The 144,179-nt window shown below is 42.6% G+C and overlaps 1 protein-coding gene across 1 annotated transcript; it reads right to left on the reverse strand.

Annotated features, from left to right (window-relative positions):
• Positions 1 to 30,375: 30,375 nt before the first annotated feature.
• LOC124711642 (cytochrome P450 6k1-like) lies at positions 30,376 to 102,815 on the reverse strand. Its single transcript, XM_047241831.1, has 8 exons — positions 102,678 to 102,815; positions 83,671 to 83,897; positions 78,973 to 79,211; positions 66,386 to 66,648; positions 61,958 to 62,139; positions 52,275 to 52,496; positions 38,505 to 38,756; positions 30,376 to 30,676 (listed from the first exon to the last, which is right to left on the reverse strand). Exons 2-8 carry the CDS (start codon positions 83,888 to 83,890, stop codon positions 30,510 to 30,512), a joined length of 1,545 nt encoding a protein of 514 aa, XP_047097787.1. The 5' UTR covers positions 83,891 to 83,897; positions 102,678 to 102,815; the 3' UTR covers positions 30,376 to 30,509.
• Positions 102,816 to 144,179: the final 41,364 nt, after the last annotated feature.

Here is a 144,179-nt window from a genome sequence, read left to right on the forward strand (position 1 = left end):
TATTTTCTCACCAAGTAGCTATTGTGCTTACAGTCATTCGTTGACCAATCTGGAGTGGCACTTGAAGACAGCAAAACGAAAGCGGAGGTTTAACGTACCGCGTTTAAGAGATCGTACGCACAGGAGAATCGTACAAACATACATGTCGTCGTTTGACCATCGCAAAGACTCCCGTCTAGACGACATAGTAGTAAGCATCCCTGGCGCAGAGAAACAACTGATAACTGAAAGAGATGAAAACAAATGAGTCGCCATGTCAGGACGGAATCCCAGTTCGGTTTTACGACGACTAATCTGCTGCCCTGGCCGCTTACTTAGTTTGCACTTATCGCAAGTCTCTCGCCGAGAACGATGTCCCAAGCGAATGGAAAAAAAACCGCAGGTGACTCCGCTGTGTATACGAAGCGTAAAAGAACAGACCAGGAAAAATATTCTGATTTAGAATATAATAAATTTCCTAGAGACGGAAAAGTTCATGTTCACGAATCACCAAGACTTTAGAAAGCATCGCTTGCGTGAGCATCAACTTGTCCTTTTCTCACATGATATGCTGCGATCTATGGATGAAGGGGCCGGCCGCGGTGGCCAAGCGGTTCTAGCCGCTTCAGTCCGGAACCGCGCGACTGCTACAGTCGCAGGTTCGAATCCCGCCACGGTAATGGATGTGTGTGATGTCCTTAGGTTAGTTAGGTATAAGTAGTTCTAAGTTCTAGGGGACTGATGACCTCAGACGTTAAGTCCCATAGTGGTCAGAGCCATTTGAATAATTTTTTTTTTTTTTTTTTTTATTTTTTTTTTTTTTTTTTTTTTTTTTTTTTTTTTTTTGAGCGATGGATGAAGGGAAATAAGCAGATTCCACATTTCTAGATTTCCCAAAAGCATTTGGTACGGTACTCCACTACAGGCTGTTAACGTAGGTACGAGGATACAGAATAGGTACCCAGACAGGTGAGTGTCTGGAAGACTTCTTAAGCAACAGAATGCAGTATGCTGTCATCGATGGCCAGTGCTTACAGAGGCAAGGGTTTCGTCAGGGAAGTCCAAGTGTCCAAAGAAAGTGCGATAGGACTGCTGTTCATTTTCTACACACATAAATGATATGGCGGAGAGGGTAGGCAGCGATCTGCGGTTCGCCGGCCGCGGTAGTCGTGCAGTTCTAGGCGCTGCAGTCCGGAACCGCGGGACTGCTACGGTCGCAGGTTCGAATCCTGCCTCGGGCATGGATGCGTGTGATGTCCTTAGGTTAGTTAGGTTTAAGTAGTTCTAAGTTCTAGGGGACTGAAGACCTAAGATGTTAAGTCCCATAGTGGTCAGAGCCATTTGAACCATTTTTGATCTGCGGTTCCAGAATGAGATTTTGGCTCTGCAGCGGAGTGTGCGCTGATATGAAACTTCCTGCCAGATTAAAACTGCGTGCCGGACCGAGACTCTAACTCGGGACCTTTGCCTTTGGCGGGCTAGTGCTCTACCATCTGAGCTACCGATCCCGAGTTCGAGTCTCGGTCGGGCACACAGTTTTAATCTGCCAGGAAGTTTCATACCAGCGCACACTCCGCTACAGAGTGAAAATCTCATTCTGGAAACATCCCCCAGGCTGTGGCTAAGCCATGTCTCCGCTATATCCTTTCTTTCAGGAGTGCTAGTTCTTCATGGTTCGCAGGAGAGCTTCTGTAAAGTTTGGAAGGTAGGAGACGAGATACTGGCAGAAGTAAAGCTGTGAGGACCAGCCGTGAGTCGTGCTTCGGTAGCTCAGATGGTAGAGCTCTTGCCCGCGAAAGGCAAAGGTCCCGAGTTCGAGTCTCGGTCGGGCACACAGTTTTAATCTGCCAGGAAGTTTCATACCAGCGCACACTCCGCTGCAGAGTGAAAATCTCATTCTGGAACACTCAGGTGTTATGAAGATGCTTCGGGAACTCAAGAACCGGCTTTTGGTGCTGACTGCGCTGCGATCCTACTGCTGCTATCATACATTTCGCGTAGAGAACACGAAGATGAGATACCAGAAATTAGGCTTCATACAGAGGATACAGACAGCCGTTCTTTCCTCGCTGCCTCTCCGAGTGGGAAAACAGGAAAGGAGTAGTAGTGGTATAGGGTACCCTCTGCCACATTCCGTACGCTGACTTGTGGCGTGTGTAGATGTAAATGTCAGCAGTCAGTTACTTTGGTATTCAGGTATGTGCTGAACTCTCTCAAAAGAATCTGATGGAAATTAACTACTGACATGAGATCATAATACATAAAGTTCATGACCTCCCCATAAACCATGGACCTTGCCATTGGTGGGGAGGCTTGCGTGGCTCAGCGATACAGATAGCCGTACCGTAGGTGCAACCACAACGTAGAGGTATCTCTTGAGAGGCCAGACATACGTGTGGTTCCTGAAGAGAGGCAGCAGCCTTTTCAGTACTTGCAGCGGCAACAGTCTGGATGATTGACTGATCTGGCCTTGTAACACTAACCAAAACGGCCTTGCTGCGCTGGTACTGTGAACGGCTGAAAGCAAGGGGAAACTACAGCCGTAATTTTTCCCGAGGGCATGCAGCTTTACTGTAGGGTTAGATATAATAATTCCAGTCCCAAAGAATTAGGTGTTGACAGGTGTAAAAATTACAGAACTATTACTTTAACAAGTCTGGTTGCAAAATACTAAGACGAATTTCTTACAAACGTCGGGGAAGTTTAGAATCCATAGAAATGTTGGAACACGCGATGCAATACTGACCCTGTGAGCTATCTTAGAAGATACATCAAGGAATGGCGAAACTACGTTTCTAGCATTTGTAGGCTGAGAGAAAACTTTTGACAATGTTGATTCGAATACTCTCTTTGGAATTCTGAAGGGGATCAGTGGTTGAGAAGGGAGTGAGACAGGGCTGTAGCCTATCCCCGATGTTATTCAATCTGTACATTGAGCAAGCAGTGAAGGAAACAAAAGAAAAATTTGGAGTAGGAATTAAAATCCAGGGAGAAGAAATAAAAACTTTGAGGTTTGCTGATGACATTGTAATACTGTCAGAGACAGCAAAGGACTTGGAAGAGCAGATGAACGGAATAGACACTGTCTTGAAAGGAGGATATAAGAGCGTAATGGAATGTAGTCGAATTAATTCGGGTGATGCTGAGGGAATTAGGAAATGAGACACATAAGGTAGTAGATGAGTTTTGCTATTGGTGCAGCAAAATAACTGATGATGGTCGAAGTAGAGAGGAGATAAAATGTAGAGTGTCTATGGCAAGGAAAGCATTTTTGAAGAAGAAAATTTTGTTAACATCAAGTACAGATGGAGGTGTCACTCCCTTCTCAACCACTGCTCCCCTTCAGAATTTGAAAGAGAGTATTCCAGTCAACATTGTCGAAAGCTTTCTCTAAGCCTTTCCTGAAAGTATTTGTATCGAGTGTGGTCATGTATGGAAGTGAAACATGGACAATAAACAGTCTAGACAAGAACAGAGTAGAAGATTTCGAAATGTGATGCTACAGAAGAATGCTGAGGATTAGATGGGTAGATCACGTAACTGATGAGGAAGTAGTGAACAGAATTGGGGAGAAGAGAAATTTGTAGCAGAACTTGACTAGAAGAAGGGATCGGTTGGTAGCACATCAACAAAGTTAAAGAGCATATTTTTAAGTTCGGATGTAACAACTTTTCTTCACACAGAAATTCTCTTCATCCGGAAATAAGCATGGATTTAGAAAGCCTCTATCGTGCGAAACTCAGCTTGCCCTTTTCTCACAGGGCATACTGCGAACTATAGATGAAGGGCAACTGACAGGTGCCAGACTGCAAATTGTTAACGAAGGTCCGAGCATAAGGAAGAGGCTTCCATATATGTGAGTGGCTGAAGATCTTGTATTAACAGAATCCAGTATGTAGTTGTGAATGGCGAACTGTGACAGGCCGAGTGAATGGCAGTCTGCGGCTGTCTGCTGGTGACTCTGTGCTGCACGGAAAGGTATCGTTCAAGCAGATCACATGACACTTGGATTTTTGTAATCATATTTATGGTATGTGAAATTCAGACCTCAGACATCAATACCCCAAACCATATCGATGCATCACTCAAATATTCTCGGGAAAATCTCCTTTGAAGTTTTGCGAACGACGTAGACAACCTAAATAAAGCTCAACTTATGGAAGGGTGGCTTTGCGGTAGAATGCATTCCTGCCCCGTGGGCGGGCTTGGTCTGTTTCCCGGTCGATGCTTATCTTCAAACAATGGTACATGTTGAAACTTCCTGGGAGATTAAAACTGTGTACCGGACCGAGACTCGAACGCGGGACCTTTGCCCTTCGCGGGCAAGTGCTCTACCGTTTGAGCTACCCAAGCACGACTAGCGCCCCGTCCTCACAGCTTTACTTCCGCCAGTACCTCGCCTCCTACCTTCCAAGCTTCACAGAAGGAGCACTCGTCCGCGAAAGGCAAAGGTCTCGAGTTCGAATCTCGGTCCGGCACACAGTTTTAATCTGCAGAGAGTTTCATATCAGCGCACACTCCGCTGCAGAGTGATAATCTCATTCTGGAAATGGTACATGTTCTACGGTAACTTCCGTAAAGCGTAACATACACAAATATCAAAGAATGTAATTTGTAATGATTTTAATCTAAATAAACCTACATTAACAATATTTTATAACTGATTGGTAATTAAGAATTTATATTTCCAATGACAACGGTATTTCTGTGTGTGATAAGTAATTGTAAATAAAACGACGTGGAGTTTTCAATAAAATTACAATTACATATGACTTCATTAGCATACAATAGATGAATTTTGTATTTAAATGATGTAGGTATACGAATTCAAACTGAAAAGGAAAAAGATGAGAAAAACAATGAACAAAACGAGGCTCGAACCAGCGACGAAGTGCTTACCAGTCTCGAGCGCTACCGATTCTTTTTCGACCTTTATGTATTTTACGCTTCACCGAGGGTGGTCGTAGAACATACACCTTTGTTTAAAAATATTCACTGGGCAGATATCGAACCCTGACCGCTGATAAGACGGCCGAGCATTCTTAGGCAGAGCCACGGAACCCACCGAAAATGTGTGCTTGATTCGTGGTATTAAACACGCTTGCAAAAATAATTTTTGAGAGATGTATCAAACTGCTTAGGGAAATTGAAATTTGAGGCCTGAACTTGACGTACCATAAACATGAAAAATTACAAAAACCCGACCACAGTGTGATCTGATTGTCAGACACAATTTATGTTTGTTGAGATTAGTGACATCTTGCTCTAACTGTAGAAAACTGTAACTTAAAGCAGTTAAGTTCTTTCTTTCACTTGTGCCTTTATCCCGCAGTTTTTGCAGGTTCGGATTTGGCATGGTTAATTTAAACAGGTGGCCGAATACCCTTTCTGCCGTCACCCCATACCACCCCAGGACGGAATCAGTGTACCCCAGCTGTCTGCATCTACTGTAAACCATGAAATAGAGCGAACGCATTGCAGGTATCTGCGAGTCGTGTAACTGAGGCGGGATGTGGGGACCAGCCCGGTATTCACCTAGTGGGTTGTGGAAAACCGCCTAAAAACCAGATCTAGACTGGCCGGCACACCGGTCCACGTCGTTAATGCACCGGGCGGATTCAATCTGGGGCCGGCGCGCCTACCCGAGGCGCTCTCGGCTAACCTGGCGGGTCTTAATGCAGTTGAGTAGAAGAAAATAATCCATTAGCGTTCGAATACAATATTAGTGTTGTGCTGAAATGTCATGTGTAACATTGCAAAGAGATATGAAGTGGGAGATGCACGTAATATCGGCAGTAGGGAAAGGGAGTGTTTGACTTTGGTTTATTGGGAGACTTTCAGGAAAGTGTAGCTCGTCTAAAAAGCCACCACTGGTGCGACCCCACCAGCTCAGATTTAAGGAAGACACTGAATCAGTTCAGAGGTGTGCCGCTAGATTTATTACCGGTAGGTTCGACTTTGCTTCGTGAAATCAAATAGCAATACCTGGAGGAATGATGCCGTCTTTCTCGCGAAACGCTATTGAGAAAGTTTTGGAAACTGGGGGTTGATTGCTGGACGATTGTACTACTGCCAGCGTATATTTCAGGTAAGGTCCGTGAGGACAAGATAAGATAAAAAAGGACTAGTACGGAGACATGTAGACAGTCGGTATTCCGTCGTTCCATTTGCGACGGGAACAGTAAGAAACGGTTCAAGGTACCTCCCGCCATGCACCAACCATAAGCTGGCTTGCGGAGTATGAACATACATGTTAATGTAGATGTAGGCAAAAATGTCAAAATTTAACTTGCTTTTTTAATTTTCTATCACTAACGACTTATGACACCATATTCGGAGGAAAGTCTTCAGTTACGAAGAAACTATTTGTTGCAGAGAAGGGTGTAAGTAGGATAATGTGCGGTGTCCACTAAATATTTGGGTGTGGTCACAGCAGCCTCACAGTACGCTTTTGCTGCCGTATTAATTTTGGTATCAACAATCAGTGTCACTTAGAAAACAAAGGCAATGTTCATAAATAAGCGCGCCACTCACAATATTAGTCACGCATTTAAGAGAGCGCACTAGGAGCTTAGGAACACTATAGACGGCGTAGAACTACCACTGGGCGTCACTCCCGTAATTAAAGGTTCCCCTCTTTTCACCTAATGAGTAACAGCGTCAAGCACGCGTAGTTAAAATAATATTTAACTTTCTGAAAATCTGTCATCTATGAAAGAGAGCGATATGTGAAACTTGTTGTTATTATCTGTTGTAAAAGCAAAGACGTTAATGGCTATGAAATGTAGTGGACCGGTGTAAAAAAAGCTGTCTTGCTACTAAGTCCCGTAGGCGATTAGATCGTGTTTGGAATAAGATGTTTCTTGATCATGTAGCTGAGCTGAATTATTAAATGTGAGTCTGATTTGTGTGTGTACACTGAACGTCATTAAAAGCATTAAAGGTATTTTGTTGTGTTAAGATCACGTCTTATGAAGGACCTGTTCCCTTAAAGCGTTTATTAACGATTCTATCAAGAGTTGCAGTCTTTACATTAGGCGAATAGTTTCATTCATTTTCAAGCCTGGCCTACTGAGGCTCTCCAGACAGTGCCTGATCCTAATAATAAACATCAAAGTGGCAACACATGATTCATAAATATCTGCAGAATGAACGCCAAAATCCACAAGTGCCTCTTACCAAGTCAAAAACAATCAAGTAAATCAGCTTGATTTTGAGGTGTTAAGAGGCATGTGTGGTTTGTAGTACTCATTCTCCAAACATTTATAATGCATGACTTGCCACTTTGACGTTTATTATTAAGATAAGGCACTGCCACTAGGCACTGTCAGTAGATTAGATTGAAAATGAACCTGTAAGGTTCGAAACTAGTCACGTAACATACCTGCTGCAATTGACAGAATCTTTAGTAAATGCTTTAAGAATTTAATAAAGTTGCTAGTTCCCTATCAACAAAATGCTGAAACTGAAGAGCCTCTTTCATTTTAGATAAAAAGAAAAGATAAATTTTATTCAATTCAAGTGCGATAATTAAATAATGAAATTTTCCGTTTGGTTTACGATTATGCCAAAAGCCAGTTTCTGCGTAGTTACTATTTGCACATCACATTCATTAGAAGCTGCAATCACTTATTTTTCTCCAAGTCCGATAACTTTTCTGAGTGCGATATTCCGAAAGGAAACTTCGCTTAATTTGGCGGCCAGTAAATTAGCAAACGAATTGTTTCAGATAACTGTGACCATACATATTTTGCAGTTTTAAAGTAAATGAAAGTTAATAGCATTATTATCATCCTTTACTTTTACGAAAGTAAATGAGACTAAAGCAAATATATAATTTGGTCCCAATTTCCTTAAGCGTTACAGGGTAAGAACAGAGTTCGATTAAATAATTTTACGTAACTTTTAACGCTCTCGGTTATGAGATTCAGCATACAAAGTCAATTTGTTGTAGTCACAGGTGGTAATATGATAACATGATTCTCCATCGTAGACGTAGGTCACGGCAGTGTAATACTGAGTGTCTGCCAGTCGGTTGAATGCAATCAGTTCAGTAAAGGTGGGTCAGTGTGGAGACGTGACGGAATGAAAGAAAAGATGTACTGTATTTGGACGCGTCCAGGATCACGTTGTACCACTCTTTCTTTCCGCGAACAATACGAGACTGGAATAGAAGGGAGAACCGATAGAGGTACTCAAAGTACCCTCTGCCACACACGTCAGGTGGCTTACGGAGTATGGATGTATATGTAGATGTAGATGTAAGAGCAGCGGTCGGAAAAAGACACTCACCAAAGGAGGCGCGCAGCGGCGCTCTCTCCCTGTCTTCGGTAATCGGTTTGAGACCGTACACGAATTGCCGCTATCAGTGAATGCAGGTCTACCTCCCAATTTAAGAGGGAACAATGTGAAGGAAACTGCCTGCTGTGGACATTTGGAGTACGGTACCACGCAAAAGACCATTATTCACAGCGGCACTTCAAACTGCACGTCTTAGTGAGAGCAGAAACCACAAATTGGATGAAACTTTAAACATAGCTGCGTTGTCAGCGACCATTACAAGGTAAAATTGAAACAATTATAGCCCTCGGTCGTGAAAATGAAGTCTTTTTGATATAGGTTTCTCAGAAGTGGCAGAAACCTAGGTCAAAAACACTTCATTTTCGGGACCAAGGGCTGTAATTGTTTCAATTTTAAACTGGATGGAGTTGAATACAGGCGTGTACTGCGGTCCGATCCGACGCTATTTTCCCTCTGTTCAAATGACGTGTCGAGCGCACTGACGGTGCAAAATGCGTTCAACCCACTGTACGTGAATGGTACGAATCTGGCTGGATTCTCTGTTGTTTTGGTAGTGTTTTTTCTGTGGTGACAGACGTATTCGTCGAGGTTGCTATGAACATTGTTAAAAAAAATGGTTCAAATGGCTCTGAGCACTATGAGACTTAACATCTGAGGTCATCAGTCCCCTAGAACTTAGAACTACTTAAACCTAACTAACCTAAGGACATCACACACATCCATGCCCGAGTCAGGATTCGAACCTGCGACCGTAGAAGTCGCGCGGTTCCGGACTGAAGCGCCTAGAACCGCTCGACCACATGAACGAAGTTGTTCATTCCAATATTCTCAATGACCAGCTGTTGCTCTGTCTTCTGCACTTTCCCAGAGAATATGCTGTGGACACTGCCAACTTAACAAGACTAAAACGGAAGTGTTCACAAAGTTGCAAGCATACCTCCCTGTCTAACAAATACTCAGGAAGGCGATCGCATCTGGACTGGTGCACTGAATCTCCCGATCTCATTCTCAAAGAAAATGTTCGAGGATGAATGGAACGACAGGTGAAATGTAGCAATCGGCGTCCCCACAATTTCGTAGCTCTACGGAATCTTACCATCATTGAAAGGATTCAGCTGAGGGTGGTATTCCTGAAGAAACTAGTGGGCTCTCTTCCTCGCCGAGTTCAGGACATTAACTAGCTCTGGGACGGTGTTGCGCGGTATAAGCGTGAAGTCTTCTGGTGATGACTAATTTTTTGTCTGATGCACTAGTAAGCAAAATGACTTAAACTATGCATCATTTAGCTTCAGTGTGACGCACTAAGGACTAAGTTACACTAATGGCCATTAAAATTGCTGCACCACGAAGATGACGTGCTACAGACGCGAAATTTAACTGACAGGAAGAAGATGTTGTGATATCCAGATGATTAGCTTTTCAGAGCATTCATACAAGGTTGGCGCCGGTGGCGACACCTACAAGTGCTGACATGAGGAAAGTTTCCAACCGATTTCTCTTACTCAAACAGCAGTTGACCGGCGTTGCCTGGTGAAGCGTTGTTGTGATGCCTCGTGTAAGGAGGAGAAATGCGGACCATCACGTTTCCGACTTTGATAAAGGTCGGATTCTAGCCTATCGCGATTGCGGTTTATCGTATCGCGACACTGCTGCTTGCGTTGGTAGAGATCCAATGACTCTTAACAGAACATGGAATCGGTGGGTTCAGGAGGATAATACGGAACGCCGTGCTGGATCCCAACGGCCTCGTATCACAAGCATCTTATCCGCATGGCTGTAACGGATCGCGCAGCCACGTCTCGATCGCTGAGTCAACAGGTGGGGACGTTTGCAAGACAACAACCATCTGCACGAATAGTTCGACGACCTTTGCAGCAGCATGGACTATCAGCTCGTAGACTATGCCTGCGGTTACCCTTGATGCTGCATCACAGACAAGAGCGTCTGCGATGGTGTACACAACGACGAACCTGGGTGCACGAATGGCAAAACGTCATTTTTTCGGATGAATCCAGGTTCTGTTTACAGCATCATGATGGTCGCATCCGTGTTTGGTGACATCTCGGTGAACGCACATTGGAAGCGTGTATTCGTCATTGCCGTACTGTCGTATCATCCGGCGTGATGGTATGTGGTGCCATTGGTTACACGTCTCGGTCACCGTCCGTTCTCATTGACGGCACTTTGAACAGTGGACATTCCATTTCAAATGTGTTGCGACCCGTGGCTCTACCCTTCATTCGATCCCTGCGAAAACCTACATTTCAGCAGGATAATGCACGACCGCATGTTGCATGTCCTGTACGGGCCTTTCTGGATTCGTAAAATGTTCGAACTGCTGCCCTGGCCAGCACATTCTCCAGATCTCTCTCCATTTGAAAACGCCTGGTCAATGGTGGTCGAGCAACTGGCTCGTCACAATACGCCAACCACTACTCTTGATGAACTGTGGTATGGTGTTGAAGCTGCGTGGGCAGCTGTATCTGTACACGCCATCCAAGCTCTGTTTGACTCAATGCCCAGGCGTATTAAGGCCGTTATTACGGCCAGAGGTGGTTGTTCTGGGTACTGATTTCTCAGGATGTATGCACCCAAAATTGCGTGAAAATGTAATCACATGTCAGTTCTAGTATAATATATTTGTCCAACCCGTTTATCATCTGCATTTTTTCTTGGTGTAGCAATTTTAATGGCCAGTAGTGTATTTAGCCACAAAAATGTTTGACCACTTAGAGAAGAATGGAATCTAACAGACGATAGAATTTATTCAAAATTCGAGGTTATTCGTAACGACCTTCGGGGCTTGAGGAGACGACTCCGCGAAAACTACCCTGTGCAATTCAACTGAAGTGACACTTTCTGCAACACCGTCAATCCCTGCCATTGCGACGCAGAAGCTTGAAATTTGGCTCAAAGGTGAGTACAATCTCCCTCCGTGGTGGTGCCAAAGCGTGGCTCCCTGCGGCGTCGCCCTCGGTGTGGGTGACGTTTCAAACAGTAAGGTGTCGACACATGTAAAAAAAGGCTAGAGCTCATAAGTTAACGTGACGTGGGATAATGGTGTCACATCGGCACCAAATTTCTCCACAGTGCTGCCCAGCGCCACCGTGGACGTGTCTCACGATGGGGAGGTCGTCACAACCCTCTTACCAGACATTTCACCCCTTCTTCTGACGCTTCTGCGGTGGTGGTCAGAAATGCGACGCCGAGCGCAGAAGTCACGTGGTTTTCCTGTGGGTGGCCGAGGAAAACACTGCAGACACATCACCCTTTAGAATCGACACGAAATGACCTGACTGGAGGGTGGGAGGGACACAAACGGCGTCAATGAAACCACCCCTTCACTTTGGCCATTGACTCCGGCACATTTCGTGGTCGAAAATCACAGTTGCCAGTGCGATCAGCAACAGGACGATGTTATTAACAACGTTCGACTCACCCCTCCCCCCCCCCCCCCCTGGTGGAAACTAAACCGAGAGATACGCACCACGACCCAGTTAATCAGAGTTACAAAACCGTGAAGAACCATGAAGTAAGAAACAAAATAGATTATAATGACCTAGAAGTGAACTTGCGCCTAAGTCGACTGGAAAAGAAAGGAGTTTTTCAAACTGCGCTAAGACTGGCAACAACACTGAATCACACATTGGGTGACACTATATGTTGCCCCACGATTGAGAAAATAGAATAATTCTATGAACTGAAAACCTACCAAAAGAAAAAACTCGAACTCTGTGAACTTTTACGCAAATCATGTGGACAAAGAAATGAAGACCTTGACTTTGACAATATCTAGAATACTGATGCAGAAACAACGAAACAAACATGCCAAATTTAAACAGACGCAAAAACCCCAAGATCCTTTACAGAAGCTCGAAATTTGGCGCGGAGTTCAATGCGAGACGCCTATAACAGTTTCCACAACGAAACTTTGTCTCGAAACCTGGCAGAAAATCCAAAGAGATTCTGGTCGTATGTGAAGTATGTTAGCGGCAACAAACAATCAACCCCTTCTCTGTGTGATAACAATGGAGATACTATAGAAGACAGTGCTGCCAAAGCAGAGTTACTAAACACAGCCTTCCGAAATGCCTTTACAAAAGAAGACAAAGTAAATATTCCAGAATTCGAATTCAGAAGAGCTGCCAACATGAGTAACGTAGAAGTAAATATCCTCGGAGTAGTGAAGCAAGTTAAATCAATTACTAAAAATAAGTCTTCTGGTACAGGCTGTATACCAATTAGGTTCCTTTCGGAGTATGCTGATGCATTAGCTGCATACCTAACAATCATATACAACCGTTCGCTCGAAGAAAGATCCGTACCTAAGGACTGAAAAGTCGCACAGGTGACATCAATACTCAAGAAAGGTGGTAGGAGTAATCCACTAAATTACAGGCCCAAATCATTAACGTCGATATGCAGCAGGATTTCAGAACATATATTATGTTCAAATATTATGAATTACCACGAAGGAAACGATCTATTGACACACGGTCAACATGGGTTTAGAAAACATCGTTCCTGTGAATCACAACTAGTTCTCTATTCACATGAAGTGTTGAGTGCTATTGACAAGGGATCTCAGATCGATTCCGTATCCCTGGATTTCCGGAAGGCTTTTGACACTGTACCACACAATCAGTGCGTGCTTATGGAATATCGTCTCAGTTATGTGACTGTATTTGTGATTTCCTGTCAGAGAGGTCACAGTTCGTAGTAATTGATGGAAAGTCATCGAGTAAAACAGAAGTGATTTCTGGCGTTCACCAAGGTAATATTATCGGCTCTATGCTGTTCCTCATCTATAGAAACAATTTTGGAGACTATCTGAGCAGCTGTCTTCGGTTATTTGCAGATAACGCTGTCGTTTATCGACTAATAAAATCGTCAGAAGATCAAAAGAAACTGCAAAACGATTAGAAAAGATATCTGAATGGTGCGAAAAGTGGCAATTGACCCTAAATAACGAAAAGTGTGAGGTCATCCACAAGAGTGCTAAAAGGAACTCGTTATACTTCGGTTACACGATAAATCAGTCTAATCTAAAAGCCGTAAATTCAACTAAATGCCTAGCTATTACAAATACGAACAACTTAAATTGGAAGGAACACATAGAAAATGTTGTAGGGAAGGCAAACCAAAGACTGCGTTTTATTGGCAGGACACACAAAAAATGTAATATACCTACTAAGGAGACTGCCTACATTACGCTTGTCCGTCCTCTTTTAGAATACTGCTGCGCAGTGTGGGATCATTACCAGATAGGACTGACGGAGTACATCAAAAAAGTTCAAAGAAAGGCAGCACGTTTTGTATTATCACGAAATATGGGAGAGAGAGTCACAGAAATGATACAGGATTTGGGCTGGACATCATTAAAAGAAAGGCGTTTTTTATTACGACAGAATCTTCTCACGAAATTCCAATCACCAACTTTCTCCTCCGAATGCAAAAATATTTTCTTGACACCGACCTACATAGAGAGGAACGATCACCAAGATAAAATAAGGGAAATCAGAGCTCGTACGGAAAGATATAGGTGTTCATTCTTTCCGTGCGCTATACGAGATTGGAATAAAAGAGAATTGTGAAGGTGGTTCTGTGAACCCTCTGGCAGGCACTTAAATGTGATTTGCAGAGTATGTAGATGTAGAAGGACCTGGCAAGAGCTCATAGACGCGCGTACCACGATTACATCCATAGTGAAAGTCTTGCAGCTAAACTGTATTGGTAGCACGACGGTGGCCGCAGAGCTTGGTAGGCTGGTCAACGAGGTATGTGCGGCCATATTGTGTCTGCAAGCACCGCACACACGAGATGGAAGAATTCCAGGCCTTCCGAGGCAGTATATGCAAATCACAGGCACAAAAAAGGTCAAGTCTGCAATCACTGCAGTAAACAATAACATACAGTAACACAAATAACGCAGTTATGCACATAACATACGGTTGCAGTCCAAATAACTTTACGGACGCCAGAGGACTAATAATAGTCGACATTATAAACGAATGTAATCTTTTCGTTTTAACCAGGCCAGTTCCCAACTTGTCACAGAAATAATAGAGTAGGCAGCAACATAAACATATCTCTGGCAAACAGCGCATCATTAATACTGGTAGCGAACTGGTAGGTGCTCGATAAGAGAATACTCAGTGATCACAAAACAATACTTATACACACTAAAACAGACACAGACACATTATAACACACAAGGTTGCTGCTACCCAAAGCAAACAGGCAGAAACTAAGGCAAGTGATTGAAGAGTTTCCTTTGTGTGGCACCCAACGCAGCATAGATTACAGAGCTCACGTTCTTGCAGACGTTTTACAGAGAGCACAAGCTACAGCAATGCCTGCAGCACGCCATGCACCCAAACAAAGGGTACCATGGTCAGCACTATTAACAAGACTAAGAAAAGGCGACATTACCAAATATCAAAGACAGCGCAGGAAAGAGAAATTAGATTTCAGCATTACCGTGACGTTACAATACGATACAACGACGAACTACGTAAGACCAGGAAAGACCACTGCGACACATACGTTAGGACAAACTTAGAGAACAACATCTAGGGGGGAGCCGTTTAAACTGCAGACTGAACGAATAAAGACTCCTGCAGTATTTTTTTTTTTTTTGTCATCAGTATTCTGACTGGTTTGATGCGGCCCGCCGGGAATTCCTCTCCTGTGCTAAACTCTTCGTCTCAGAGTAGCACTTGTAACCTACAGCCTCAATTATTTGCTGGATGTATTCCAATCTCTGTCTTCCTCTACAGTTTTTGCCATCTACAGCTCCCTCTAGTACCATGGAAGTCATTCCCTCATGTTCTATCATCTTGTTCCTTCTCTTTGTCAGTGTTTTCCATCTGTTCCTTTCCCCTCCGATTCTGTGCAGAACCTCCTCATTCCTTAACTTATCAGTCCACCTGATTTTCAACATTCGCCTGTAGCATCACGTCTCGAATGCGTCGATTCTCTTCTGTTCCGGTTTTCCCACAGTCCATGTTTCACTACCATACAATGATGCACTCCAGATGTACATTCTCAGAAATTTCTTCCTCAAATTAAGGCCGATATTTGATATTAGTAGACTTCTCTTGGCCAGAAATGCCTTTTTTGCCATTGCTAGTCTGCTTTTGATGTCCTCCTTGCTCCGTCCGTCATTGGTTATTTTACCGCCTAGGTAGCGAAATTCCTTAACTTCAACTTGACCAGAAGAAGGGATCGGTTGGTAGGACATGTTCTGAGGCATCAAGGGATCACCAATTTAGTATTGGAGGGCAGCGTGGAGGGTAAAAATCGTAGAGGGAGACCAAGAGATGAATACACCAAGCAGATTCAGAAGGATGTAGCTTGCAGTAGGTACTGGGAGATGAAAAAGCTTGCACAGGATAGAGTAGCATGGAGAGCTGCATCAAACCAGTCTCAGGACTGAAGACCACAACAACAACAACATCTAGTTCGTGACCATCAAACCTGATGTTAAGTTTCTCGCTGCTCTCATTTCTGCTACTTCTCATTACCTTCACTTTTCTTCGATTTACTCTCAAACCATACTCTGCACTCATCAGACTGTCCATTCCGTCCAACATATCATGTAATTCACTTTCACTCAAGATATCAATGTCATCAGCTAATCGTATCATTGATATCCTTTCACCTTCAATTTTAATTCCACTCCTGGACCTTTCTTTTATTTCCATCATTGCTTCCTCGATATACAGACTGAACAGTAAGGGTGAAAGGCTACAACCTTGTCTTACTTCTTCGTTCTTAGTCGTCCACTCTTACTATTCCCTCTTCGCTGTTGTAGCTTACCTCTACTTTTTTCAGAATTTCGAACATCTTCCACCATTTTACATTTTCGAACGCTTTTTCCAGGTCGACAAATCCTATGAACGTATCTTGATTTTTCTTTAATCTTGCTTCCATTATTAACCGCAACGTCAGATTTGCCTCTCTCGTACTTTTGCCTTTCCAAAAGCCAATCTGATCGTCATCTAGCGCATCCTCAATTTCCTTTTCCATTCTTCTGTATATTATTCCTGTAAGAAACTTGGATGCATGAGCTGTTAAGCTGATTGTGCGATAATTCCCGTACATGTCAGCTCTTGCCGTCTTCAGAATTGTGTGGATGACGCTTTTCCAACAGTCAGATGATATGTCCCCAGACTCATATATTCTACACAGTAACGTGAATAGCCGTTTTTTTTTTTTTTGCCACTTCCCCCAATGATTTTAGAAATTCTGTTATTTATCCCTTCTGCCTCATTTGTTCTTAAGTCCTCCAAAGCTCTCTTAAATTCTGATTCTAATACTGGATCCCCTGTCTCTTCTAAATCGACTCCTGTTTCTTATTCTATCACATCAGACAAATCTTCCCCGTCATAGAGGCTTTCAATGTATTCTTTCCACCTATCCGCTCTCTCCTCTGCATTTAACAGTGGAATTACCGTTGCACTCGTAATGTTATCACCCTTGCTTTTAGTGTCACCGAAGGTCGTTTTGACTTTCCTGTGAGCTGAATCTGTCCTACCGACAATCATTTCTTTTTGAATGTCTTCACATTTTCCCTGCAGCCATTTAGGTTCCCTTTACTTCCTATTTATTTCATTCCTCAGCGACTTGTATTTATGTATTCCCGTGTTTCCCGGAAAATTTTTATACTTTCTCCTTTCATCGATCAATTGAAGTATTTCTTCTGTTACCTATGGTTTCTTCGCATTTACTTTCTTTGTACCTACATTTTCCTTCCCAACTTCTGTGATGGCCCTTTTTAGAGATGTCCATTCCTCTTCCACTGTACTGCCTACTGAGCTATTCCTTATTGCTGTATCTATAGCCTCAGAGAACTTCAAGCGTATCTCATCATTCCTTAGTACTTCCGTATCCCACTTCTTTGCGTATTGATTCTTCCTGACTAATGTCTTAAACTTCACCCTACTCTTCATCACTACTATACTGAGATCTGATTCTATATCTGCTCCTGGGTATACCTTAGAATCCAGTATCTGAGAATCTCCGTCTGACCATGATGTAATCTAACTGAAATCTTCCCGCATCACTCGGCCTTTCTCAGCTATACCTCTTCCTGTTGTGTTTCTTGAACAGAGTATACGCTGTTACTAGCTAGAACTTGTTACAGAACTCAATTAGTCTTTCTCCTCTCTCATTCCTTGTCCCAAGCCCACATTCTCCTGTAACCTTTTCTTCTACTCCTTTCCCTAAACCTGAATTCCAGGCCCCCATGATTATTAGATTTTCATCTCCCTTTACACACTGCATTACCCCTTCAATATCCCCATACACTTTCTCTATCTCTTCATCTTCAGCTTGCGGCATGTATACCTAAACTATCGTTGTCGGTGTTGGTTTGCTTTCGATTCTGATAAGAACAACCCTATCATTGAACTGTCCACAGTAACACACTCTCTGTCCTACCTTCCCATTCATAACGAATCCTACTCCCGTTACACCATTTTCTGCAGTTGTTGATCTTACCCTACACTCATCTGGCCAGAAATCCTTGTCTTCTTTCCACTTCACTTCAGTGACCCATTGAGCCTTTGCATTTCCCTTTTAAAATTTTCTAGTTTCCCTAACACGTTCAAGCTTACGCCATTCCACGCCCCGCCTCGTAGTACGTTATCCTTGAGTTTATTATTCAATCTTTTCCTCATGGTAACCTCCCCCTTGGCAGTCCCCTCCCGGAGATGCGATTGGGGGACTATTCCGGAATCCGTTGCCAATGGGGAGATCGTCATGACACTTCTTCAGTTACAGGCCACATGTCCTGTGGATACACGTTACGTGCCTTTAATGCAATGGTTTCCATTGCCTTCTGCATCCGCATACCGTTGATCATTGCTGATTCTTCCGCCACCCCTGTCCGCTCCTCCGCCCTCTTTGACAAGACCGTTGGCAGAATGAGACTGACTTCTTATGCCGGCAGTCTTCAGCCGCCAATGCTGATTATTAATCAAACTTTAAGCAGTAGTGGGGTTCGAAACCTGGTCGAAAGACGTTTTTTCAAAAAGAATCAAAGACGCTACCCCTAGAGTACGGGTGCAGACTACTGTCTCAAAAATATAAAAACGAAGGAATCACCATCCCCTTTGCTCGCAAAGAAGTTCCACTGATAGCACCCAAAATAAAAAACAAACTGTCTCCTGGCCCTGATGGCATCCACCCCGTAACCGTCAAACAAGCTACTCCACTTCTCGTACCATACCTGACAGACTTACTGAATGATGCTCTCCTAGAAGGACGAATACCGTACATATAGAAGACGACAAATGCAGTTATAATAAAGAAAACGGAGGACAAAGACCCGACTGACTCTAAGACATACGGACTAATAAGCCTCGTTAACATTCTCGCAAAGGTACAGGAGAGACTGCTGTGCGACAGACTTCAGTCGCACCTGCAGCTCTTCGCCTTTAGCCCACATCAGTTTGGTTTTCGAGCACATAAAATCATCGGCGAGGCAGTAAACAGGGTCATAGAAATGACACAGACAATACAAGACAAATACACTACTGGCCATTAAAATTGCTACACCACGAAGATGACGTGCTACAAACTCGAAATTTAACCGACAAGAAGAAGATGCTGTGATATGCAAATGATCAGCTTTTCAGAGCATTCATACAAGGTTGGCGCCGGTGGTGACACCTACAAAGTTTCCGACTGATTTCTCATACACAAACAGCAGTTGACCGGCGTTGCCTGGTGAAACGTTGTTATGCCTCGTGTAAGGACTGATAAAGGTCGGATTGTAGCCTATCACGATTGCGGTTTACCGTATCGCGACATTGCTGCTCGCGTTGGTCTAGATCCAATGACTGTTAGCAGAATATGGAATCGGTGGGTTCAGGAGGGTAATATGGAAAGCGTGCTGGATACCATCGACCTCGTATAACTAGAAGTCGAGATGACTGGCATCTTATCCGCATGGTTGTAACGGATCGTGTAGCCGCCTCTCGATCCCTGAGTCAACAAATGGGGACGTTTGCAAGACAACAACCATCTGCGCGTACAGTTCGAGGACGTTTGCAGCAGCATGGACTATCAGATCGGAGACAACAGCTGCGGTTACAGTCTCTAATGTCAACCGTGTCAAAAATTTGACTATCGCATTGACATTAGCATCGTCACAAAAGGTGTCCTTATTGAACGCCTGTTGTTGTTGTTGTGTTCTTCAGTCCTAAGACTGGTTTGATGCAGCTCTCCATGCTAATCTATCCTGTGCAAGCTCCTTCATCTCCCAGTACCTACTGCAACCTACATCCTTCTGAATCTGCTTAGTGTATTCATCTCTTGGTCTCCCTCGACGATTTTTACCCTCCATGCTGCCCTCCAATGCTAAATTTGTGATCCCTTGATGCCTCAGGACATGTCCTACCAACCGATCCCTTCTTCTAGTCAAGTTGTGCCACAAACTCCTCTTCTCCCCAATCCTATCCAATACCTCCTCATTCGTTACGTGATCTACCCACCTAATCTTCAACATTTTTCTGTAGCACCACATTTCGAAAGCTTCTATTCTCTTCTTGACCAAACTATTTATTGTCCATGTTTCACTTCCATACATGGCTACACTCCATACAAATACTATCACAAACGACTTAAATCTATACTCAATGTTAACAAATTTCTCTTCTTCAGAAACGCTTTCCTTGCCATTGCCAGTCTACATTTTATATCCTCTCTACTTCGACCATCATCAGTTATTTTGCTCCCCAGATAGTAAAACTCCTTTACTACTTTAAGTGGCTCATTTCCTAATCTAATTCCCTCAGCATCACCCGACTTAATTCGACTAAATTCCATTATCCTCGTTTTACTTTTGATGTTCATCTTATATCCTCAAGACACTGTCAATTCCGTTCAACTGCTCTTCCAAGTCCTTAGCTGTCTCTGACAGAATTACAATGTCATCGGCGAACCTCAAAGTTTTTATTTCTTCTCAATGGATTTTAATACCTACTCCAAATTTGTCTTTTGTTTCCTTTACTACTTGCTCAATATACAGATTGAATAACATCGGGGAGAGGCTACAACCCTGTCTCACTCCCTTCCCAACCACTGCTTCCCTTTCATGCCCGTCTTATAACTGCCATCTGGTTTCTGTACAAATTGTAAATAGCCTTTCGCTCCCTGTATTTTACCCCTGCCACTTTTAGAATTTGAAACAGAGTATTCCAGTCAACATTGTCAAAAGGTTTCTCTAAGTCTAGAAATGCTAGAAACGTAGGTTTGCCTTTCCTTACTCTTTCTTCTAAGATACGTCGTAGGGTCAGTATTGCCTCACATGTTCCAACATTTCTGCGGAATCCAAACTGATCTTCGCCGAGGTCGGCTTCTACCAGTTTTTCCATTCGTTTGTAAATAATTCGCGTTAGTATTTTGCAGCTGTGGCTTATTAAACTGATAGTCCGGTAATTTTCACATCTGTCTACACCTGCTTCCTTTGGGATTGGAATTATATTCTTCTTGAAGTCTGAGGGTATTTCGCCTGTCTCGTACAGCTTGCTCAGCAGATGGTAGAGTTTTGTCAGGACTGGCTCTCCCGAGGTCGTCAGTAGTTCTAATAGAATGTTGTCTACTCCCGGGGCCTTGTTTCGACTCAGGTCTTTCAGTGCTCTGTCAAACTCGTCACTCAGTATCGTATGTCCCATTTCATCTTCATCTACATATACGCCTGTAACTTGAGTTAAAAACTTGGACGGAAACTGTATCCACTGATATGTGTCTATTTTCTGCTTGTCTTGCAGTTTTTGGGCACAGGTCTTGTGAAAAACCGCGGAGCTGCAGCAAAACTGAAATCGTACCTACTTGATACCACCCTCTGAACCATGGACATTGCCGTTGGTGGGGCGGCTTGCGTGTCTCAGCGATACAGATAGCCGTACCGTAGATGGAACCACAACGGAGGTTTATCTGTTGAGAGACCAGACAACCGTGTGGTTCCTGTAGAGGGGCAGCAGCCTTTTCAGTAAGTTGCAGGGGTAATAGTCTGGATGATTGACTGATCTGGCCTTGTAACATCAACTAAGACGGCCTTGCTGAGCTGGTACTGCGAAAGGCTGAACGCAAGGGGAAACTATAGCCGTCACTTTTCCCGAGAGCATGCACTTGAACTTCATGGTTGGATATAATAATTCCAATCCCAAAGAAAGCAGGTGTTGACAGGTGTGAAAATTACCGAACTACCAGTTTAACAAGTCTGGTTGCAAAATACTAACACGAATTCCTTACAAACGAATGGAAAAACTGGTAAAAGCCGACGTCGGGGAATATCAGTTTAGATTGCATAGAAATGTTGGAACACGCGATGCAATACTGTCCCTATGAGTTATCTTAGAAGATAGCAAACAGAACAAGGTTGCTATTAAACCAATTTTAGTATCATTTCATGTCGACACATCCTGTCTCTCTCCCGGGAAACCAGAATCTACAAGCTTCCAAAGAGCTGTAGGTTTCAGCAGGGCACAAGAGAGCTAAACATTGGTGAACTGAGCTGAAATAGTAACAATAAGTTCCCATGCTTACGGGCTCTACTATTAGTCAATAATTATCAGTGCAGTCTCACATTAACAACTGATATTGACACTGCAACAACCTTTCTACAAGCCTAGTAATTTAGCTCTTTTACTTTCAGTTTAGTTAAGTGACATAAATAAAAAATAAAAATCAATACATTGTTTAATTCATTGAACATGTCTTCAGTATTTCGATTAACTACCACAGTAACACAGTAAAATCAAAAAACTTAAGCCGGCTGATATTGCACGATTCTCTCCTAAATCTGATGACTTCCATGGAAGGGGAGTACCCCATAAGATTATGAAAATTTAAGAAAAACAGTATCACGTAGCTGAAACATCTTATTGCAGAAAGACTACTCAGGGTGACCCAGTAAGGACGAAAATATGGGTACTGCATCACACATGGATATATATATATATATATATATATATATATATACTCCTGGAAATGGAAAAAAGAACACATTGACACCGGTGTGTCAGACCCACCATACTTGCACCGGACACTGCGAGACGGCTGTACAAGCAATGATCACACGCACGGCACAGCGGACACACCAGGAACCGCGGTGTTGGCCGTCGAATGGCGCTAGCTGCGCAGCATTTGTGCACCGCCGCCGTCAGTGTCAGCCAGTTTGCCGTGGCATACGGAGCTCCATCGCAGTCTTTAACACTGGTAGCATGCCGCGACAGCGTGGACGTGAACCGTATGTGCAGTTGACGGACTTTGAGCGAGGGCGTATAGTGGGCATGCGGGAGGCCGGGTGGACGTACCGCCGAATTGCTCAACACGTGGGGCGTGAGGTCTCCACAGTACATCGATGTTGTCGCCAGTGGTCGGCGGAAGGTGCTCGTACCCGTCGACCTGGGACCGGACCGCAGCGACGCACGGATGCACGCCAAGACCGTAGGATCCTACGCAGTGCCGTAGGGGACCGCACCGCCACTTCCCAGCAAATTAGCGACACTGTTGCTCCTGGGGTATCGGCGAGGACCATTCGCAACCGTCTCCATGAAGCTGGGCTACGGTCCCGCACACCGTTAGGCCGTCTTCCGCTCACGCCCCAACATCGTGCAGCCCGCCACCAGTGGTGTCGCGACAGGCGTGAATGGAGGGACGAATGGAGACGTGTCGTCTTCAGCGATGAGAGTCGCTTCTGCCTTGGTGCCAATGATGGTCGTATGCGTGTTTGGCGCCTGTGCAGGTGAGCACCACAATCAGGACTGCATACGACCGAGGCACACAGGGCCAACACCCGGCATCATGGTGTGGGGAGCGATCTCCTTCACTGGCCGTACTCCACTGGTGATCGTCGAGGGGACACTGAATAGTGCACGGTACATCCAAACCGTCATCGAACCCATCGTTCTACCATTCCTAGACCGGCAAGGGAACTTGCTGTTCCAACAGGACAATGCACGTCCGCACGTATCCCGTGCCACCCAACGTGCTCTAGAAGGTGTAAGTCAACTACCCTGGCCAGCAAGATCTCCGGATCTGTCCCCCATTGAGCATGTTTGGGACTGGATGAAGCGTCGTCTCACGCGGTCTGCACGTCCAGCACGAACGCTGGTCCAACTGAGGCGCCAGGTGGAAATGGCATGGCAAGCCGTTCCACAGGACTACGTCCAGCATCTCTACGATCGTCTCCATGGGAGAATAGCAGCCTGCATTGCTGCGAAAGGTGGATATACACTGTACTAGTGCCGACATTGTGCATGCTCTGTTGCCTGTGTCTATGTGCCTGTGGTTCTGTCAGTGTGATCATGTGATGTCTCTGACCCCAGGAATGTGTCAATAAAGTTTCCCCTTCCTGGGACAATGAATTCACGGTGTTCTTGTTTCAATTTCCAGGAGTGTGTGTGTATATATATATATATATATATATATATATATATATATATATATATATATATATATATATAAGAAAGAAACTATTACCATAAAGCAACGAACAAATGAATCAGCCACTGAGGTAAGTACGTAACCATTTAATAGGTGGACAAAGGATTGCAATTATGGAGTATAGCCTTGACACAGATGGATGGACATGTGAAAGTATAACATGAAACGCTATTGCGGATACGGCCAATGACTGAGGGAATGATTGGAGGTTGAAGAATGAACCCAAAAAATTAAGTACAGACGCCAGAAGAATTATAAAAAAGCGTGATGTAAGTAACTAGTTGCTGTTAATGGTAAAGCTGTGCAACAAAACCTCAGTTGACAAGTCTTGGTTGCCCCTCGGTTCTGTGATCTCATTACCTTCTCTTACCACTCCTATACGGTATTAATGTGAAAGACGGAGGCGGTATTGGCTGGAAATTATGAGTCCAGGTCGACCTCTGTGCTCAGTTCTAATATGGAGACATCCATCTGCGAGATCCCTAAGCAACAAGAGTGTACTCTCTTCGACCATCTGGTAGCAAGGATTTACCCACCAATGGTCTGGCAGCGAGCAGCTTCTGGCAACTCTCTGAAACTGCGCTGCTTCTGCCAGCGTAGGAATCTCACTGGCCAATTGGAACAGACCTTCCGAATTCCGAACTATAATAATTTTCTAAATAAGTTTAGCTCCTACTCTCACAGACCCTTTTTCATGGTTAACCAGTAGTGGTCTGACGTGAGTAGGAAGCTATAAAATCTCTACCACTCCACGATAGCTTTCGAACCATGGCCAGCTGAGGAACTTACATATAGACACGTGCGGGAAAGTGTGCCTTCAACAAAAGTAACTATTGTGAGACAATCAGAGTGCCTTTTACTAAGATTTTAAGCAAACATTCTTTCATGGCACGATCACTGGGTAATAGCCAGTCTTACGTTTCCCCCGTTCTGGTGCCTACACCTAGCTTCATATGTTGTCCTTTCCAAAAGGATTCGTAGTGTCTCACACAATAGAGTTTTGTGACAGATAGGCTGCCCTACATTGCCTGCTGTGCTGAGATGGGTCGTAGTGAATTCTGCATCTCCTCCTACTCAGGAAGACAGCTTTCAGCCATGAACACGTTTATGACACCTCCTAGTCCTTTTAAGTAAAATATCGTGTTGCACGGGCCTGCTAGAAAGAGCTCCAATGCTGCAGAAAATAACAGGTTCCTCTCACTGTAATAAAAGATGAGGGAAGATAAAAGTAATCAGATGTGCAATCACTGGCCATATTGAATATTGGCTGCACTTATGATGCAGTGTTAAAGGACTGACTACACTGATTATTGGAGTGCGCGTGTTACGTTATACAGTTTGTTGTAGATAGTTTGGTGATAAACCGCTATGTAACGTCTGTGCCACGTTTTGCACTGTATATACACTCAATCACCTACAAACATTATCATATACTCTTCCTACTAAAGTGTACACGCATAAAATAAAAATTTTGATATTTCCCGTATTCACTGACTTTACAGTTTCAGTGGCCGGCAGTTTATCATCCAAACGTGGTAAGTTTTTAAGCCGGTCAGCCTGCCACTGCATATACATTTATTTTTACTACACTTTCATCCATTTCCACTTGACTAATATGTTTCTAATTGTTATGTATACTTACCATACTGTCTTACACTGGCATGGCAAACCCCTCAATATTATTATTAGTACTATTATTATTTCTTTCCTTTCTCAGACGTTATGTCTGGTTAAAAATGGAAAGTGTCGCGGACTTTATCAAGCGTGACTTCCTTTTAACTGTACGGTATATGTTACATTGCATTTAGAAACTTTCGGGTAAATGAACATGTATCAATAATTACAGATTTCTGTAGTTGTATATACACATTAGGATGTAGCTGTATTGCGCTGATGTACTGGTGGATATTATGTGGTATGACTCCTGTAGTTGATAGTATAATTGGTATAATGTCAACTTTATCCTGATGCCACATGTTCTTGACTTCCTCAGCCAGTTGGATGTATTTTTCAAGTTTTTCTCCTGTATATTTGTTGTATTGGCTATGGATATTTCGATTAGTTGTGTTAATTTCTTCTTTTTATTGGTGAATATGATGTCAGATTGAAACGTCCCCTTAGTAAAATTTATGAATGACTGTGCTGATAAACCTCTTACATTATTTGATTTTCAAACAGATGAGCAGAACTGAACGTACTCAGACATTTCGCTCTGTACCTGTTCTGATCAACACTAAACTGACACAATATTTTCAGCGCAACGCAATCTGACTTTCAATAATCCCTACAAAAGAATGGCCCTGACTAACATTAACCTATACCTTTCACAAATCACTTACCTCACAAAAATCTTCGTTACTCGAACTACTGCAATACAGCGGGCGCCACTACTGCCAGCTAAATAAAAGATTCAAACTACTGAATACACTAACTACTGATAGGCATGGTTAGCAAATGAAAGATTTTGATAGAGAACAAACAATTCAAAAGCCATAATATCAGTCCATGATACTCAATATTACAAATTTACTGTCTCTCCGCTCTCAAAACTCCGCCATCTCACTCCCCACATCCACAACTGCTGGTGGCTCACCTCCAACTGCACAACGCTACGCGCTGTTAACAGCCAACTGCCCAACACTAGAATAGCAAATTCCAACAACGCCACCCAGCCACAGACTGCACACAGCACAGCCAGTGATTTTCATAAAGACGCTAGGTGACGGTGGCGTTACCAATATAAGAACCTAAACAGCCTACTTACAAGGTTTGCTAAGTGGTGTTGTTTTATCTATTATAATGGTTCTGTTCCAGTATAATTTGTATTCATCATTCTCCAGTACATTTTGTGGTGCATCCTTGTGTGTGGGAACGTGTTGTTTTATTAGTTTATGTTGTATGGCAAGTTGTTGATGTATTATTTTTGCTACATTGTCATGTCTTCTGGTGTATTCGGTATTTGCTAGTATTGTACTTCCGGTTGTGATGTGATCTACTTTTTCTATTTGTTGTTTGCAAAGTCTGCATTTATCTGTTGTGGTATTGGGATCTTTAATAATATGCTTGCTGTAATATCTGGTGTTTATTGTTTGATCCTGTATTGCAATCATGATTCCTTCCGTCTCACTGTATATATTGCCTTTTCTTAGCCATGTGTTGGATGCGTCTTGATCAATGTGTGGCTGTGTTAGATGATATGGGTGCTTGCCATGTAGTGTTTTCTTTTTCCAATTTACTTTCTTCGTATCTGTTGATGTTATGTGATCTAAAGGGTTGTAGAAGTGGTTACGAAATTGCATTGGTGTAGCCGATGTATTTATATGAGTGGTTGCTTTGTGTATTTTGCTAGTTTCTGCTCGTTCTATAAAGAATTTTCTTAAATTGTCTATCTGTCCACATAATGTAGGTTTTTTTATGTCGATAGATCCCCTTCCTCCTTCCTTTCTGCTTAATGTGAATCTTTGTTGCTGAATGTATGTGATGTATTCTATATTTGTGGCATTGTGATCGTGTAAGTGTATTGAGTGCTTCTAGGTCTGTGTTACTCCATTTCATTACTCCAAATGAGTAGGTCAATATTGGTATAGCATAAGTATTTATATTTTGTCTTGTTTCTTGCTGTCAATTCTGTTTTCAGTATTTTTGTTAGTCTTTGCCTATATTTTTCTTTCAGTTTTTCTTTAATATTTGTATTATCTATTCCTATTTTTTGTCTGTATCCTAGATATTTATAGGCATCTGTTTTTTCCATCGCTTCTATGCAGTCGCTGTGGTTATCCAATATGAAATCTTCTTGTTTACTGTGTTTTCCTTTGACTATGCTATTTTTCTTACATTTGGCTGTTCCAAAAGCCACATTTGTATCATTGCTGAATCTTTAGTAATTGGTTGAGTTGTTTATTTGTTGCTGCCAGTAGTTTTAGATCGTCCAAGTGTAGCAAATGTGTGATTTTGTGTTGGTATGTTCCAGTAATACTATATCCATAATTTGTATTATTTAGCATGTTGGATAGTGGGTTCAGAGCAAGTCAGAACCAGAAAGGACTTAATGAGTCTCCTTGGTATATTCCGCACTTAATCTGTATTGGCTGTGATGTGATATTATTTGAATTTGTTTGGATATTAAGTGTGGTTTTCCAATTTTTCATTACTATTTTTAGGAACTGTATCAATTTAGGATCTACTTTGTATATTTCCAATATCTGTAGTAACCATGAGTGGGGTACACTATCAAAAGCGTTTTGGTATTCAATGTATGCGTAGTGTAGCGACCTTTCTTTAGTTTTAGATTGATATGTCACCTCTGCACCTATTATCAGTTGCTCTTTACATCCTCGTGCTCCTTTGCAACAGCCTTTTTGTTCTTCATTTATAATTTTGTTGTGTTGTATGTGTCATTAATTTCTGTGTAATGACTGAAGTTAACATTTTGTATATCGTTGGTAGGCATGTTATGAGGCGATATTTTGCTGGGTTTGATGTGTCTGCTTGATCTTTAGGTTTCAGATAAATTATTCCTTATGTAAGTGTATCAGAGACTGTGCTGGGTCTGCAATGTAACTGTTAAATAATTTAGTTAGATGTGAATGTGTTGAGGTGAACTTCTTTATGCAGAAATTTGCTATTTTATCTTTTCCAGGGGCTTTCCAATTGCGCAGAGAATTAATTGCTCGGGTGACTTCATGTTGCAAAATTATCACTTCAGGCATTTGTGGTATCATCTTGCATGTGTCTGTTTCTGCTTGTGTATCCACTGTCCATGTCTGTTATGTTGTACCGGGTTTAACCATATGTTGCTCCAGAAGTGTTCCATGTCTTTTAAGTATTGGTGGATTGTCTATTTTAATGTGTGTGTTATCTATTGTCTGGTGAAATTTCTTTTGGTTTGTGTTGAATGTTTGGTTTTGTTTCCTTCTATTTTCACTTTTTTTTGTATCTTCTAAGTCGATTGGCCAATGCTTGTAATTTCTGCTTCTTTTCATCTAATTGCTCTATCGCTTCTTGCTGTGAGATTTTACCTAACCTTTTTCATTTTTTGTCTGAAATTTCATTTCTTATAAATTGTGTAAGCTGTCTGATGTCTTTTCTCAGTTTTTCTATTCTGATCTGTAGCCTGTGTTGCCATGCTGGTTTTGTGGGTTTCTTCTGTGTGTTGGTTGGTTCTGATCTCTGCTGAGTGTGTATATTTACTGTAGTGAGTGCTCCTATGTAAAACAGTTGTTGTAACTCTTCCATAGTTGTATTTTCATTTATTTTGTTGTGTATGATTGTGTTGATAGTTGTTATTGTTGTTTCGACTTGTGGGTTATTTGGTGGTCTATGCAAGAATGGTCTAATGTCTGAATTTGTGTCTTTGTATTCTATATATGTCAGCTGAAAGTTTTCTTCTACATCTAACATGTGTGTCACTTCGTGTTCTATTTATGCTTGTTCTGGTGGCTGTCTTAAGATTTCGTTTTCCTCTGATTGTTTAATTGATGCGTGTTGTTCTTTGTTTGTTTGCTCTGGGATGTTTGAGCCCATTACTGTATTTTCTTCTTCTTCTTCTTCTGATTGCACATTATTTTGTTCCAGCATTTGTTGTACTTGTTTTCTAATTCTGACTGGAGTATCCTGTTATTTTTGATTATTACATGGATCTAATCAGCTAGTCGTTGTTTTGTAAAAAATTTTAATTCTGAGTATCTGGTAATAAATGTTGTGTATACTTGTGATCTGTATTCAGTTGTGCTGGTTCCTAAGTTTGTTGCTTCGTAATAACAGAACATGAGGTGTCAGTTAACTTCATCTGACCATCTCATCCGCTGTCTTTGTTTTCCTTCTAGAGTGGTTGCAGGAAGCATATCCTGCAAAAGACCTCTATTTGGATTTAAATCATTTTCCGTGTGGCCAGCAGTGTTGTTACCATTGTGGACGGGCATAGGGCTCAAGCGACGTCCCCGACCATGACAGCACTTGTCCGAGGCTTCATTAGTTCTGTCCTGAACCAACTAATCACACTAAAAGGGGGGTTAGCCCTATTAGAGGTTTGTTCTTTTCGTCGCCTTTTACGACTGGCAGAACATACTGGAGCCCTATTCTTTTTGTTATGTATACTACTTACCACACTGTCTTGCACTGGGATGGCAAACCCCTCAACATTATTATTACTATTATTATTATTATTATTATTATTATTATTATTATTATTACTATTATTATTGTTACTATGCCTTTTATGATTATTACTTTAATTATAACCAATATTATTGTAAATGTTACACATATTTTACTGAATAGCAGGTATTTATAAATATCAGGTGGTTTCAGATGCTGTATTAGAAAGTGATATGAATAATTCAAAGACTAAATTGAATAATGGCCACAAAATTGTAATGTGATCTATCTAATTACACCAATAGATAACATACCATAAATAACTGCCAGTAGACGAATAAGTGAGCTGAAAACATGGTATGCAAATTGTAAAAGCGGCAGGTTTTTTGTTTCCAGAGTGACATGATGGAAGCAGCCGGAAAGTTCAGTGATCATAAAACGAGGGGCTTTCCTGTGATGAATGCTGTGTAGTTATCACTGTGAATTTTGGAAATAGTCTGTCCATAGTGCGAGGAAGAAAGTAAATGTATGAAAAATAGCTTCCTAAGTATTATACTTTTATTATTACAAAATGAAACAAACATATGCTACTGCTGCACAATAGACAGACGATTAAGCCATGTACAGTCTTTTAAAGTTCCTCTTTATGTCATGTTGGCGCGCTAGTGAATCTCCTAGCATCGTTCCACAAATTGCAGCTCGATTTCCTTTGTGGGCAGCAGCAGTACATTTCTGGTGTTGTAGGTGACATGCCTGATTGTGTTCTTCGTAGGTCGCACGCAACACTTGGACAGGATGTTCGCAAGACCCACTTTGGTCTGCAGTAAACCGAGTCTCATACCTGCAAATCGAAAAGATGGTGTCAGATCTGATTATTAAAAACTTAATCACAGCAGACCAAGATTCTATGGGGTTTCACAGTGAAGCACTTCAGAATGCATATTTCGCCTTTGCTTAACATTCTGAAAAGTGTAAAATATTTAAGCACATTAATGTTTCTGAAAATTGCAGAAATAAGAAGACTAAATGTGAGTGAAATACACTTGACATCAGAAAGTAGGTACAGGGAAAAACTAGTTATTAGAGTTACAGAACTGTTCATGATCCGTGATTTTGGGAATTCATTACCGTACGAAGAACTCTCGCTGTACAGCACTTCTTAACCACAGTGCACGTCAAGAGGTTCTGATGGCATTCCCGGTGATTTTTTCGCCATCTGGTTTGTGTGCAAGTTCAGGAACTTTCTAGCGCTGTTGCTGGAGAAGCAAACTTTTGAAGGAATACAGTAGCTCAGGGAACATACACTAAAATGAATGTCGACGGAGAGAAGGTTAAAATACAAAATTTAATCTTCAGAAATTGAGTAGTCGATAAAAATTATATTGTTACTGTTTTACAATGTAATCCCACCAGACTAAATGTTTGGCGCCCACACAAAACAGCGCATTGCCCGTTTTGGAGTGTTGTAGGCCGGATACCTGGTAGTCATGTGACCCTCGACCCGCGACATAAGTAATGGTAGTGGTGTGATGTGTACGTTACAGCCGCTTTTCTGGGATTAGAACTCAAACAAGGAACTTCTTGAGTGCAAAGTAGCAAGCTCAGTCTTCATTAAGTGTCTGTTGAAACTGTTGTGTTAACAGTTGTGATAGGAAAAATATTAGCTGACAATGACTCACCATATGCATCACGAGGGCAACAGAAAATGAGTGTCCAGGAGGTGCAGAGATCAACCTTCTACGGGATGTATGTACCACACTTCACAAGATGGGCATAGCTGACACTTAAGAAATCTTCGAAACAAATCATTAGCTTGCACCATGAACACGGAATGCTACAGTGATCACAAAGTTTCGCCCTATCAGATTCGAAGGCGAACTCCTTGGGAGTTACAAACAGGGTACGATTTTCAGCTAGGTGTCCACTCTTAAAGAATGCATATAGAATCATACTGGTGTAACACGGTGACGAGAACTGATGGAATGTGATGACATGCAACGGAATACGAAACGGCCTGTAGTGCAGTTTATCGTTTTATAGGTGCGGAAAAAACAGAGATCCTGAGGCTGAATTAAGGAGTATGATTTTTATATGCAGACCAGAAATCAAGCAGAAGCAAGTTATTTTAACCAGTTACTGGTCAGAGACAGTGGTCATACCATAGTTGTAGTTCTCGTACGTCCATTTTCCCACTCTTGCTTGCTGTGACCTAAATATTCCCTAATGCCCTTGCAAGCTCACGTACACGAGAATGAATCGTAGGGGCAGAGCACCACCAACCTCACTCAACACAAGAAATAACTTTGCCGTCAATTTACCATCCAGATTAACAGTCGAGATAATTGTATGCGAGTGCTTTGAGGCATTGATGTTAGTCGACCTTCATACAACTCTCTTGTACCTCTAATTTCCAGCGTTCCTTTAATATGCATTTGCTCTTCAGATCCCAATTGGTCAGAGTTCAAAACTAATTCCTTGTGATCAATGGGATTATTTTGTTTATCTCTTCAACAAATGTTTGGGGCGATTCCGCAGTTTGTTGTTACGTCTTTCCATTCTGTAGCTATGTTTGAAGGTATGCAACCATTCACTGCTTCCTTTGAAATCATTACACTCAGTGTCGCGGGTACTCTGATGTGCATAAAGTTGTAGGTTACTAACACACACATCTTGTAAGCTGTATCGAGTATCCCGGAAACGCGAAAACACTAGGTTTTGTAGCACGTGCTTCTTGTCCTCGCTTGAATATCGGTATTTTTCTTTCACACTACACGATAATATTGCTGCAGACTTACTCGAAATCTATTCCTAATTGTTCTTTTACTATGCTGCGGACGATTTTCCATGTACGTGATTATATTTAATACTCGCTGCTTGGACACTGATTTCCCTTACCACGTGTCACTGGAGATGGAATCTGTGGCTCTCTGTCCGACAAGGATGATGAACTACTTGGCCGGTCGCTGTGACTGAGCGGTTCTAGGCGCTACAGTCTGGAAGCGCGCGACCGCTACGCTCGCAGGTTCGAATCCTGCCTCAGGCATGGATGTGTGTGATGTCCTTAGGTTAGTTAGGTTTTAGTCGTTCTAAGTTATAGGGGACTGATGACCTGAGAAGTTAAGTCCCATAGTGCTCAGAGCCATTTGAACCAATTGATGAACTACCTGTTTCAACACCACTCTCACTTAAGCACGTACCGTCATCATTGTACTCCTCATGTACATTGTCCCCACAGTCGATTATATACGATACCACACATTTCACTGATTCGTTTTACATATACGCTAATCTTTCATCTGCTACTTCTTTCTCACTCTGCGTTTCCTTGGGTACCTTTGTGATGAAATGTCAATTTCGGCAACTGTTATTACAGATAAAATGCAATGTTTGCTTTGTTTATCGTTTCCATTGCTCTGCTTTGTACGAACAGCACTAGCACTGTGAGGTACTCGCCTCATGCTGCGCTCACCATTGGATTCCTTCAGTACAGCCCCCTTTTGCCATTAGCTGTCAATATTGTGATCGCGTAGTAGACAATGTGTGGGGCGTCGCATGCCGTAAATATTGTTGGCGTTTTACGACCGCACAGTCAAGAAGTTCCTTGTATATCGACACAGAGAGATACACAGTGACAGAGAAGAGCTATCGTGTTTCGAGGTGATCGCGACCACACCGTGTATACGGTTGCCCGATTTGTTGGGAGATCGACGCGGACGGTGGAACCTGTCTACAATGAATGATGTACCAGTCACAGAATATGCAGACGGCGTCAGAATAGTGGTCGTGAGAACATCCTAACAGATAGAGACAGGAGGTGAATGTCACGCCTTGTCAATGACAATCGGTCGCAGAACTGTAACGTTTCCATCTCAAACAGCTTACGAACGGACAACACGTCATCATCAGGCGTAGTCCGGTGTTACACGGTATTACAGCGCGACGTCTCTGAAGGGGTGACTGATCTTTTGCCCAGCGTCCTTGTTGCATAAAATATTTCTAACAAATGATATTATTACTGTGCCAGTTCTCATCGTTGGAGTACACAGTCATGTAAATTTACAGGGTGGCGCACAAAATGTGTTACCAATTGTTTCTTTCACAATTTACGACGCACATCAGATATCCCTCTTGTAGCTCTACAGCAGTACCAGTAGAGCTTGGAAAAACAAATGAGTTAGGAAATGACGTGTAACTCACGATACTGCTGCTAGGAGACTAGTAAGCAGCAATGGCTGACAATGGAAGACTGACGACACAGCAACGATCGGCAATTCTGTTACTTTTTCATGAAACGAAAGGCCTTGTTGTGACTCTTTTCGACAACAGTTTAACACACGATGGGTCCCTTGCAAGAAGACCATCCACAGGTTGTGCGATCAATTTGTACAGGAAGGAACAGTATTGGAAGCGAAGCGACCTCGGCCTAAGCCAGTTTGTTCGCCGCCGAAGAATATTGAAGCGGTATGAGTTGCTGTACAGAGAAGTCCCGGGAAATCGTGAAGAAATGCAGCTAGTGCAACTGGGAATATCCAGAAGCTCCGTTCAACGCATTCTTGAAAGTGATCTCCATGTGTACCCATACAAGATGACCTGTGCACAGAAGCTCACTGAAGAACATAAGCAGCAGATACTACTGTTTGCTCAGAGGGTGGAGTATAGGGACGAAACTCTCAACGTTTGGTTTTCAGACGAGGCGCATTTTCATTTAGACGGTGTGGTTAACAAACAAAATGTACGCTTTTGGGCCACTAAAAACCCACAAGTGCTTCATGAACGACAACATTATGCTCCGAGGATTACAGCGTGGGCAGCACTTTCCAGTCACGGACTTATTGGACCCTTTTTCTTTGAAGAAACTGTGAACAGCGAGCGTTATTTGAGCATGCTTCGCAATAGCTTCATTCCACAGCTTCTTGCTACTGCCTGGCCCTTCAGTACGCAGTGGTTCTTGCAAGATGGAGCAAGGACACATACTGCAAACACTGTGTTGGAGTTTTTACACGAACATTTCGAGATGCGGATCATTTCACTCAGGTGTCCAGGTCGCTTCAATGACAGACAAAATTCGCCCCCCAATAGTCCAGACCTCAATCACTGCGACTTTTTTCTTTGGGGGTACCTAAAGGAAAAATTTTTCCCGAAACGTCCACGTGATTTAATGGAGCTCATAAGACTTATTCTTCAAGCTTGCAGTGAAATTACGGAAGACATGTGCCATAGGGTAATCACTAACTTCCTTGTTCGTTTGAAGGAAGTTAGGAAACGAAATGGTGGACATATTGAGCATGTGCTGAGTTAGAACAAATCTCCATGGACGGCTCTTCATTGCAGTAAATGTTCCTTTCAGATTGTATTGACAATAGAGTTTATATTCAGAAACAAAATGGTAACACATTTGTGCGCCACCCTGTATGATCTCTTTTAAAAATTACGATATTATATCCTCTGTCGTAACGTTGGAAGTGGTTTACTTCTCATCACAAACAATGATAAGTGGACTTGAATACAGCTGTGTAAGTAGCAATCAAGTAGGCTAATGAAAGGAACGCATTGTAAAGTGTATTTTATCCAGGGAGACACCTAAAATTCTGCGTGGTGTCTGTTTGTTCTAAGTCGTGTCTCCCTACCACTGTCGCGCAACGACGCACTGAGCCTGTTTTTAGGGAATTGACTAGTTTGAACCTGGAACCTGTTGCTGGTAAGGAGACGCCAGGCCACACATAATAAGTAGAGTTCAGAAGAGTTCAGTGAGACTAGCGATGATATAACCAAACACTTAATGATTTCAGCGTCAGCTCCACTGCACTCCCTGTAAAAGAATCTTAATACTAACTAAATTTAGTGGAAGGGGTTCAAGGCTTTCCTATTTATAGTTAGCTGGTAAAATAACGTCGAGAAAGTAGTTAAGTTTACCATTGGAATTTTTATTCTACTCACAAAACATTGTTTATAAATTGCACTATTCATAAAAGGAAATATTTTAATACATGATGATAAAAACCAACTGCATTCAACAAAAATGTGAACGAATATTCTCTGAATGGGTTTCCAAGTTCTATAATGGATCGAAGGATGACCTATGCCATATCACATCTATAATCTAGGTTTAAGTTAAGTTTCATAAAAGAGAAAACTATCAAAACGGTCTACAGTGACCCTCAATTATCTTCAATTACTTATTTAACTTGTCGTAAATTACAGTGGCTGATGTGGCTTCTCAATAATTATATAACAGAAAAATCATCGCGTTTCAGATTTTAACTTCTAGTAGCAAATGTGAATAGCTGTAATTGACGATCGACACTAGTATTACTCAAAAAGGTGATGTAACAGATGAGACTTCTGCAGTTCTGAGTGAAGCCTTATGACTCTTATGCGGCATCGCGTGCGTTCATTATCTTGTCGGTGGTTAGTCAGCGTCAGGGGGCGGCGGGCGACGCCGCTCCACACACCTCGCCGTCTCGGAAGCAACTCTTTCTAACTTGTCTTTACTACAATTTACCGAAGCTGGTTTAAGAAAAGCTATCTGACTGTGTTTTCATCTGACCAATCAGGGTCTCAGTGTCAACCTTAAGCTCCGGCTACAAAAATTCTGTCTATCCAATGAGAAACGTTATGCTTTTCGTGGTGGGGCAATGTTTTTAATGTTTGTGTGGTGTGCGTACTGTAAGACCTTCGATACACACACCATGAGATTATTTGACTTGTCGCTCTATGCGAGTGTCAGCAATATGTCTCGTGGTCTTATCGTGGCGTGTTTATCTTCTGCCGTTAGGTCAGACGATAGAAATGTCACTTGCACGCTTAGAGTAGCAGATTGACGGTGACCAACGTTAAACAGAACTTGATTAATTTTCACACACATTTATTAAAATAATAACAAGCCTAAAAACTACTTAACTTTGTTCTGAATGCTATTTTCAATTGACAATCGGAAGTTCCTTTCGTCTTGGTACGTTAATCTTCTTCTCACATATCTCTGATACTTGACAAAGTGTCTATTCATTTATCCTCATGGCTATGTACAGGAATATGATAATCTTATTAGGCACAGACTGAAACTTGACTATAGACTGGTACAGACTAATGCAGACTGGCTAATTGGAGGTCTGTACACTCATTATAATACCTCGCGCGTTCAGGTGGAAACACAAGCGACCAAAGACACTGCTAGCTAGGGCATAGCCACCTATGGTAAACTAACAAACGTCGGCAAGCCCCTGCATATCAGCAACACTGACTGGCAACTACCAGCTGCTATTAGAGCCGACCAACAGGCCACAGCAGGGACACCGACGAGCTCGCCCACAGACGCACGAACAATCTCCCAACACTCCCTCACACTGTGCCTCCAGTATATGACCTATCGGACACAAGACCGATAACAAACATAACTGTTGCAGGTTGCAGGACGCTGAACGAGGACTCTGTACCAGCACCCAGCGCCAGCCGCCGAGCAGCACAAACGCACAACGTCAAGGTATCGACATGCATGATACCCACTACTAACAAAGCCTATCCTTGCACAACCTATCGCAGGCAGCAAGACAACCGCTACTGCTCTTGCCGCCCGACCTAACTTTCGCAGAGGTTTTTTTCCCTTGGCTCTTGCCTTGGCACTTTTTTTCCTCTGCCCTTCAAACCGCTACCCTTCGTCAGATTTCGACCAATCTATCTCCAGATGAGCGCGTATTAATGGTTAATCCTAAGCAGACGTACGCAAACATCGCAGTACCCACATCCTGCGACACCTCACTTTAGTGAATACTAACCCTTATGCAGAGATGGCAGTAGACCTTTTGTGTTGGCCGTCATGCCGGTGTGGGCGTGGAGGGGCTCCACCTCTTGTTAAAAAAAAAAAGTTATCACTGCGCGAGTGTGATCTGCGAGGAGAAAAGGTTCTACGTTAGCAGCAATCTCATTGGCTGCGTTACATATTAATACGCGGATCGGCGGAAGCAGAATTTGGTCCGTCTCTAAGGCAGCGCCATCTCGTAGTGCGGAGACGGACGAGCGCTGTGCCTGCGCTGTTGTGCTTAGCGGGCCGCGCTCTAGTGGGAAAGTTGTGTATGCGCTGACTATGCGGAACTATGTACACAACAGTTTGCTACGTAACAGAGACGCGTATATTCTCACGCTAAAACTTGCAGCTGGTGTAGCCCTTTTAGTGTTATTGTAAGATCTATACTGTTCTTCTGGAAGGCTCTATCATTTAACATGGGCTTGGGGGGTGGTCTTGGCGGTCGGCGGGTGATGTGGGTGTCCCTTCTCGTAAGGCCTTCTAGCTTACACGACTCTGCTCTCGGCTTCTGTTCTCGTTTCTCCCCTCGGAACTGTGTCTGTTTCACGGTGGGAAGGTATGACATGGATTTAAGCGATCTTGTGTTAGTCTGTGGTATTCCATTTGCTCACTCGTTGATCGTATTACTTTGGTTAATTTAATGTCAGGATTTATTCGGAGCTATGTCACATACTGCCGGATTTGCTATCATGTCAGGGTTTTCATGGAAGGTGTTGGAATTGCCTGACACCTTACAACCTAACAAACTACACTTAATTGTAGAGTCTACTTTTTCGTCCACGTTTCGTTGCCTACTCTACTCCGGCTTCTGACTATAGTTGTATACCTGTATTAATGTGTATCACGAACAGCAGTAGCCAATACAGACCTATGCAGATGTGAGGCCCGTCGCCGAACGGCAGGTAAACGTAGGGGTGCCTCTCGGCCTTCTGCTCCTCGGAGAACCTCTCGGGGTCGTAGCGCTCTGGATCAGGGAAGTGCTCCGGGTCGTAGTGAAGGCCGAACAGGCTGATGACGACTGCCGTTCCTTTGTCCACGACGACGTCGCTGTCCGGGATCTTGTAGGGCTCCACGCAGTCGCGGTTCAGGAAAGGCAGAGGAGGGTACTTCCTGAGCGTCTCTGTCGGAAAGTGGGAAGAACGGACTCAGTCTGAAGCTGTAACACACCTCAGCTCACCGCTGGCGTGGAAGCTCATAACTGTTGGAGGACTCAACTGGTTCTGGTACAGTATGAACGACGATCCATAATTATTTATTTATTTACACGTCAAGTCCCATAGGACCAAATTGAGGAGCAAATCTCCAAGATCATAGAACGTGTCAGTACATGAAATTACAACACAAAAGTAATAACAGATAAAAATAAATGTTTATGAACCCGAAAAAATTCAGTCAATAAGATTAAGTAAATGCAGTCAACAATACAATAAGAATGGTTCAAATGGCTCTGAGCACTATGGGACTCAACTGCTGTGGTCATCAGTCCCCTAGAACTTAGAACTACTTAAACCTAACTAACCTAAGGACATCACACACATCCATGCCCGAGGCAGGATTCGAACCTGCGACCGTAGCAGTCGCACGGTTCCGGACTGCGCGCCTAGAACCGCGAGACCACCGCGGCCGGCTACAATAAGAATCACCTTAATATAAATGATTTGCCCTCTAGTATTAAAGGTAACTCTAAAATGTTTTTGTTTCCTGACGACACTAGCTTGGTAGCAAAGGATGTTGTGTGCAACATTGGCTCGGTTTCAAATAGTGCAGAACACGACCTAAGTTCATGGTTTGTAGAAAATAAACTAACGCGAGTGCTCCCTCGGGCATGGGTGTGTGTGTTTGTTCTTAGGATAATTTAGGTTAAATAGTGTGTAAGCTTAGGGACTGATAACGTTAGCAGCAGTTAAGTCCCATAAGATTTCACACACATTTGAACATTTAAGTAAGGGAGAACGGAGTACAGTAAGACTCAGTTTTTACAGTTTCTAACACACAATTCAGCGAAACCTGACGATTTAAATTCACAGAACGGGCATATGATTAGTGAAACTATAAAGTTCAAATTTCTAGGTGTAAGCTGTCGTGGAAAGCCCATGTTCAGGATCTTATTCAAAGACTTAATACTGCTATTTTTACTATTCGAACGGTATCTGAAGTGAGTTATCTTTTTACACGAAAATTACTCTACTTTACTTATCTTCATTCGCTTACGTAGTACGGTATTATATTTTGGGGTAATCTTCCCATTCTAAAATGATGTTTTTGCCTCAGAAACGGACGGTTCGGGCAATAAGTGGAGCAAGTTCACGAACCTCTTGTCGACCCCTGTTCACGAGTCTCGGTATTTTGACATTGGCCTCTCAATATATACGATCCTTACTAACATTTCTTGCTAACAATATTAGCTTATTCCCAAGAATAAGCAGCTTTCACTCGGTTAATACTCGGCAGAAATCAAACCTGCATTTGGATCGGACTTCCTTAACTCTCGTGCAGAAAGGTGTGCAGTATACTGCTGCATCCATTTTCAATAAGCTGCCACTCGAATTCAAAAATCTTAGCAGTAATCCACGCGCTTTCAAATCGAAACTGAAGAGTTTCCTCATGGGTCACTCCTTTTATTCTGTCGAGGAGTTCCTTGAAAAATTAAGCTGATTCTTATTGTATTGTAGATTGCATTTACTTAATCTTATGGACTGACTTTTTTCGGGTTCATAAACGTTTATTTTCATCTGTTATTACTTTTATGATGTAATTTCATATACTGACACGTTCCATGACCTTGGAGATCTGCTCCTCAATTTGGCCCTACGGAACTTGACGAGTAAATAAATAAATCCGTAATTATGATTGTAAACGTTCAGAATGCTATATACATAATAATCTATTCCACAAGATATTAATAGACATTTTCATGAACACGACCACAAAGCTGTTGGAATACCCATTATTCCGCAACTACTTTAATTAAATTTACATCATTATCCGGTAGACTTTCGAGTTTATAATGACATATATCAAACGTACATTTTTTTTAAAAATATGATACATATCTACTTAATGATGAAAAAAAGCTAGTTGCAGCCTATAGCGTGATGATGCGTCAGTCGATCAGAACATGTGGTGGTGGCATACTCTGTTCGTCCTACACGGTGAGAATATTTTTTTAAATGAAACTGAGTTTTGTAATTACTGGAGCAAAAGTTAACATTAATCATTGGAAAAATTTCGTTTCTGAAATGCAGGTCCCGTGTCGCTTACAGGAAATAATCATCAAAGCTCGCAAAAGAACTGTCACGCACCAGACAGAAACTTAAAGCATCACTCGTTATCAGCTTAAATAACTGAAGTTTCTTTTAAGTGACCTTGCTTACATATCTCAGTGATAGCGTGTTAAATCACAAACGCAAACACCAGGAATTACCTTTCGCTCGTATTTTTATTTTCACATACCAATTACCATATTTGAAATGGATAAGTAGTTAAGTCAGAATTTCAATGCATAATGAGCCACGGAATAGGTAATGAGCCAAGTTAATGTGGCAAAGAAGTAATGAGGTTTTTTACCTCCTGCAGATTCTGCAGTCTGTTTTCATCAATTCATGAAAACAGATAGTGGCTAATAATTATCGGCAAAACAGTAAAGGGAGTTGTCATGACGTCACAAACTTGAAGGCTATGTCTGCTACGTCAGTTGCCCCAAACATTAGCTTTTGGTCGTAATATTTTGGTGAAAAGTGTCAGCTTTCGTCATTTGCGAGTGTACCAAAAATTGTGATTATAATATAAAGTGTAAAGCAATCACATATAATTCGTAATTGGACTCATTCAAGCGATATTATTCTTTTATATACATCAATTCTGGTGGCGCTATTTACTTACTGTACTGGTTTCATTCCTGGAATTCGATTTTAATCTTTCTATCAGCCCAAAACTAAAAGCTCTCTGGGTGAACGCTTTGAGAAGAGAAGACTGGGAACTGACAAAACATAGCAAAATATTCTCAGTAGTTTTCGGGAAGAGGACCTAGACCGAATATCAGTTTCGTCGTTTTATATTAAGGAAAATGGTGCGCCGGCCGGGGTGGCCGAGCGGCTCTAGGCGCTACAGTCTGGAACCGCGCGACCGCTACGGTCGCAGGTTTGAATTCTGCCTCGAGCGTGGGTGTGCGTGATGTCCTAAGATTAGTTAGGTTTAAGTAGTTCTAAGTTCTAGGGGACTGATTACCTCAGAAGTTAAGTCCCGTAGTGCTCAGAGCCATTTGAACCGTTTTTTTTTTTTTAAACGGTGCGTTATGAAAATAACCCTGTCACGTTCCACACTCCTCTTCTTGTTTATTCGAAATGTATACCAAAAATAAAGTTACATTAACGAAACTAAATGCGTCTTATTACTGTACGAAAATTGCGTGTGAGGCCAGAAACACGTCTGAAAATGCCATCCTGACACGTATGCCACTTTTCTTCCACGTGACTTCCCCGTAAGGCCGTAGCGCGTTCACGACAAGTGTGGCCAGAACTTGAAACGGCAGTTCGAAGATTCGTGTGTTCCGAACGCCGAGTCCTGCATGGTCGACAGTCACTACACCTACGTTGCCGTCCGAGTGGTGGAAGCGATATCCATCGGTGGAACCTCGAAGAAGTCGTTCGCACGCTGCTTCATCTATAAGTTTCAGGTAAACTGTACTGGAGATGATTAAACGATGTATACCGATAAGTTCCTGTAGATCGATGTGCATGGTTTCACGCAGGAAATGCTCTACTTTGTATGCCTTAGGTCGTCAATACTGGGCATCGAACGTTACTTTAATCGTAGCCTTTCTATAAGAAAGCGCCATCGTCATTCTAGGTGGTCTGTTTACACTTCAATTACCACTGCCCGCGCGAGTAAACAACGGCCCGCTTGCGGAGCGCCGCACAGAGCCTCGCGTGCGTCCGCTTCACAACACGGCTAAGAACCGACTGCGTCCATGTGAGCCACCGAGGACACAGATGTGTGGTGTCACCGCCAGACACCACACTTGCTAGGTGGTAGCCTTTAAATCGGCCGCGGTCCGCTAGTATACGTCGGACCCGCGTGTCGCCACTATCAGTGATTGCAGACCGAGCGCCGCCACACGGCAGGTCTACAGAGACTTCCTAGCACTCGCCCCAGTTGTACAGCCGACTTTGCTAGCGATGGTTCACTGACAAATTACGCTCTCATTAGCCGAGACGATAGTTAGTATAGCCTTCAGCTACGTCATTTGCTACGACCTAGCAAGGCGCCATTATCAATTGCTATTTATCTTGTGATGCATGTACCGTCAGACCGATGTTCACCAATTATGGATTAAAGTTAAGTATTCCAGAAGCTACGTACTATTTTTGCTACTATAACAACCGTGTCCTCTTCCAGACCTCACGCCAGCCTGCGTGAGCTAAACACGTGCCTTTCGGCTTCCTCCAAACCCCGTGGATTGGCTCCTGCCAATCCACAACATATGGCGACGAGAATTTTGCGTTCGTATTGATATTCCTGATTTATTTGTGTCATGGCTTCGCCACAATCTCCAGATGTACTGTCCGAATTTTATCGCTTACAGAACCAGCAGACGCAGGCCTTATTGGATGCCCTTGGACAGCTCGTCCAGGGTCAACGTGCGATGCAAAACGATGTGGCAGCCACCGCTCCACCGCTCACGCAGCCACAACACGCAGTTGCACCACCTTTTCGTCCTTTTGATGCGGCACTGGAAAGCTGGACGGAGTGGTCACGCCAATTTGGATTCCATCTCGCCACCTACAGAATTCAAGGTAATGAGCGGCAGCCTTTTCTCCTTTCCGCCGTAGGCGTCCAGACGTACCGTGTGATAGTGAAATTATTTCCCCGATGCGACGTCGCAACTCTGTCCTACGACGAGATTTTGTCTGCATTAGATGCATATTTCAAAGAATCAGTCAATGTAGTTGCAAAAAGATATACGTTCTTTCGTACAAAACGTACGGCCGGTCAGACTAATAGGGAGTGGGTTGCAACTTTGAAAGGCCTTACTAGGGATTGTGCTTTTGAGTGTCTAAGTGTGACTCGCTTATTCAGATACTATGGTGCGAGATGCAATTGCACAGAACGTTTCTGATGTTCGTATAAGGAAATAGATTTTGAAACTAGTCAGTCCCTCCCTTCAACAAGTGATGGACATATTGGATCGGCAGGACACACTTGACTTTGCTCAGGAATCATTTGAAACTTCGCCACCCGTGTGTCAGGTTACCCGGCCCGCCGGGCGTGCTGCATGGAACAGTAAACAGCCCTCGCACCCGTCCGCGCAGCTGCTGCCAAGCTCTCCGCCACGTGTGCCGCGCAAGCAAGCAAATGCAGTGCTAAAATCATGCCCGCGGTGTGCTACTAGACATTCGCGTGAGAATTGTCCGTCACGCCAGGCTATTTGCTTTCTCTGTAATAAAAAAGGACATGTTCAGAGTGTTTGCCAGAAAAAGCTCAGATCGGACACTCACAACCATTCCAGGCCCTTTGCTTCGCGCCGGAATCGGAATCGAACCAAGAATACTCAGGCTCGTGAACCTTCGCCCATGGAAATTCATGTAGTTCATTCCACTCCGTCCAGTGCCACTCTCTCTAACAGTGACTGTGCTCGTCCCACAAATAGTGTGTGTCGACATCGCCGGAAATCCCGTCAAGTCGCAAGTGATTCTGTACCAGTGTCAGTTCGCGTAGCACGAGACAGTCGCTCTTGTCGTCAGCAGGACAATAAACTTTTTGTGGATTTGGACATTAACGGCAAAGTGATACCGTTCTAGCTAGATACCGGAGCTGCAGTTTCACTGATCAATCAAGACACGTACAAACAGCTGGGCACACCTCCGTTGCGTGCCGCAAATGTTAAGCTCAGTTGTTATTCAGGACAAGCAATCCCTGTGTTAGGACAGTGCAGCCTTCTTGCAACATACAAGGGACAAACAAAACTTGTGTCATTTTACGTTCTTCGTTCTTCTTCTGCTGTGAACTTGTTTGGTTTAGATTTATTTCAGTTGTTTAACTTGTCTATAGTCAATTAGACAAGGGCATCACCCTTAGTAATTTTGCCTATCAGTGAACCAGACTGTGCCTTCAGACAGTGTTTCTCGTCTATGTGAAGAATATGCAGACATTTTTGCACCGGGCCTTGGTTGCGCTAAGAACTATAAAGCACATTTGGAACTGAAAGTAAACGCACAACCGAAATTTTTCAGAGCACACAATGTTCCCCACGCATTGCGTGATGAGGTCGCAAGAACATTAAACGATTTGGAATCACAAGGTGTGATTGAACGTGTGCAGGCTTCTCTCTGGGCATCACCCTTAGTAATTTTGCCAAAACCTTCCGGCAAATTGAGACTTTGTGTGGACTTCAAGGCAACAGTGAATCCACAACTAGTGATTGCAACTTTTCCCTTACCCCGCCCGGAAGATCTTTTTGACAAACTGTGCCCAGGTAAATATTTTTCGAAGTTGGACCTAGCAGATGCGTACTTGCAAATACCGGTGGACGAAGAATCCCAGCGCGTTTTGGTGGTTAACACGCATCTTGGCTTGTATCGATTCAAACGACTGCCATTCGGGTGTGCCTCCGCCCCTGCATTGTTTCAGCAATATCTGCAAACTGTTTGTGCGTCGGTCCCTACTGCAGCAAATCATCTGGACGATATTGTGATCTCCGGAAAGACGGAAGAAGAACATTTAGCCAATCTCAGAACATTATTTCAGGTCTTGCGACAAAATGGTCTTCGCTTGCGGAAGGACAAATGTGTGTTTTTTGCTCGTGACTTATCCTACCTGGGACATGTACTCAATGCCTAAGGCATACATCCGAGTCCCGAGCACCTCCGTGCCATACAAGACTTGCCTTCGCCGCAGAATATGAAGCAGCTACAGAGTGTGCTGGGAAAAATCAATTACTATAAGACCTATGTGCGCCACGCCTCTTCCATTTCAGCTCCGCTTCATCGCTTACGCCGTAAAGGTGTTCCGTTCGTCTGGACGACGGAATGCGAACGCGCCTTTCGCCAGTTGAAATCGGCGTTGCTTTCCAATACTTGCCTTACGCCATTCGATCCCCAGAAACCCCTTTTGTTGATGGTAGATGCATCGAATTTAGGGATCGGTGCTGTGCTTGCGCACAAAGATGGATCACATGATCGCCCTATTGCCTTTGCGTCCAAATTGCTCTCCTCTGCGCAAAGAAATTATTCACAGATCGAGAAAGAAGCATTGGCTCTCGTATTTGGTGTTACTAAGTTTCATGATTTCTTGTATGGTCGTCACTTTACCATCATCACGGACCACAAACCTTTGACATCGCTTTTTCATCCAAACAAGCCTGTACCTCCACGTACAGCGCAGAAATTCATTCGCTGGTCTATTTTCCTCTCACAGTACCGCTACGATATCTTGTATCGGTCCACTGCTAAGCACGGAAACGCCGATGCGTTGTCCCGTTTGCCTGTTGCTGAGGATAGAGCATTCGATTCTTCCGAACTTGCTTGCATGTTCATTGACTCGGAAACCGATGACGTGGTCGAATCGTTTCCGATTGATTTTCTTCGTGTAGCTACGGCCACAGCTGCTGACCCTGTCCTTGCTACCGTTTTGCGTTTTGTTGCTACGCAATGGCCCTTGTCAAAGTCACGGATCGAGGATCCGTTGGTTCGCCGATTTTTTGCTCACAAGGAGAGACTTTTTGTTCGACGTGGTGTTTTGCTGTTGCGTTCTGATAATGATCAGTCCCGGGTCGTGGTCCCACGTTCGTTACAGTCCTCTGTCTTACGGCTTCTCCACCAAGGACATTGGGGTATAGTGCGAACGAAACAACTTGCTCGTCAGCACTGTACTTGGTTCGGAATCGATGCTGCGATTATGAATATGTGCTCTTCTTGCATGGCGTGTGCCGAACAACAATCCGCACCGCCGCGGCAATTCTTTGCATGGCCGAAAGCCACTTCCGCTTGGCAACGGTTGCACATCGATTTTGCTGGTCCATTCTGGAATGCTCGATGGTTGGTTCTGGTCGATTTCTTCAGTAATTTTCCTTTTGTTGTCCGGATGTCTTCCACGACGTCCACTGCCACCATCCAAGCGTTATCCACTATCTTTTGCGTTGAAGGTCTTCCACAGACTATTGTTTCCGACAATGGCCCACAATTCATGTCCGCAGAATTTCAGTTATTCTGCAAGGCCAATGGTATTCAACATCTGACATCCGCGCCGTTTTCGCCTCAGTCAAACAGCCGCATAACGATTGGTCCGGACTTTCAAGTCACAGATGTTGAAGTTAAAAGAGTCGCATTCTCGGGAGGACGCGTTATTGCTCTTTTTGTCCTCGTATCGCTCTCAGCCCCGAGATGGTCGCTCACCGGCTGATTTGCTCCACGGTCGTCCTCATCGAACCTTGATGTCTTTGCTACATCCGCCGCATCAGGTTCCTGTGCAGCGGCAGACACCTGCTTTTGCTCCGGGTGATGTTGTATACTATCGCAACTATCGAGGTTCACGGCGTTGGCTCGCAGGGCGCATTCTTCGCTGCCTCGGCCGCGCTATGTATCTGGTTTTGGGGGCCTCTGGTGAGGTGCGTCGGCATCTCAATCAGCTGCGCCTCTGTCGTCGCACGGGTCCTGCCGCTCCCCGTCTGCTTTCAGCGACGGTGCCGTCCGGTCAGCGCCCTGGGGACCCACCTACTGGCTCCCTCAGCCCCAGGTGTTACCGACGCTGCCTTCCATTTTGCCCCATGGCGACGCGCCGCCGCCTGTTCTGCCGCCGGCGACGCCCGCCGTGGACGCGTCGCTGCAACCGCCGGGCGCCTCCCTGGGTCACGCGCCGCCGATCGCTTCTCATGACCCGTTGTCCTCCGCCATGGACTTCTTGGCCGCTCCGGACCACATGACGTCTTCGCCCGTCGGGTGCCCCGACCCGATGGAGGTCGACCCTTCGGCCCCTCCTGTCTCTCTACGGGCGCATACACCGCATGTTGGCGTGCACCCTGGACTAGGTTTTCAGGCGTTTCCTAGCTCCCCTCGGACCGAATGGCAGGGTGCGGGTGGCACAGCCTCGCCTGTTGTTAGGCTCCCCACCTCGTCGCATACGTCAACATGGGGTCCTCCCCACGGCGGGCAGAAGCCTTATAACACAACCGTACGCCGATTTGCGGGGGAGGAATGTGGTGTCACCGCCAGACACCACACTTGCTAGGTGGTAGCCTTTAAATCGGCCGCGGTCCGCTAGTATACGTCGGACCCGCGTGTCGCCACTATCAGTGATTGCAGACCGAGCGCCGCCACACGGCAGGTCTAGAGAGACTTCCTAGCACTCGCCCCAGTTGTACAGCTGACTTTGCTAGCGATGGTTCACTGACAAATTACGCTCTCATTAGCCGAGACGATAGTTGGCATAGCCTTCAGCTACGTCATTTGCTACGACCTAGCAAGGCGCCATTATCAATTGCTATTTATCTTGCGATGCATGTACCGTCAGACCGATGTTCACCAATTATGGATTAAAGTTAAGTATTCCAGAAGCTACGTACTATTTTTGCTACTATAACAACCGTGTCCTGTTCCAGACCTCACGCCAGCCTGCGTGAGCTAAACGCGTGCCTTTCGGCTTCCTCCAAACCCCGTGGAATTGGCTCCTGCCAATCCACAACAAGATGAATAGCGCGACTGCAGCGACTTATCCCTTGCACGCTTCCCGTGACACCCACATTCCCAACTGTCCACGATCTACATACGTAATGCACCTAATACCCACTGGTTGCCCGATCTCTTACAAGAATCGTCACTTTAGTGTGCGCGAGTAATGAGTGGATGGGCAAATATTCATTAGGTACATTACGTTATGTAGACTGTAGACAGTTGGGAATGTGGGTCTCACGGGAAGCATGCAAGGGATAAGTCCGTGCAGTCGCGGTATTCATCTGTGTCCTCGGTGGCTCAGATGGACGCCGGCTCGGTAGCTCAGCGTGTTCGATCAGATGGTTAAACTACCCTATGTAAAAAAAAACTGAGTTAACAGATCAGCGGTGAACCTGAACGGGTGTCATCGGAGGTCCGCCACGAACAAATTCAGCGGACAATGTAGAACAAAATGAGATAAAAAAAAACACATGGATAGAGAGTGTGCCATGTAAGCAGGAGATCCCGGGTTCGAGTCCCGGTCGGTGTACACATTTTCAGCTGTCCCCATCGAGGTATATCAACAACACCTGTCGGCAGCTGAGGGTTTCAATTAATTATCAAAACAATTTCAGATTAATTTCGATCAATTTATGGCATTTAATCTTTGGTATTACTGGACAGTGTACGATACGCAACTGAAATTTTCCGTTAGTGTGTTGTCTTCAATACTGGAGGAACTACCTATTGAAAGTCACTGCTATTCACCTTAATATAATAATACGATATGACGGAAAGGTGTTTTAAGAGCTATATTGATGTCTACACAAACAGCTGCCGTTTGTGTACTTTCAATTCCCTTGAACCTGAATTTCTGCCTTCCTTCACATTATTGTTGTTGTTGTGGTCTTCAGTCCAAAGAATGGTTTGATGCAGCTCTCCATGCTACTCCATCCTGTGCAAGCTTCTTCCTCCCCGAGTGACTACTGCAACCTATAGCCTTCAGAATCTACGTCGTGTCTTCATCTCTCGGTTTCCCTCTACGATTTTTACCCTCCACGCTTCCCTCCAGTACTAAATCGGTGATCCGTTGACGCCTCAGAATATGTCCTACCAACCGATCCCTTCATCTAGTCAAGTTGTACCACAAACTCACCTTCTCCCCAATTCTATTCAATGCCTCCTCATTAGTTATGTGATTTACCATGTACAGTATTCTTCTGTTGCACCACATTTCAAAAGTTTCTATTCTCTTTTTGCCTAAACTGTTTATCGTCCATGTTTCACATCCATACATGGCTTCACTCCATACAAATACTTTCAGAAAATACTTCCTGACAGATCTATACTCGATGTTAACAATTTTCTCTTCTTCTGAAACGCTTTCCTTGCCATCGCCAGTCTACAATTTATACCCTCTCTACTTCGACCATCCTCATGCTGCCCAAATAGCAAACATCTACAGCTTTAAGTGTCTCACTGCCTAATCCAATTATCTCAGCATCACCGGATTTAATTCGACTACGTTCCATTATCTTCGTTTTGCTTTTGTTGATGTTCATCTTATATCCTCCTTTCAAGACGCTGTCAATTCCATTCAACTAACTGCTCTTTTAAGTTCTTTGCTGTGTCTGACAGAATCACAACGTCATCGGCAAACCTCCAGGTTTTTATTTCTTCTCCCTGGAGTTTGATTCTGACTCCAAACTTTTCTTTGGTTTCCTTTACTATTTGTTCAGTATAGAGGTTGAACAACATCGGTGGTAGGCTACAACCCTCTGTCACTCCCTTCTCAACCAGTGCTCCCCTTTCGTGCCCCACGACTCTTATAACTGCCATCTGGTTTCTGTACAAATTGTAAATAGCCGTTCGTTAGTTTCACATTGTAAGTAGTAATTCTTAAGAGTATTTTAGAAAAATCTTTTTTCTGTATTTCTTCTCTTATTGGGGCTGTGTCGTGTCTGCTAGTAACTGGGGTAGTTACATGAAGTCACAGCCGGCAGTTCCCGCACAGTGCAAGCTGCAGCTCATAGTTCAACACAACGCGACGTCATTCATCATGAATCCATGCTTTATACCCACGGCTCCACTTTTGCTGAGGTGCTGATGGCAGCCTGTGCGTGGGCCGTTCATTTCCATACCCGGCTGCTGCTAGCCTCCACCGAGTAGTGCGGGATGACCCCGAAAGCTGCAGGGAGCTCATCTCTTGTTCTCACACGGCAGGCGCAGAGGCGAGGAGGCCACGACGTTCCTGGCGCACACTACGGAGATCCTCTCCTGTGGTGCTCAGACGTAGTCAGCTGAAACCTTGAAAGCAGGTACGCCTGCCCTGCCCTCATCTGCCCGTGCAGTCCATCTGGATATTGCGCGATTAGACCAGTCGCCCATCGGAGACCCAAGATGAGGCTCCGATCAAGCACTGTCAGGTGCTGATAACGCCGCCTCATACAAGTGCGCGGCATCTCCGATCCTTTCAACATCTGACGCTGTTCACGCCCCTTACATACCCTACAAGACCAGGCAACAACACTAAATACGAACAACGCTAATTCAGTCTGCTGACCGTTCTATCTGCCCCAGAGAATTATTAACTCTATTCATTTACATACTCCTTGTCAATTTGTATGTGTACGAATTTACACTAATATTTGACAAAGTCTTCTGTGTTTTCTTTCTTCTTGGGCAGATAATATACGTTTTGACCCGCCACGTTAACCGAGAGCGCTAATGCGCTGCTTCCTGGACTTGGGTAGGCGCGCCGGCCCCGGATCGGATCCCCCCGGCGGATTACCGACGTCGGCCAGTGTGCCGGCCAGCCTGGATGTGGTTTTTAGGCGGTTTTCAACATCCCACTAGGTGAATACTGGGCTGTTCCCTACGTTCCGCCTCAGTTCCACGACTCGCAGGCATCTGAACACGTTCGCCCTATTCCATGAATTACATTTGATGCAGACAGCTGGGGTACCCTAATTCCATCCTAGGGGGGGGGGGGGGGGGGGGGGTATTTGGTAGCGGCAGAAAGGGCATCCGGTCACCCCTTAAAATTAACCTTTCCAAATCCGTCCTGACCATGCCGACCCTGCGAAACCGCGGGTCAACGCACTAGCGAAAGAAAAGTATACATTATCATTGCAGTATTCCTGAATGAGTACCTAATATGAGATATATGAGATACATTTCCAAATATTCGCAAACTTACAGCATTTCCTTCGTTATCAGTACAAGTGTTTATTCATCTTCAGCTCCAGAAACGCATGTCTCATTCCCCTCATTGACTACATCCTCAGGTTTTAGAATCTGGCAGAAGGGGCTACGTAACTCTTCCTGAGACTCCCTCCCTTGCTGCCCGTGAGCGTTTGTCAGTCTTTTCCTTCGTTCTTCACTTGCAATCTACTGGTCAATTTTAAATTCATCGCACATTTGGCAAGTCTCATTTTTGTGATATGGACAAACTAAAATATTTATTAAAAGTCGCCTGCAGGCCAGTTGCTTAACTGGCTGAATTTCTCTTTCCCAGAAAACACCCTGAATACACATCATTTCAATGTCAAGCAAAACACTGAAATATCTCATCTCACTGAAATATCTCATCTCACACCAGACGTAAATACTAATATAGAACTTGGAAACATCAATACGTAATGCTTGTTGTGTTTTTAATTACTTTTATCGTCCTCACAGTTAGCCCACTATAAACGCGAAACTCAAAGATACAATTCGCCTTATCCAACCAACACTCAGTGGTGATGCCCATGTTACTGAACGCAGAGGTATGATTTCTTGGAACTACACTAATATGTTAACGAAATTTCTTAACTATTTAACGGTGGAGTGATATATTCTCCAGAGCATCGACCATTTATTCCCCTCACGAATATCTGCCTTTGCTACAAAAAGTAATGACAAACTCAAAAATAGCAAAATGGTCGCCCCTTTTGGCTCAAGCTTGCATATGACATAATAAAATAAGCGGAAAAAGCTACGTAACTCACCGGAGACCACGTTGTCCAGGTAGGACATTTCCGCTATAGCGTCGTACGTAATGCAGCCACCATGGCGCTCCAGCACAGTGTCTATCTCCTGCTGCACATTTCTTTGGATGTCCTCGTGCAGCGCCAGCTCGTATAAGCTGGAGCTAATTGTAGTCGTCGAAGTCTCGAAGCCCGCGATGAAGAATCCAAAAGATTCTGCTGCTAGGTCGTCCATTGGAAAATCTGCAGTGACGAAAGATCGTTTTGATGTTAGTGGCAAAGACAAAAAACAACGGCCGTTTACTGAACCTACGAAGTGCACATTTTAGTTGATTGTCATAAACTGATACTGCTGTTGTTGTGCTCTTCATTCCAAAAACTGGTTTTATGCAGCTCTCCGTACTACTCTATAATGCGCGTGCCTCTTCGTCTCCGAATAACTACTGCAACCTACATCCTTCTGAATCTGCTTACTGAATTCATCTGTTAGTCACCCTCTACGATTGTTAACCCCCTCCCCCCCACACTTTCCTCCAATACTAGATTGGCGATCCCTTGATGTCTCAGAATGTGTCCTATGAACCCATCCCTTCTTCTAATCAGGTTGTGCCACAAATTTCTCTTTTCCCGAATTCTGCTTCGAATCCGTTCATTAATTACGTGATCTACCCACCTAATCTACACCACATTTCAGAAGCTTCTACTCCTTTCTTATCTAACCGCTTTATCGTCCATCTTTCACTTTCTTACATAACCACACTCCAGACAAAAACCTTCAAAAAAGGCTTCCTAACACTTAAATCTATATTCGATGTTAACAAATTTCTCTTCTTCTCAAACGCTTTTCTCGCCATTGTCGCTCTGCATTCTATATCCTCTCTACTTCGACCATTTATTTTTTCACCCAAGTAGCAAAACTCACCTACTACTTTAAGAGTCTCGTTTCCTAATCTATTTCCCTCAGCACCATATGATTAATTCGACTACATTCCATTACACTTGTTTTGCTTTTGTTGCTGTTCATCTTATTTCCTCCTTTCAAGACACTGTCCATTCCGTTCAACACCTCTTCCACATCCTTTGCTGTCTCTGCAGAATTACGATGTCATCGGCAAACTTCAAAGTTTTCTTTTTCTTCTCTGGTTATTTTAATTCCTATACCAAATTTTTCTTTGGTTTCATTTACTGTTTGCATAAGGCACTGATTGAATAAAATCGGGGACAGGTTACAATCCTATCTCACGCCCTTCTCAACCACTGCTTCCCTTCCATGCCCACCGGTTCTTATAACCACCGTCTGGTTTCCGTACAAGTTGTAAATAGCCTTTCGTTCCCTGTATTTTACCCCTGCTACCTTCAGAATTTCAAAGAAATTCGCACAACATTGTCAAAAGCTTTCTCTACGTCTAGTAAAGCTATCTTCTGAGAGAAGTTGTAGGCTATTTCGTCTGTCTCATACATCTTGCGCACCAAATGGAATAGTTTATGATAGCTGGCTCTCCCAAGGCTATCAGTAGATCTGACGGAATGTCCTCTAATCCAGCGACCATATTCAGACTTAGATGTTCCAGTGTTCTGACAAGTTCTCCTTGTAGTATCATATCTAGGTCCTCTTCCCTTTCTACAATACCGCCCTCAAAGGTATTGTCTTTTTACCTATTGGATCCTGTGCTGCCTTTATTATTTCATCTCTCAAAGCTACCCGTTCATCTTCTACTGTATACCTTTCCCCTGTTCTAGTCAACTGTTCCCTAATGCTCCCTCTGTAACTCTCCATAACCTCCCGCTGTTTCAACTTATCCAGGCCCTATCTCATTAATTTCCTACCTTTTCGTAATTTATTCAGTTTTAATCTACACTTCGTAACCAATAAATTGCTGTCAGAGTCCACATGTACCCCTGGAATTTTCTCACAATTTAAAATTTGGTCCCATAATCTCTGTCTTACCATTGTACACTCAATCTTTCCTTTGTCTCCATGTCTCTTCCAGATATGCAACCTTCTTTAGTGATTCTTAAACGAGTTGCTAGATTCTACCAGGCGGCTTCCTCTTCCAGTCCATATTATCCTATAATTTTCCATTCTGTGTCTTTTCCTACTGTCGAAGTCCAGTCCACCATCACAATTAAATTTTCGCTGCCTTCACTAGCTGAATAATTTCTTTTAGCTCATCATACATTTCTTCACTCTCTTCATCATCTGCGGAGGTGGTCGGCATACAGACTTCTACTACTGTGGTGGGTGGAAGCTTAGTGATTCTCTGTCCAACGATAATGCGTTCACTATGCTGTTCATAGTAACTTACCCACATGCCTGTTTTCTTATTCATTTAAAATCTACTCCTGCAGTACTTGTATTTGGTTTTGTATCCATGATACTGTACTCGCCTGACCAGAAGCCCTGTCATACTGCCACCGAACTTCACTAATCCCCTCTATTTCTAAATTGAATCTACTCGTTTTTCAATTTAGATTTTCTGACCTGCCTGCACGATTACGGGATGTAACATTCCACACTCTGACCCGTAGAATGCAGTTTTGTTTCTCCTGATGATAACATCCTCATGAGTAGTCCCCACCTGGAGATCCGAATGGGGGACTATTTTATCTCCAGAATATTTTAGGCAGGAGGATTCCATCATTATTTAACCATACAGTAGAGCACCATGTCCTCAGGAAAATTGCGGCTATAGTTTCCCCTTCGTTTCATCTGTTCGCAGTACCAGCACAGTACTGTCATTACGGTTTATGTTACAAGGCCAGATCAGTCAGTCACCCAGATCGTTGCCCCTGCAACCGAAAAGGCTGCCACTCTTCTGCAGGAAACTCATGTTTGTCTGGCTTCTCGGCAGAGGGCCCTCCGTTGTGGCTGCACCTGTGGTACGGCTATCTGTATCGCTGAGGCACGAAAGCCTCCCCACCGACGTCTAGGTCGAGGTTTATAAAGGAATGTAATGTCGTAATATTACGTTGGACCTCTTGTCTGTCTAGATGGGTTAGTTTTCTTCCTACGCTGACACATTGTGATATTATACATTTTTCGAAAATGATGTGGCTATATTTGCAAAGAATATTGTTTTTCTTCAGTTGAAATAAGGAAACCAGTTCTATTCGCTTTTCCTTCCAGAATATTTATTTGAGTAACATACTAAGAATAGAAATCTGATCACATTATAAAATAGCGAGCAAGCAGAAAGAGATAACCTCATGATTTTACCATACTGAGGTCACGTTTCCGACAAAATAAGTCGTGGGTTTCGAAAAACTAGGCTACAAATTAGCTTCAGGACAGTGAGCAATGTAAGATCACGTCATATACACAATATATATATTAATAAAAATATAACATGTCAGGTATATATAAAATAATATGTAGTGAATGTGATACATTTTATATTTGGCAAAGAGAGAGGAACTGCAAAACGATATTTAGAGAACATATTAATCTCAGCATCCACTGTTCATTTAAGGGAATACAAGCATCCAGCTAATGACAGAAATAAAAACATCACCATTCTTCATAAAGCAGAACAAGGCAGATAATTAAATATTATATATATATATATATATATATATATATATATATATATATATATATTATTGGTGTTTTGCTCTTAAAGAGCGCATTTGGACTAAACTACATGGCCAGTTCCTTTTGCTGCCTTCCTTGCTGCCCAAACTTCCCTCATTCGCTCGCTGTGTTTCTGTTTCCGGTCCTCTGTCCATGCTTCTTGTCGGCTTTGTGTCTTCGGCCTCATCTTGATTGCCTTTTTGGTTGCCCATATTTCTTTCATCTTCTGGCTGTGATCTTGCTTGCGTTCCTCGGTCCATTTTATGCCTGTTCGTTTGTCGCATTGTATCTCATGTAGTTTACTTTTCTTAATGATGTTTCTGAACTTTATTCTGTCGTTTATTGTGTCTGCTGTTATGTTGAGCTGGTTCAGGTCTTTTCTACCTCTGCCACCCATTTGTTGTTTCTAGTGGTTACCCAGTCAAAGATCTGTTTGGTCAGCCTGTGTGATGGCATTCTGTATAGGTGTCCATAGAATTGTAGTCTGCGTTTTCTATTCTTTTCTGTGATTGTCTCCGTATGTTCGTACAGTTCCTCTGTAGGTTTCTTGATCCATATTCCATTGTTGTTAGTTGCGCCAAATATTTTCCTAAGTATTTTCCGTTCTACTTTTTCTAATTGTCTGATACGTGTATGCCCTAGGATTAGTGTGGTCTCTGCTGCATATAGTGCCTCGGGGAGCACCACCGTGTCGTAATGGCGTAATTTGGCTTCTTGTGAGATAGACTTCTTGTTGTAATGATTCCACACTACTTTGTATGCCTTGTCCAGTTTAGTCTTTCTTTCTTCGTTTGAGTCTCTGTTATGTCCACTCATTTGTAGTGTTTCACCGAGGTATTTGAAGTTTGCCGTTTTGTAAATCGTGCCATACTTTGTGTTCAGAGATGAGAGTTTCTTTGTGGTCATAAACTGTGTCTTTTCGTAAGAGATCTGTAGTCCAGTTTTGGAAGCGATTTCGTCCAGTTTTTCAATAGCGTCTTTTGTTTCCTTTATACCTTTCGTGACAATCGCCAAATCGTATGCAAAAGCCAGGCATTGAATCTGTAGGTTTCCTAAGGTTATCCCCTGTTGTGATGTTTCCCAATCTTTTATGACCTTATCTAACACCAGATTGAAAGGGAGAGGTGAGAGGCCATCGCCTTGTCGGACACTTGTGCGAATTTCAAAGGGCTCTGATAGTTCCCCACAGAACTTTACTTTGGAGGTCGTGTTGGTTAAAGTTTGCTCTATGATAGCCCGTGTTTTGTTGTCTACTTTGTATTCTGCTAGAATTTTGAAGAGAGTTTTCCGGTCGATAGAGTCGTACGCCTTTTTGAAGTCAACAAAGGTAATGATCAGGTTCTGTTTGTGTTGTAAAATCATTTTCAGGTTCCAAATTTGCTCCGCACAAGACCGCCCTTTACGAAAGCCTGCTTGGTATTCCCCAATCAAGTGGTCGGTTTGGCATTCTAGTCTGTTCAGTAAAGCTTTAGAGAGGATCTTGTATGTGACCGGTAGTAGGGGTATTCCTCTGTAGTTGTTCGGGTCAGTCTTGTCACCTTTTTTGTGTAGTGGGTGTATCAGGGCAGTTTTCCAGTCGTCAGGAATTTTCATGGTCTTCCAGATGTCTTCCAAGATCCTGTGGATGTCTTTGGTGAGTTCTGGGTCTTGTAACTTCCAGATTTCCGCGATGATGCCATCTTCTCCTGGTGCTCTACGATTCTTGAGTGACTTTATCATTTCTTTAACTTCTTCTAGAGTTGGAGGTTCACTATCTGGATTGTATGTGCTCGTTTCTGTCATCATTTCTTCCATGGGGGGGGGGGGGTGTCTGTGTTGAGCAGTTTTTCAAAGTACTTTGCCAGAATGTCACAATTGTTTTTGGTATTGGTTTCTAGGGTTCCATCCGGTCTTCTGAAGCACAAGTTGGGTGGTTGATATCCATATATATATGACGAAACAACCGCACAAAATACTTAATGTGCAAACAGAGTTTCAGAGTAAGAAGTATATACCAAAGTTCAACAGTGTTTTAGCCAAAGAAGCTGGACTTGGAGTCTCTCTCCATATCCTGCAAGCAAAGTTGTCTAATTTGACCTCATATATTGGATTATTTTGCAATTTCATACGGTTTATACATTCCACATTGAGATACCATCTGTTCAAAGCTTGTATTTTACATATATAAACGTATACCACAGATGTGCAAGACTTGTAAACAACAGAAGACAGGTAATGTAAACTCCTCGACTTGTCAGTTCCGTGTTTACACTATATGACAGTTATGTCAGACGTGATCAAGACTCGTCACTATCTAAGGTCCGACAGCAATAACATACCCGACAACCTGTGTTGTATATGATAGGAGTGATTTCATATCCTGTCGCATTAACTGACGCACTCATGTCATTGCTATAGAGATACATAATGTAAACAGACATATTTCTGCTATTATATATACAGTTGCCATGATGTAGAACTCGATGTACGTACAGTTGTCTGCTCCTCTGTATCAGACGCCACTGGTAGTGGGTTAAACACTCGAATAGCACTTTGGCAAATAAACATTTTAAGTGCAGCCCATGATGTTCTGAAAATATCCTTCAATAAATATCTCAAAGCTCCGGGGCACCAAGCATTCAACATTTTTAGGGTGAGCTAATGCTATTTTCCGCTCTTTTATAAACTTAGAAATGTTGTCATAAAACAAGTATAAATCTCTTATAATCTTTGGTTCCGACGGTCTCAATATTCTGCTGTAATAGAGGGTGTGTCGTTTTTGAGTATTTTTATGGATTAATGAATTTCTCGCTCTGTTGGTGGGAAATATTCCTCACTTTTTTCTAGTATTGCTGAAAATTCTGGTTTGACTGTTGTAACTCGATAGTTTTTGATAACACTTCATAATTTTTCTTCTTATTTGATCCTATTTTATCATGTTTACCTTTCAGTCAAATATTTGGTTTTGATATTCTTTAAGTAAGTTTCGTAAAAAGTTCTCGTTTATTTTTTGTGAAATTTCCTTGTATGTGTTAAGATTGAGATGTTTCAAATATTGTTTTGACTTATCGGATTACTATTGATGTTTCTTTTCTTTGTTGTCTGAATTTTTCGAAGCGATCTTTCTTTAACATCTCCATTTTCTCCATTTTTGAGTTCTTTGTTCTAAACGTTCTTTGTAATCCTCATTGTTCAATTTCTTCTTTTTGTTATTTGCGAATGCTAATGTTTTCTCTGCCGCTTTAGTGACCTCTACCTGGAGCTCATGCTAATCACATTTTTAGCTGCCTCACTTATTTCTGTAACTTTTTCTATGTATTGACTTGACAAAAGTCATGGGATAACGACATGCACATGTATATATGGCGGTAGTATCGTGTATACAAGGTATGAAAGGGCAATTCATTGGCGGAGCTGCCATTTGCACTCAGGTGATTCACCTGAATAGGTTTCCTACGTGATTAATGGTTAATGGAGCTATGCGCGTGGGACATTCCATATCGGAAATCGTTAGGGAATTCAACATTTCGAGGTCCACAGTGTCAACAGTGTGCTGATAATACCAAATTTCAGGCATTACCTCTCACTACATACTACGCAGTGGCCGACGGCCTTCACTTAACGGCCAAGAGCAGCGGCATTTGGATAGAGTTGTCAGTGATAACAGACAAGCAACGCTGCGTGAAATAACAGCGGAAACCAATGTGGGAGCAAGACTAGCGTATCCGTTAGGACAATGCGGTGCAATATGGCTTTATTGGGCTATGACAGGAAACGAGTGGCTTTGCTAACAGCACGACACCGACTGTAGCGCCTCCCTTGGGCCCCTGACCGGATCGGTTGAACCCTAGACGACTGGAAAACCGTGCCTTGGGAAGAGCTGATGGTACGATTCGAGTGTGGCACGGACGCCACGAAGCCATGGAGCCAAGCTGTCAATAAGGCTGACATATACAAGCTGATGGTGGCTCCATGATGGTGTGGACTGTGTTTACGTGCAGTGGACTGGGTTCTCTGGTCCAACTGCACCGTTCATTGAATGATAATGGTTATTTTCGGCTACTTGGAGACCATTTGCAGCCAACAGAGATGGAATTTTTACAGGTCACGATGCGCCAGATCACCAGGCCATAATGGTTGGCTGCAGACTCCTAACTAAGGTACAAGCATATGGGATTGGTTCCCAAATATGTGAGTGGCTCGAAGACTTCGTAAGTAATAGAACCCAGTACGTTGTCCTCGATGGTGAGTGTTCATCGGAGGTGAGGGTATCATCTGGAGTGCCCCAGGGAAGAGTGGCAGGTCCGCTGTTGTTTTCTATCTACATAAATGATCTTTTGGATAGGGTGGATAGCAATGTGCGGCTGTTTGCTGATGATGCTGTGGTGTACGGGAAGGTGTCGTCGTTGAGTGACTGTAGGAGGATACAAGATAACTTGGACAGGATTTGTGATTGGTGTAAATAATGGCAGCAAACTCTAAATATAGATAAATGTAAATTAATGTAGATGAATAGGAAAAAGAATCCCGTAATGTTTGAATACTCCATTAGTAGTGTAGTGCTTGACACAGTCACGTCGATTAAATATTTGGGCGTAACATTGCAAAGTGATATGAAGTGGGACAAGCGTGTAATGGCAGTTGTGGGGAAGGCGGATAGTCGTCTTCGGTTCATTGGTAGAATTTTGGGAAGATGTGGTTCATCTGTAAAGGAGACCTCTTATAAAACACTAATACGAACAATTCTTGAGTACTGCTCGAGCGTTTGGGATCCCTATCAGGTAGGATTCAGGGAGGACATAGAAGCAATTCAGAGGCGGGCTGCTAGATTTGTTACTGGTAGGTTTGATCATCACGCGAGTGTTACGGAAATGCTTCAGAAACTCGGGTGGGAGTCTCTGGAGGAAAGGAGGCGTTCTTTTCGTGAATCGCTACTGAGGAAATTTAGAGAACCAGAATTTGAGGCTGACTGCAGTACAATTTTACTGCCGCCAACTTATATTTCGCGGAAAGACCACAAAGATAAGATAAGAGAGATTAGGGCTCGTACAGAGGCATATAGGCAGTCATTTTTCCCTCGTTCTGTTTGGGAGTGGAACAGGGAGAGATGATGCTAGTTGTGGTACGAGGTACCCTCAGCCACGCACCGTATGGTGGACTGCGGAGTATGTATGTAGATGTAGACTGGTTTGAAGAACACTCTGGACAGTTAGAGCGAATCATTTGGCCACCCAGCTTACCCCAGATTAATCCAAGCGAACATTTGTGGGACATAATCGAGAGATCAATCTGTGCACAAAGTCCTGCAGCGTCAACACTCTGGCAGTCATGGACGGCTATAGAGGCAGCATGCCTCAGTATTTCTGCAAGGATCTCCGAAAGAGTTGTTGAGTCCATGCCACGTCGAGTTACTGCACTGCTCTGGGAAAAACGAGGTCAGACACGTTATTAAGTGGTATCCCAGGAGCCTTTGTCACCTCTGTGTATATATGTTTGTAATATTGGTTCTACTAAAGTTGTATGTGACTAGTTTCTGAAGTTTCTCTTTTCGTTTTAGGTGGATGGAATCGTATGTTAACATTTGAGAGATAATGGTCTGACTCAAATTTCTCATTTCTATACTTTGTGTTGGTAAGTTGTACTTTTAAATTGAGCCTAATCCTAATCATACAACACACTACAAAAAAGTAAATTGTATGAGGTATTACATAAAACAGAAACTAATCATAAAATGAGTTATTTAATACCACTTGCTGAATCATTTTCCCAACAGGTTCGCATAACACAGCACAATCAAAATTTGCGATGGACATGCCACCATACAAAAATCAGTCAGCCGAAAGTCATGCTATATTAACAATGAGTTATGGATACATGGATTCAAGTCTGGGAATATGCTTCATGATTTTAAGATTATAATCTTATAAATAATAATAAAATTCCCTTGGGTGTGCCAAATTCCCCCCATCCTCCCCTACACCTATGAAGCATAATTCGTATGAAACTGTTTGTAATGATATGGGACCTATTTTTCTTTATAGAGAGTTAACCGCAAGAATCTCGATGTCATAATTTCGCCATCTTCTCATCACGTCGATATAAATGTGCGAGATATTGTTCACTTACATGCTACATTAAAAGCGAAATAACTCACAAGTTTTCTCTGTATTGTTTCCATTTTGCAATTTGTCTCCGTCGACGAATCCTTTATTTTTAAGTTGCATGAGGAGGTCTATAAAATCATTCCTTGTCACATTCTTCTTCTCCCTGTACTCCACATTGTCTGCTATCATTTTCCGAAAGAAGCTGCTGACTTCTGTGAAGCCACCTTTGATCCTGGAACGCAGAAATGCTTGATATTAATTACTTAAAGCATCCTCTAACACACAAAATGCGGTGAACATCTGATTAATGCAGTTCATTTTACGTGCTACTGTCATTTAGTTGTCAATTCAGTGAGTCGCTCAGTGAATAAAAGGAAACAAAAAATAATCCTGTGCTAGCATAGAATATACTCTAATTGCACAATGCCTAATTTTATCTGTACGAACTGAAATTCAAGAGAAATATTTTAGGAGAAAGTGCAGTGTGTAAATAAACAGAGCCTTAAATCCTGTCATTATATGCAGGAGAAGCATCTGGAGAAATTAATCGATTCACCATCAAGTTTCCTATGAAAATTGTTTCTCTTTGCTTTCTGTGATGTAGAAAAATTTCGAGCTCCTATAGCAAATACAAAAATATGTTCATTCCTCCATACATTCCACTCAGTATTTGCAACAAAATAGTATAAAATAAAATACAAAGTTGCAGGACAACTTAACGTAAATAATGTAATCCACGAAAAATGAAACGGCTCTGAGTGTATCCAAACTCTCTGGGTAGCCATAATGACCTAATATCTAATATCAAACAAAAGTGTCATTGATGGTTTCCATGTGTGTGGATTTCTGCACAATGAAGGATGTGCAGCGCCTGTAACAAATATAAACGCAAAACACTTTGACGCGCCAAAATCACGTTTTTTAAAAATCAAGGGACGAGTTAACTTGCCGATGAAATTCACATTTGGTTTGCAGATGACAAGCTATCAGTGCAGTAAACCAAAAAGTTGGTCCAGCAAAACCATATACTGTAAAATCACGGTAATAAAACAAAACGAATAAAAACTTCCTTTAGGCCTCATTTTGTTAGATCAGTTATAAACTATAATATGTTCACTTTCTACAGTTTTCAATAAACAAAAACCCATTGATGATGGCACAGAAGTGTTGAAACATGTTTGGGTAAAAAGAAAAAACAGTGTTTCCAAAAAGGCGGAACCTATATCCTACAAACGAACGATGCTTATTTACCCAGAAAGATACAAATAAACATTGGCAGTATTGCATTGTGTTTAACGTTAAAAATACTTAGTTATGCAAACCAGTGTGGTCTTAGGCCAGAACAACAGCGTTAAACAAAGAAATAACCAAAAAGCGTGAAAGCAGACGGAGTTTCCAGATGCGAGCGAAAAGGCTGGCATGAAATATCGTAAGTAAAAATCAATATCTATTGTAACGAACTAGTTTCCGTTTTAGAAGGCAACTCAAACTGTAAATAGCATTCATTACAGACCACTGATAAGGTTTTATTTTAGTAAAACCCGACGTGGTTAGTGACAAAAACACGAATTTTCATATAGCTGCAAAGACGTCAAAACACAATAACTGCAAAATAACAATGGACAATATGGCCACACACATGAAAAATACTGCTTTGGGACGTAAAAAATCATAAGCTTTGTATTTTACCATTTTCCGACACGGTTATTAATACAAAGTCAAATAGGATTAATGCAGCAGTGGATTTAATAATGAATATGAAAATAAGATCACGGGTAAGTTACACATTATTGTAGCCAACATAGACACGCAGCTCACACCTCCTACTGTAGTATAAGATTATATGCCAAATAGCTCCACACATGATGAAGAAATGTATGATGAGATAAAAGAAATTATTCAGATCGTTCAGGAATACGAAAATTTCATTGTGATAGGAGACTGGAATTTGATAGTAGGGGAAGGAAGAGAAGAAAAAACAGTAGGTGAATACGGACTCGGAGAAAGAAATGAAGTAGGGAGTCGCCTGGTAGAACTTTGCACAGCGCATAATTTAATCATTGCTAACACTTGGTTTAAGAATTACGAAAGAACGTTGTGTATCTCGAAGAGACATGGAGACACAGGAAATTTTCAGTTTGGGTATATAATGGTGACACAGAAATTTCGGAATCAGATTTTAAACTTCTAGACATTTCCATGGGCACATGTGGACTCTGACAGAAGTTTATTGGTTATGAAGTATAGATTAAAACTGAAGAAATTGCAAAAAGGTAGGAAATTAAGGAGATGGGGCACGGATAGATTGAAACAACGGGAGGCTGTGGAAAGTTTCAGAGGAAGCATTAGGCAACAGGTGACTGGAACAGGGGAAAGGTATACATTAGAAGACGAATGGGTATCAGAAAAAAGACATTTCAGAAGTCCTTCGTTGTCACAGGAGAAGTTAACTGATGAACGGGGAGAATATAACAATGCAGAATATCAAAAAGTCGAAAGGGAATACAAAAATCTAAAATATTAGATTGTCAGGACGTGCAAAATAGCTAAGCAGGAGTTCCTAGAAGACAATTGTAAGGATTCTGTAGCATATTTCGCTAGGGAAAAGATAGATACTGTCTACATGTAAGCTTAAGAGACCTTCGGAGAAAAGAGAAACGCCTGTATGAATATCTAGAGGTCAGATGGAAAACCAGTCCTAAGTAAAGAAGAGAAAGATGAATGGTGGAAGGAATATATAGTGAGGTCTATACAAGGGAAAAGAACATAAGGGCAGTGTTATAGAAAGGGAGGACGACGTAGATGAAGATGAGATGGAAAATATGATACTGCGTGAAGCAGTACTGAAAGAGAACTGCAACACCTAAGTTTGAACAAGGCCCCTAGATAACACGACATTTCGCCTTGGAAGAGCCAGCCATGATAGAACTATTCCATCTGGCGTGCAAGATATGAGAGACAGGTGAAACAGCCTACAACTTCTCTCAGAAGATTTGTCAAGGAAAGGCGAAATTACTTCTGTATCATTAGTAGACATAGAGAAAGCTTTTGACAGCGTTGTGTGGAATACTCTCTTCGAAATTCTGAAGGTAGCAGGGGTAAAATACAGGGAACGAAAGGCTATTTATAACTTGTACAGAAAGCAGACGTCAGTTGCAAGAGTTGATGGGCTTGAAAGGGAAGAAGTTGTTGAGAAGGGAGAGGGGATGTCACCGATTTTATTGTCAGTACATTGAACAAACAGTAAAGGAAACCAAATAAAAATTTGGAGTAAGGATTAAAGTAAGTGAAGAAAAGTTTGAGGTTTGCCAATGACACAGCAATTCTGTCAGACAGCAAAGGACTTGGGAGAGCGGTTGAACGGAATGGACTGTGTCTTGAAGTGAGGGTGTAAGATGAACATCAACAAAAGGAGAACAAGTGTAATGGGATGTAGTCGAACTAAGTCAGGTGTTATTGAGGGAATTGGATTATGAAACGCGACTCTGATAGTACTATGTGAGTTTTATTATTTGGGGAGCAAAATAAATGATGATGGCCAAGGTAGAGAATATAAAATGCAGAGCAACACTAGCAAGAAAAGTGTTTCTGTAGAAGAGAAATTCGTTAACGTCGAATATAGATTTAATTTTAGGAAGAATTTTCTGAAGGTATTTGTCTGGAGTGTAGTCACGTACAGAAGTGAAAGATGGGCAATAAAGGGTTTAGAGCAGAAAGGAACAGAAGCTTTTGAAAAGTGGTGCTACAGAAGAATGATAAAGATTAGATGGGTAGATCACGTAACTAGTGAAGGGATACGAAACAGAACTGGAGAAAAGAGAAATTTGTAGCACAACCAGATTAGAAGAAGGAATCGTTTGGTTGGATATCAAGAACTCACAAATTTAGTCCTGGAGGAATTTGTGGGGGGCAGAAATCGTGAGGGAGACAAAGAGATGAATACACTAAGCAGATTGAGAAGGATGTATGTTGGAGTAGTTATTTGGAGATAAAGAGGCTGGCACAGGATGGAGTAGCATGGAGAGCTGCATCAAACCATTCTTCGGGCTAAAGGCCACAACAATAACAACAACGTAGTTACAAACTAACAATTCGGATTGTTCCCTTTAATTGTACTGCAAAAACTTTCTTCTTGCCAAATTTCATGTTTCTAGACCAACGGAAAGAACCCTATAGGTTTTTATGAGTGAATATGCGAGTATGAAAATATGTTACATAAATGGCCGTATCTTTTGACTGCAGTGACTTAGATTTTCACTTTTTTACGTCACGAATGGTCCGCAGACCCTAGCATGTCGTATGAATTTCAACTCGATTTGTCTACTCGTTCCTGAGAATAACGGCTGTGAACAGTCAGACAGACGGCAAAGTGATCCTAAAAGGTTTCCGTTTTTACGGGCTGATGTACGAAACCCTAAAAACTTAACTGTTGCAGTGTTTACGTGATATTGTGAATTATGGGACGGCGCGCAACTTGCCTCAGTAGGTGCGCGAGTTGGGGGCAGATGAAGTTGAGCCTGGCGCTGAGGCTGGCCTTGAGTCCGGGCGCGAACACCCTGCGGCCCCAGTCGCGGAACACGGCGTGCGGGTTGCGCTGGCAGTCCGAGTCGACGCCGAAGCCCACCGACACGATGACGTCAGTGGTGTAGCGCGCCGCCAGCTCGCGCACCTCGACGGGGCTTCCCCGGCTGGCCGACTCCGCCGCCACGTGGGCCAGCTCTCGGCCGCACTGCTGGATCATCTGCCGGGCAGGCGCCGCTTTTGTGTTTCACAGCACTCAGCAAGAATTCAGTCTCAAACAATGCAGGGAGAATCAAAACGTATGTTTGTACACGCTCTTCTCACAACTCCATCCAGTTGACAGCAGCGATTTCGTGCTAAGGATATGCCAGTTTTACACTACTGGCCATTAAAATTGCTACACCAAGAAGAAATGGAGATGATAAACGGGTATTCATTGGACAAATATATTATACTAGAACTGACATGTGATTACATTTTGACGCAATTTGGGTGCATAGATTCTGAGAAATCAGTACCCAGAACAACCAACTCTGGCCATAATAACGGCCTTGGTACGCCTGGGCATTGAGTCAGAGCTTCGATGGCGTGTACAGGTACAGCTGCGGTCGTGGACTATCCTGCTGAAATGTATGGTTTTGCAGGGATCAAATGAAGGGTAGAGCCACTGGTCGTAACACATCCGAAATGTAACGCCCACTGTTCAGAGTGCCGTCAATGCGAACAAGAGGAGACCGAGACGTGTAACCTATGGCACCCCATACCATCACGCCGGGTGATACGCCAGTATGGCGGTGACGAATACACGCTTCCAATGTGCGTTCACCACGATGTCGCCAAACACGGATGCGACCATCATGATGCTGTAAACAGAACCTGGATTCATCCGAAAAAATGACGTTTTGCCATTCGTGCACCCAGGTTAGTCGTCGAGCACTATCGCAGGCGCTCCTGTCTGTGATGCAGCGTCAAGGGTAACCGCAGCCATGGTCTCCGAGCTGACAGTCTGTGATGCTGCAAACGTCGTCGAACTGTTCGTACGGATGGTTGTTGTCTTGCAAACGTCCCCATCTGTTGACTCAATGATCGATACGTGGCTGCACGATCCGTTGCAGCCATGCAGATAAGATGCCTGTCATCTTGACTGCTAGTGATACAAGGCCGTTTGGATCCAGCACGGCGTTCCGTATTACCCTCCTGAACCCACCGATACCATATTCTGCTAACATTCTTTCGATCTCGACCAACGCGAGCAGTAATTGAAACGTCTCCTTGGAAAAATTATACATGACTGTGTTTAAACTGACACACAATATTTTTTTAGCGCAACACAATCTGACTTTCAAAAATCCCTACAAAAGAATGGCCCTGACTAACATTAACCTATACCTTTCACAAATCACTTACCTCACCAAAAATCTTCGTTACTCGAACTACTGCAAAACAGCGAGCGCCACTACTGCCAGCTAAATAAAAGATTCAAACTACGGAAGGCACTAACTATTGATAGGCATAGTTAGGAAATGAAAGATTTTAGTAGAGAACAAACAATGTATTTACCTTAATAGTGTTGAAAGATCATCATATACATAACAGATCATGACATCCAGTCTTACAAATTTCCAAACTCCGCCATCTCTCTCTCCAATCATTATTGGCCACTGCCCAAAACAATTTGTAAAATTTTTTGTGGGGAGCGTGGGGGCTATGTAAGTAGGCTGTTTATGTTTTCTTATTGGCAACGTTACGTAGCGCTCTGTACGAAAATCACTGGCTGTGCTGTTTTATTTTTTCTTATTGGCAACGTTACGTAGCGCTCTGTATGAAAATCACTGGCTGTGCTGTGTGCAGTCTGTGGCTAGTCTGCATTGTTGTCTGCCATTGTAGTGTTGGGCAGCGGCAGCTGGATGTGAACAGCGCGTAGCGTTGCGCAGTTGGAGGCGAGCCGCCAGCAGTGGTGGATGTGGGGAAGTGAGATGGCCGATTTTTGAGAATGGATAATCTGGAGGTGTGTCAATGAGAAACAGTACATTTGTAAGAATGGATGTCATGAACTGCTATATATATTATGACTATTAAGGTAAATACATTGTTTGTTCTCTATTAAGATCTTTCATTTGCTAACTATGCCTATCAGTAGTTAGTGCCTTCCGTAGTTTGAATCTTTTATTTAGCTGGCAGTAGTAGCGCTCGCTATATTGCAGTAGTTCGAGTAACGAAGATTTTTGTGAGGTTAAGTGATTTGTGAAACGTATAGGTTAATTTAGTCAGGGCCATTCTCTTGTAGGGATAACTGAAAGTCAGATTGCGTTGCGCTAAAAAAATATTGTGTGTACGCATTTCTCCTCCTTACACGAGGCATCACAACAACGTTTCACCAGGCAACGCCGGTCAACTGTTGTTTGTGTATGAGAAATCGGTTGGAAACTTTTCTCATGTCAGCACGTTGTAGGTGTCGCCACGGGCCCAACCTTGTGTGAATGCTCTGAAAAACTAATCATTTGCATATCACAGCATCTTCTTCCTGTCGGTTAAATTTCGCGTCTGTAGCACGTCGTCGTCGTGGTGTAGCAATTATAATGGCCAGAAGTGTATTATCTCCAAAGGCACCACGCAACACTGTTCGCCAGGCGGGCAACCTTTGAGGAGTGAAAAGCTATGTACACGCTCATTCCTACCTTTGTAACACTAACGTATTGTGTCAAAAGTACTCTTTATTCGGAAGAAAATTTTATTTCTATTTTTGTTTACACAAATGAAATTTGTAAACGAGTTGTAAATGAAATTTTTGAATGAATACTGGAGGCTAGGAGAATACAGCAAGCGCAGGAATAATAGCAACCCCAAGGATTAGTGACTTTTTTTTTTTTTTTTTTTTTTTTTTTACGGAGTTTCCTTCGACCTGGGAATTCTGCCATCCGCTTAATTTTTGTCCTCATCGAACAAAAGGAAAGCACTTACATAACCAATAATCCTAAAGATACCCTAAGGATTGGTGAATTTTTTTGGCTAAGTTGCAATCGATCCGGGGATTCCAAATTCACTGGGTTCTACATTTACACTTTCCTCCTACCTGCTTGGTTTTTTTTTTCTTTCTCGTTGAACTGAAGGACAGTAGCTACATAAATAATAATCTTAAAGGTACACCCGAGTGGCCATTGTGCACGACAAAATAAGGCATTACGCACACGTAGTTAAAAGTGGCTGAATAAACTGCGAAAAACAGTTAATCCTTCGAAAAAATGTATAGAGACAAAAAAGAACTTATTTACACTACAAATTATTTTTGTCCTCACCGACAACCGCACACTGTTTTTGGGCCCAGATTGGCATTTTGCCTTAACCTCACTCTTGGAAATGTTTTCCAGAAACCACCAATCCACCATTTCCCTCTCTTTATTAAGATCATGAGTAATGTTATTCCTCTCGCACAATTCAGGTGTTGTGCATTGTGGACCCTTACTTTCACGCCAGAAAAATCTTGCCTCAAATAATAGGAGATGGTCGTAAATTTTCGTTTCTTGTTTTAAGATAAAAATGATTCAAACCCTGAAAATACCTTATATTTATCCGAATGCGATGGAAATCGGTAGATTCAACTCAAATGTATAGACAAACGAATGCTTAACATGTTAGAAAAACCGGTTGGTTTATACAAGAGAAAGAGCTTCACAAACTGAGTAACTCAATAACGCGTTGGTCTCCATTTGGCCCTTGTGCAAGCAGTTATTCGGCTTTGCATTGATTGATAGCGTAGTTGATGTCCTCTCGAGAAATATCCTGCCAAATTCCGCCTCATTTGCGCGTTATACAAGCAGGACAATTGTACTCCAGTCAATGAGATTCCAAGCCCGAGACGTGCCTGGGAACGCGTTGCACAGCGGATGGATGCCAACCCGACTGCTGCCCGCCTCATGGTGATCGTGTGGGGTGCCACTTGATTTTATAGCAGGACACATTTGGTTGTCATCTGCGGCAGCCCTGCAGCACAGCCGTACGTCGACGATATTGTATGCCCCGTTTTGTTGCCCTTCATGACAATCCATCCTGCGCTTACATTTCAGCAAGATAAAGAACATCAACACACGGTGAGAGTTTCTGCTGCTTATCTTCATGCTTGCCAAACTCTTCCTTGGCCTCCAAGGTCGCCCGATCTCTCACCATTTGAGAAGGTTTGGAGCATCCGCGGCAGGGTCTCCCAACCAGCTCGTGATTGTAACTCCAGTTGGACAGAGTTCGGCACGTTATCCCTGAGGAGAACATTCAAGAACTCTGCCAATCAATTCCAAGCCAAATAATTGCTTGCATCAATGCCAGAGGTGCACCAACGCACTACTGACTTACTCAATTTGTGAAGCACTTTCTCTTGGATAAATCATCCAATTTTAGCGAAACTGTAATCATTTGTTTGTCTGTACATTTACATCAGATCTGTCGACTTCCCTCCCATTCAGATAATTCCTTAGTGGTGCCTCGATCTTTTAATTATTTGTCTTAGAGTGCATTTCAATTCAGGTCGGGTATAGTGACCAGCCTTTTGCCACTGCGTCTGCCTAGACGCCATTCAATGACAAGTTGCTTTTAGATGGCGATGTGTACCGATGAAGCAATCCTAGACGTTGGAATTTGTCTCTAAGTAATCACTCTTTCAATACAATTATATTAGAAAATCCTCGATACTTAAATTAGTAATAATTACACTATGCAACAGAATTAAAGGATCGCTTTTTTGAAACCCTTCATTTCCCACTCGTTGCGACGCGTAAGTTTGTACTTTGGCTGAAATGTGGTCACAGTCTTTCTCCGTAACGATTCAAACGTCCTGCCACGTGACCCGCAGACTCGGCGGCACCTCAAACAGCAAGGTGCCGACACACAGGAAAAAAAGGCCACACCTTAGAAATTCATGTGACGTGTAAGGCGGGCTAGTGATGTCACATTGGCACAATTCCGCCCACCATCTCCGTGGACGTGTCACACGACCGGAATATCGTCACATCCCCAACTCGACGTCCAGCGTCGAAGCCAGGCGGTTTTCTTATGAGTGGCCAAGGAAAACATTCCAGACACGCAGTCGGCACGGAAAGGCCCCAGAGGGCGGCTTATAGGACGTCGATGAAACTATATCTTTCCCTGGGGCGTCGAGGGGCACACATTTCGCGGTCGAAAACGATAGTTCGCAGCGGGATGGGCAACAGAAAGACGTTCTTCACAACCTTTGACACTGCTAACACGCTTGGCCGTTTGAACCCCTCTCTGAAGACATTGTGGGTCTACATCCACGTCACACGTGTTCATACCCCTTTAGAGAACAGCGCAACCGCAGTTTTTGCTCTCATATACAGGTTGGAACGACTAGGGGCAGTTCAAAACCCTTCGACGAAATCTGAACGTGCGAAGCAGCTTATGCTTTTTCAGATCTCCTACTTTGTGTCTTCCTATTGCGTAATCATGGGGAGATGCGATATTGACACATGCGTGAATAAAGCGACAAAGGATCATTCTAAGACTCCTAGTTCAGCAAAATCCTCGCTGGCACCCGCACTCCTTTACTCAGAATTTTAAAAATGTATCTGTACAGACTGAACCTGTGACGAAGTCCTAGGCGCTTGCAGTCCTGCAACCCCTTCGACATTCATCCATTCTGGGTGGCCTACTATCAGGCGCAAGAGCAACAGTATAGCTGCGAAAGAGCAGCAGTGTAGCCTGCCTGCAGGCACCAGGAACTCTCGCCACGGCTTCTGTTTGTACAGGTATACTTTAAGGTGCTAAACAGAGGAGGGTAGGAGGTACCAAGGGGTTCTGCCGAACCATGGTGTCTTACAAGGATCCCTTTGCCATTTTATTCGTTCATGTGTGGAGGACGTGACTCTAGGTGGCATTCGTGTACCGGTGTGCGACTCACTCTCCTTTATCTGCTCTGCACACTTCTTCCTTTTATTCCCGACTTGTTTTAAGACCACTCGGTTTCTACTTTGATTGTAACAAGGTTGTCCATTCACACTGTGAACTTTTCCCTGGGAGCTGCTGCCGGCATCGGCCGCCTGATAACCGTGTCTTCGCTGCTCTGGACGAACTCTTGGATCCCCATTGCCACTTCACTACTCGAGACCACACGCAGCTCCGTTGTCATCACGCTGTTCCAAAATTTGTAACTATCGAGTAAGGTGGAAGAGAAAGAGTGATACATCTCTAGACTTGAAATATTCTCACTCAGCTTCCTATGATTACACTCTCCATTGCTTGAAGAATATGACTAAGCTTTATGTCTGCTAATCGCTTTTTACGTCAGTACTCAGTTAATACGATAGGTTTCTGTTTATTTGAGCTTCCTGTCCTGCTTAAATTCAACCGTCCATAAAATCCTGAAGCTGGCCTTGTGGCCGAGCGGTTCTAGACGCTTCAGTCCGGAACCGCGCTGTTGTTGCGGTCGCAGGTTCGAATCCTGCCTCGGACATGGATGTGTGTGATGTCCTTAGGTCAGTTAGGTTTAAGTAATTCTAAATCTAGGGGACTGATGACGTCAGATGTCAAGTCCCGTAGTGCTTACAACTGCCAGCCGCGGTGGCCGTGCGGTTCTAGGCGCTGCAGTCAGCAACCGCGGGACTGCTACGGTCGCAGGTTCGAATCCTGCCTCGGGCATGGATGTGTGTGATGTCCTTAGGTTAGTTAGGTTTAAGTAGTTCTAAGTTCTAGGGGACTGATGACCTAAGATGTTAAGTCCCATAGTGCCCAGAGCCATTTGAACCATTTTTAGTGCTTACAACTATTTGAACCATTTTTTAAAATCACGAAAATTAATACGGCATTTCTGTACTATAGCTTTCTACAAGTGTTGATACAAAAAAACTTCTTGTCCTCCCATGAAACGTCCAGAGTATTTCTATATAGTAATACCCTGGCTTAAATATAGTATTGGTACCTAATATTAAATGTTTCATGAAATAAAAAGGTAAACATTCCCAGATTCATAAAGAATTAAGATGTCTTCAGTGGAATATCTTAAATTTTACATCCTTAAGTAGCACGTTTTGATGTTTAGCACATGTGTTAGATTAGGCACTAGAGAGGCAATTCTGGCATTGCGGTTGATAATGGAAGCAACACTAAAGAACAATCAAGACACGTTCATAAGATCTGTCGGCCTGAAAAAAGCGTTCGACAATGTAAAACGGTGCAAGATGTTCGAAATTCTGAAAAAAATAGTCGTAAGCTACAGGGAGAGACGGGTAATATAAGATATGTACAAGAGCGCAGAAGAAATAATAAGAGTGGACGACCAAGAACGAAAAAGATTAAAAAGGATGCAAGACAGGAATGTAGTCTTTCGCCTCTGCTGTTCAATCTACATGAACAAGAAGCAATGACGGAAATAAAAGAAAGGTTCAACAGTGGAATTAAAATTCAAAGTGAAAGGATATCAATGATAAGATTCGATGATGGCATTGCTATCGTCAGTGGAAGTGAACAAGAATTACCTGAAACTTCCTGGCAAATTAAAACTGTGTGCAGGAGCGAGACTCGAACTCGGGACCCTTGCCTGTCGCGGGCAAATGGTCAACCATCTGAGCTACCAAAGCAAGACTCACAACTCGTCCTCAAAGCTTCAATTCTCTCATTATCTCGTCTCCTACCTTGCAAACTTCACAAGAATTACATGATCTGTTGAATGGAATAAATAGACTAATGAGTACGGAGTATGGATTGACAGTAAATCAAAGAAAGACGAAAGTAGTGAGAAGTAGCAGAAACGAGAATGACGAGAAACGTAACATCAGGAAGTAGATGAAGTTAAGGATTTCTGCTACCTAGGCAGCAAAATAACCATTGACGGACGGAGTAAGGAGGATATCAAAAGTAGACTAGCACTGGCAAAAAGGACATTCCTGGCAAAGAGGAGTCTGCTAGTATCAAACATAGAATTTAATTTGTAGAAGATATTTTTGAGAATCCACGTTTGGAGCACAGCATTGTATGGTAGTGAAACATGGACTGCGGGAAAATCGGAAGAGAATCGGGACAATTAAGATGTGGTGCTACAGACGAATGTTCAAATGGCTCTGAGCACTATAGGACTTAACTTCTGAGCTCATCAGTCCCCTAGAACTTAGAACTACTTAAACCTAACTAACCTAAGGACATCACAGACATCCATGCCCGAGGCAGGATTCGAACCTGCGACCGTAGCGGTCGCGCTGTTCCAGACTGTAGCGCCTAGAACCGCTCAGCCACTCGGGCCGCCACGAATGTTGAAAACTATGTGGTTTGGTATGTAATGGAATGAGGAGGTTGTACGCATAATCGGACAGAAAAGTGGGATACACTGACAAGGAGAAGGGACAGGATGATAGGACATCAGTTAAGACATCAGGGAATGACTTCCACGGTGCTAGAGGGAGCTGTAGAGGGCAAAAGCTGTAGAGGAAGGCAGAGACTGGAACACATCCAGCACATAACTGAGGACGTAGGCTGCAAGTTCTGCTACTCTGAGAAGAAGAGGTTAGCGCAGGAGAGGAATTCGTGGCGGACCGCATCAGATCAGTCAGAAGACTGATGACTCAAAGAAATAGCACATCTCGGTGTTTACAATGAAACATGTAGCAAAAGAGGCAGACGGGTTGCGCTAAATTTGAAGCTCAACGCAAGCAATGCGGTGGAGTTCCAACCCTCCTGGAAATTATTACAAAGAAATCGAACGAAAACAGACTACAAAATATGCTATTGCCGAACAAAGAGAGATGGTTACGTGACGGACTATGATGCAGTATGGAAATACGTGAGGCTAATGTTCCCATGACGTACCGATCTCCTCTTTAATATTTCGTATCAGAAAAGAAAAAAAAGTGTTTATTATATCTAATATATAAAAATAGTATTTGCTTTCTCGTCTTCTATGATTTATCCGATTACGATAAAACTGTGGTTGGTTGCTGTGTGTGCGCTCATGAGGTTTTCTGGATTAGTACAACCATAACCTTACCACCCTTCTACCGGTAGTACTAGCTATGCGGTGTGAGAACCCGCGACGTGTAAAAATATTCGATAATGACCGATATTAGTATCGAATCCATAGATTTCGGGGATGCTCGACTTATTACTAACGGTCCCGCTGACGTTGCACCTCTAGCGGAAGGGGGCGGGGGGGGGGGGGGGGGGGCAGTGACATACAGTACATCTCTGTGACACCTGAAGCAGTTTCTACCAAAGCGGATACACGCATAACTTGTAACTTGCTATTCGCACAAATTTCTGTGACAGTTGGACAATTCAAGTAACACTACGGCTGAGAGCCGGTGTGAGTAGATGTGACCAAAAAGCATAGCTTGGGAACACCTGGAGCAATTCCAACCAGATGTGGCATATTCATGACTCATTACTTGTATAAAGGTAGTGTGAGAGGGAGGTTCCTCTACTACACCTGGGAATGGTGGCGGGAACGAGAAGGAGTAGCATATAAAAACCTTTGACAACAAGCTGTTGGGACTTCTTTCTTGACTCGAAATATTTTAAAAGTGTGAAGCGCATGTTGTGTTGTGCAGTGCGTCAACCAGGTAGCGAAAATGAGCACTGCCACGACCCAACAGTTTTGTCCTTATCTTTTGGTGGCACACTGCTGAAGATCAAAGTGACACATAACGCCCTCTCCAGAATCGCATGGTGTAAAACAGCGCTGGGAACCAGACAGCTCCTTCAGGATTCAGATGATACTACAGCGAAAAATTTGCTACAGTTACCTGTGAAATATGTAAAATATATGCGAAATATAAACGTATGTGACGTATGCACAAACAGGCGAAGCCGCACGCAAAATGATAGTGCGGATGTAAACACCATTCCGTTTTACGATTTCGCTTGACAGCGCCTGGGTCTCCAACGAGGAACCACGTGGACAGCTCTGATGACCAAATGATCCACTGGATTACGACTACTCGATTTTCATTTGTCTAGTTGATACTTTTCTTCTGGCCACCATCTCTTGTGATTTGTACTAAATAAGTCATCTTTCCCATACATACGCCGAAAACGGCTTCCATGTTCTTGCAAAAGCTATGATGACTAAATCGTTACATTGATGCCGTCAGATTTAGTTGATATTTCAGTGGAAATGAAAGGAATGTGTTAGCAGGTTCTTATATGACTCGTATTATTGCAGTACGTCTTTCCAGTGTTGAAGTGCTTGAAAATGTAGTACTAACGCTGTTCTAGCGAATGCGGCAATTCTTCGCAATTGCTAAATACATATAGGAACTACATATACATCCTAACTCCTTCTCCACCACCTTATCCCCTTCTCCCTATCCATCCATACCTCCTCTTCTCCCTTCATTTCCTCTTGTCCCTCTCTCTGTCCATAACCTCCTCCCCTTCTCTCAGTCCACCTGCTCCTCCGATCCTCTCTTCAGCTCCTCTTTTGCCCTCTCTCTGTCCATCACCTCCGCCCCCTTCTGTCTGTACATCCCTACAGCCACCTCTCTCTTCATCTCCTTCCGTCCCTCTGTGCATCACCTTCTATCAGTCTATCACCTCTTCCTCTTCTTCCTTCATCTGCACCTCTGCCCTCTTTCTGTCCATCACCTCTTTTCCGTTCTCTCAGTCCATCACCTCCTCCTATTCTCTCTTTATCTTCTCCTCTCTCTCTGTCAATCGATCCTTCCCCTTCTCTCTGTCCATTCCCTCCTCCTCTCTCCATATTCTTCTGTCACTTCATTCTCTCTCCTTCACTTTCTCCCCTTCTCTCTGTGCGTCCATTATTTCTCTCTTCATTTCCTCTTCTTCCCTCTCTGTGTCAATCCCCTCCTCCTTTTCTCTATTGATCTCCTCTTCTCTCCCCTCTCTGTCCATCACTTCCTGCCCTTCTCTCTGACCATCCCTCCACCTCTTCACTCTTCTCTCTCTGTCTATCACCTCCATCCTCTCTCTATCTATCTCTCCTCCTCTTCTTTCATCTCCTCTGCCCTCTCCATCGCCTTCTCCCCTTCTCTCTGTCCATGCCCTCCTTATATTCTCTTCTCTCTTCTCCTTGTCCACCTCCTCCTCCCCTTCTCTCTGTCCATCCCCTCCTCCTCTTCTCCCCTCACTCTGCTCTCTCGTCCATCACCTCCTCTACTTCTCCCTGTCCAACTTCATTTCTTCTTCTCCTCCCTCTCTGTTCTACTCACCTTCTCTCTGTGCATCCAGTCCTTCTCTTCTCTATTCGTCCCCTCTCCTCTCTGTCCATCACTTCCCCCTTCTCTCTATGCATCTTCTCTTCCCCTTTTTGACCTTGATCCCCATTTATTGTTATTGAAACCCTGACTGAGAATTAAAGTCGCTTAAAATGAATAGGTAAATTAGTTGGGATCATTGGTACATGGGGTATGAGGGAGACCTCTCAAGCTGCTGGAACTGTGAGGATAGTAGCTTCAATGACAGTATTTCGCATAGTTTTAATTTTTTAATGGATAGGACTGCAAAGTTTCAGACGATTCAGACTCTGTTGTGGTATTCTAATCATAAAAACCTCTGCGAGCAAGACAACAAAGCAACACATTATTGTATGCACAATTTTTGTTTATATTATATATAAGGAGAGAGAACACATATGGCAACATCAATCTTTTCTGCTACCTGCTATAGCAGTGAATACTGACTGCGAGAAAAAAAACGAAACTGTGTATTTTCACAGCACAACATTATTTTTTCTTGCAGACAATTTTAACAAAAATATGTAGATTTTGTAATAAGAAATATATATTCTATGTCCTTCTGAAATCTTATTCGAGTATCGCCTGCAAATCTGAAGAAAATCGGTCCATTTATAAATGTGCTCAGATAACACACAGCACAATTATGGAGATCTCAGAGTAACGGTAAATTAAAAAATGACAATTGAAACATTTTTGTTACGTTATAACAGTCAGTTAGAATCTAATACTTATTGCAGGAAAATGATAAACAAAGATCTGTAGTGCAGTAATACTATCGTTGAACCATTTTTATGAGTCCAGCATTTATATCATCATCCGTGGATGCTGACTCAGTTTTCCAGATGGGAATAAGAGACGAATATGTAACACACACGTGGAATTCTTCCGGGTTATATGGCCATGGTCCATGGAATACTTCTATTCCTAACGTTTCGTCCAATACTACGTTAGGAATAGAAGTATTCCATGGACCAAGGCCATATAACCCGGAAGAATTATCAACAACAGTACCATCCGGTCGTGAAAGCCTTCATTGTATGACACACGTGGAAGCTTGATCATGGTCCTAAATTCAACTGCAGTTGTGTGCCCGGTGTGCAATGGTAAGTGATGAGGGCGAAATGAACAGTAACAAGTAAATTGCTGAAACACTTCTCGAGATTTTTGTTAACAACGTTTTACCATTGTATATATACATTAAAAATTTGTAGCCTATGTCCAGCAGAAAGTTTATTAGAGCGTCGTGTAAAAGCTTGAAATAAATCGGTCAAGAACTTCTCAGTATTTTTGGTAACATCATTAAACAACGTCTTGTGTTTACGTAGTAGTGTAGATACACACGTTAGTGTTCAGCGCACCTGGAACATGCCCTTCAATTTGCCTGAGGTGAACGCAGGGCTCAGCTTGACCCTGCGGTGGCGCCACTCGTGAGAAGGCAGGAAGAACAGCTGCCGGTTGAGCGGCTCCTCGTCGTCCAGGTAGACCCCGCGGTCGTGGAACGAAGCAAAATCCTTTATCAGAATTCGTCGAATAAGTTCAGGATCCCTCACGAGGAGCACAGGACGGAGTATCGAGTAGAACCCAATGAATCGTTTGCCTGAAACAATGGAACTGTGTGACTACCCACCAGGTCGGACCACTTTTCTTACTTCTAGTGCTGATATACACGGTGCAGTCACGTTAATGTGGCCAACCGTCAAAAGCCTGTATAACCATCTTTTGCAGTGTCGACCGCTGCGAAATGTGCAGGAAGACAGTCGGCGAGTATATTTGGCAGGTCGCTTGTATATCACATAAAATGAATAGCTCTATTTTGGGTCAACTCCAGCGTCATCCACAGACCTGTATTGATCGACAAGTGCATGGAACCCCACCCCACAACAAAAAGCATGCATGACTGCAAGCATGTATTCAACATTCTGGGGGTTACACCAATTATCAATGTGCCAGCATTTTATATTTGCAATGGCTTACATTAACGCGTGCTCTTGCAATGGTAATCACGTAAATATGGTTCCTAGACAAATGTAATCCCAAAATTTCATTACTCTAATTGCCGGCCGCTGTGGGCGAGCAATTCTAGGCGCTTCAGTTCGGAACCGCGCTGCTGCTACGGTCGCAGGTTCGAATACTGCCTCGGGCATGGATGTGTGTGAAGTCCTTAGGTTACTTGGATTTAAGTAGTTCTGTCTAGGCGACTGATGACCTCAGATGTTAAGTCCCATAGTGCTTAGAGCCATTTGAACCATTTGAACATTAATTATTTTTTGACGTTGGATCAACACCCCTACGATTTTGAGAAAACCTCCCCTCCCAATCCACTTAAGATTTACAGGATCGATTGATAACTGAAAATTGAGCGTTGTTGGTCCACACAAAAAAATGTCTGTGAGCACTATGGGACTTAACTTCTGAGGTCATCAGTCCCCTAGAACTTAGAACTACTTAAACCTAACCAACCTAAGGACATCACACACGACCGCTCGGCCACCCCGGCCGGCTAGTTGACACATAAGGGGTACGCAAATGCACATTTTCCTAGAAATCTAAGAAAGAAACTGTTACGAGTGCCACTCATAAAGCCATACGGATTTTACCGAACGGTGTACAGTGAAATATTCGCTGGCGTAGCGGCCAAGGCATTTGGGAGCGGATAATTGTGTTCCATTCCCATATGCATTCTTCAATTTTTTTTTATTTGTATTTTTTTCCGTATCTAAATTCGTAGGAATAGAAAATCAGTAAAGAATAATAACAAAGTAAACAAATAAATTTCTCAAATGACTTTATTTAGTAAGGAATCAAAATTTCCGGCCTCGTTGTATGGCAACGCTGCGAATTCGGCGCAAGGGAGCACAGACAACCGACCCTGCGGTGTTTGTTTCCTCGGGGCACGCCACAGAACTTAATGTAGAGATCTCAAAATTGCAATATGCTTCTCGAAACCTATCGGGAATTGCAAAAACGCAGCAATGATTCACAGCATAACTCATTACCAACTTTCTGCACCCATTTTACAGGTGATGTTATAGTGTGCGTGGTATGCATTAAGATTAATTCCCAAAAATGAAATATTTTAAAATGTAAACGAAGTCTGTTTTCCGACAGATCTTCGGAAGAAACGATGTAGCTGGACGAAATTACATTTATTAGATGTTCTTGGTGACGTGAAAATATTTGGGCCGAATGTTTGTATGCCAAGTACCATTGTTCGAAGGAAAGTGAGGTCATGTCAAAGACCGAGTGAAATGTCGGTTATAAGACAACCAGCAGTAGTCTTCATTCTTTACTAATCCTAGTCATCTGAAAAAATTATTTGCCTACCTTGTTGTTATTTCTTACTGATTACCTTAGTAACCACCCTATTCCTTCCAATTGCAATATGGAAAAAAATACAAATAAAGAAAACTGGAGAATGCAGATGAGAATCAAACACAGGATTTCTGCTCCCTGGCCAGATGCCTTGGTCACCATGCCAGCTGAAATTTCGTTGCTCAACGTTTCATTATGCGTACGCAAGTGGCTGCCATAAACGATTTCTTTTCTCGATTTCTAGAAAAATACGCGTTTGTAGATCCCATGACGATGAAGAGAAATGCTTATTTTTCAAACATCGATCCGGTCAATTCTGAGTCGACTACACATCGTGAACTTCGGGGGTAGTTTTGCTCAAAAATGAGTGGGTGTTGGACCAAAATATCTTATAATCTTTACATTTGAGCTTGTACACAGTGGGCCTGCCAAGTGTGATCCGAATCGGTTGACCGTGTCTGAGACCTCCGCCTTGTTGGTTTTCTGTCCACATGGATATTCAAAAACGAACTGCTCACTCATCGACAACGTGCCCATGTTAGACGAGCGGTATATGGTCACATCCGAGGACAGCCAGGAGTGGTGCCATTAGTTCATTATTCCTTGGGAGTGACAGCTTATGGATGTGGGAGAACGAGTGATAACCATACCTATAGTGCAGCTGTCACAGGAGTGGATGGCACGTATCTCAACGCAACAAGTACACTACTGGCCATTAAAATTGCTACACCAAGAAGAAATGCGGATGACAAATGGGTATTCGTTGGACAAGTATATTATACTAGAACAGACATGTGATCACATTTTCTCGCAATTTGGGTGCATAGATCCTTAGAAACCAGTACCCACAACAACCACCTCTGGCCGTAATAACGGCCTTGATACGCCTGGGCATTGAGCCAAACAGAGCTTGGATGGCGTGAACAGGTACAGCTGTCCATGCAGCTTCAACACGATACCACAGTTCATCAAGAGTAGTGACTGGCGTATTGTAACGAGCCAGTTGCTCGGCCACCATTGGCCCGACGTTTTCAATTGGTGAGAGATCTGGAGAATGTGCTGGACAGGGCAGCAGTCGAACAGTTCCTGTATCGAGAAAGGCCCGTACAGGACCTGCAACATGCGGTCGTGCATTATCCTGCTGAAATGTAGGGTTTCGGAGGGATCGAATGAAGGGTAGAGCCACAGGTCGTAACACATCTGAAATGTAACGTCCACTGTTCAAAGTGCCGTCAATGCGAACAAGAGGTGACCGAGACGTGTAACCAATTGCAGCCCATATCATCACGCCGGATGATACGCCAGTATGGCGGTGACGAATACACGCTTCAAATGTGCGTTCACCGTGACGTCGCCAAACACGGATGCAACCATCATGATGCTGTAAACAGAACCTGGATTCATCCGAAAAAATGACGTTTTGCCATTCGTGCACCCAGGTTCGTCGTTGAGTACACGATCGCAGGCGCTCCTTTCTGTGATGCAGCGTCAAGGGTAACCGCAGCCATGGTCTCCGAGCTTATAGTCCATGCTGCTGCAAACGTGCCGAACTGTCCCTGCAGATGGTTGTTGTCTTTCAAACGTCCCCATCTGCTGACAGGGATCGAGACGTGGCTGCACGATCCGTTACAGCCGTGCGGACAAGATGCCTGTCATCTCGACTGCTAGTGATACGAGGCCGTTGGGATCCAACACGGCGTTCCGTATTGCCCTCCTGAACCCACCGATTCCATATTCTGCTAACAGTCATTGGATCTCGACCAACGCGAGCAGCAATGTCGTGATACGATAAACCGCAATCGCTATAGGCCACAATCCGACATTTATCAAAGTCGGAAACGTGATGGTACGCTTTTCTCACACGAGGCATCACAACAACGTTTCACCAGGTAACGCCGGACAACTGCTGTTTGTGTATGAGAAATAGGTTGGAAACTTTCCTCATGTCAGCACGTTGTAGGTGTCGCCACCGGCGCCAACCTTGTGTGAATGCTCTGAAAAGCTAATCATTTGCATATCTACATCTACATCTGTGTGAGCTCTAATCTCTCTGATCTTATTCTCATGGTCTCTTCGCGAGATATATGTAGGATGGAGCAATATACTGCTTGACTCCTGGGTGAAGGTATGTTCTCGAAACTTCAGCAAAAGCCCGTACCGTGCTACTGAGCGTCTCTCCTGCAGCTGTCACAGCATCTTCTTCCTGTCGGTTAAATTTCGCGTCTGTAGCACGTCATCTTCGTGGTGTAGCAATTTTAATGGCTAGTAGTGTATTTGTTTCCGGTCATGTGTTTATAGGACGTTTTTTCTAGTTTTGATCAGCAGTATCTCCTAGATACACATTTTTAATGCACTCTCTACGAGTAAGTTTGTAACTCAATGTATTTTCACGAAGGTCAGTGCCATCTCATGAACCTATATTCAGGTGTTGTTAAACCTTTATATAATGGAAGCCGTTGTATATTATGAACATAACGTCCGTAAATCAGTTCATAATAACCTAGTCTACCTGTTCTTTACCTTTTTCTCTCAATACTCTAAAATAAATGAATTTCTTGCTATTTGCCGCATTTTGTAATTACCACCTGTTATCAGCTACTATGTGCTCTGCATACAGATTTAATTGTAGTCATCAGATGTATCACTTGTATTATGATTCTTGCTGTCTACTATGTACACTAAACACTAATAATAATAGTAACAGCAGTGCTCTCAACTAATGCAGCAGTAAGGAAGGCCTTTACCTTTTGCCTTCTCGTACAGGTCACGGAGGACGTCCCCATAGTACTTCTGGCCCAGAAGGCTGCGTCCCAGGTTACCGAACGGGAAAGTCGGCTCCTCATACGGCACGCCCTTCCTCTTCCAGTGCTGGTAGCCACGCTGGAAGCGCAGGTAGAGCGCCAGCACCACAACCGACAGAGCCAAAACCAGCTCCGTCATCCAGCCGTCCAGGAGCACGCCCATCGTAGCTCTGCAAACGAGGAGTCGTGCTCATTACGACCTGCGTCAACGCAGCTCAACGCTTCACCACTAAATGACCATTTAACTAAGCCACCATAGCCAAACTACTAGCTTAGACAACATCTGCACTGAGTTGCTAGCCACATCATGCCGCGGATGCGCTTTGTTGTGCACCACGATTTTCGTTGTTTTTAGTGGGTGTTCATCAGCAAGCAGTACAGGAAATTAAAGAGTTTTTGAAAAGGAATTAAAATTTAGGAGGCAGAAACAAAAACTTTGAAGTTTCTAGATAATAACGTAATTCTTTGAGAGACAGCAAAGGTTGTGGAAGAGCAGTTGAGCGTAACGGACAGCGTCTTGGAAGGAGGATATAAGATGAACATCAACAAAAGCAAAACGAGGATAATGGAATGTAGTCGAATTAAGTCTGGTGATGCTGAGGGAATTAGATTAGGAAATGAGACACTTAAAGTAGTAAAGGAGTTTTGCTATTTGGGGAGAAAAATAAATGATGATGGTCCAAGTAGAGAGGATATAAAACGTAGACTGGTAATGGTAGGGAAAGCGTTTCTGAAGAAGAGAAATTTATTAACATCGAGTATAGATTTAAGTGTCAGGAAGTCGTTTCTGAAAGTATTTGTATGGATTGTAGCCATGTATGGAAGGGAAACATGGACAATAAATAGTTTGGACAAGAAGAGAATAGAAGCTTTCGAAATGTGGTGCTACAGAAGAATGCTGAAGATTAGATGGGTAGATCACATAACTAATGAGGAGGTATTGAACAGAATTGGGGAGAAGTGAAATTTGTGGCGCAACTTGACTAGAAGAAGGGATTGGTTGGTAGGACATGTTCTGAGGCATCAAGGGATCACCTATTTAGTATTGGAAGTCAGCGTGGAGGGTAAAAATCGCAAAGGGAGAAATGGCTCTGAGCACTATGGGATTTAACTTCTGAAGTCATCAGTCCCCTAGAACTACTTAAACCTAACTAACCTAAGGACATCACAAACATCCATGCCCGAGGCAGGATTCGAGCCTGCGACCGTAGCGGTCGCACTGCTCCAGACTGTAGCGCCTAGAACCGCTCGGCCACTTCGGCCGGCGCAGAGGGAGACCGAGAGATGAATACACTAAGCAGATTCATAAGGATGTAGGTTGCAGTAAGTACTGGGAGATGTAGAAGCTTGCACAGGATAGAGTAGCATGGAGAGCTGCATCAAACCAGTCTCTGGACTGAAGACCACAACAACAACAATAACAACAATTCTCTGAGGTGTATCCTCGTACAGAAGTGAAACTTGGTCGATAAACGGTTCAGACAAGAAGAGAATAGAAGTTTTTGAAATGTGGTGCCATAGGAGAATCCTGGATATATAGACAGTGTAACTAATGGACTGGAGAGAAAAGAAATTTATCCCACAGCTTGACTGAAAGATGGGATCGATTGATAAGACGCATTCTGACGTATGAACGGATTGTCAGTGTGAAACCAGAGGGTAGTGTAGAACTTGTAAAATTCGTCCACTGCCCCTTGCAGGCCCGGCGGTACCGACTGATCGCCACGTCATCCTCTGCCGATGGCTTTATTGGATGCAGTACGAAGACGCATGGTGTCTGCACACCATTATCCAGGCCGCTGTCAGTTTGCGGGACTTGGAACCGCCGCTACTCGGTAGTTAGTTCCTCCCTCGGCCTCACGAGCCTCAGAGCACCCCATTCCAGTTGCAGCTCACAAGAAATACAAGCCGTGATGCGTATATAGCACGTCACACTGCAGGTCTTGCGAGTGCCAGCAGCCGTCTCTGGCAGGAAGTGAGTAACTATTTCAGATGAGTTTAATAATTCTTGTCTGCCCCTTTAAGTCCGTGCAAGCTCTTCATAGCACACGACAAAGTGAACTCCTTTAGTATTATATACTTGTGGTGGCCGTACTGTAAGACCTTCGGTACATACACCATCAGATTATTTGACTTGTCGCAATATGTCTCGTGGTCTTATCGTGGCGTGTTTATCTTCTGCCGTTAGGTCAGACGATAGAAATGCCACTTGCACGCTTAGAGTAGCAGATTGACGGTGACCAACTTTAAACAGAACTTGATTAATTTTCACACACATTTATTGAAATAATAATAAGCATAAAATTACTTAACTTGATTCTGGATGCTATTTACAATTGACAATCTGAAGTTCCTTTGGTCTTGGTACGTTAATCTTATTCTCACATATCTCTGATACTTGACAAAGTGTTTATACATTTCTCTTCATGGCTATGTACAGGAATATGATAATCTTATTAGGCACAGACTGAAACTTGACTATGGACTGGTACAGACAAATGCAGACTAATGCAGACTGATGCAGACTGATACAGACTGGTGCAGACAAATGCAGACTAATGCAGACTGACTAATCAGAGGTCTATACACTCGTTCTAATACCTCGCGCGTTCAGGTATCACTGCGAGAGTGTGATCCGCGAGGAGAAAAGGTTCTACGTTACCAGCAATCTCATTGGCTGCGTTACGTATTAATACACGGATCGGCGGAAGCAGAATTTGGTCTGTCTCTTAGGCAGCGCCATCTCGTAGTGCAGAGACGGACGAGTGCTGCGCCTGCGCTGTTGTGCTTAGCGGGGCGCGCTCTAGTGGGAAAGTTGTGAATGTGCTGACTATGCAGAACTATGTACACAACAATACTGATATCCCGTGTGCTCTGCACTGAGCCGAGTGTTCGCAACAGGCCTGCTAGTGTGACATCACAAGTTCGTTGTGGGGCCCGTAGTTCTCGTTGGCCCCGGTTCCAGTCCTCTCCTCCCACCAAGGGAAAATGCCCGGCAGCACCGGGAATCCCAGATGGATCCCCCGCATGTCAGTCAACTGCTGTGACCACTCAGGTGTGGAGACAGATGCAGAGAAGTGCAGGGTTAAAAACTGTAGAAGAACACAGTTAGCAGGTTCAACTGGGTGGAGGTTGCAGAAGTTATTTGCATGTGAAAAGATTTATACAGGATATGCTAGCACGGGGAACTGCATCACACCAGTCTTTGAACTCAAGACCACAATAATACACATGTTGACCTTCTGAAAGATGGAAGGGATAAACACAACGGCTATACAACTGAACTGTAGACAATATTACAGGAAGGGAAAAGGGAGATAATGAATATGTGATGTGAAATATGATGCTACGAGAAGAATTTGGCAGAGCACTGAAATACCTTACTCAAAGAGACCTCTAGGATAGACAACTTTCCCTCACAATATTGAGATCATTGCAAGGGCGTTAACTATTGCTACTGTTGTGTAAGATTCATGAGACAGGCGAAACACACCCAGAGCCCAATAAGAACGTAATAATTTGAGTACCAAAAAGGCAAGTGTTCGCATGTTTGCAAAATACTGCCACGAATTATTTACGGCAGAATGGAAAAACTGGTAGAGGCATTCCATAGGGAAGATGAGTCTGGTTTCAGGAGAAATATAGGAACGCACCAGATAATACTGACCCTTACCTCAGAAAGTAAGTTAAAGAAGGGAAAAATTCCATATTAGTTGTAGGTTTAGAGAGAGCTTTTGACATTGCTGACTAGACTACATCCTTTGAAATTCTGAATGCATCAGGGGTAAAATACAGGGTGCGAGAAGTTATCTACCGCTTGGACAGAAACCAGACTATAGATATAAGAGCCGAAGAGCATGAAAGGGAGCTGTGGCAGTGACACGGGGTGAGACAGTGACGTAACAATTCGCGATGTTATCCATTCCCTACAATGTGCAAGCTGTAAAGGAGCCCATGGAGAAATTTGAAAAGGGTATTAGAGTTCACGGGGAAGAAATAAAAACTTCGCGGTTTGCCGATGACATTGTAATTCCGTCATGGACGCCAAGGCGTTTGCAATAACAGTTGAAATGAATGCATAGTGTCTCGAAAAGGGATCATGAGGTGAACATCACCAAGGTGAAACAACGACCATGAAATATAATCGAATTTAATAACGCGATGCCGAGGTATTTCGGCGAGGAAATGAGACACTAAAAGTCGTTGATCAGTGTTACTACTTGTGCAGCAAAATAACTGATGACGGCAGAGGAGGAGAGGATATTAAACGCAGATTTTTAGACAAGAAGAGAATAGTCAATAATATTCTGTTCAAATTTGACGTCATTTTGAGCAGTGGTTCTCTATCTACAGTGTTTTGAAACTGGAATATTTATTACAGAAACCCAGTATTTACTTTCATGATCCCTTCGCAGATGATTGTGGTCAAATTTTTATCTTTTTCATGTACAAAATATAAATACTTTTGCATTCTAAACTGATGTTGGATGAAATTTTACATCGTCGTTTCTTTCATGGTGGCATAATTATTTAGGTGACTAGCTTGGGTACTCGGCTTCGCTCAGGGAGTTGATATAACACTGTGTGATAGTTGGAATAAAACGATATACTTTAAAGTACAAGAGGTAAAAAAATTCTTGAAAACAATTACAATACTTGTTCAACTTCAAGAGCTAAAACAATTCATTGGAAACGTATTCTAACTATTTACAATACTTACTTATAAACAACATTTTTCATTTAGTTATCAGGGTATAAATGTACAAATCTTTAGAATTTTCTTCTCGAGAGAAAATTACGTATGGTTGACCGTGAGAGAAGCAGGAGTCTTTGAGGATGATGCCACAACATTTTAACGTTTGTCCTTGCCCTCTGTTAATTGTAAAACTATAGTCTAATTTGATTTGATATTGCTGTCTTTTAAACTGGAATAGCAGTTCAGTAGAGATCAGTGGTATTCTGGGGGTAAACAGTGTGTATTCTTCGTACTTTTCAGTCCTAAGTTCGGTTTCGAGGATGTTATTAAATAGTTGTTTGACGATCATCCTTGTTCCATTACGCAGTTTTTGTAAGTTGGAATTTCTGAATAGTATGGTCTGATACTTGCAAATAGTTTAGAAATTCTGTAGGGGAGTTCATACATCGTTCAATGTTTACCACCGTGTCGATCGATTTGTATATTCTCTCTTCACCGGGAATTTTCTTTTGAATATTAAAGTTGATGTCATCGAGAATATTATTTTTAGTTGGAAAAATTGCCCTTTCAAATAGCCAGTCCGGATCTGTATAGTTGTCAACAATGTGTGGAAATCACTGTTGAGTTTAATGTGACCGTTCGTCTGGTCGTAGGGTATGTGCCTTCGTCTGTTTGTAAAAGTTACTGATCTACATGTGCTGTTGTTTCCCCTACTGTTTTAGAAGTTCACCCCGTCCAGATTCTCTTAAAATTTTACATACCGGGAATTGTTCTTCGGCTATATTCAACAGTAGTTGTAGGGCGAAATGGGCAGTTCGTCCTCCTCCTACAAGAGTGGCTGCAATGCCGAATGCTCCTAGTGCAAGTGCGATGTGTTGATTAGCACGTATTTCCGCCACCACTAGATTTATTAGAAACGTTTTCCCTGTGCCGCGAGCCGGCCGCTGTGGCCGAGTGGTTCTAGGCGCTTCAGTCCGGAACTGCGCTGCTACTACGGTCGCAGGTTAGAATCCTGCCTCGGTCGTGGATGTGTGTGATGTCCTTAGGTTGGTTAGGTTTAAGTAGTTCTAAGTCTAGGGGACTGATAACCTCGGATGTTAAGTCCCATAGTGTTTAGAGCCATTTGAACCTGTGCTGACCGGTGCGTCCAGGTAAATAATTCCACCATTGCTGCTGTCGATCTGCTCAATGATAAAGTTCTAAATTTTCTTTTGATTTTCATTGAGGAATCTTTTATTGTAAGCAATGTATTGAAGTATATCGTTGATGTAGCAGCTTTTTTCCTTTGTAGTTTCGAAGTTTGGCACATTGACAGCATCTCTTCGTGTTGTTTGCATCCCTCGTTGTACTAAGGCATGCTTGTTTACTGCTAAACATTTATCTTCTAGGCGAATGAATGTTTCATTGAAGATGACATCGTTGAATTCGATGATCAGCTCAAAATGAGCCTGTCTGATGTGTTACAGTGTGTCATCACTCATACTCTCTTTGAAGGAGTCCAGTAGCTGTTTTGGATTCGGTGGGTTGCATGTTGTTAGAATTATGGCGAGTAAGTCTCTCATTTCTTCAGCAGGGGCTGTGAGTGAGACTTCTTGCAGTGTTAATTCCCAGTGATTGTCGCTTTACATTGGCCCTAAGCATTGACATGCTTCTCTGCTGGTAACCGTCAACATTCTTGAGATCTGTGAAACTTGTGCGTCCCTGTTTTTCTTGTAGCAACATCCGGAGCTAGAAACATCCGGCGTTGTTCGGATGTCCCGTGTATACTCGGACTGGTGCGCCTGTTTTCATGATTCCTGCATGATGTTTTACTGGAATTTCTTTTTTTTCCGTCGTGTACAGATTTTTCTTGTTGGGTTCCACGTATAATAGGTAGGGACGTCAACATATAGTAACGTTCTCGTTAATGGATCCGTTTGACACAGTTGCTAAAAAGCTGTTAATGTTGTGTTCTAAGGTAGCTCGCTTGCAATTTTTCTGCCGGTCTCCTTTGTGATGTGAACTCTCTCTCCATTCTCCAAATGTACTGCTAGGTGTTGCACAGTTGGGTCACGTTCGTGTAAGGGAAATCCGAAAATCCGTCGGGCTGCTTCGTTAGTTGCTGTATCTTCCCATTTGGTACATGATGATCTCCTCGTTTCTGTTTTGTTGTTCGCTGTATTTGGATGTTTGAAATACTGCCATGTCACAGGCTTCGTTCACGTACTTACAGACATACTTCATGGATTTCACTGAATTACAGTATTCTACGTTTATGTGTGCTTGAAAAATTTTGGAAAGTGGTGTGTTATGTGCCACTACCCATTGATTATGTTTCCAGTTTGTCACTGTCTTATATTCGTGCTTTTGCTGTGAAGCCACCGTTTTCGGGTGATCGTCTTCTGCCATCAACTCCGGTGTGTCTGTCGCCCAAGTAAGGTTTCGGTTTTTCACCTTTATTTGTGGTACATTTTCCATCACTCACATGTGGCGAATTGGGGTTCAATGGCCGGCACAGCCCGTGAATCCATCGTACAACATGGATTAGATGAGTATGTGCGAAGCAAGATCGTAAGAGATGGAAAAGAGCCACCTTGGTACAACAACCGAGTTAGAAAACTGCTACGGAAGCAAAGGGAACTTCACAGCAAACATAAACATAGTCAAAGCCTTGCAGACAAACAAAAATTACACGAAGCGAAATGTAGTGTGAGGAGGGCTATGCGAGAGGCGTTCAATGAATTCGAAAGTTAAATTCTATGTACTGACTTGGCAGAAAATCCTAAGAAATTCTGGTCTTATGTCAAAGCGGTAGGTGGATCAAAACAAAATGTCCAGACAGTCTGTGACCAAAATGGTACTGAAACAGAGGATGGCAGACTAAAGGCCGAAATACTAAAATTCTTTTTCCAAAGCTGTTTCACTGAGGAAGGCTGCACTGTAGTTCCTTCTCTAGATCGTCGCACAGATGACAAAATGGTAGATACCGAAATAGATGACAGAGGGATAGGAAAACAATTAAAATCGCTCAAAAGAGGAAAGGCCGCTGGACCAGATATGATACCAGTTCGATTTTACACAGAGTACGCGAAGGAACTTGCCCCCCTTCTTGCAGCGGTGTACCGTAGGTGTCTAGAAGAGCGTAGCGTTCCAAAAGATTGAAAAAGGGGCACAGGTCATCCCCGTTTTCAAGAAGGGACGTCGAACAGATGTGCAGAACTATAGACCTATATCTCTAACGTTGATCAGTTGTAGAATTTTGTAACACGTATTAAGTTCGAGTATAATGACTTTTCCGGAGACTAGAAATCTGTAGGAATCAGCATGGGTAAAACCCAGCTCGCGCTATTCGTCCACGAGACTCAGAGGGCCATAGACACTGGTTCCCAGGTAGATGCCGTGTTTCTTGACTTCCGCAAGGCGTTTGATACAGTTCCCACAGTCGTTTAATGAACAGAGTAAGAGCATATGGACTATTGTGTGATTGGATTGAAGAGTTCCTAGATAACAGAACGCAGCACGCCATTCTCAATGGAAAGAAGTCTTCCGAAGTAAGAGTGATTTCAGGTGTGCCGCAGGGGAGTGTAGTAGGACCGTTGCTATTCAAAAATGGCTCTGAGCACTATGGGACTTAACTTCTGAGGTCATCAATCCCTTAGAACTTAGAACTACTTAAACCTAACTAACCTAAGGACATCACACACATCCATGCCCGAGGCAGGATTCGAACCTGCGACCGTAGCAGTCGCGCGGTTCCGGACTGCGCGCCTAGAACCGCTAGACCACCGCGGCCGGCGTTGCTATTCACAATATATATAAATGACCTTGTGGATAACATCGGAAGTTCACTGAGGCTTTTTACGGATGATGCTGTAGTATATCGAGAGGTTGTAACAATGGAATATGTACAGAAATGCAAGGGCATCTGCAACGAATTGACGCATGGTGCAGGGAATGGCGTTTGAATCTCAATGTACATAAGTGTAATGTGCTGCGAATACATAGAAAGAAAGATCCTTTATCATTTAGCTACAATATAGCAGGTGAGCAACTGGAAGCAGTTAATTCCATAAATCATCTGGGAATAGGCATTAGGAGTGATTTAAAATGGAATGACCATATAAAATTAATCGTCGGTAAAGCAGATGCCAGACTGAGATTCTTTAGAAGAATCCTATGGAAATGCAGTCCGAAAACAACGGAAGTATGTTACAGTACACTTGTTCGCCCACTGCTTGAATACTGCTCAGCAGTGTGGGATTCGTACCAGATAGGGTTGATAGAAGAGATAGAGAAGATCCAACGGAGAGCAGCGCGCTTCGTTACAGGATCATTTAGTAATCGCGAAAGCGTTACAGAGATGATAGATAAACTCGAAGACTCTGCAGGAGAGACGCTCAGTAGCTCGGTACGGGCTTTTGTTGAAGTTTCGAGAACATACCTTCACCGAGGAGTCAAGCTGTATATTGATCCCTCCTACGTATATCTCGCGAAGGGACCATGAGGATAAAATCAGAAAGATTAGAACCCACACAGAGGCATACCGACAATCTTTCTTTCCACGAACAATACGAGACTGGAATAGAAGGGAGAACCGATAGCGGTACTCAAGATACCCTGCGCCACACACCGTCAGGTGGCTTGCGGAGTATGGATGTGGATGTAGATGTAGATGTAGATGCAGAATCATGTTTTTCACTTCTATGTCGTACAGTTCCGGATCTTCTTGTGGATTTCGGAATTAAGTTTGGATGATCTTGTCGCTATCCGTGGTATGAATTCTGTAGTGTAGTAATATGAGATGATGTGAGTGAGGCAGTCCTCGTTTTTGCCATTCGATTGTGTATATCCAGCATCTAACGGTTCCGAAGATGTATTTTGTGATGACTACAATAACGCTCATTTGTTTTTGTCGGAAACTCGGGCTATCATGTCGTGTCGATGGATGAGGGCTTATCTGCATTTTAGTTCTTTGATTTCTGGCCGCGGCGAATTGCATGTGAATGTTGTGAAAAGGACAGGTAGTCCATATTTTCTTCTGTAGGTCAAGCATCTTGAGTGCATTCGTGCATGTGGCTCGGACTTCGTATGTATGATGAGGGTAAGCTTACCATTCTTCAAATGTCGACAATGTTTCCGCCATTTATGATTGCATCTCGAGGGTGGATTATTCTTCCATGCGTAGTTTCTTCTGATTCAGTTTTATGTAAAGCATCCGTTCCGCTTCTGTTTTTGCACCCATATCTACCAGAAATTGTTGGAATAAACGGTGGGTGTTGAGAACGTGATTTTATGTTTCATTGCCTATGATCATTAAGCGGTAAGCATGGAACTCCTCGGAAGTGATGTTTTTGTTATTTTTTACACCTGTTTCAGGTTGAATTTGTTTCACATTAAAACAGTATCCTTCCTCTCAGTGCAGAAATATTAATGGATATTTGAATGAATCGTATGAACGGCGTGTGTCTGCAATAAATTGTAGTCCTTCTCTTCTTCGTTGTACAGTTATATCACGTCTTGTGTTTTCATTGTCCACAGTTACGATGGCGACTTAGTCTATCTGAGGTACATTAAATCGACGGACGTTCGCGTTCTTCAGTTGGTCTTTTGTCGACTTGAATTATAACTTTAGAATCATTAGAAATTATTCGGTCTAGAGCTCTTTTAAATATGTGAATCAGTTGATCGTATTTTTGTAAGATCCTCTGCATACCTTGGAATGCTTGTGTCTCAATTCGCTGATATCTGTGCGTCACTGAACAATATCTGTTTCTTCATTTCCGATGAAACATACTTGCGGAAATTTATGGCCTTCGTTGGGTAATGGTAGTAACATCCCATGTTGTGATAGATTTATTCTTGGATGCAAGAAATATCTCTGTTAGTGTTGATCGAAATGACACTGGAAGAAGTGATTTGGAAGCAGGCGTTGTACGCTTTTATATTTTGAAGAAAGTGTTTTGATTCTGGAGTTTCCCCGGCCATGTAACAAAAATTCTAGTGGTGGTAATCGAGTTTTTCTATTCATGCAACAGAACCCTGATGTTTCTCTAATGAATTTTTTCGTGTTGCAAAATTGGCAGATGTTATCCATTTTTCCGATTACGACGTGTTTGCGTTTGTCGTATTCTCTCGCCGGATCGTTCATTTGTTAGGTTGCACTATTTACTTGTCCTCGACGGCGCTTCTCGTAGGTTGAAATTTTCATGGGTGGCTTGACTTCGCAATCTTTTATAATTAGATTGTGTCGAAATTCTTGATTCTTCAATCCTTTCATTTCGTTGTTCTTCGGTTTCTCTGCTTCTCTATGGCGCTCATTCTCCTTCGTTGGGAACTTAAACGTACTTCGCGCTCTTCGTCTGTTTCGTTTTTTCGCTGTTCTTTTTGTTTTCACTGTTTTGCTTCACAACTGGTAAGATACAATCCTGTTTTACGTTTAGGCATTGTCTAAAATGTAAATCAAAGTAACTTTATACTAACAAATCCACTAAGTACACTTTAAACATGTTTTGAACTTTATTTTCGATTTATATTCAGTCACTGCATCACTTTGACTGCTCACACATCGCTGTTTGCTTTTATTCACTCATTGCACTACTTTTTCGGTTCCTCCATTCGTGACTGATAAGAAACTGACGTTCGAACCTACGACTAGTCATGCTTTATATAACCCCACCAATGGGCAACCCCACCAGTGGAGAATTCCAGAACATACGAAAAAGACTTCGAATGGTCCGCAATGTTTCAGAACGTTCTACAAGACTTGAAAGTGTTCTGAAATGTTTCACAATGATATGGGATGTTCCGGGATGTTCACGAACATTTTGGAATCTTCCCGAATGTTCCAGACTGTGGAATGCTACCACATACTCTGCAATGCTCCGGAATGTTCTCGAATACTCTAGAATGTTCTGGAATGTTGCAGAAATTTCTAGAGGGCGAAACTTCCCGGCCATTATATCTTCAAAAGCACGCACTTCGGGTAAAAATAGGAACCTTCTTCATGGTTGGGGGCTAGAGGGTTACCACACTATATAAATCCCTTGGTCGTACCGGGACTCGTTTCTGAGTTTCAGTGGCACAAGAATTGTGCACTTACTTTTATAATATAGATTGATTTATTTCTGAGAATTGTACATTGTTGTCTGAATATTGCTGTACTTTGTTTACAAGCTCCATTCAAACTTCAAACACCTGTAATCGCTAGCAATTACTCGTTTTATTTCCTATAGTTTATAATTTATTACAATTGGAGACATGAGCGATGAAACAGTGAATGAAAGTTTTTGGGTGTGTCAGTATGACGCAGTATCACATCTGTTTGATAACGCGAACAGTACCCATTGTTTCCTTGAGTTCGCCTAACAAACAGAGGATGCTCGAAGATGACTGTCAAATATTATGTGCACTGAGAGCGAAATATAGGAAGAGATCTGTAAAAGAGTGACAGATCCGCACAATTATGTTTCAGAAACAAAACTAACGTTTTTCCTCAGTCGTGGATAGAAGTTGCATAACGTCGCAGAACTGTAATATTTAACGAATGGCATGCACAAGTCAGGCTGTAGAAATTAGCATTGGTAAATGACTAGAATAACTAGAGTGCTGAGAAGCTGTTGATAAAGGCGTATCAAGTATGACAATTATTAGAAAATTAAGTTTGTAGACTCAAGATCACTGTTGTGCCTTACAGAATATTACCTCATATATTGCAAATGAATTACTAGTTCTTCCTACATCAAATGAAAGAAGTCAGGCCTATATACATTGTGTCAATGTTTGAAACTAACAAAATGAAAAATGTGAAATTCCTTAAGCCGCATTATGAAATTTTTACTCAGTGGGCTGGAAATCGTAGGACACATTTAGTTAGGACATCGAGACATAGCAGCTTTATAGGAAGCATAGGGCGGTAGTCAGAACAGAAGACAGATCAAATTTGCAAATATAATTGAAGGTGTCAGGCATACGTGTAGTCTTTCACCCTTTATGTTCTGTATTTATACAGAAGATACATTTTATTTGTCAAGGTCCGTTTTGATCACACAAATTTTACATTTCACTATCACCGGTTTCGGCTACTGCCATCTTCAGGTCATAAAATTGTCTGATGAAGGTATCATCGTCAAAATCTACACATGTAGGTACATAGTCAGTACCTACATGTATAGATTTTGAAGTTGGTACCTTAATCAGAATATTTTATGGTTTGAAGATGGCAGTAGCCGAAACCGGTGATATTGAAATCAAAATTTATGTGAACAAGGTTGACCTTTACAAATAAAGTGCCACGATATGATCACGGACTCATTTACAGACTTTATGTGTTCAATTGATGAACACAAATATAACCATTGTAAAGATACATCTACTGAGACAATAACTGGGAGAACATAAATGCTTTAAATTGCAGACGATTTATCTGTATTAGTTGATCTAAGCACAGCTCTCAAAAAGCAACAAAAGATATGTAGCAAAACACCAATAGCAGCAAACGCAAATACGAGTGCAGAATATAAGACACAAAAATCCATCGATTTGCCCCCCACACACGAAAGAACCCGGCTTGCTGCCAGGACTGAGAGACTGGATCCGATGTTTGGATCCCGCACGTTACAACAGTGGGGAACGACGGACCGCATCCCATGGTTCTGGTCCGGCGCAGAAATCTGTTACTATGTGGCCGGACTACCGAGTGTGAACCTTTGACACCGCCAGCCGCGCGTGATGGCGAAACATCTGGAAAATCATTAACGAGACGAAGGGCAAAGTTCACGAGACATGACCCAAAAGGTAATATGTCGACAATCGGCCACGAAAGCAACAACAATTTTCCATTACTATATTGGTTAATGCTATTCGTGAGTGTGCTTTCTAAATATGACTAAGTTAACTAGAAATCCCCCCCATGAACCATGGACCTTGCCGTTGATGCGGAGGCTTGCGTGCCACAGCGATACAGATAGCCGTACCGTAGGTGCAACCACAACGTAGGGGTATATGTTGAGAGGCCAGACAAACGTGTGGTTCCTGAAGAGGGGCAGCAGCCTTTTCAGTCTGGATGATTGACTGACCTGGCCTTGTAACACCAACCAAAACGGCCTTGCTATGCTGGTACTGCGAACGGCTGAAAGCAGGGAGAAACTACAGCCGTAATTTCTCGCGAGGGCATGCAGCTTTACTGCATGCTTAAATGACGATGGCGTCCTCTTGCGTAAAATATTCCGGAGGTAAAATAGTCCCCATTCGGATCTCCGGGCGGGGACTACTCAGGAGGACGTTGTTATCAGGAGAGAGAAAACTGGCGTTCTACGGATCGGAGGGTGGAATGTCAAATCCCTTAATCGGGCAGGTAGGTTAGAAAATTTAAAAATGGAAATGGATAGATTAAAGTTAGATATACTGGGAATTAGTGAAGTCTGAAGTCTGGTGGCAGGAACAACAAAACTTCTGGTCAGGTGAATACAGGGTTATAAATACAAAATCAAATAGGAGTAATGCAGCAGTAGGTTTAACAATGAATAGGAAAACAGGAATTCGGGTAAGCTACTACAAACAGCATAGTGAACGCATTATTGCGGCCAAGATAGATGCGAAGCCCAAGTCTACCACAGTAGTACAAGTTCGTATGCCAACTAGCTCTGCATAGGACGAGGAGATTGATGAAATGTATGATGAGATAAAAGAAATTATTCAGATAGTGAAGGAGACGAAAATTTAATAGTCATGGGTGACTGGAACTCGATAGTAGGAAAAGGAAGAGAAGGAAACATAATAGGCGAATATGGAATGGGAGTAAGGAATAAAAGAGGAAGCCACCTGGTAGAATTTTGCACTGAGCATAATTTAATCATAGCTAACACTTGGTTCAAGAGCCATAAAACAAGGTTATAAACATGGAACAAGCCTGGAGATACTGGAAGGTCTCAGACAGATTATATAAGACAGAGATTCAGGAACCAGGTTTTAAATTGTAAGACATTTGCAGGGGCGGATGTGACCACAATCTATTGGTTATGAACTGTAGATTAAAACTGAAGAAACTGAAAAAGGTGGGAATTTGAGGAGATGGGACCTAGACAAACTGAAAGAACCAGAGGTTGCAGACAGCTTCAGGGAGAGCATTAGGGAGCGATTGATAAGAATGGGGGAAAGAAATACAGTAGAAGAAGAATGGGTAGCTTTGAGAGATGAAATAGTGAAGGTAGCAGAGGATCAGGTAGGTAAAAAGACGAGGGCTAATAGAAATCCTTGGGTAACAGAAGAGATAGGAGTAAGATAGATACCGCCTACAGGAAAATTAAAGAGACCTTTGGAGAAAAGAGAACCACTTGCATGAATATCAAGAGCTCAGATGGAAACCCAGTTCTAAGCGAAGAAGGGAAAGCAGAAAGGTGGAACAGTATATAGAGGGTCTATACAAGGGCGATGTTCTTCAGGACAATATTATAGAAATGGAAGAGAATGTAGATGAATTTGAAATAGGAGATATGATACTGCATGAAGACTTCGACAGAGCACTGAAAGACCTAAGTCGAAACAAGACACCGGGAGTAGGCAACATTAGAACTACTGACAGCCTTGGGAGAGCCAGGCCTAACAAAACTCTACCATCTAGTGAGCAAGATGTATGGGACAGACAAAATACCCTCAGACTTCAAGGAGAATATAATAATTCCAATCCCAAAGAAAGCAGGTGTTGACAGATGTGAAATTTACCGAACTATCAGTTTAATAAGCCACGGCTACAAAATACTAACACGAATTCTTTACAGACGAATGGAAAAACTGGTAGAAGCCGACCTTGGGGAAGATCAGTTTGGATTCCGTAGAAATGTTGGAACACGTGAGGCAACAATGATCCTACGACTTATCTTAGAAAATAGATTAAGAAAAGGCAAACCTACGTTTATAGCATTTGTTGACTTAGAGAAAGCTTTTGACAATGTCGACTGGAATAATCTCTTTCAAATTCTGAAGGCGGCAGGGGTAAAATACAGGGAGCGAAAGGCTATTTACAATTTGTACAGAAGCCAGATGGCAGTTATAAGAGTTGAGGGGCATGAAAGGGAAGCAGTGGTTGGGAAGGGAGTGAGACAGGGTTGTAGCCTCTCCCCGATGTTATTCAATCTGTAAAGAAAAATTCGGAACAGGAATTACAATCCATGAAGAAGAAATGAAAACTTTGATGTCCGCCGACGACATTGTAATTCTGTCAGAGACAGCAAAGGGCCTGGAAGAGCAGCTGAATGGAATGAACAGTGTCTTGAAAGGAGGATATAAGATGAACATCAACAAAAACAAAACGAGGATAATGGAATGTAGTCGAATTAAATCGGGTGATGCTGCGGGAATTAGATTAGGAAATGTGACAGTTAAAGTAGTAAATGAGTATTTCTATTTGGGGAAAGAATTAAGTAGAGAGGATATAAATGTAGACTGGCAATGGCAAGGAAAGCGTAGGTGAAGAAGAGAAATTTGTTAACATCGAGTGTAGATTCAAGTGTCAGGAAGTCGCTTCTGAAAGTATTTGTATAGAGTGTAGACATCTATGGAAGTGAAACGTGGACGATAAATAGTTTGGACAAGAAGAGAATAGAAGCTTTCGAAATTTGGTGCTACAGAAGAATGCTGAAGATTAGATGGGTAGATCACATAACTAATGAAGAGTTATTGAATAGAATTGGAGAGAAGAGAAATTTGTGGCACAACTTGACAAGAAGATGGGATCGATTGGTAGGGCATATTCTGAGGCAACAATGGATCACCAATTTAGTATTGGAGGGCAGCAGAGGGTAAATATCGTAGAGGGAGACCAAGAGATGAATTTACTAAACAGATTCAGAAGGATGTAGGCTGCAGTAGGTACTGGGCGATGAAGAAGCTTGCACAGGATAGAATAGCATGGAGAGCTGCATCAAACCAGTCTCTGGACTGAAGACCACAACAACCTAGAAAGGCAGCTGATACTTTGAAAAAACAGCTAATGTTTTCTCATTTTATGTTACAAAGTTGCTGTTTATACCTGATATATCTTAATGTTTGCATGATTACATCGATACTTAAAAAAAGTTTTTCTACTTCTGTAAATATAGAGTCCTGCTTGCAATACACCTTTACATGTCTTACAGCCTGAACTGCTGCTGTTCATGTAACTAACAGAGTTTTTCAATCCTTGAATGTAGGTAATGAGATATTTTCTTAATTTTCTTTTCAAGGACATCTTCAGCTTTTGTATTCCTGTCTTCCTCAGTTGTGTGTAATATTACGGTATATTGATAAGATGCCTTGCAGAAAATAAAGGCGGAACGCGTATGGCATTAAAATTCAGTTGCTGTCAGACGGTCCATAAAGTAAAAATTATCAATTTACCGTTATTTCAAGGGTTTCCAAATTTCTTCCATTTGTTAGATGGAAGTTTGTTACACACATTTGCACCAGAATACATAACAGCACTCTGAATACTAGAAAAGGAAGCAAAGCCTACACGAAAATTGTTTTTGTGTCCACCATTGTGCCTATGTGCATCATTGTTCACCTAAAACTGATTGTCATTCTGAGTAACAAAAACAATTCAGGAGTAAATATACTGGGAAGTGAGCGTATGAATTCCATAATCCCTAAAATGGCTCTACGAAGCATGCAGTTAATTAGTTCATACAATATTGTTGGTGCTCGCTTCTGCTGGGTAAAAACTTTTTTATTTACCTTGTGGGGAATACACAGAAGATAAATCCAGTAAAGTAAGTCAACACCCTTGCTATTAGGTCAGCACAAGGAGATACATCTCTAAGGGCAAAATATCCTGAAGTGAGCTCCTTGATTACTTTAGCCAAGTGTTGACTTCATTTTAACTTGTAATCGAGTTGGAAGCTAAGGCATTTTCATAAAGTTGTATAACTAATTTGTCTGCCGAATTACCATTAGTGTGCCCTATTGGTACTGGCCTGAGGATGTGTATAACACCCGATTTGAACAAATAATTACTGAATCCACAAACAAATGCTTAATTTCCAGCAACAGACATCTACAAAGAAGCCATGTTATACTACACATTCCTCATATGTATTTACAAAACAGTAAAAGTGAAGTAAGTACAAACGAGTACAACAATTAATTAATATCAAGGTTGCCAAAACCAATACAACAGTATCAAATGATATACTTTGTATTTTTTCGGTTCCACCTTCAAAAATTATTGAAACTAAGAACGCAATGGATAGTTACACTCTTGAAAGAAACATTTACAGACGGGAGGAAAATGCAGTAGAATAATCAGAAAAAGCAACGTTCATAAAAAAAATACCAGCTTACCTTACAAAATGCATACTGAGAAACGAATGTTCAAGTAGTCAGGGTTTATCAATGAAAGATCAATCGATAGGGTTAACACATTAGATGGTTTACAGAGAACGGCAGCAAAACCCGTAGTAAAACAATTTTCCTTTCTCGGAGGAATCCAAACAGTCGACAGTAGTTGAGATGATGAAGAAGAAATACGTTAGAGTCTTGCAAAAGGAGAACTAAAATACATATATTAAGTGGGCTAAGGGTCATGTAGGCATGTATGAAAATGAATTTGCAGATCAGCTGGCCAAAGAGACATCTGCGATATAAGAGGAGGTTTTCTGCAGCAAGCGTCACAGAACCTGCGTCAAACATATTGCGAAAAGCAGATCTGGAAGTATGGTAGAATGAGTAGTAACAACCCACAAAGAGAATGATTACAAAAAAATGCTTTCAATAGGTACACCTGATGCTGACTACTAAATTACAAATATGTCCTAACTTCACGGTAATGATAACAGTGTTCCAAAAAATGAAGACTTTTCTGATGCACTGAAAAAAACTTATGTTGCTCTGTGTATGCGAATTGGATGTAATTATATTGTGGATCAGCTTCACTGGTGTGTAGCAGCTTGGACAGAAAAAGGGACACAGTATTGAAAAGTGTAATAATGGAGGACGACAACAACATCAGATATGAAGAGTGAAATACCAAAACTGATTTTAGAGGATTTTGATTCCATCGAATTTCGAAATGTAAGAATTTTACTCACCTATTTGCAGAAAAAACACAAAAGTAATTCTAGGGCAGTAACAAACATAGCGTAATCAATGCGATATTCCCAATAACTTTTCTGTATCTAGAACAATGGTCACAATGAAATGCATCAATACATTCAGGATTACGCTTTGCAATAGAACACTGAAATCAAATAAAAGAAATCCTTGGGGAACTGAACGTAAGTAAATTGGAAGTTAGTTCACTTACATGCGGCAGAAGACCGAAACGAGTATCGCTGACCTTACACTCACACAGTTCAGTCAGAAAGTAAATTATCTTTCGTAACAGTTTTCTGATGCGAGCGAATGGGATTCACATTGCCGTTATCTGGAGGGACTGTTTTATATATGATCACGCACTCTGCAGCGTAATGCTGATGATTGTGCGTGTGGGGGGGGGGGGGGGAGGAGGGGGGAGGGGGGATCTGCTGCAAAACAGTGACTGTGCTCGCTAAGACGCTTGTCATTCTCGTCCCATCAGCGAAGGCCACAGTTTATGATAACGAACGCTCCGGGCCTCAAGCAAGAATTACGGTGCTAGAAACAGCTGTTCAAACAGTGTCAAGTGTCAGCGGCTACCTGAACACTTTCTGACAACGTGGACACTGGATCTTAAGAAATACTTACGATGTCACAGTCTATGTCTTCTGCATGAATGAATTACAAAAACATTTGTTGCATTTCAGTTAGCGCATCGATACTGAATGTTTAGCTCGGCGCCAGTTGTAAGTTTCCGGTTGGTGTAGCTTCCGGTAGGGATCTGCCTTATTCGGCTAACTCGTTTGCTGTCTCGTTCGTCACACAACGTGCGCCGAGTCTGGATCTAAACCTACACCTACATGGATACTCTACAAATCACACTTAAGTGCCTGGCAGAGGGTGCATCAAACCATCTTCACAATAATTCTCTATTAGTCTTCTCTCTAACAGCGAGCGGGAAAAACAAATACCTATATCTTTCCGTGCGAGTTCTGATTTCCCTTATTTTATTATGATGATCGTTTCTCCATAGGTAGGTTAGCATCAACACAATATTTTCTCATTCGGAGCAGAAAGTTGGTGATTGAAATTTACTGAGAAGACTCCACCGCAACGAAAAAGTCTTGTATTAACTGTGTTCATCCCGTATCCTGTACCATGTCCGTGTCAATCTCTCCCCCATATCGTGATAATACAAAACGTGCTGCTCTTTGTTGAACTCTCTCGATGCATTCCGTTAATCCTTTCTGGTAAGGATCCCAGACCAAGTATCAGTACTCCAAAAGAGGACGGGCAAACGTAGTGTAGGCAGCCTCTTTAATATTTTACATTTTCTAAGTGTTCTGCCAATTAAGCGCAGTCTTTGGTTTGCCTTCCACACAAAATTTTCTACTGGTTCTATCCAATTTGAATTAATCGTAATTGTAATTCCTAGGTTGTTGTTGTTGTTGTTGTTGTTGTGGTCTTTAGTCCAGAGACTGGTTTGATGTAGCTGTCCATGCTACTCTATCCTGTGCAAGCTTCTTCATCTCCCAGTACCTACTGCAATCTACACCCTTCTGAGTCTGTTTAGTGTACTCACCCTTAGTCTCCCTCTACGATTATTACCCTCCACGCTGCCCTCCAATACTAAATTGGTGATCCCTTGATGCCTCACCATATGCCCTACCAACCGATACCTTCTTCTAGTCAAGTTGTGTCACAAACTTCTCTTCTCCCCAATCCTATTCAATACCTCCTCATTAATTATGTGATCTACCCATCTAATCTTCAGCATTCTTCTGTAGCACCACATTTCGAAAGCTTCTATTCTTGTCTAAACTATTTGTCGTCCACGTTTCAGTTCCATACATGGCTACACTCCATACAAATACCTTCAGAAACCTGACATTTAAATCTAAACTCGATGTTTACAATCTCTCTTCTTCAGAAATACTTTCCTTGCCATTGCCAGTTACATTTTATATTCTCTCTATTTCGACCATCATCAGTTATTTTGTTCCCCAAATAGCAAAACTCCTTTACGACTTTAAGTGTCTCATTTCCTAATCTAATTCCCGCAGCATCACCCGATTTAATTCGACTACATTCCATTATCCTCGTTTTGCGTTTGTTGATGTTCATCTTATATCCTCCTTTCAAGACATTGTCCATTCCGTTCAACTGCTCTTCCAGGTCCTTTGCTGTCTCTGACAGAATTACAATGCCATCGGTGAACCTCAAAGTTTTTATCTCTACTCCATGGACTTTAATACCTACTCCGTATTTTTCTTTTGTTTCCTTTACTGCTTGCTCAATAGACAGATTGAATAACATCGGGGATATGCTAAAACTCTGTCTCACTCCCTTCCCAACCACTGCTACCCTTTCATGCCCCTCCACTCTTATAACTACCATCTACCTTCTGTACAAATTGTAAATAGCCTTTCGCTCCCTGTATTGTACCCCTACCACCTTCAGAATTTGAAAGAGAGTATTCCAGTCAACATTGTCAAAAGCTTTCTCTAAGTCAACAAATGCTAGAAACGTAGGTTTGCCTTTCCTTAATCTATTTTCTAAGATAAGTCGTAGGGTCAGTATTGCCTCACGTGTTCCAACATTTCAATGGAATCCAAACTGATCTTCCCCGAGGTCGGCTTCTACCAGTTTTTCCATTCGTCTGTAAAGAACTCGCGTTAGTATTTTGCAACCGTGGATTATTAAACTGATAGTTCGGTAAATTTCACATCTGTCAACACCTGCTTTCTTTGGGATTGGAATTATTATATTATTCTTGAACACTGAGGGTATTTTGTCTGCCTCATACATCTTGCTCACTAAATGGTAGAGTTTTGTTAGGCCTGGCTCTCCCGAGGCTGTCATTAGTTCTAAAGGGATGTTGTCTAATCCCGGCGCCTCTTTTCGACTTAGATCTTTCAGTACTCTGTCAAACTCTTCACGCAGTATCATATCTCCTATTACATATTCATCTACATTCTCTTCCAGTTCTACAATATTGTCCTGAAGAACATCGCCCTTGTATAGACCCTCTATATACTCGTTCCACCTTTCTGCTTTCCCTTCTTTGCTTAGTACTGGGTTTCCATTTGTGCTCTTGATATTCATGCAAGTCGACCTCTTTTCTCCAAAGGTCTCTTTAATTGTCCTGTAGGCAGTATCTATCTTACCCTTAGTTATATGTCCCTCTACATCCTTACATTTGTCCTCTAGTCATCCCTGCTTAGCCATTTTGCACTTCCTGTCTATCTCATTTTTGAGACGTTTGTATTCCTTTTTGCCTGCTCTATTTACTGCATTTTTGTATTTTCTCCTTTCATCAATTAAATTAAATTTCTCTTCTGTTACCCAAGGATTTCTATTAGCCCTCGTCTTTTTACCTACTTGATCCTCTGCTACCTTCACTATTTCATCTCTCAAAGCTACCCATTCTTCTTCTAGTGTATTTCTTTCCCTCATTCTTATCAATCGTTCCCTAATGCTCTTCCTGAAGCTCTCTACAACCTCTGGTTCTTTCAGTTTATCCAGGTCCCATCTCCTCAGTTTCCAACCTGTTTGCAATTTCTTCAGTTCTGATCTACAGTTCATAACCAATAGATTGTGGTCCACATCTGCCCCTGGAAATGTCTTACAATTTAAAACCTGGTTTCTGAATCTCTGTCTTACCATTATATAATCTATCTGATACCTTCCAGTATCTCCAGGCTTCTTCCTAGGTACTTAGTTGAATTACGGCCTTTAGATTTGACTGATCTATCGTGTACCCGAAGTTAAACGGATTCCTTTCACCACTCATGTGGATGACTTAACACTTTTCATTACGCATCAGTTGCCAATTTTCGAACTATCACATATCTTTCCTAAATCGTTTTTCAATTTCTTTTGATCATTTTATGACTAATAGAGAATAAACGACAGCGTCGTCTGCAAACTACGCAACGCGGCTGCTGACGTTGTCTCCTAAATAGTTTATATAGATAAGGAACAGCACAGGGCCTATAACACTACCTAGAGGCACGCCAGAAATCACTTCTGTTTTACTCGATGACTTTCCGTCAGTTACTGCGAACTGTGACCTCTATGACAGGAAACCACGAATCCAGTCACATAGCAGAGACGATATTCCATAAGCACGAAATTTCACTATTAGCCTCTTCTGTTGGGCAGTATCAAAAGCCTTTTGGAAGTCTAGAAATACGGAATCAATTTGAAATCCCTTATCAATAGCAGTCAACAGTTCGTGTGTTTGAACACCTAGTTGTGCTTCACAAGAACGATGCTTTCTAAATCCGTGTTGACTGATTGTCAATAGACCGTTCTCTTCGAGGTAATTCATAATGTTCGAACGCGATATATGTTCCAAAATGGTGCTGCATTAATGATATGGGCCTGTAATTTTGTGGATTACGCCTACCACATTTCTTGAATATTTGTGTGACCTGTACAACTTTCCATTCTTTGGGTACGGATCTTTCGCCGAGCGAACGGTTGAATATGATTATCAAGTATGGAGCTATTGCATCAGCACACCGTGAAAGGAACCTAATTGGTATACAGTCTGGACCAGAAGACCCACTTTTATCAGGTGATTTAAGCTGCTTCACTACTCCGAGGATATCTACTTCCAAGTTACTCGTACTGGCAGCTGTTCTTGATTCGAATTCCGAAGTATTTAATTCGTCTTCTTTGGTGAAGGAATTTTGAAAGGATGTTTTTAGTAACTCTGCCTTCGCAGCACTGTCGTCGATAGTACTCCATTACTATCGCGCGGAGAAGGCACTGACTGTCTTGCAGGTAGCATACTTTACATGCAACTATAATCTCTTTGGATTTCCTTCCTGGTTTTGAGACAAAATTTCGTTGCGGCAACTATTAAGCATCTCGCATTAAATTCTGCTCTAAATTTCGAGTTTCTGTAAAAGATCACTCATCTTGGAGATTTTGAGTTCGTTTAAGTTTCGCATGTTTTTTCGTTGTTTTTACAACAGCGTTCTGGCCCGTTTTGTATACCAAGGGGGATCAGCCCCGTTGTTTGTGAATTTATTTGGTATAACTCTCTCAATTGTTGTCGATACCATTTCTTTGAATTCAAGCCACATGTGGTCTACACTTACATTATTAATTTGGAAGGAACGGAGATTGTCTCTCAGGAGTGAGAGACAATCTCCGTTCCTATGCATCAAGTGAGTTTTATCTGCTTTTTTGAATATTTTCGTTCATTTTTGGAGAATTTGGGGGTTACAACATTCAATCTCCCAACGACAACTCTGTGTTCACTAATTCCTGTATTCGTTTTGACGCTCTTTACTGGGTCAGGATTAGTTGTTGCTGAGAACTCAAGTGTGTTTTCACAACCGTTTACTATTCACGTGGGTTCATTAACTAGTCGAAATAATCTTCAGAGAATACGTTTAGCATAATTCCGGATGATGTTTTATGCGTTTTTCCGGATTTGTAATGTATTTTCGCCAACATATCGAGGATAAATTAAAGTCAGCACCAACTATAATTGTATGAGTCGGATAAGTTTTTGAAATTAAACGCGTTTTCTTTGAACCTTTCAGCAACTGTATCATCTGAGTTGGGAAATCGGTAAAAGGATCACCGGCCGTTGTGGCCGAGTGGTTCTAGGCGCTTCAGTCCGGAACCGCGCTGCTGCTACGGTCGCAGGTTCGAATCCTGCCTCGGGCATGGATGTGTGTGATGTCCTTAGGTTAGTTAGGTTTAAGTAGAGACTGATGACCTCAGATTTTAAGTCCCGTAGTGATTAGAGCCATTTGAACCGTTTTTGTAAAAGGATCCAGTTATTATTTTATTTCGGTTGCCAAGAATGACCAGTGCTCATACCAACTCACAGGAATTATCTGCTTCAACTTCGCTACAAGATAAATTACTTCTAACAGCAAAAAGCACGCTACCTCCAAATGTGTCTCGCCTATGCTTTCGGAACACTGTTAGGGTCTTCGCAAAAACTTCGGCTTAACTTGTCTCCTGATTTAGCCAGCTTTCAGTGCCTACAACCATTTGAGCATCAGTGCTTTCTATTAGCGCATGGAGCTATGGATGGCGACAACATAGTAACTAAAGGCGTTTTACGTTCTCCGTTTGAACGGGTGCAGTTCAATCACGTCAGACAGAGATACGATAATAATTCCAAAAGCACGGCCTCCTATTTTTTGTAAGTACACAGGCCTGTTTATTTCTACAATGGTTTATATCAGTTTACAGCTTGAACATTTAGCTATTTTTCGACATAATCACCATTTATGTCGATGCATTTTTGTAGACGTTGAGGCAGTTTTTGTATGCCCATGTCATACCAGCTCGCCGCCATGCTGTTCAGAAATTTATGAACCTCTTCTTCACCTAGTCGTCGGAGCTGAATCGCTTTCCGGCCCCATGTTCTTTTAACCTAGGGAACAGGTGACAGTCACTGGGCGCCAAGTCAGGGCTATGGGGTGGGTGGGTGATTATGTTCCACTGAAACTGTTGCAGGAGAGCAACGGCATGCCGAGCGATGTGTGGGGAGCGTTGTCATGGAGAATGTGTATGCCCTTGCTCAACATTCCTCCGGTTCTGAATTGCTCGTTTGAGTTTTTTCAGAGTCTCACAGTACCTGTCAGCGTTAATTGTGGTCCCAGTGATTCGGCTCCGACGACGAGGTGAAAGAAGAGGTTCATAACTTTCTGAACAGCGAGCTGGTATGACAGTGGCATACGAAAAGTGCCACAGCGTCTACAAAAATTCATCGATAGAAATGGTGATTATGTGGAAAAATAGCTAAATGTTCACGCTGTAAACTGATGTAAACCATTGTAGAAATAAACAGGTCTATGTACTTAGAAAAAATAGGAGACCTTACTTTTGGGATTACCCTCGTATGAAAAATGACTAACTCGCTTATGGCACGAAGATTTGATTTCCGTGAACTATGTGTAAAACACTGCTGAATACCCACTACGTTTTGAACTGGTACACTTGTACCTCCTTTAAATGGTGGCACGAACGACAGAGTGGCTGACATCGAAATAAGTGACCATGGATTAGAAAATCAACCGAAATTTCTCAGCAGACCACTGGGCCTGATGGAATACCAGTACGATTCGACATGCTCCTCTTACAGTACAGCGAGCAACGAATTATTCCTGATGATTGGAAACGGCTACAAGTCGTTCCCGTTTTCAAGAACGGCCACCGAACAGACGCACGAAACCATAGCGCCATGTCTCAGACGTCGGCCAGTTATAGGATTTGTTGTTATATACTCGCATATAATGACATTTCCGCAGGCCGAAAATCTTCCCTGTAGGAACCAACATTGGTTTCGAAAACAACGGTCGCGTGAAAATCAGCTAGCTCTATTCGTCTACGAGACACAGAAAGCAGTAGATACAGGGGCCAGGTAGATGCCGTGTTCTTTCACTTCCGGGAGACTTTCGGTATAGTTCCGCACTGCTACCCAATGAACAGAATTCGAGGGTGCGGAATACCGGACCCGTTGTGTGACTGGACTGAAGAGTTTCTGGCAAACAGAACACAGCGTGTTATTCTGAAGGAAGGGAAGTTTCCTGACGTAAAAGTAACTTCGGGCGCGCCTTAGGGGAGTGTTATACGACCGTTACCTTTCACAATATAAATGAGCTAGCAGATAATGTCGGACATTCTACGAGAGTTTTCGCTGACAGTGCTGGCATAGACAGAGCAGTCGCTGCAGGGAGACCTGTAGAGGGCCGACGCTTATTACAGGGAGTCGCGATTAATCCTCAATATAAACAAATGCAAAGTATCGGAAATACATAGACAGAAATACTCCGTATTCTACGATCAGGCAATTGCAGGACAAGCACTGGAAGCATTTAGTTCCATAAAATACCTAAGAGTATGCGTACGGAGCGATCTGACCTGGAACGACCATATAAAACAAACCGCTGGTAGAGTAGATGGCAGACAGATTCATCATCAGAATCCTCAGGACATGTAGTCCATCAACAAAACACTCTTTCGACCAATACTTGAATACTGCTAGACAGTACGAGTTGCGCACCAGATAGGACTAATAGAAGATCCAAAGAAGAGCAGCATGTTTCGTTACAGGTCCATTTAGCAAACGCGAAAGCGTCGCCGTTGTGATCAACCAACTCCAGCGACAGAGGCTGGAAGAGTGGACTTCTGCCTCACGTTATGGCTTATTGTTACAGTTCCGAGTGCGTACATTCTTAGCAGAGTCAAAAAATATATTTCTTTGTCCGACGTATATCTCGCGGAAAGGCCAGGAAGATAAAATTATTGTGATTTCAGCTGAGGCTTACCGGCTATTGTTCTTAACGAGAACTATTCGCGACTGGAACAGGGGAGGGGGAGTACGAAGCTAGTGGTTAGCGTTGCCGCCTCTGAATCACGGGGTCCCGTGCTCGATTCCCGGCCGGGTTGGGGATGAAAATTTTCTCTGCCCGGGGGATGGGTGTTTGTATTGTTCTCATCATTTCATCATCATCATCATCATCATTCGTGACAGTGGCTAGGTTGGACTACGTAAAGGTTGTAACTTAAGACGGGAGCGCAGTTGAGCGCCCCACAAGCCAAACATCATCATCATCAGGACAGGTGGGTAGTGAAAGTGGTAGACAAGACACCCTCCGCCACACACCGCAGGGTGACCTGCGGACTGCAGATGTAGATTCTGTTGTTGTTGTTATGGTCTTCAGTCCAGAGACTGGTTTGATGCAGCTCTCCATGCTACTCTATCCTGTGCAAGGTTCTTCATCTCCGAATAACTACTGCAACCTACATCGTTCTGAATCTGCTTAGTGCATTCATCTCTTGGTCTGGGTCTACGATTTTTACCCTGCACGCTGCCCCCCAATACTAAACTGGTGATCCCTTGATGCCTCAGAACATGGCCTACCAACCGATCCCTTCTTCTAGTCAAGTTGTGCCACAAACTCCCCTCCCCAATTCTGTTCAATACCTCCTCACTGGTTATTTGATCTACCCATCTAATCTTTAGCATTCTACTGTAGCACCACATTTCGAAAGCTTCTATTCTCTTCTTGTCCAAACTAGTTATCGTCCATGTTTCACTTCCATACATGGGTACGCTCCATACAAATACTTTCAGGAACGACTTCCTGACATTTAAATCTATGCTCGATGTTAACAAATTTCTCTTCTTCAGAAACGCTTTCCTTGCCATTGCCGGTCGACATTTTATATCCTCTCTATTTCGACCATCATCAGTTATTTTGCTCCCCAAATAGCAAAACTCCTTTACTACTTTTAGTGTCTCATTTCCTAATCTAATTCCTTCAGCATCACCAGGCTTAATTCGACTACATTCCATTATCCTCGTTTTGCTTTTGTTGATGTTCATCTTATATCCTCCTTTTAAGACACTGTCCATTCCGTTCAACTGCTTTTCCAAGTCCTTTGCTGTCTCTGACAGAATTACAGTGTCATCAACGAACCTCAAAGTTTTTATTTCTTCTCCGTGGATTTTAATATCTACTCCGAACTTTTCTTTTTGTTTCCTTTACTGCTTGCTCAATATACAGATCGAATAACATCGGAGATAGGCTACAGCCCTGTCTCACTCCCTTCCCTACCACTGCTACCCTTTCATGCCCCTCGACTCATATAACTGCCATCTCGCTTCTGTACTAATTGTAAATAGTCTTTCGCTCCCTGTATTTTACCCCTGCCGGCTTCAGAATTTGAAAGAGAGTATTCCAGTCAACATTGTCAAAAGTTTTCTCTAAGTCTACAAATGCTAGAAAGGTAGGTTTGCCTTTTATTAATCTATTTTCTAAGATAAGTCGTAGGGTCAGTATTGCCTCACATGTTCCAACATTTCTACGGAATCCAATCTTATACATTTTGCTCACCACATGGTAGAGTTTTGTCTGGGCTGGTAGATGTAGAACTGTGTATATCGTCTTCCATAAACAACCAGTAGTTTAAAATCGGTGCTGTTATGCTCGAAAGCTTTGAGGGTGCAGAGCCGTACCCTGCAGTTAATGACCTCGCATACAATATTCATAGTATCGTCAGGCCTTTTGCAGATGATGCATTTATATATATTGAAGTTCTGACTGAAAGAAGCTGCATAAATATTCAGTCAGATCTTGATAAGATTTCAAAGTGGTGCAAAGATTCGTAACATGCTTTAAACATTTAGAAAAGTAAAATTGTACGCCTCACAAAACGAAGAAACGTAGTATCCTAAGACTACAATATCAATGAGTTACTGTTGGATTCAGTCAATACAACAAAATGCCTGGGTATAACACTTTGTGGGTATACGAAATGTAATGATCATATAGGGCCAATGGTGGGTAAAGAAGGCGGTAGACTTTGGTTTATTTTTAGAATACTGGGGAAGTTCAATCAGTCTACAAAGGAGATTGCTTACGTATCGCTTGTGTGGCCGGCTCTAGAATATTGCTCAAATATTTGGGTCCCGTACCAGATAGGACCAACAGGGAATATCGAACGTATACAGGAAAGGGCAGCATAAATGGTCACACGTTTGTTTATGTGACCGTTGCACAGGGATACTGAAGGAACTGAACTGGCACACTCTTAGACGTAAACTGTCCCAAGAAAGTCTGTTAACAAAGTTTCAAGAACCGACTTTAAATTATGACCCTAGCAATATACTACGATCCCCTACGTATCGCTCACATAGGGATCGTGAGAATAAGATTAGAATAATTACTGCGCGCACAGAGGCTTTCAGACAATCATGTTTCCCGCGCTCCTTACACGGATGGAATGGGAAGAAACTCTAATAACTGGTATAATGGGACATACCATCTTCCATGCACCTCACAATGTTTTGAAGGGCATAGATGTAGTTAACTGAACTGCAGTGGTTGAAATGTCTTTTGTTCTTGTGCTGTCACCGCCCCTCCTCAGCTGATATTGTACATTATACCGTATAAGCTGTAGCAGTCGGATGCCTACGGGCAACTTGCAGCTGCCGCTAAGCTAAACATTTAGTTTCTATGCGTGAACTAAAATCGTTCTCAAGTTTCTATCTTCATTCACTTCATTCATATACAAGACGAATTTTTTGAAACTGCTTGCACTTTAAATGTTCATCTTCTCCTATTGTTAGTGCTCTAACTGTGTGGTCAATACATAACAGTTAAGGGGGGGTAAGGATGAAATTTCAATCTGATCGTAAAAAAAATATCACAGATGGCTGAAAACTTGTTTCATAACATATCTTGGCACGTTGAATTAAGTGCCTAAATCTAATCCGTCATACAAAAATTTTTTCGCAATTTTGGATTTTTGAATTTTGAATCGAAATCGTTAGTTTTTCAAACCCATACATGAGGTCGTTGGTTATCACGGATTGTATTCACAAAAACATTTGAGCCAAAAATGTTTAAAATTGAGGGAGAAGTAGCATCTTTTCGTTTCGTTTCGACCACTGTGATTTTTTTCCCCGAAATTGAAGTATTGTGATGCTTTTAATACTACGAACACACCAAACTTGTTGATAAATTATAAAAATCCTGTTGTTATAATACGTGACAAGATTTACCATAAAATGGAATTACTACGACATTTACAATGTTTGGCCAGTACGAAGGAAAAATAAATAAAACACAACTTAACACGTTTGAAAACTGTATTCTTCAGTTTCAGTTCGTATATTAGACCGCATGCGCACCTTATGTGTGTGGATAATACGCAGTTACATTAAAACAACCCATCATCGTAGTTTCCAGCATCACCTTCGAATATAGCTTCTTCTTTTTGATGCTTGGCAAAATCTATTTTTCGAGGAACTTCTTTGTATTTTTTCGAATATTTCACTTCGGATTGCTGCAATGCTGCTTTGTCCTAATTTTCTGATGCTTGTGCTGTTCGATAAGCATGTTTGGGTCCTCACTTTACCATTATTTCAGAAACATAGTCTGTTTGTGATACCTACTCCATATAATACTGTCATTGACGTTTTGTGTTATACATCGCGCACATCGTATTAGTAGTGATTAATCAGTCAAGCGACTATAAAGAGGCTGTATTTTATCCAGGCTCAATTTCTTTTGACAATGCTGGCTGATAAAAGCACCATTATGTCTCTCCTTTCGGGCAGTGAGCATGCTTAGGATTTTTATCAGAAGCGCAATGATATATTGATCCATATATTGCAGCTTTAATATTCTCATGAAAATAAATTAGTTGACACTGTTCCAGCTGTAAAATTGCAAACCATATCGAAAAGCATGTTCATAAATACGTTCATATCACCTTTTTTTTCTATATATTGGTTTTTCTGTAATATCTTACAAGTTTTTTTATCATAGTGTCCTTCATTGTGCATGACACTTGCCACCCAACATAACTTTCCTGCTTCTTTCTTCTTTCACAATTTGTATCATACCTACACAGGCCTTACAAAAAGTATGTGTTGTAAATCTTGCCTATGCGAATTTTGCGGTATAAATATTGAAAATATAATAGTTGTGAAGTGGGTATGTGTACACATACAGGGAGACAATTATTGAACTATACGAGAAAAACGTAAAAGAGCTACAAACTACGGCGTGCACACACTTTATTCAACATGTGAACGCCACTACAGATATTCGGATTTATGTTATGTCCGACATACCTGCCATCATTGGCGATGACGTGGCGTAAACGAATTGCGAAATTCTGCATGACCAGCTGAAGTGTTGGAACATCGATGCAGTCGGTGACCTCCTGAATGGCTGTTTTCAGCTCAGCAATGGTTTTGGGGTTATTGCGGTACATCTTGTCTTTAACACAGCTCCACAAAAAGGAGTCGCATGTGTTCAAATCTGGATAACATGGCGGCCATCCGAGGCCCACGCCAGTGGCCCCTGGGCACCCCAGAGACAGAATGCGGTCCCCAAAGTGCTCCTCCAGGACATCAAACGCTCTCCTGCTTCTATAGGTTCGAGCGCCGCCTTGCATGAACCACATCTTGTCTAACTTAGGGTCACCTTGTGATAATGGGGATGAAATCATCTTCCAAAATCTTCACGTACCGTTCGGCAGTCACCGTGCCATCAAGGAATATCGCGCCGATTATTGCACACCACACAGTCACCCGTTGAGGGTGAACAGACTTCTCGATAGCGAAATGCGGATTCTCAGTCACCCAAATGCGCCAATTTTCCTTATTGACCAACCACATGAAAGTGGGCTTCTTCGCTGAACCGAACCACACAGCACATACTAATTCCCATCATGTCCCCCGGCCAACCGTGCACTTTAAACGTCCTAATGCAAACCATTCAGAAGTTATGAAGATTTTATTTCATATAGTTCAATAATTGTCACCCTGTATGTATATACAAGAGATTTGGTATAAACATACTGACATACAATACGCTTTTGCAACATGATTTACACATTCTTCCATTTGCATTTTATGATAATCTTCATAAATATTCAGTGAGACGACATGATTGAAAGCTTTTGAATCACCATCTCGAAGCATTTCGGTATATCTAATTCCATAGCTTTTGATTGGTCTCCACGTGTTTTCAGCAGTCGTAAGTTACATCGCATCAGAGGATTCCGAATGATTCACGGAACACTGATTGACGTGCCCTTCCAACCAAAAATTAATTTCCAATGGTTCTTTTTATTTTTAAAATGGTTCAAATGGCTCTGAACACTATGGGACTTAACATCTATGGTCATCAGTCCCCTAGAACTTAGCACTACTTAAACCTAACTAACCTAAGGACATCACACAACACCGAGTCATCTCGAGGCAGAGAAAATCCCTGACCCCGCCGGGAATCGAACCCGGGAACTCGGGCGCGGGAAGCGAGAACGCTACCGCACGACCACGAGCTGCGGACAATTTCCGATGAATCTTCGCCTAATTCAGTTGCTGTTTCCATGCAAGTTTGACAAAACTTTGTTACAATATGAAAATCGACGGTGTATTCTGTGAACAAATACATAACGCTGCCAAGATCAACTTTTGATCGGAAACCTCTAGCTGGCTATGAACCATAAAGTTATTTTATCATCTGAGCTTTGCACTATTATATCATTTTTGCCAGCATTATAATTAGTAATCTTACAATCAGAAGCCACGTGCGAATTGTCTTCACATTCTTTATCAATAAGCTCATTACTGGAATCGAATTTTGCATTTCCCCTGGATCATTATGAATAAGCTCATTCTCAAAATCCAATTTTGAATCTTCACCAGAATCACTTTCAATAAGCTTTGACCTTTTATAAGTATTTTTTACTATTAAACGACGTTCATCAAAAACGACTTTCGTAGATTCATCAACAGCAGTCTCTATACGTCGCAAATTTTCTTGAAAAGTATCTCAGGGGAAATATTGCATATTCATAATCATCGTGAAACATTGAATACTCGAATATCCTCTTTCTGCATATATAAATTCCAGGTACAGACATGTATTTACATCAAAAGGAGCCCTGCTTGTATTTTGTTTGAGACATGATCTCGACGTTGGAATATGTGATTTGGAAGATTCATTGCCACTCAGTTCGCAGTAAGAACATTTTAGCGTGATTCTACGCTGATACCACCAGCACGTTTGACTTAATTCAAAATTCAAGGTATTTTGGTCGCAATCAGAGCACTTCGTTTTTGATAACGATGATGTTAACAATGAAAAATCGAGTAGAATATACAATTTCATCTGACTTACCTTCCGTGTTTTTTTCGTCGATATTACTAACAACATTGTGCTTCACAACGCTATTCTCAGCAGAACTGCCAAATTTCATTTGTTACGTATGTTTTTCTCCTACGATATGCACTGAAAATTCAAAGAAAGTGGTTCACCTGCCTAATATCGTGCAGAGCTCCGCGAGCACGCAAAAGTGCCGCAACACGACGTAGAGTGGAGAGAACTGACATCATGAATCCTGCAGGGCTGTCCATGAATCCATAAGAGTACGAGGGGTGGAGATCTCTTATGAACAGCACGTCGCAAGGCATCCCAGATATGCTGAATAATGTTCATCTCTGGGGAGTTTGGTGGCCAGCAGAAGAGTATTCCTGGAGCCACAGCCACTCTGTAGGAATTGTGGACGGGTAGGGTGTCGCACTGTCCTGCTGGAATTTCCGAAGTCCGTCGGAATGCACAATGGACATGAATGGATGCAAGTAATCAGACAGGATGCTTACTTACGTGTCACCCCTCACAGTTGTTTCTAGAAATATGGGACCCCTGATATTTCACTCCAACTGCACACGCCCACACATTTACAGAGCCTCCAGCAGCTTGAACAGTCTCCTGCTGACATGCAGGGTCCATGGATACATGAGGCTGTCTCCATAACCGTACTCGTCCCTCTGCTCGATACAATTTGAAACGAAACTCGTCCGACGAGGCAACACGTTCCCAGTCATCAACAGTCCAATGTCGGTGTTGACGGGCCCAGGGGAGGCATAAAGCTTTGTGTCGTGCAGACATCAAGGATACACGAGTGCGGCTTCGAAAGCCCATATCGATGATGATTCGTTGAATGGTATAAACGCTGACACTTGTTGATGGCCCATAATTGAAATCTGCAGCAATTTTGCGGAAGGGTTGCATTTCTGTCACGCTGAACGTTCCTCTTCAGTCTTCGTTGGTCCCCTTCTTGCAGGATCTTTTTCCGGTCGCAGCGATGTCGGGGATTTGATGTCATACCGGACTCCTGATACTCACGGTACACTCGTGATTAGTCGTACTGGAAAAATCCCTACTTCATTGCTCCTCGGAGTTGCTGTGTCCCAGCTGTCGTGCGCCGACTATAACACCACGTTCAAACTCACTTAAATCTTGATAGCATGCCATTGTAGCAGCAATAAGCGATCTAACAACTACGCCAGACGTTGTCTTGCATAGGCGATACCGACCTCTGCGCCGTATTCTACCTGTTTACGTATCTCTGTATTTGAATCGCACGCCCCTACCAGTTTCTTTGGTGCTTCAGTGTAGTTGACACTTCCACTACTGCCACTGGCACTTTCGTTTTCTTCTCTTTCCACATTTTTTCCTCTCTTCTTCACTATCTCGTTGCAATTCACCGAGTGTCTCTTCCGAGGCATGTTTTACAGTATTAGTTAGTGGTATTTCATCATATGTAAGAGACGATGAAGTTGTGGAACCGAAACTCACCCTCCAATGCAGAAAGCACATTCCCGTCTCCGCTGCGTCCGCACGGGAGGGTAGTTGGCCGCGGGTACAGCTGGCCACGAGGAGTAAAAGTGGTTCTTTTCTGGCCGCCAGAAGTCGTGCTGCCATCAATCGCCGGGCGTTACAGTTGGTAGACTGTAGGGGCGTTGACAACTAGAACGTACGTACAGGGAAACAATTATTGAACTGTATGAAATAAAATAGTCACAACTTCTGAACGGTTTGCGTTAGGACGTTCAAACTGCACGGTTGATCGCGGGGCATTATGGGAATTAGTATGCACTGAATGGTTCGGTTTAGCGAAGAAGCCCACTTTAATTTGGATGGGTTGGTCAATAAGGAAAATTGGCGCGTTTGGGGGACTGAGAAACCACATTTCGCGATCGAGAAGTCTCTTCACCCTCAAGGGGTGACTGTGTGGTGTGCAATGTCCAGTTACGGAATAATCGGTGCGCTATTCCTTGATGGCTCGATGGCTACCGAATGGTAGATGGAGGTTTTGGAAGAAAGTTTCCTCCCCATTATCAAAAGTAACCCTCATTTCGACAAGATGTGGTTCATGCAAGATGGAGCTCAACCCATCGAGGCAAGAGAGCGTTTGATGTCCTGGAGGAGCACTCTGGGTACTGCATTCTGGTTCTTGTGTAGCCATAGGCGACTAGCATGGGCCTCGATTGGCCGTCATATTCTCCGGATCTGAACACATGCGACTTCTTTTTGTGGAGCTATATTAAGGACAAGGTGTACAGCAATAACACCAAAACCATTGCTGAGCTGAAAACAGCCATTCAGGAGGTCGTCGACACCTCAGCGAGTCATACAGAATTTCACTACTCTTCTGTGCCACGTCGTCGCCAATGATGGCAGGCATATCGAACATGTCATAACCTAAATCCGAATATCTGTAGTAACGTTTACATGTTGAATAAAGCGTGTGGACACCGTAGTTTGTAAGAAATTTACTTTTTTTCGCATAGTTCAATAATTTTACCCTGTGTGTATCGTGGTATGAATAAAGTTATGTAAAATAGCTGGGCTGTGTTCGAATGTTGATCACCTGCTCGCCCTAAGGATCTCACACCTCGCCGCCTCCCATCCTGGACCAGAAAGCTTTAAAACATAATGCTATCTAGTTCACAATTGAGACCGCTGAGCACTTAAATCCGCGTTTCTGTAAATGGCAAAAAAACGTAAATTATGTTACACTAATATATTTACGTTGATTTCGGATTTACATATAAATTAGGCACATTTACATACATGTTTGCAGGTGTACGTATAGATTATGCACACATATAGACATATTCATACAAAATTAATGTTTAAATTAAATTTCTGCACTATCCATCTAGTGTTAGAAAAATAACTATACCTAAGTTTTTCTAAAAAAATCGAATTGGCAGCAATAAAAAATTCTAATTTTAAACATAATTGGCTGGAACGTTTTTTGCGCGTACATTCCGTGACAACCAACAACTTCACGTATGTGTTTGAAAAACTAATGATTTTTTTTCAAAATTCAGTAATCCAAAATTAAGAAAAAATTTTCGTTTATCAAACTGGGTGTGTCCACTTACTTCAGCATGCCAATATATGTTATAAAACAAGTTTCCAGTCTCCTTTAATTTTTTACGATCGGGTTGAAATTTCACCGGTACCTCCTCTTAATGTGCCGAACCGGAACTTGAAACTAGTACATTGTGTCCAACGCCTGCCTCGCTTCTCTTGCCGCTGACCTACCGTCCTTCCTTCCTTTCTCTCAAATCCTATGTCAGTGACAGTCGAGAAATCAAACTGCTGCGACGTAAGATACTTCGTGAAACAACTACCGAAGGCTGAATTCGAGTCACATTTTAGATGTTTTATTGTATACAGATAAGTAAAAAAAATTAGAAATAAAAACATATCTCCACACCACATGCTCAGTGTCTAAACGGAGCTGACCAAAAATGATTTTCAAAACTTTACAAAACGTTCTACCTCATATTGCGCAAAAATTAGTACCACGGCCTTCTATCACAAATATTAAAATGCCACTTGCTTGTATACAAAATCTGTATCCCATATAAATTAAGTCTAAGATACACTATTTTCAGCGAATTTGTACTCCATATGTCTTATTTTCTATATTCACTAATGTTTACAACGTATTTTATTCTTCAGATTCAGCTCCTCTGTTTTAATACGTGATGTGTTCGATCACTCTGGATCATCTTCAGATCTAAAACTAAATATGTACTTTCTATTATTCAACCTCCAGATACCCTTTTAAAACACTGGCCGCAGTTGCAAAACACGGCACTCTGATGTGAGCTGCTGAGAAGACAAGGCGGGTCGCTGACGCAACTACACAAGTAAATTCTACATTTATGTATAATTCTTTTCTCCTTGCTGTTACATAATACACACTACATGTTCAGTTTTGCTTTGTTTTAGATATGAAGATGATCGAGAGTATTCGAAACATGTGGTACATAAAAAATGAACTAAGACTGATGAATAAATTTGCATTGTTTTAAATATCACAGCTGCTGCTCTCTCGCAACGAATACGTCAGCTATAATATAATATATAATAACTAATATCTTATCAAAACAAGAAGAATGCAGACTCCACACTTTTAAGGTATTTTACAGTGTAAAACATCTGGAGCGTTGCACTATGTGGTGCGAAGACCTGGACATTGAGAAAGGAAGATGGAGAAGCCTGGAGGCACTAGAGATGTGGATATGGAGAAGAATGGAAAAAGTGAAATGGGAAGACCGAGTAAGAGTTGCAGAAGAGTTGGAGAAGGAAGAAACATGCTAAAAGTCATCAGAAAGAGAAAACGGAACTGGATAGGACATTGTTTCAGGAGGGACTGTTTATTGAAGGAAGGAATAGAAGGAATGGTGGAGGGAAAAAGGGGAAGAGGAAAAATGCTGGACAATATCAAAGGAGGCAAATATTCAGAAATGAAAAGACTGGCTATGGACAGACAAAAGTGGACGAGGCTTAACCCATGACTTGACCTGCCTTAAGACAGAATACCATACTACCACAGTGTTAATATCGATGACGCTCTGGTTAGAGGGACAAGTAGATGAAGTGCTATTTCCGTTTTATAAATTCATTATTCTTGCTGCATTATAGTTACATTCTATAGGTTCAAATGGCTCTGAGCACTATGGGACTTAACTTCTAAGGTCATCAGTCCCCTAGAACTTAGAACTACTTAAACCTAACTAACCTAAGGGCATCACACACATCCATGTCCGAGGCAGGATTCGAACCTGCGGCCGTAGCGGTCTCGCGGTTCCAGACTGTAGCGCCTAGAACCGCACGGCCACCCGGCTGGCACTCCATAGGTGTTTCGCTTTTTGTGTTACAGGAATCATCATTGACTCGTGGTACTTTTAGATTCGAAACAGTTCACAATTTTCACACGAATACAATACTTGTTACAGTCACTCGTCCGACACACAAAAACTGTGTTTCCCGTATTTGTAGTTGTTCATGTCAAAATAAACTGGTAGTATCATACTAACATCTCTCACAGACGTTTAATTGGTCTCTACTGTTCTTTGCGTTAAGTATTTGCTGATATCGACAACATGTCGATAACACTGTTATCTCTTTGAAACTGTATCGGCCACCTGCAGTAGTCATTGTATATGTTTGTTCGGTAGCGTTCCTGCCTACTCTGACAGTGAATCTTAAAACAATACTGATAATCTGAGATATGCATTGTCAAGCTGCAAATGCCGACTCATTCCGTAGTTAAATTCGGACACGTGCAGGAAACATCACGCAGTACAGTTGCAACTGTACTAACACCATATTTCGCACGTTTCGGAAATAACAACGACGCTGTTACCTAAAGCACGTGGGCCGTACATTACTTCTTATTCTTGTAGCTTGCGTTTATTGTTGACTTCAGTTTCCAAATCGAATATTTCATAAATTGAAGTTGTTTTTCACATAGGCAGCTATAACACTCAAAATACTAAACAGCTTGCTAATAGTTTGTCCTGTAAATGTGATGCAACGATGAACAAAATTATCTTCAAACACCAGAGGGAGATGATGCAAAAGAGGTGTTTTACTTCACGAAGAGAATTGAAAGGTGTCTGTTTCAACCATCTTTAATAAAATTATTACATGTAATGATCGCTTCATTTAGTTCTGTAGGTCGCTTTTCTAGTACTTGCTCAAAGACGTAGTCATGCGTGGGAGAAGGACTGCATAGGGAACCAAGTTTATTTTCTTCACATCAGCTTCATATGTTACACTTTAACCTTAATCCTAAACATGGATAGCTCCGTGACGTATGAATGTGTGAATGACTGGAAGTGCACGTTCTGTCGGAGGATCAGAGTAGCTTCTTGGTTAGCGTCGCAGGAGCGTGGAAACATCCTGCGAATTTAGTTTTCAAAGCTTCATGACCAGACCAGAGACAGCAGTTTGCCCCGCTCTTTTTAAAAAGTACGTTTTGCGATTGATAAGGCAGACCGACGCGGAAGCTGTGGAAATTTCCACCGAACTCTTGCTCAGATTTTCTACGGTGTACTGGAGGGAGACTTGAGCAACAGACACGGACATAGTTTAGCAACGACCCGACTGCACAAAGGGCCCATCGTTTCTCGATGATCGGCTATTCTCTGCTCCCACTCTGGGATGTTGCGCCAGACCGTAGCGTCTGGGGAGCCTTATAAATTTGGTGAGTTAGTTAGATTGCGTCTAACTGTGTGGCGAGTAATTCATGCTGCTTACTAGCGCAGTCAGGGTAAAAAGAAATTTGGTTGGGACTATGAATAGCCGTTTCATTTCACGAGGTAGGTAATCCCTGCAGAAATTACATTCCGTTATCAAGGGACTTACGTAGCTAAACTTTGCGAGTGTCAACTTAGTTTTTGGAAGGACGGCTTGCTTTCATTATCCAACCACGTTAAATTTTTTCCATTATGCTCTACAGAACTACTTGAACAGAAGTATTCGTCTCAATCCAGATTTGATAGCAACAGCTCGCAATACGTAGGAATTATTTGGTATGATGAACTTATCTTCTAGTAACATTCCATTCCACTTGTAATGAGTGTCTGAGTTATAGTACGTTGACAAGAGCACCCCTGGCCCACCCTTTTGGTAATATTATCCTTTTCTGAGAGAATTCTGCCAAGAGAGTTTGTTAGGAGAACGCTCTCCTGTGAGGAAATACAATATTAAGATGGCTTTGCCTTGTTAAAAAATTCCTAAAACCGAGGCGAGAACATGTTGCTAATAATAAATGTCCTCTTTCACGGAATATAGATCATTAGTCTCCCTTCTGCCTCATCTGGTTATTGACAATAGCTGTTCGACTTGAGATATGTCTTTTTGAATGCTTAATTGAATACATTCCTTGACAAGTCTTCGTGAAGTCATTTACTTAGATTCCGTTGCGCATTACAGACAAATCGTTGGGTCAAATTCCATAACATTCTTTTAATTACTTCAGACAACATTACACACAGTGTAATTTGCAAATATAGGGGCATCGCCTGCTCATGATAAGAAGCACAGTGGCTTCATATAAAGTTCACGGTATATAGCGAAAGATGTATCCCACATTTTAATAAAATCAAAATTCAGAATGGGCCAGTAATCAGATAGCAGATAGCACCAATTCCGACAGTAAATATTACACAACGGAAGTGAACCGTGAATTTACTTTCAAAAATCTTTTCTTAAGATTTTGCTTTATTTACTAGCGTTTCATCAAGAACATTAACACATTTAATCACACTATGTGAGCGTGGAAATAGTTGCCAATTGGTAATTGATGAAACAGTTAAAAAAAATTTTTAATAGAATGAGCTTTCGGGCTGAGAACATTGTCGCTCCCTTTTAACACGACGGCAGTCACGACCGCTCACAACAACCTCTGAAAGACTACACTGGTGCAAATCTGCAACACACCAGATTACTTTAAACTAAAAATTTTAACAACTCACACAAACACATAAACTATACACCCCGTAAGAGGGATGAAAATGGTACAAAACACTCACATTAAAAATTATTTGCCACCGAAAGTGCAACTTGTTTCTAAAAGAACTCTTACGGTGGAAGGGTGGCAACTTTATATACTAAAATGACCATTTAAATAAAATCTATGAAGTGCAGTTTTACAGAAAAATGTACCAACATGCTCTACATTACACATATACCTCCTCGAAAGATGATAGGCAAGAAAAAAACATATTCTAGGAATTCGGCCTTTACACCTTAAGCAATAAATTCATTAACACCGAATCCGACAAACAAGACACAAGCATCTATTAACGCAAGGCAGACCGACAGACAAATGCCTAACAAATGCGGACGGGAGACAGACGAGCAAGCTGGGGACGATAGACTGACCAAGGAAACAAGTAGAATTTAACAAGTAAATGAAACAACATATCACGAATCACTTAACTTCTAATAGACTGCGATGTCTGGCGAAGACCTGGCGCAGCACCCCCAAAACGCTCTCCCGAACCGTCCGCTGCCAGCCGCTTCAACGGACGCAGGAAGGCGCGCCGATCTCCCGTCTCTCGGCGTCGCAGCTCGCGCCGGCCAGGCCGATGTCGTGGTTTGACTCCTGTTGCTCTCGTGTCGGCCGCGAAACCACTACTCCTCGCTCGCTATACGGCGCGGCCACTGGACTGACGTGGCGACCTCACACGCACCGACGCTCAAGACGGAGAAATCTTGTGACTCAGTGCGCGAACGACCAACCGATCGATCCAACCGCCAATGACCGTTGCCCGAGCAAACTCGAGCAGACTGACGGCCTAACACATACTAGCACTCCGGACGACAGACAAACACTGACTGCCCCACACTGAGCCGGCTGAGCAACTCACCAGACTCGCCGAGACTGACGACTGATTTTTATTGATTTTCAATCCCCCAATCAAGATCGTCTCTGACTGCCCGGTGAGTAACTGGAAGAAAAATTCACAGACCTGTCGGTCGTGACAGGCGTAGCAGAGGAATTGCGCCGGGGTTGTTTTCACGACGGCTGGAGCAAATCTGTGTGTCACGAAGCGATTTCTCTGCTAGGCAGGAAGCTGCCCAACTAGCATCTGGCCCTGCGTCACCAGTCTTACAGCGCACCGAGCGAGGGGAGGTGCGGTTGATAGTACTGTGTTCACAATAGCGAGCAGATAAGTACAAATCCACGTCTATCCATCCCGATTCTGGTTTTCCGAGGTTCCCCTCACTCGTTAAAAGCGAATGCGGGGATGGTTCCTGTTATAAAAGACACGTCTGTTTTTCTTCGGCACAAAGTTGGGTCTCGCCGCTAATGATATCGTCGTTCACGTTATATTAAATCCTGCATTTGCTTCCCCTCTTGTAACAGCTTGCGCAGTAGCTTTCTGCAGGTACCTTCCGCGTATCCTGACGAAGAACCTTCACGAAGTTTCTTCATGAAAAACGGCGCCCACCTCCAAAGCCGCGAGGCAGCTAACTCCCGCCTGTGCGATAGCTCTCGAATCGGAGTTAAGTCACTCTTTCGCGGGCTGACAGCAGCTTAGTACGCTGCTCTACAGCCTACAGACTTTTTAAAAAACGGAAGAAGAAAAGAAACAAGAAAACAGGCGGTAAAACGGTGACTTAAAGTGTAAAATGGCGGAAAAATGCGGAAAGTTAAAACAGAAAGCAAAGGCGTTGGCAATGTTAATAAAATACACAGGAATCAGACACGTAATATAGTAGACACACAATTAAAAAAAAACATGGCGACAGTCTGGTTTCTGTTCGCAAGAGATAAAAAATCACACCCAGCGACAGTATGATGGCCGTTCGCAACACTTCCCAAAAGACACACAACACGGAACACTCACTGTAAAACACTGCACGAAAATGGAGCCACAAAGATGACACTCCCGAGCCAAGGGCAGACGGGGGGAGGGGGACCTGGAGGAGGGGGGAAAAAACAAGGAGTGAGAAGAGGAAAAAACGAAAAAGGGGGGAAACCAAGGAGGGAGAGGACTCATAATGGGGGGGGGGGGGGGGGAACCAAGGAGGGAGAGGACTCATAAGGGGGGGAGAGGGGTAGGGCAGACCCGAGAGGGAATGAGAAAAGGCAGAGGAGGGAAATGCAAAAGGACTCGGGGGAGAGAAGGGGGCAGAGAGAGGGGAGGTGGAGAAAAAAGAGGATGGAAGGGGGGGTATAGGGAGCCCAGGAAAAGGACAGAGGAAAGGAGGGAGAGCCCCGCCGAGCTCATAGCGCCCCTTAAATGCGCGTGGCTACCTTTCCCCTTTCCCACCAGAGGGAGACACCACAGCCGCGACAGCCACAGCAGCGCCACCGCCAGAAACAGAGAGGCGACTGCTTCACACTACACGATGCGGCGTGCTCTTCAAAACAGCAAATTTTACTATGGCTCAGGAAGTCTTTTAGGATTACTGTCTATATTACGAGCGTTTAAGTTTCAAAAAGAGTCGGGCAGTATATTAGTTCCCATGATATGCACCTTACGGAATGAGCAGTTCAGAGAAATTCGTTCTCGTGCGGAGGCTTGATGACGGTCATTCTTCACACGTATCATTTGTAAATAGAACAGGAGATGGGTTCCAGAGTGTATACATAAACTTAGACGTTAGAACGCTAAACTCTGTTGATTCTTTTGAAGACAGTTCTACGTCTTTGGGATCTCCTCGATCGTACTGATCTCTCGGTGGATCACTTGCCATGGACACTTCAAAAGGCGTCTTATGTGTGGCACATATCGAGGCATGGAGACCTGACAACACAACACTGAGCTCGTCCACCAGTCGAGTGTGTGACAAACGACAAACGGACGTAATAATGTTCCACCACAACCCCGTTAGGTTTGATGAACTATTCCTGGAATGCTGAGCAAAACGTCACCACACAGAAGGAAGGGAGCATCAGCCTGAACCCCACTCACAGATTCGCAACAATGTACATTCAGAACGAAAGAACGCTTATTCAGGAAGTAGACGAAGTGTGAAGTTGGTCAATACCACAGCTCCAGCTCGGCTCCTGCTGACAAAACAAAAGAAGTCGTGGCCACCCAATGGCAACACCTAGCTACAACAGCTTGTTCTGCTGCTGGAGAAATACTGGACAGCAGACTCTCATAAATACCCCTCTCCTCCCCCCCCCCCCCCAAGTCAGAAACTCACTCTCAGGTGTTCTCAGATGATCACCGACGTTTTCTTTAGACGACCGTATCAGGGTGTGAACATGATACCGAACGCCACTGTTTTCATCAGCTGTTAATTTCAGGACGAAGATCCCCGCAGCACTAGATGAAGCCCACAGTCACTATCCGAGGTCTCTGCCCGCAGTAGTTCCAGGCGTCTGCCTGACCTGGAGACGACTTCGCGCCTTCACACCAATGAGTCACCTGCCGGACGACTATTTTCTGCTGGTGAAGGCCTTCACGGCAGTTCACGTCTTCGAACTTTATCTCTCTCTTGCTGTACACCGGTTTCTGAGAGCCTTCATCGTCGCTGACGCCTGCTCGGTGTGGTTATACGCCTCCAACTTTGGCGATGTTGGACGTCAGGATTAAAAACACTGTCTGTGCCGGTGTGATGGCGGCGAGACGAGGTAGTCAGGCTGCCAGAAGCTGCGTCGCGTGCTCTCCAGCGGCAGCTTCGCCTACGCCGGTGCCGTCGCTGCTGACGTTAGCCGTCCTTCGAGCCAGTGACTGCCGCCCTCAGTGCTGGCGAAATGGCAGCCACCTACATCCCCGACAGGGATTAGTCTTCAGCCTGCTGCGATCCCATCACCTTACCGAAACGAATAAAGGACCATTGCAAACAGGGCTGTTCCACCAACGGCTCGCCGATTGGTTTCATTCATTGCAACCTCTGTAATCGGGAAAAAGTCGAACGGTCGAGTCCTCCGCCGCCCTGGGCTCACGTCCTGACCGCAACAGTAATACAAAGATGTACACTGAGGAGCCAAAAAACTATGACCACCTACGCAATGATCCTGCATGTCACGGATTCGACAGAGGTTTGTGGCACCAGATGCGAAAGCACGGATCACACAGTTCTACATGTACATCCATACTCCGTAAGCCACCTGACGGTGTGTGGCGGTGGGTATCTTGAGTACCTCTATCGGTTCGCCCTTCTATTCCAGTCTCATATTGTCCGGTGGAAAGAAAGATTGTCGGTATGCCTCTGTGTGGGCTCTAATCTCTCTGATTTTATCCTCATGGTCTCTTCGCGAGATATACGTAGCAGGGAGCAACATGCTGCTTGATTCCTTGGTGAAGGTATGTTCTAGAAACTTCAACAAAAGCCCGTACCGAGCTACTTAGCGTCTCTCTTGCACAGTCTTCCACTGGAGTTTATCCGTCATCTCCGTAACGCTTTCGCGATTACTAAATAATCCTGTAAGGAACCGCGCTGCTCTCTGTTGTATCTTCTCTATGTCTTCTATCAACCCCATCTGGTACGGATCCCACACCGGTGAGCAGTATTCAAGCAGTGGGCGAACAAGTGTACTGTAACGTACTTCCTTTGTTTTCGGACTGCATTTCCATAGGATTTTTCCAATGAATCTCAGTCTGGCACCTGCTTTACCGACGATTAATTTTATATGGTCATTCCATTTTAAATCACTCCTAATGCCTACTCCTAGTTAATTTATAGAATTAACTGCTTCCACTATCTCACCTGCTATACTGTAGCTAAATGATAAGGATCTTTCTTTCTATGTATTCGCAGCACATAACACTTGCGTACATTGAGGTTCAATTGCCATTCCCTGCACCATGCGTCAATTCGTTGCAGATCCCCCTGCATTTCAGAACAATTTTCCATTGTTACAGCCTCTCGATATACTACAGCATCATCCGCAAAAAGCCTCAGTGGACTTCCGATGTCATCCACAAGGTCATTTATATATATTGTGAATAGCAGCGGTCCTACGACACTCCCCTGCGGCACACCTGCAATTACTGTTACTTCGGAAGACTTCTCTTCATTGAGAATGGCATGCTGCGTTCTGTTATCTAGGAACTCTTCAATCCAATCACACAGTTGGTCTGATAGTCCATATGCTCTTACTTTGTTCATTAAGCGACTATGGGGAACTGTATCAAACGCCTTGCGGAAGTCAAGAAAGACGACATCTACCTGGGAACCCGTGTCTACGGCCCTCTGATTCTCGTGGACGAATAGCGCGAGCTGGGTTTCACACGATCGTCGTTTTCGAAACCCATGCCGATCCAACAGAGTAGATTTCAAGGCTCCAGGAAAGTCATTCTACTCGAACATAATACGTGTTCCAAAATTCTACAACTGATCGACGTTAGAGACATAGGTCTATAGTTCTGCACATCTGTTCGACGTCCCTTCTTGAAAACGGGAATGACCTGTGCCCTTTTTCAATCTTTTGGAACGCTACGCTCTTCTAGAGACCTACGGTACACCGCTGCAAGAAGGGGGGGGGGGGGGGCAAACTTCCTTTGCATACTCTGTGTAAAATCTAACTGTTATCCCATCAGATACAGCGGCCTTTCCTCTTTTGAGCGATTTTAATTGTTTTTCCATCCCTCTGTCATCTATTTCGATATCTATCATTTGTCAACTGTTCGACAATATAGAGAAGGAACTAAAGTGAAGTCTTCCTGTGTGAAACACCTTTGGAAAAATTTTGTGTTTCGGCCTTTAGTCTATCATCCTCTGTTTCAGTACCATTTTGGTCACACTTCCCGTAATTTATGGGCGGTTGGTTTGTGGGCGCCGAGCTGGCGCCCGATAGCTTCCCAGTTGGGTTTCATCGGATTCAGACAAGCCGGATTTTACGGCCGAGACATCAACGTGAGTTCAGTATCATACTACTCAGATCACTGCAGCACGATTGTGGCCATGTGACACGGACAGTTATCCTGCTGAAAGATGCCACCGCTGTCGAGGAAGACATCAAGCACAGGAAGTTACAGGTGGTCCCTAATAATGTTCACGTAGTCCACAGCTGTCATGGACGCCCAGATGAATGATGTCACCCGTTACATTATACTGCTCCTATCGGCCTGAGTCCGCGGTACGCCGCATCTTTCGAGTAGCCGTTCGCCCGAATGACGGCATATCTGTAAACTACCGTCTGGTTTGGCAATAAACGGGATCCATCCGACCGGGCGACACAATCCCATTAATCCGCGGTCTAATCTGGATGATCCCGTGCGCACTGTAATCATAATTGGCGATGTTGTTGGGTCAACGTGGGAACATGTAGGGGCCTCTTTCTCAGAGCACCGTGTTCAACACTGTGTGCTGAACGGTGTGCTCCAAAACACCTGCGACTGTGCCACCACTGTACCCTATCGTCAGATCTGCCGCAGATCACCGCCTGTCCAGCTTTAAAGAGAGGGAAGGCCCACGATCCCTATGTTATGCGATGAAGTACGAACGTCCAACTTCTGGTCGCCTACTCGTGGTTTCAGCTTTCTTCAGCCGCTTATGATAGATACTCACGACAGTAGCACTCGAACCGCTGACCAGCTTCACAGTTTCCGAGATGCTCCCTCCCAGGGAGCAATCTGACTATCGTCAAAGTCGCATTTGGTGGCTACAATGATTCCCCATCCGCCTCTGCTCCGCTCACATACTGCTCTTATCGTGCTATGTGCCGTCATCGCCACCAGACCTCATACTACGTCGCACTGGGCAGTGGCCATAATGTTTTGGCTCATCAGCATATTTATGACTCGACCGCCATGTAAAAAATTTTACAGCAGTTTCTGGGTGACACAAGCAATTACGATTCCAGTGTTATTGTTGTTGTTGTTGTGGTCTTCAGTCCTGAGACTGGTTTGATGCAGCTCTCCATGCTACTCTATCCTGTGCAAACTTCTTCATCTCCCAGTACCTACAGTAGCCTACACCCTTCTGAATCTGCTTAGTGTATTCATCTCTTGGTCTCCCTCTACAATTTTGACCCTCCACGCTGCCCTCCAGTAATAAATTGGTGATCCCTTGATGCCTTAGAACATGTCCTACCAACCGATCCCTTCTTCTAGCCAAGTTGTGCCACAAACTCCTCTTCTCCCCAGTTCTGTTCAATACCTCATCATTAATTATGTGATCTACCCACCTAATCTTCAGTATTCTTATGTAGCACGACGTTTCCAAAGCTTCTGTTCTATTCTTGTCCAAACTATTTATCGTCCATGTTTCACTTCCATACGTGGCTACACTCCATACAAATACTTTCACAAACGACTTTCTGACTCTTAAATCAATACTTAATGTTAAGAAATTTCTCTTCTTCAGAAAGGCTTTCCTCGCCATTGCCAGTCTACATTTTATATCCTCTCTACTTCGACCATCATCAGTTATTTTGCTCCCCAAATAGCAAAACTCCTTTACTACTTTAAGTGTCTCATTTCCTAATGCAATTCCCTCAGCATCACCCGAGTTAGTTCGACTACATTCCATTATCCTCATTTGGCTTTTGTTGATGTTCATCTTATACCCTCCTTTCAAGACACTGTCCATTCCGTTCAACTGCTCTTCCAAGTCCTTTGCTGTCTCTGACGATTCCATTAACTGTTATTAAAGAGCCTCCTATTGGGATCAAATGGTTGTGAACTATCGTGCCGTTACCGCGCTAGACTTTGAGAACTGTCAGCGTATTCGAAAGTAATCATGTCATTCGAAAACACCGTTAAAAACTTTCCTTTCTATAACAGTTCATTATATTGCTGTGAGAACACGAATAATTTTATCAGTAATCGTGCTCTATTAGTCTAGCTAATAGATATATTTGTCTTAAAGTGCCGGCCGCGATGGCCGAGCGGTTCTAGGCGCTTCAGTCCGAAATCGCGAGACTGCTACGGTCGCAGGATCGAAACCTACCCTGGGCATGGATGTGTGTGATGTCCTTACGTTAGTTGGGTTTAAGTAGTTCTACGTTCTAGGGGACTGATGACCTCAGATGTTAAGTTCCGTAGTGCTCAGACCCATTTGAACCATTTTGTCGCAAAGCCTTTTTTTTCTGGGTATGGTACTGGCTTGTAGCCTATCCCCGATGTTATTCAGTCGGTATATTGAGGAAGCAATAATGGATACAAATGAAAAGTTCTGAGTAGGCATTAAAATCCATGGAGAAGAAATAAAAACTTTGAGGTTCGTCGATGATATTGTAATTCTGTCAGAGACAGCTAAGGACTTGGAAGAACAGTTGAACGGAATGGACAGTGTCTTGAAAGGAGGGTATAAGATGAGCATCAACAAAAGCAAAACGAGGATAATGGAATGTAGTCGATCTAACTCGGGTGACGCTGAGGGAATTACATTAGGAAATGAGACACTTAAAGTAGTACAGGAGTTTTGCTATTTGGGGAGCAAAATAACTGATGATGGTCGAAGTAGAGAGGATATAAAATGTAGACTGGCAAGAGCTAGGAAATCGTTTCTGAAGAAGAAAAATTTGTTAACACCGAGTATAGGTTTAAGTGTGAGGAAGTCGTTTCTGGAAGTATTTGTATGGAGTGTAGCCATGTATGGAAGTGGAACGTGGACGATAAATAGTTTAGACAAGAAGAGAATAGAGGCTTTCGAAATGTGGTGCTACAGAAGAATGTTGAAGATAAGATGGGTAGGTCATATAACTAATGAGGAGGTATTGATTAGAAATGGGGAGAAGAGGAGCTTGTGGCACAACTTGGCTAGAAGAAGGGATCGGTTGGTAGGACATGTTCTGAGGCATCAAGGGATCACCAGTTCAGTACTGGAGGGCAGGGTGGAGGGTAAAAATCGTAGAGGGAGACCAAGAGATGAATACACTAACCAGATTCAAAAAGATGTAGGCTGCAGTAGGTATTGGGATATGAAGAAGCTTGCACAGGATAGAGTAGCACGTAGAGCTGCATCAAACCAGCCTCAGGACTTAAGAGTGGCAACTGACCCGTAACATAGACAAATGTAATGTATTGCGAATACATAGAAAGAAGGATCCTTTATTGTATGATTATATGATAGCGGAACAAACACTTGTAGCAGTTACTTCTGTAAAATATCTGGGTGTATGCGTGCGGATCGATTTGAAGTGGAATGATCATATAAAATTAATTGTTGGTAAGGCGGGTACCATGTTGAGGTTCATTGGGAGAGTTCTTAGAAAATGTAGTCCATCAACAAAGGAGGTGGCTTACAAAACACTCGTTCGACCTATACTTGAGTATTGCTTATCAGTGTGGAATCCGTACCAGATCGGGTTGACGGAGGAGATAGAGAAGATCCAAAGAAGAGCGGCGCGTTTCGTCACAGGGTTATTTGGTAACCGTGATAGCGTTACGGAGATGTTTAGCAAACTCAAGTGGCAGACTCTGCAAGAGAGGCGCTCTGCATCGCGGTGTAGCTTGCTCGCCAGGTTTCGAGAGGGTGCGTTTCTGGATGAGATATCGAATATATTGCTTCCCCCTACTTATATCTCCAGAGGAGATCACAAATGTAAAATTAGAGAGATTCGAGCGCGTACGGAGGCTTTCAGACAGTCGTTCTTCCCGCGAACCATACGCGACTGGAACAGAAAAGGGAGGTAATGACTGTGGCATGTAAAGTGCCCTCCGCCACACACCGTTGGGTAGCTTGCGGAGTATAAATGTAGATGTAGACCACAACAACAAACATGGTACTGCGTCATAATGTATAAAACTACTGCTGCTCGAGAAAAAAAAACAGCGTTTCGGCCACGGTTGCAGCCGAAACGTTGGTTTGTTTCTCCAGCAGCAGCAGTTTTATACATTATGAGGCGGTATCATACCCAGAAAACTTGTATGTCGATTGACTCTGGCGCGGAAGCCTACGCAATTTTCTTTTTCTTTCTTTCTTTCAATATGCTGTCGTCAGCAGCAACTGACTTTACCTTATACAGCTGTATCAGCCACGAGACGTGTTTGTATAAAATGTGAACGTCGTATGGCATTGTTGGCTGGGATATCTCACGGGGTGGGTTCAGCCGCCTTTCGGGAACGGTGTCCTTGCTGTGCACACACCGGCCCGTTTCCTTGCAGATAAGCGAGAGTTGCGGTGGGCGTACGTATTTGTGCAGTGTACTTAAGTGTGATTGATTGCTGTATAGTGTAGTGTTACGTTTGTGTAGTAGAACAGCGACGCCAATGACACGGAATAAGGCAGAAACACCGTGTCGACACACGGCCCACTCCTCTCGAATAGGAAGTCGGCTTATAGTTCCCATTCGACGGACAGATCGCCGTCAGTATCACGTGCCCTCATATCACGAGCCACCGCAGAGAGGCTGGGAATTTAATCAGGGTTAATGGAGCAAAGACTGACGATCAGGAACTTTACGCCACGCCCTGACCTTTCCTCGCCCGGCTGAAACTAGCAGTGAAAATTTCATCCGTCAGGATTCGAACCGCCTCGCCTCCGAGTTGAGCGTCACTGCGCAGGCGTGCGTTAGCGTCCTCGTCTACGCAGGCGTGTAAATGTTTGTGTTACGTAAAGAAAGGGAGCGATAACAGTTCTGAGTTCTGGCAGTGATCCAGCTTTATCTCTCGTTATCATCTTTCAGCAGCAGAGAGTGGAGCTTAGCTTTCTGCTGTGTATTGCAGTAAAACGCTTTGTCATCGAGAATTACAACACTGTTTCTGTGCACAAGCCAAATATGTTTTACAGCGTTCCAGCTTCTTGCTTATTCCCGGCATTTTTACACTAACTTTAAAAAAAATGAATATACCGAGTGATCAAAAAGTCAGTATAAATTTGAAAACTAAATAAATCACGGAATAATGTAGATAGGTACAAATTGACACACATGCTAGGAATGACATCGGGTTTTATTAGAACCAAAAAATACAAAAGTCAAAAAATGTCCGACAGATGGCACTTCATCTGATCAGAATAGCAATAATTAGCATAACAAAGTAAGACAAAGCAAAAATGATGTTCTTTACAGGAAATGCTTAATATGTCCACCATCATTCCTCAACAATAGGTGTAGTCGAGGAATAATGTTGTGAACCGCACTGTAAAGCATGTCCGGAGATATGGTGAGGCATTCGCGTCTGATGTTTTCTTTCAGCATCCCTAAAGATGTCGGTCGATCACGATACACTTGCGACTTCAGGTAACCCCAAAGCCAACAATAACACGGACTGGGGACCTGGGCGGCCAAGCATGACGAAAGTGGTGGCTGAGCACACGATCATCACCAAACGACGCGTGCAAGAGATCTTTCACGCGTCTAGCAATATGGGGTGGAGCACCATCCTGCATAAACATCGTAGTTCCAGCAGGTGTTTATCAGCCAGGCTGGGGATGGTGCGATTCTGTAACATATCGGCGTACCTCTCAAGCGTCACAGTAGCAGTTACAAAACCAGAATCACGCATTTTCTCGAAGAAATAGACTTTCCAAGACAGTTCTAGGATTTTCGGTAGCCCAAATTCTGCAGTTGTGGGCGTTGCCAGACCCTCGGAGCGTGAAATGAGCTTCGTTGGTCCACAACACGTTACTCAACCAATCGTCATCTTCCGCCATCTTTTGAAATGCCCACATCGAAAATGCCCTCCGCTTCACTAAATCGCCAGGTAACGGTTCATGATGGCGATGGATTTTGTACGGATAGCATCGGAGGGTACGCCTAAGTGCCTACCAAACTGTAGTGTATGGAATGCCGGTGTGACATGCGACTGCATGAGCGCTGACTTCCCCGTCCAAAGACGAACCCGCTAGTCTCCATTTCTTCCCGAATTGTCTCAGCAGTATTGCGCCTTGTGCTCGGTCGGCCACTACGGGGTCTATCGTCTAAACAACCCGTGGCTTCGAACTTTGAAATCATTCTCACCACAGCTGCATTTATCAACGGACCTTTATCCATTGGAAACCCCTTCCTGTGGTGATAGGATCGTAACGCTGAACTAGCACATTCCCCATTCTCTTAATACAGCTTCACTAAAAGCGCCTTTTCAGGTAACGTCAACATGCTGCGACTGCTGGTGCATCTGATTCTCTCTCTCTCTCTCATTACAGCTCCTTTTATACACGATTGTCATGTGCAGTCACTGACGTTTCGTGTCCAGCGCCATCTGTCGGACATTATGTGAACTTTTTTTTTGTTTTTGGTTCTAATAAAACCTCATCTCATTCCAAGCATGTGTGTCAATTTTTAACTCTCTATCTACATTATTCCGTGGTTTATTAAGTTTTCAAATTTATACTGACTTTTTGATCACCTGGTATATATTTGCAGCTACCAAATTCCACAGTGAGGGGCTCTCCAGTTCATCAACATTACGGGAACCATACTAAGAGAGCGCAGTTATGCAAAAGCCTTAATTATCTTGGTTATTACCAATAGGTGAACAAAATTATTTCTGGTTTGTATTTATTAACACAAAATTTACTTGTCTAGAAAACAGCAGCCGAGAGGTAATACTTTTATCGAAATTTTCCAAAATACAAAAAACAGGAAATGCGCGCTCTTTCTTTCTCCTGCACTTAACAGTACGTATAACATGGCCAAATGTCACAAATAACCGCAAGATCACTCAAATGAAGAGCACTGTTCATGCCAACATCTCCCACACTTAATGCACTGGATCTAGTCAGCTGGAAACGCCAAAATCTATGTCCTCTACTCACAGCTTTCTGTCTACTCATTAAAGCAAACTACTTCGTACCAAGAGCAGCAGCAATCTAATTTGAAGTCATCAGGAACAAAGCCCATCCTTCGGAATCTACAACACACTCAAGAGGTACAAATCTGCAGTTGTGCCCTAAAGAGAACGCAAGCACTCTTTGGGGGCGTTATAAAACGCGCTCTTTCACACAGACAATGATTCCATGCGAAGTCAACAGATGGCAGCACACGTCACATTTGTAAAATATGTGGATGCATTATGCTAGAGTGCAAGCCAGCCTTTCAAAATACAATCAAGAATTAAAGGCTATTGCTCTTGTATTCTGTGTATATCTTATGCAACAGAGTACCAGAACTACATCAACAAAGTTGCGAAGTGGTTCTTTCGTATTTCACTTCGGAAACTAAATGCACATTTTTAGCCATAGTATGTAAGTCTATTAATCAGAGAACCCTGTTTAATAAAGCATGAATGCCAATGCAAGTTATCTTGTGCGCGGTCGCATGTGATCGCTGGTGAGACACAGAAAGGATGTCTAGTCTTTTGTTAATTACTTCTTCTGTTATCTGTTCTGGAATGGAGTCGAGGAAGAGCCTCGCGCGTTAGACTGGCCGCTCTAATTTAAACTCTTTAATTGTATAAAAGGTCACTGCATACTGCAGGGCGCATACTCGCGCATACTAGTAATTATACCGACGTGCGGATAATCAACATATCACTAGTGATTAATATTGTATTCCCAATGTAAGTAGCATAGTGCATTCAGTAATTATAGTTAGCTGTGATTTCATTATTTCTTTAATCCATGATCCTAAAATTTTAACATTGTATGTAAACTCTATTTTCAGTATTTATCTCATTTTAGCTCAGAAATAACGTGGCCCAATTTTTTTTTTATTTTTTTTTTTTTTTTTTTTTTTTTTTTTGTTTCATGTTTCATCACAAACATTACTCGGAGAAATCACCAAGAAGGAATGGTAAGAATATTAAATCCAGAAAGCATAATGGAAAATCTGGTCAGACTACGACAACAATCACCACAACAGAGAAGGTAGGACGGACTTATCATATCTGTCGCATTTGACTCTGGCGCAATCTTTCATTAACTCGCGATATACAGTGAAGTTTTGCAAAAGTGCTTTTTTTAAAAAAAAAGAAGTGATTTTTACTACTGAGTGTGATTTTTTTCAAAATTTTATTCATATTTTCAAAGTACGACAATAATTATTGTAATATGGCCGATACACAGCATAGTAGAGACAACATGGCGTGTAGATACATCGTTAATAATATATCAACTCTATGCATTGTTTGAATAACAGTTACATACAAGCTAAACATTGTAGATATTTGCTGTAGAGACGAGTTTAATAATATTTCACGCATTTACTTTACTGAATTTTCAAAATAATTTATTGCATTTTTGCTATTGATATGGTCACGACTCGTAGTATGGCAAATAGAATGGATAACATAAACAGTTCGCCTGCTGCAAGTTCCGTATCCAATGACGAAGCACAGAATCAAATTACGCTTGCTCAGAACACTAATGCTCAAACAAGCGAAACAGTAAATGAAATACAGAACCTAAACAATCTAGCCGTAGCAACAGGCAGTAACATAGAGTCGCAAGATATGGAAACTGAATCAGAAGCAGTAAATTCTCACGATTTACCGGGGGCAGATAATGTTCAAACAGTAAATTCCTCACAATTTATCAATGCAGTTACGCAACAATTTCAGCAGATGAATACAAGTTTACAGAACAATGACAAACAGTTTACGGAAAAATTTCAGGAAATAAACAAAAAACTTGACGGTAATGACGCTAAATTAACCAAAATTGGTACTTAAACAAAAGGATCGGTGAAATGGACACGAAGTTATCAAAACTAACAGTTTTAGCAAAACATAATGAAACCAAAATCAATGTTCTTGAAACCAATGTCAAACAGTTAAGTAGCACGTGTGACACCGTCACGACAAAAGTAGAAAAGTGCGTCACCGCTCATGATGACATCACGAAGCGCGTCACACAAGTAGAGACAGATTTAGAAACCATGACAAAGACCATTGACCAGACAATCAAATTAGAGACAGACAGACGTTTTTCTAAAATTAATGAAGAATTTCATGAGTGGACTAACAGAAAAGACAAACATCTTGACGAATGCATTAGGACAAACCTACCGGCAATAGTCAAACAGACTGTAGATGAATATGTTGTAACGATAGCGAGCAAAGTACCTGATGCCGAACACACGAGAATATGTGTAAACAAACGTGTACACGATGTTGACAGTACAGACAATTCAGATCACAGTGATAGTTACATTCAAACACACAACCGACATAAATTGTCGAGACGTAACAGACATAAGAGAGAATCTTATTCAGACAGCTCAGACAGATGTAAATACAGAAAAGTAGAACAAAACCGAAATTTCGGAAACGATTCTGACCCACAGTCTTCTTGTCCTGAAATGTATCAGAGACGAAGGATGAGAAGAGGAAACATAGATCAATCTGACAGACAGCAAGAAAGTTTTATAAACCACCGAACCTTTCAACCTTTTACTTCAGACAAGAAAACCATTCACCCTGTAATTTTCATGAAAGCTTTCAAAGACGCATTTCCTCGCACGTGGAGTGAGAGGAGGAAAATTAATTTTGCTGTATCTTATATACTAGGAAACGCAGCTATTTGGGCCGATAATGAGGTAGACAATGCCAAACTTTTCAGCAATTGGAAAATGCTTTCCCGTCAAAATTCTGGTCACATACCGTGCAGGAAAGAATAAGGAGACAGATCGTAGAACGCAAACCATTTAATCCACAGTACGGAAATCTTAGACGTTACTTTGAGAAGTATATAAATGTGACGCATTTCTTGTCAGAACCTGTCGCGTCTAGAGATCTGCTCCATGCGTTGAAAGCACGTTTACCGTTCTATATCAAAGAGAAATTGTTACATATTCCGGATTACGACATAGAATATTTTCTCCAGGCTCTAGATACTGTTGATCTGTTATTTGAAGATCAGCGTAGCAGCCGACATGACAACAAACAATATGACAGTCGTAATTCCAACCAAAACAAGCAGTATAGCCAACCTCATCAATACACACCACCTACCGTAGCATATGTTGCGCCGAAATTTGGCCCTCCAGCGAATGCAAATTATGCTAGCAACAGTGTACCTAATATGCAACGACCCATCTTGAATACTAACCCCGCCTAGCGACAATGGCTACAAGCGCAGGCGGAACAATAAACAAAACCGCAATTGTGAAAATGGCCAAAACTGGCAAAGTAACCGACAAAATTTTAATTACAACGGTAACCAAAACCAACAGGGGCAGGTTTGGTACAATAATAACCCAAACTACGGAATGCAATATCCAGCATATCCGCAGCCTCAGAATGTAAACAACGGCGCATGGCAACATCAAACTCAATCACAGCCACCGCCGCAAAGGAATTACAGCAGTGCAGTACAGAACACAACACAACAGACACCTAATGCAACTTTTACACAGCAACAAGGAAGGAATGCGGGTGACTGGAATAGACAGTACCCGAATGTAAACATAATAGAGGTAGACAATAACCCATCTACACCAATACAGACTGACGGAACACAAGACAGACATTTAAACTAATGACAGCCATTACTAGACACCAAGTTGTCGCTGAGGAATACTATGGGCGCGACTTTGATTTACAAGAATTATTTCAGACTGACACAGTAAGTACTGAACAAGAAAAAGTAAGAAGTATTTACAAACATAAATCTGTGTTATTCTTACATTATAATTATGGTCAAAATTTAACAGTTGAACTCACTGAAAATGATGACAATATTTGCCGTTCATCACACAAAATAGTAGTACTTGCTTCCACTAAAGCAAAAGTAGGAGGTATAACTACAAGTCTCACATTAGATACTGGTGCAGCTGTAAGCGTATTATCTGAGAATTTTTACAATTTAATGCAAGAACATGGACAAGTGGATGTGTTTCCAGTGCAAGGATGCAACATACTGACTGTTGTAGGTAACAAGCCTATTAGTATTAAGAAGCAAGTTTATATACCAGTTCAAGTAGAGAATGGATCGATCAATTGGGCATTCTTAGTTGTACCTAATTTAATATGTGATGCTATACTGGGACTGGATTTCTTGTGCGAAAAGGACGCTATAATTGACTTCTCTGCACAAACATGTAGTTTTAAGGATTTTGGCAATCAGTACACCATGCACTTAGAAACTAGAGAAGTAATCCATGATAAACACTGTCCAGGATACAAGTAACAGATAATACATGAACATAATGATACAGAGACATGCACACCAGTACCTAAGCAAGACATGTTTGAGACAGATACAACTATACAGAGTAAGGTACAGCAATCATCGGCCTTATCTGAGGATGATCGAAGTGAAGTAGCAGAACTACTGCATAGATATGCCAGTGGTTTCTCAAATAGACCAGGAGTAATTAACACATATTCTTATAACATTGAAGTGAAGCCTCATTCAGTATTCTACCACAAATCATATAGTGTACCACACTCACAGAAAGCAGCAGTTTGGAAAGAGTTAAAACAGATGCTGGAGTGGATCTTCATATTGCAGCCCACTATTAGTTGTAAAGAAAGCTAATGGTAGCATTAGACTTGTGTTAGATACTAGGGCAATAAACAAGATTATACTACCTGTTAGAACTAAGCCTGAGAACCTTGAAGAGCAACTGCAGAAACTTCTAGATGCAAGATATTTCAGTTCCTTACATCTGGTCAATTCCTTCTGTCAAACAAGACTGGAACCTCAGTGTACAAAATACACAGCTTTTTCGTTTAATGGAAAGAGTTATCAATTTTGTGTACTGCCTTTTGGCTTGAATATCAGCTCTGGTGTTTTCATCTCAGCCTTAGAGACGGTACTGAATGAAGACTTAAAACATTCTGTCACACACTTCATGGATGATCTTTTGATAGCCACCCACACATGGGAAGAACATTCATACATTCTTAACAAGCCATTAAACAGATTTACGGAATGTGGTGTTACAGTGAATCTATCGAAGTTTGCTTGTGAACAAATAAAATTTCTAGGACATGTAATAAATGCACAAGGCATAAGGCCAGATCCCATGAAGCTGGACGCACGAAGAATCTCCCAGCGACTAGAGCAAAGAAACAACTAAGGTCACTAATTGGGTTTTTCTCATTGTTTAGAAAATTTTTACCTCACCCACTTCTAAACAACCCGCATCTACTCAAACTACTTAAGAAAAACGAGAATTGGCATTGGAGTAAGGAGTGTCAGGAAGGCTTTGAGAAAATTAAACATGCACTAATGAATGCAGACATATTATGCCACCCAGATTTTAGCTCAGAATTCTGTTTAGCTTGAGATGATTCCAACTATGGTTTAGGAGCATGTCTTTTCCAAGTTGTAAATAAAGATGGTAAGGAAGAAGTTAGAATTATAGGATTTGCTAACAGAACTTTGACCGAATGTGAAAGATCTTAAACAACTACAGAACTAGAAACATTAGCCATAGTCAGGGGATTCAAGAAATTTAACTATTACATTTTTGGCAAGCAAACAATGGTATAAACAGATCATCATGCGATGACATTTCTTCTATCATGTAAATTATTACACCCCAGATTAGCCAGGTGGGCGATTTCCCTTCAAGGATACTCATTTGAAATAATTCACATTAAAGGTACAGATAATGTCATAGCAGACACACTATCACGACTGCCACAAGGATTAAGTAAGGTTACAACAGCACCAGAGAACCTCCATGATAACAGAATTTTGCTAATGCAGAACAGCAATTATACTCAGTATCACAAAGACTTGTGTACAAGCATGGAAACACTACAGATGGCAGACCATCACTGGTCAAAAATTAGGAAAGTTATCACAGATCTGCCTCAGCACACACTGTGTAGTAGATATAAACTAGGTAGAGGAGTATTACTTTACAGAAGACACATTTTGAGTAAAAACTGGTGCGTTTGTATTCCCCAGGAATATGAAGGATATCTTATTTGGCATACACATTTTCTCTTTGGGCATTATGGATGTAAGAAATGTTTTTCTAAATTAAGCTCATACTGTTACTTCACGAAGATGAGGAGAAAAGTACATAACACACTCAAAACTTGTACCATATGTCAGAAAGCAAAAGCAAGTAACCAGTCACACAGAACAGAACTACATTCAATACTGCCTACCAAACCATTGGAAATAATTAGTACTGACATACCTGGACCTCACCCTACAAGCTCTGGAGGAGCAAAATATATACTTTTATTTTATGATATTTTTAGCAAACATGTAAAATTATTTGCGCTGAAATCTGCAACAGCAAATGCCATTATCAGGAGATTTAAGAACGATTACATACCACATGTAGGAAAACCTGTTAAAATCCTATCATGCCACATACTATACAGTATTTCGTTGGAGGAAATTTTTATCCGACAACAACATACAATCCATATTCATTAGTAAATTTGCACCACAAGGTAACCCAGCAGTAAGAGTATTTAGGGAACTCAATCGGTTTATCAGGACTTACATACCAAATAAGCAAACCAAATGGGTAAGCCTATTGAACTCATTTGAGGAGGTGCACAATAATCTAAACATATATGACACTACCTATACACCTATGGAAATCATATTTAAGTAGCCGAAAGAAATGAATGGAGTAATTCAATACCGAAGTTGAGAAATCCCACTAGAGGACAAGCTAAGAGAAGTCTACATTACATTGGAAAGGGAAAGTAAGATAAGAAAAGGACACTACAGTAAACAAACTAACAAAAGACTATAGTACAAGCAAGGTGAACTTGTACTTTTGCGTACTCACCACAAATCCTCAGCTCTGATGCATAGAAATGCTAAGGGGAGACTTGTCTACGACGGTCCATACATAA

This window comes from Schistocerca piceifrons, chromosome 8, assembly GCF_021461385.2.
Source record: "Schistocerca piceifrons isolate TAMUIC-IGC-003096 chromosome 8, iqSchPice1.1, whole genome shotgun sequence".
Classification (NCBI taxonomy): Eukaryota; Metazoa; Arthropoda; class Insecta; order Orthoptera; family Acrididae; genus Schistocerca; species Schistocerca piceifrons.

Coding starts and splice junctions, on each gene's coding strand:
- LOC124711642 (XM_047241831.1), bottom strand. CDS start 83,890: ATGGGCGTGCTCCTGGACGGCTGGATGACGGAGCTGGTTTTGGCTCTG. Junction 52,497..61,957: donor AAACAATACAGAGAAAACTT/GTGAGTTATTTC, acceptor TCGTCACTGCAG/ATTTTCCAATGGACGACCTA. Junction 38,757..52,274: donor CCTGGACAACGTGGTCTCCG/GTGAGTTACGTA, acceptor ACTTTCCGACAG/AGACGCTCAGGAAGTACCCT.